Here is a 144179-nt window from a genome sequence, read left to right as displayed (position 1 = left end):
CTAGTAACTAGCACTGCCAGAGATTAAAAGTTGCCAGATGCTTTTTTTTTGTCACATTTTTCTTTTGTTTTTGTTTTGGAAAATTGAGGTGTATTTTTTGGTTTCCAAAATCGCATTTTCCTCTTGTCCTTTACCATACTAGTTGTGACTATTTGGTGGCTCCTAATTGACTACTAAAACAGCTGAAGTCCTGACTGTCCTGCGACCCTACATGTATTTAGCAGATCCCTGCTTTAAAGGCCCATTCAGTGATTTGCTCATCCGGACGATCGTAAAAATCATCAAAATTCAGATTTTGGTACCTTTGTAATTGGCATAGATGTGCTAACATAGCCTGCTAGTGGTTCGGTCGAAAGCCGTGTATTTTAGACAAAATAAAGCATTTACATGAATCTGGACTTTTGATACTGACAGTACAAAAAGTCCGACTCGAGATCGAAAAGAAGCTCACTCTCCACTGTACCAACACGCTGCGTTATGTATTGTTTCTACTACTTATTACATCAGTAGCTACTATTTTAAACAAAATACACAATTTTAACTGTTTTTCATATTTGAATTGACCGTTAGTTTGCCTCGGTGACCTTTAATTGCTTATTTTGTTTTCTACTACAAAAATTAAGCGTCTGTTTTAAATCAATTTAGACTCTACTTCCCCGTGTTAGAAACACTGGACTAGGAAGTTTTTCCAGTCGACAGTGGCGCACTGTACGAAAATCTCGATTTTCTCGAGTCGATCTGAGTTGAAGTAGAAAACCTTTCTAAAACTTCTGTTTTTTGACTAATTTGTCGATGTATTCAGGGGAAAAGTGGTTTAATGAAATTCTGTAGACTTATTCTTTATTTCTAAGCAACTCTGACAAATTTCCATTTTTTTAATGTTCCTGTGAAATCACTGAAAGGGCCTTTAATTTAACAGACACATAAATGACCTTCCCAAATAAAGACTGAAAAACAGAAAACCAAAATAATTCATGTCTGCTGTATTTAATTGAAGGATATTAGGATTGATTCAAATCCAGGATTCAGTCACTCACTATGGACCACAATGGCCTCATCCCAATGCCATAGTTCAATAACCTCAATTAAACAATCATAGTGCAAAATTTGACTTCAAGTTGCGGAGTATGAGTTTTTGTACCCAAATTGTCAAAGGTCATTCAATGAATGTACAAATGTACTGGGGGTTAAAGAACTGTGCCTTGATAGATGAGCATGTTGTGGATCCTAGTGACTCTGCAACTTATAATCAATAATTTGAGTCTGGACACTGGGATTTATTATTTTGTGCTATTTTAGGAGCTAATCCAGATAAAAAGTAGTCAGTAGTACTAATGTGGTCCTTGAAAATACTGTAAAACAACTTAATTTCGCTAGGGATTTAATTTCGCTAATTTCGCTAGAGGCCTTAATTCGCGAAATTAAATACCCGCAAATTTGGCAAATTTACATTGAATTGTGAACATGAATTCCTGGATTAGCGAAATTAAATATCCATGAAAATGGTGGTCATTGGGAATTAGCGAAATTAAGTACTAGCGAAATTAAGTAGCTTTACAGTACTGGTGAAATGTTTACAAATTGGTAAGCTCACAGATCATGCAGATTCTATTGTAAACTCAATGCTACAACTTGTTTATTGGAACAAGGATTACCTGACCAAAGAAGAGAACTTTAAAAACTTGCAGTTGCACCAATTGTGATCAATTGTTCTCCTTTTCACTGAAATTTTATGTCCAAAACTACATTTTTGGAAAGCATGAATCCAACTATGCAAAAATCAAGTTTGTGGATGTACATACATGTACATGTAGCCATGCAATCTTCCTAATTTTTATAGGGCAACTGTTTCAATTTTCAAGTTTCAATCCATCATAGACCCTGGAAATAATACCATAGGGCCTACCGCTCAATAAATGGAGATAATATTTTTCTATGTTTCACAACCTCAAGTTCACAACATGACATTGCACAAGAGTCATAGGTTTTTTTAATAGACCTATATTGCAAAATCTCCAAACATCAATTAAAAACAATGAAGGTCCATAGTTGGACATGATCTAATAACAATGTGATACATGTTTATTATTTAATCATGCCCAGCAACAAGTAGATTGGATTGTAACTAAGGGACCGTTCACAAACACTTGTTAGGGGGGGGCCTGATGCAAAAAGGGGGGCACTGAAAATTTTTGATCCTAAAAGGGGCCTGAAAAAAATGACCACAACGAGTTTATATGCTTTTCTATGGGGTTGACCCATAATTTCCATGTCAAAAAGGGGGGCCCTGAAATTTTTGAGGTCCGTAAAGGGGGGAGGGCCGAAAAATTTTGAGACAAAATTTTTTTGCATCAGGCCCCCCCTAACAAATGTTTGTGAACGGCCCCTAAGTTACATCACTACAACATGCAAATATGGGTCTGTACATTGGGTGTAAATATTGAAATGTTATCACTTTCCAGTAACCAATGGTAACCAGTATGAGAAGGATCACATGCTGGATTTAACATTCATAACATTAACAATGTAGTTTTGATATTCATCTAATCACCAGATTAGGGAACAATCCTAAAAATTTAATGATGTCTTATAAGGGAACAAACCAAAAGTTCAACATCTTATAATGAAAGTCCTTTAATTGTGGAGGGGGGGGGGTGGAAAAGTTTCCATTACGTTTGTTTGTTTGTTTGTTGTACAAACCTGGTCAAAATAGTCGTCAAAGTTGACATTTCTGGTTGGAATTATCAACATTTCAGACTTACGTTTCAGGGAGGGGGAAATAATCAACTTCTAAAAAACAAATGGACTTTTGTTTTATAGGGCATCATTATTTGAACTTTTGGTTTGTTCCCTGGCCTGGAAACGTTTTTACCCTATAGGGCCTACTAATTACTAGGATCAGCTCGTAATATAAAATAGGCAAGAATTATTTGGTTCAATTTAAATTCTTACTGCGTGAGTCAATAAAATTCCAACTTACGTCCACATAAAATCACAAAAGCGCACATCAGTACGCCATTCTATAAATCCATGATGTTATGAGTCCTGCCTATTTAAGGCTAAAAAAAAAAAAATGTTTGGTTGCCCTGAACCGACCGACCCAAAAAATTGAGGATCGACCTACAGACCCTCCAAATTTTTGTCTTGGAAGGGCAACCAAACAATTTATTTATTTTTTTGCCTTATCATGATTACGAGCTGATCATACTACATTGTATGTTAAGAATGGGCTCATCATGTAGTATGCCCGGGTAGTATGTTAGAAATAGAACTGGAAATTTACATACATAACTATGAATAGGCTTCCATGTAATATGCACATGATGAGACAAAAATCACACCATTCATCTCAAGAATATTTTTATTGGCCAACTAAAAAATGCAAGTAAAGCAATAATGTCATCATTATCATACTGGTCATGGGAGTAGTCCATTAATGGAGCAATACAATGAGGACATTGAGTTTCACTTCTCTGTTATCCTTGGATATTTTTGGTTTCAAACACAAGGACTGGCCTACTAATGAGGTTGAATAAATTATCCCAGGACCCAATCAGTTCCACTTTCAAGTTTACATTACTGATACTGAAACTGTCTTTTTAACAAATTTGTAAGTTGATTAAATCTACATACACCCATGTACACTTTCAAACGTAATCTAGACTTGCATGATTGATCATGGGTGGCGCTAACTTGCACCGTGGGATCTTGCACATTTTATATTCTTTTAGCTTTTGGCGCACAAAATTACCATTTAGTGGTTGCTACAGGGTCACCCCTTATTTCTATTATTTTGGATCATCCATAGTTTAAGAAAATGAAATTTTTGACCCCTTGTTTGAAAGCTTTGGAATTGGGATATTTCTCGGTTTCAAAGGCAAAATGTTTTAGATTTTTTTTACGGTATAAATAGCAGTCATACCGGTACCTAGAAAGGATTATTTAATTCAAATTGAGAAAATATTCTAGGTATGATTTGTTGTACCAGTACATATAATTTTGTTAGTAGAGCCACAGACAGTGTCCCGGGACAGTGTCCAAGGAACACACTACACACCAGGGCTGTCAACTCTCACACATTGGCCATGAGTCTCACGCATTGGGTCACTTTCTCACAGTCTCTTAGGCAGTAAATCTCACGCATGAAACTGTCAAATGAGTAAAATCTCACGCATTGTAAAAATAATTTGTTGTCCCTACCCCCCCCCCCACACACACACACCAACACACCAACACTTTTTAGATTCTCGAGCGCCGTGGCTCATGTAATATAATCGTGGATCAAAATGAACATTGTAGTCGGCAAATAATAATTCCGTCCCGGTACGCCTCTGTTCGACAGTGTCTAACGCCAAGCAATTTCAAAAAGTTGACAGCTACAAATAATTGCAAATTTTGCATTGCATGATTGATTGACGTGATCTGGCTGAATGGCCAGCATGGCAGGATAGGAGCAGATGCACCAAATTGAATACAAATTAAAATACAATATCACTATCACATCAGTAACACTAACCGTTTCTGATAATTTTGATTGTATAAATAATTGATAACAATCTCAAATATCACCTACGGGATTTTCGTCTCGTCTACCACTACTATCGGTTACAATACGGGAGTGAAGCCACGGCTCTGATGTTTATTGACGAGATTATTAGACCATTGATTATTGACTGACAAACATCCGAATCAGTAATCAGTATGTGTGAGCGTGCGAAGCATTGGCACACTGCACAGTCATTCAACAGTGAAAGCTTTTATAATTTTAACTAATTACCACAAATTATTCCGATTCTATTTCCCTTACTTATTCACAAAATACATAAAATATGATAAATACCTGATGTCATGTACACGTACAAGTAATTTCCGACACAGAAATGGTCATAAATCGAAGAATTCCTTAGCAGTGACACACCACCTCTCAGCTGCTTTCGCTGCTCCCACACATAAACAGTGGGGAAATTGACATGACATCATAGTCGTGTGTTTATTCCGCATAAGTGCATTGACAGGCTTGAATGAACTTGTAAGTGGTAGTTGGAAATGAGGTTGTTATTGACTGCGGCGCTAGTCTTTCAAATCAGTCGGTCATGCATCATCAGTGAGGCAATTAACCTCGGCCAATTAATTAATGCTTGAATAAACTTACTAATTTATTTAAAATACCAGTATTAATAAAAAATAAATCATTGGAAAATTATATAAAATTTGGGGAATATAATAATTTCCCCAGGATCACTCATTTGATCTTCCTTTCTTTTTCATCTATTCGTTCAAATTTCTTATTCATTCATTCATTTCAAATGATCATTATTTCTTTCTTTCCTTTTTCCATTCATTTCTCTTTCAACTCATTTTTGACTTTTTAGTTGTCTTTACAGTCTTTTTCTTACTTAGTTGCTTTTGTTCAGTCCTTTTACTTTTCTTTTTTCTGTCTTATTGTTTCAAGTTGTCCTTGTTTATTTCACTTTTATTTTTATTTTTATTTTCCTTTCGTTTCATTTGTTTCAGCTTGTATAGGCCTAGACCAAATGGTAATACTTTTATATTTAAAAAAAGTCTGACCTGCATTGTTACACTGGTAGGAAAAGATAAGGTCCATTCGAGTGCTTGGATCTCTCATCAGGTCAAAAAACATATGATCTCTCAAACTGGGATGAGTAAGTCAGGAGGGGGAACTCAACACAAATGACCATATGTGTATGTTGCCCTGGAAAGACCTGTTTTTTGACCGTACAGCTCCAAAAGACCCCTGAATTTTCAGCACGGAAAGACCCCCCCACACACACACACACACTGTGGAAAAGTGGGTTTAGGGTACATAGTGGCCCCCCCCCAATTTTGAAATAGTTGTGTGCAGAGCGTGCGAAAATTTCAAAAAATAGGGCCTCCCACTAATTAATGTTTTTATGAAGTTGACTTGAACAGGTCTTGAATTGATCATTCAAATGATTTTCTGCTGACTTTGACTTTCATCGCTTGGAGGGGGCGCAGAATTGAGTGAATTGATCAATTCGGTATCCCCAAGGGTGGCACTCAGGGCATGTGCCCTTTGTCCCCTGTTTCAATATCAAATCAAAGTAAGATTGCTTTCAATCAATTCTGCAAATTTCAATTGTATTTTATTTCCTGAATTTGTTATTATTAGCCTATATACCACGGAAATACTATTTTATAACTTGAAAGTAACATGTTTGCTGTGTTTAGAACTATAATTACAATTTTACAAGTTATTGACAAACTTGTACAAAAACAGTATTTAGCCCATCAAAAAGGGGCCTATTAAAATCACTTTATTCCCAAAAGCAACATTTGTAACATAGAGGGCAGTGTTTAATTTTATTGCTCCACATCCAAAAAAATAACAAAGTTGGCTAAGTTGGTGCAAATTTTAAATATGAAAAGTTGCTAAAAGTTTCAAATACAATAACAAAATAATTAAAAAGATTAGGTTCAGTTTGTTTATGTGGTCAAAAACTGTAAATTGCTATAAAACTTGCCAAGTCAACATGAGGCATGGCAACTTTGCACAACCTGCTTAAATTTGGCTTATGAATGACATGTGCCTCACTATAGGCCTAATTGAAATCCATGGAGCAGGCGAGTAGCAAGGAAACAAAAGTGGGGCCCCTGAAAGTTATGCAATGAAGCTGCAAAAAAAGTTATGTGAAGCTGGAAAAAAGTTCAAAACAGTGTAAAAATTGCAAAAAGACCTAGGCGTCCCACTTGCGACACGCCTGCCATGGAGTTAAGATCAGAGCCGTAGCCAGGGGTGTGCAATGCACCCCCCCCAAATTTGCCAAAGTAGACAAAAGTGCCCAAATTAAGAACTTGAAGCGAAGCGAGCCAAAAATCAGGTTTTTGGTCAAAAAGGTTCAAATTTGGGGAAAGAAAGTCCAATTTGCACAAAATTGCCCCCCCCTGGAAAAAAAAAAAAAAGACCACACTGATTTTGAAAAAGTGGACTTTTTACCAAAGAGGGGGGCGATTTTGGGAAAAGTGGACTTTCTTCCCCAAAGTTGGCCCTGTTTGATCAAAAAAGTTTTAAAAAGCCGATTTTTTGGCTTGCTTTACGCTCGCAAATTCTGGGACATTTTGTATACTTTTGCAAATTTGGGGAGGGTGCATCGCACCCCCGTACCCCTGGCTACAGGCCTGCTCCCCCAAAAAAAAAAAACTGGCTATGGGCCTGTTGCTCTGAGACATTCAGCAGCATGATATTTCAATTGTGTATTGTGTGAATACCATGGTGCAGGTAATATTTTGTGACTGTCAAATATATGGTGTAGTACATTTTCATACCAAAATCTCATTTTTGCCAAAATTGGAGCCCGGTTAAGATATTGTTGCGCTGAGCCCTCAATTGACTAAATACAACAATAAAATATATATATATGAACATCGCAAGTTCTGGAAGTCTCCCATAGAGCTCCAGTTATTAGTCAGTGGTTTTCTTTCATTTTATTTTACTCATTTAAAATAATCAGAAACCCTCTTTGACAGATGTTGCTAGTATTATGATATAATTTTTGGCAAAGAATAACAAAATAAAAAATTACCGAAATCATACATTATGGCTTTAAGGGCCACTGAGTTTAAAATATATCTATGGACAGGCCTTATTAAATTTTCATGGACCCAAACTCAAATGTAAAAATGTTAATGTTACACTGGTCCACTGATTTGTGACACTTTGTAAGATTTCAGACTTGCATCAACAGATAGGTAATGCCGTGTATTCATGTTGAAGTCAGCATTGATTCCGCCTTGCCGACTTTGGTGATAGGTAGAGGACCAGAGATCTGTGTTCTTGTGCAGTCAGTAAACCAGTAAAATAATCTTCTTGGTCACAAGATTGCACCTTGTAAACACCTTGGTCCCATAGTAAACGATTTCATTCAATTCATATCATAAATAGCCCTTTCAGATGATTACAAGTTTTGTGTTTAACATAACCCTCATAAAGAAACTTATCATTTTTCACAAGGTCATATCTTATAACTCTTTAAAATCCTGTCCATCAAAATGAACCAAAATTACACACAGGATTACTTAAATACTCTACTCTAAACACATGTTAGTATAGTACCCAAGCAGGTGTTCAACTGACACAACAGCAAAATGCGCGCACTGATATGGAACAGCTTCCTCCTGGACTACATTCACCATGTTCACAGTCCAATAATTGGCACCCAGCACAAGAAATCTGTGAGAATCGTTGACCAGAATGATAACAATTTACAAAATGGTGCGGCTTTCTGCTTTTCACACACTTTCTTTAAGAAACAGGTCTTGTTCCACACTATTCCACTTACTCTTTGGGAATTATCATCTGTGCTAGGACCTTGTTCACATTCTCACAGATTTCTTGTGCTGGGTGCTAATTATTGGAATGTGAATGTGGTTCAGGAAGCTGTTCCATGTCAGTGTATTTTGCTGTTGTGTCAGTTGGACAACTGCTTGGTTACTGACATGTGTTTAGAGTAGAGTATTGTAGTAACCCTGTGTGTAATTTTGGTTCATTTTGATGGACAGGATTTTAAGGTATGACCTTGTGAATAATTATAAGTTTCTTTTTTGGCTTAGTGTAGATTGAAGAAATCTAGAGTCAGTCAGTCAGTGACATCAGCACAGTTCATTTCAAAGGAACTTTCTGTACTTTATAAAATAAGCAGGAAATAGTCCATTGTCTGATGGATTCATCCAATGATATATTTGCCTTGAAGCACAGCACATTCCCTAATCATACCTGGAAGGAAAACAACTGTCTGAAACCAGGTCAACATCATATGGTGAAAAAACTGTTGAATGTATGAAGTTGAAAATTGGGCTATTCCAATTAAAATCCACACTACCAGTGGCGGCACCAGGAATTTTTTTTTGGGGGGGGGGCATTAGGGGGGTAAAGTGAATTTCAGGGGGGGGGCCAAAAAAACTCAAAAGTCTATGCAACTTTGGGTAAAGTTTATGCAACTTTTTGCAAAGTCTATGCAACTTTGTGCAAAGTCTATGCAACCTTACATACAGTTGGGGCACAGTGGCACAGCGTCGACCCAAGACTCATCATCGCAAGATAGACCTTTCAGTGGTGTAGATTTCTTTTTGACATTGTGGGGGATGGGGCCTGGAAAAAATTTCTTGAAGTACAGTGAATGAAGCAACGTTTGTTGACAGAATAAGCTAATGGTACAAATGCACACAAATTTGCCCTTTTGCGGCTAAAATGGCCAAATATGAGGTTAATTTGGTCAGAAACCCAAATACAGGCGTCAACATTGGGGGATGATTGTATGGACCATCCCCCTGGCAAAATATTGGGGCGATTTATCCCCCCCCCCATCCCCCGGGATCTACGCCTATGCAAAAGGTTGCGAGTTCGAATCCCTCTTCACACATATTGCCACTCCATACAAACAGGTACCTCACATTATACTTTTGGCACTTGAAAAAAAAAGATATTAAGAAAAAAAACCAGAAAAAAAACCCTGACCGACCCAACTTCTACAAGCATGATCTATGGACAAGCAAACAATTTTTTTTGCCATACATGGTTAAGTCTGGCCCAAATGTGTGAGCACCACATTGGTACATTTTAATGGATAAAACATGGCAATCTCAGACACAGATATTGTGAGTTTAATCACCGAATTCTTGATCATATTTCAAATTCAATTTACCACCATCTCTCTTTAAATATGAAGATAATCTTAGACATCTTGTAAAACACAGCAATGATTCTAGTCTCCTCCACAGCCAGTTTGATTCCACTCTCTCTCCATACAAAGAGCAGGCCACTAGCTAGGCTGCGGAAGAAACTGCAATGACTCTGCTACCTTGTTTCAGAGATACCCTTTTAAATTCCTATTACATTTTTATGGTGAAGCAGGCCGTCATATAAACCTTCCAGTCTCCTATAAGGAAATAATGAATTTAATCTTAACTGAATCGTCTGTTTTACAGTATGACACTCTGTATCAGGGACATCATATAGACATGACTTTGCAATATCATGTTCCCATTAAAGAAACAGAGACATGTATCACATGTTTCATATGTGACCAGATCCCGGGGACCAACTCTGATCCATTCAGGCTAAAGTCAGCAATAATAAAACCGAGATATAGGCAACAAGTGAGGAGAAAAAAACAATAAAAAGCATAAGAAAATGGACATATAAAAGGTTCATAACTTTGCAACCAAGCATTCAAGAGACCTGGGGATTCTACATCTGTATAGTAAGTAGGTAGGCCTCCGAGAGAGGGGGGCACTCAACACAAATGACCATACGGGTATGCTCCCCGGAAAGACCCCCTTTTTGGGTTTCGCAGCTCGAAAAGACCCCTATAGGCCTATTTGACCAAAATAAAGCTCGAAAGACCCTTGATTTTGATAATTTCAGCTCTAAAAGACCCAAAAATTGCTTAGTCCTCATATTGCTTGTTTTGTCAGGCAATTTTCAACCAAAAAAACAAGAAAGACCCTTGATTTTGAAGCTCCCAAAGACCCACCACCTCAAAATTCGGGAGCATACCCACCAAAAATTTTGATGTGCCCCCCCGGGTAGGCCTACTGTGTAAATTTGTATTATTTTCATAATTTGCAACTCTAGCCTGAGTGGATCAGATCAGGTCACATAATACTAAAGGTAGTAATTATTGGCCAAGTTTGAACACTCGGAATGCAAGTGGCTCTGCGATAAACACATGCGCACATAGCGCAGTACAGAAGAAAGCATACATGCGCCTTACATTGCGTACATGCTTAGTATGCTACATGGACACAACAGGTACGTTCAAGCTTGGCCAAGAATTAGGCCCTACTTAATTTAACCAAAACTGTAGTTGTGAAGATCTTAATTTTCTGTATATCTGTTAATCTGACCCATTCCTACAAAATGTTATATTTCAGTAGTCCATCAAGGAAGGACCCATGAGCATGTTAGCAAGGGTGGGCCATTCCTTGGCTAAATAAACCTTAGCCCAATCTAGTCTATCAAGCTCTTTTTAGTTGGAACTATTTAGTAATAAAAGTTGAATGTTATTTGGCAAATTTTTGTAAACAAGGGCCAAAAAAATGCATTTTGGCATGTTTTATCATGACTTCACGTAAGTCCAAGCATTCATTATCTTGAGTGTAGTCGGCTTGTGCTCCTTGGTCACTAAACAAACCGTCTGGCGATATAGAGGTCTACAGTTCTGGTCATTTTTTAGCTCCGAGTTTTACCATGGTGATGCGAAGGTAACAGTAACAACCATGTGTCTGGATCAGAGATGCCACTTGGTGTTGTCAAAATTTCTTGAAAAACATGGGAAAATCCTGAAAATGCACTTTTCCCTATCCTTTTGCACAGGAAGGTTAGAGCAAAAAAATTCCTGAAATTTGTAGTGAAATTTTCTTTAAAATTTCCTAAAAAGTGGGATCTCTGCTGGATTATGTCCGTGCCCCAATGTGTGCATGCATAGAATGCATTGTAAGATTTTGAGTGAGGTCACAGTATGTATTTGTTTTTACAAATGGTGGACTTGTTTCTCATCAAAAATTGACATGGATTTAAGAAGCTTACAGATTTTCTGTTCAAGTTTTGGAAGAGTCTGTTCTTTTCAAGTTTGGGAAGAGTCTGTGAAAATGAAACAATCATAAAAGCAGTGCTTGTACCATATTCTATGATTGACCCCTCTGCTTCAGGGGAAATATAATGTAATATGATTGACTGTATCCTGCCTCATGAGGAGGTAGCTACACGTTGTGGCCAAAACCGAATCAATCCAAATTGTTCAAATCCACATCAAATAATTGTAATGCATTTTTCATGCTGATTCCAAATATACACCAGGCACAAAAAGAAACTCGTCAGTTATATTCATCCTTGCTGTTCAATAACTTGATAATGTTGGATTATTCTGAAATATACATTTTGTTAATTGGACTTTGCTTTCTCATTTGACACCCTGTTCGTGAAAAACGAACAAGAATTGACCAAGATATGCGCCTCCAAAGCCTCAAACCCCAAAATCCCAAAAGTTGCATTTTCAACGATTTTCAATGGGAACGCATCGTTGTATTGCACACAAGCACCACGGGCCAATCAATAAAGCACACAGTGTAACAGGCACAATTGAATCGTTAAAATTGCAACTTTTCATTTTGGGGTTTGACAGTTTGGAGGCGCATATCTTCGTCAATTCTTGCTCAATGTTCACGAACGGGGTGTCAAATGAGAAAAAAAAGTCTAATTAACAAAATGTATATTTCAGAATAATCCAAACTTAACAAGTTATTGAACAGCAAGGATGAATATAACTGATGAGTTTCTTTTTGTGCCTGGTGTAGTTATGAAAATTTACAATACTGAAATTTTTGAATTTTTTAAAACAATTTGAAACTTGTCTGCAGTCGACACCTGCCTGGAGACAGCTTAAAGATAATGACATGATCCTTCAAGGAATATGTAATGTTATATGATTTGATGGTATCTTGTCTCATGAGGACTTTGGTCAAATCACATAAATCAAATGTCATCTTGTATTTCCAAACATTGTGGTTATTAATTATGAGACATACTAAATATTATGTTCCAAGAGATACTCTCATCTAGGGTCTGTAATGTGGGCAACTACATTACTATTTCTCAACCCAAATGAATCCACATTAAATATTGGGAATTACCTTGAATGTCTCCCGACTTTCAACCCTGTCCCTCCTTCAGGGGAAATAAAATGTTATTTGATTGAATGTATCCTGTCTCAGTAAAGACCACATGTTGCCTTCCCAAACCAGATCAATCCACATTGTAATAATCCACATCTACCGTCAACTAACATGGTATGAATGTATCCTGTCTCAGTAAAGACCACATGTTGCGTTCCCAAACCAGATCAATCCACATTGTAAAAATCCACATCTACCTTCAACTAACATGGTAGGTATGGAAAGCATGGGCTATTCCAGTTGAAATTTATACACCCCCTATTGAAGACATGATATTAATCTCCCACACTAGGAGTGTGAATTTCAAATGGAGCTACTTGCATGACTCCTGTGAGGGAGATTAAGGTCCATAGGGTGTATGGATTTCAACTGGAATAGCCAAATGACCCAATAGTAGAATGTACACGGAATCTATTTAATTTAGAGTGCACACCAGTAAATACAAGTCTCCTACACCCTGGGAGGAAAAAATCAGTGTTTCAAACGAGGAAATGTGCAATACGACTAAATTAAATACATTAGAAAAGGCTTAAAACTCAACTATTAGGCCCCGATTCATATTTAATCCTCATTTAGGCCTGAGAAATAGATTGTCTGTGAAAAATGAGCAGGATCTGACTTTTTATGACAATTTGGCTAAACTTTCAAAATGTGTTACATTTCAGAAACACCAAGCTATTAGTTAGGTGACGTAAGCTGTGTGGGTTATAGGGTGATCTAGTCGGCATTTTTCTGCGAAAAAATGCTGGACTCCGTATATAATTTCTACAATGAATGTCTTCATCTGACCTTCGACTTGCAGAAAGGGTGACTTTTGAAGAACTGAGTCTCTCTGGAGTCGAGAAAATAACGTTTTCCCAGACCCTGTTTGTACACAAAGTCAATGGGAGCTATTTACTGGTGTGCACCCAAAATCCCATCACAGAAGATTGGTTTTAAATAGATTCCACATACGTTTGGAAATCGCAATCTCTCTAGTATGTGATTACAATGTGAGCATCATGTAGAAGGGGGACCATTGCCAACAATTAGTGTTCTAACATGTTTTTGTCAGAGATTGCAGCTCCTCAAAATTTGGTGCAACTTGTTCCTTATGCTCATAAATTGGTGACAGCTTAAAATTGTGTAAGAGCAAATTATTGACCTTTTCGGCCAATGTGACTTACACTGCCACAGGAACATGGAGAGATATGATATTGCTGGAGTCACTTTTGTGACAGTTTGGAACATCAGAGATGTAACACAAGTACATGTTGAAATCCTGAAAATTTATGAGTGCTTGTTTTTTTTATGCTGACTTGCAATCCAATTCCAGAAATGTGTTCAGAAAAAAGTTTCATCTCTTTAACTTCCAATAGACTTCTTCAAATCGAAGTTTTCCGAAGTTTGTTCAACATGGATGACCTCGTTTACAATCCCGGGTCATTGACGCTAATGCAAACGCAACTGTTACATCTGAACACAAATCTGCGTGAAAGACACGGTCAAGCGTTGGGTATGGCTTGTGCAAGAGATTGATATTTTTATTGCTAAGACCAAATCAAATTTGGCGCAGACGACAAACATTTCCATTTTTCTTTCTTTTACTGTCACATTGTGAAGTGTCAAATAGTGGAAAAGTTAGTTCAATACCTTTTGAAAATATTTCTCTGTGATGACTCGTTGTTTTTGGCTAAATATGTTGTATTTTCACTCAAAAGGGTACATGATTCAGCTTGATTCATTGTGCACCAATTTGACCCCCTAGCTTACTGAATAAATACTGCGGTTTTCCCGATCTTGATTTGAAAAGGTCTATAGCTCACATGATGCTGATATTATTATTATTACATAAAAGCACTATCAAAACAAAATATTTTGTGTAATTCACTCACTTTGTAATCATATAGGTGTCCTTTATTTTATTAGCTTTGTCAGTACTTTATTTTCTTGTACATACAATTCACTTGTTTTCTGATATCCCTTATATATATGCTTAAGCTTTTATAATGGACCTACCTATAATTATAACTAGAAGGAAACCTGTTTCCTTGCACCTGCTGTTATGGAACTAATTATTAGTGTTGGGCGATACTCAACCAGTTCAACATTCAACCAGTTTCACAGCTCAGTGCCAGAAGTGTAAGTGCAATTATAGTTGCCCTGTGAACATTTGGCATTTTCCTACATCCTACAGTACATTGTACTCATCTACACATGGCAGCTATTGCACTTGCCCACTTCGGGCACTGAGCAGTCAAGTTATTCTTTGGTATCTAGTTCGATATAGTGAGGTCAATGCTTTTTCGCTGTTGCGATGCAAGTGTACCAACAAACGTTGGTGTATGCTCTGTGCGATATACATTATGCACCCAATTCAAAACTGAGATCAGCGAAATAGGCACCTATGTCACTACCGAACTTGAAGCGAACCAATTTATAGTACGGTATACATTAAACATGCTCTCTCTTTACACGATACTTTCATGACAAAAATGCTCTTTGATTTGCTGACGATTGCTGTGCAGAATCATACAGCTTCAACAATGCTTCAAATTCAATATGGCTAAACCTTATACTTCTAGAGTTTTAAAGAAAACACATGCCAAATTCAACATCACCTTTTTGATGTTTTTTGTGGCTACATACATATGTTGATACTTTTAAGTAGTTTCTCAAAAGTAGTAGAGCAACAATGATACTTTTGACTATCAATATTCACTGATAATGGTGTTTTAAAATACCAGTATCGCCCAACCCTATTGGTTTTCAAATTACAATGGGCAATTCCATTTGAAATCCACACTCCCCCTGCGGAAGATTCAGATAAGTCTTTCACAGAGGGAGTATGGGTTTCATATAGAACAGACAATTGGGTAACTTCCATGTGAAATACTCACTCCAGTTGTGTCAGATAGAGGTATAGCCGTATACACAGGGAATATGGGTTTCAAAATAAGTAACCCAAGGCAATTCCATTTGAAAAACATACTCCTTCTGTAGAAGATGTTTCTGAAATCTTCCACAGGGGGTATGACAGATCATCAATGGGATAGCCTAATTTACCAACGTACAGATGCAAAGTCATCCTAACATTACGGCAAGAGGTAGTTGATGGCCTACATGCTACAGGTTCAATGAAGAAAGCATCAACATCTTTTACAGAAATTTTGTGATCATAGCATCCTTTTTTATGGCATGTTTCAGAAGATATCCATGAAAAAAAGCTTATTCCTAAAATTTCTGTTCTGATTTTGTGTTAACAAGTAAATGCATGATTATTTGTATTATTACTATTACATTGCTCCATAGGCCACTGTATTGTAATTTCATTCTGTTACCAGAACAATTCAAATTTGATAACATTTTAGCCAAGCGAAGCAATTTACAACATTTTGCACATAATCATTATGTAGCCAGAAGTATCCGGTGGTATAAAAATCTCAACTTTTTTAAAGAAAAGTGGGGGATGAGGCTGTAGATCACAAAATGCCCCTTTAGGACAAGCCCCACTCTTGTCAGCTACATCCCAAGAAGGTGGGGGAGCTTAAATTTAAAGTTGCTTAAATCATATGAACAGACTGACCCTTAACCCTAACCATCCTGAATCCTACAAAATACTACATGCCGGGTGCCTCCCCCTTCAGTTGGTGGGGCGGGCAAGACATAGGGCACCTCAGACCACACCTCCCTCAAGCCAATATGGACAAAAAGTGATAACTAGAAATTTAACCATAAAACACCATGGGATGCATGTACAGAAGTCTTTTTGGGCCACACAGGAACACTAGCAATATATTGCCCATTTCTGATACTGCTAATTAAAGTTGATGCTTTTTTCATATCAAGATAAGCACCATCTAAAGCATTTTCCACCCTGGCGTGGCAGTGACGTCAGTGCACATTTCATTGGGCACAGCTACAAATCGCTAGTGTTTGCTCAAAGCACAGGCGTACACATGCACACGTCTAAACACGCCGTATAGATGCGCGCAAAAAAGCTGCCTCAACACTTTGACGTCACTGCCACATCAGGGTGGAAAATGCTTTAGCTGGGCTGTACCGTAACAATTGCTGACACTTACAAGCCTGAATGGAAAGGTAATTCAAGAAATTTACAAGCCTTACTACATTTTGTGGCCCATATAATTAATTTGAATTACCCACACTCGTCTAAAATTGGGCTATTCCTGTTGAAATCCATAATCCCCCTATGAAAGCCATGACATTAATCTCCCACACAAGGTGTAGATTTCAAATGGATTCACCCATTCAGGTAAACCCATTTTGAAATTCACACTATCTATGTGGGAGATTAAGCTCATGTCTTTCATAGTGGATTATGTATTTCAACAGGAATAGCCCATTGTTACCCACCACAAGGATAGAGTGGGGTTACTTGACACAACAGCCAAGACATTTGATTTAGTTCTAAAAAGCTATCCGGCAATACCGCTTGTTTTTTCCAGTTGTGGCTTCAAGTACATTACGACCTACTTGTCCCCAACATTGACCTACAAATACAACAAATTTGGCTGATCCCATTTAGGTGCAAGTTGGGATATATGTAAACATTACAAATATGCCAAAAAATCAGGTTTGAAAAAAAGTAACCAATTTCATATTAAAAGATCGTACATTATGGCTGTAAGTAGGTGTGAAGTGGATAACTATTGAAAGTGGTCATTCAACTCTTTGCAGTCTGTTCTAGTTATCGTACGATGAAGACAGACAAATATAAACGCCATCTGTGCAAGAGCTCACTGATTGGACCAAACCAAATGTGGCGTCATTGTTACTTGCCACCAATAAGCGGGTACTATGCTACAGCCCTACCACCTTTTATACTTGCTTGCTGAGAAGAACACCACTTGCTGACCTTTTTAGTACATAAACATTGATGCAAGTCATCATCACAACCTCTAATCTGATTGGCTGTGTCAAAGCTTAGGCTGGAGCTCATGAAGGGTACATAAGCCTATATCGCTATTCGCCGATTGCACGGTCATCTCAAAATGAGACTCTACCTGCAAAGTCTGTGTTGTGTGTGGGTACGCCTGTCAAACGTGTGCTTTAATTGCCGCGTACGCTTTGCAAAAGCCTTCTGACACGTTGCTAGAAAAGCACAAGAAACAAAAATGCACTTTTTGCGCATGCATTTGCAGGGAGGACCGGACCTCGTTTTGGTAGCAAGATGGCAGACGTGCAAAGGGTGAATAGCATGGCATGTGCATCAATCGGAGCAAGAGAGAGCTGTTCTTCTCTGCAAGCAATAATAGATGCAGATTTCAATTTAAAGCAAGTATGCTTATCGGCTTAATTTAATACTGTAATTAGGCTATCCCAGTTGAAATCCTTATACCCCTTATGAAAGACTTGACCTTAATCTCCCACACAGGGAATGTGAATTTTAAAATGGAGTTACCTCAATGGGCAACTCCATTTGAAATCTGCACCCCCTCTGTGGGAGATTAACATTATATCTTCCATTGGGGGTGTATGGATTTCAACCAGAATAGCCAATTGCTACCTCTACCATGCAATATAAAAGATATATCATCTATTATATATCACATATTTGCATTTTACTTTGTTTATATTCACATAGATATACAGCATTTATTTATTTGGATTAATTAATCAATTAATTAGTATGAGAACAGTTCGTTATTAATTATAATGTATGAAAATCAACAGCATCTACCATTGCACAAAATTGTTGATAAAAATACTTACATGCATCAGATGAAATATATGGCTTAACAGTCATGGGCACTACCTGTATCGGTCTCTAAGAACTATTTTGATTGGTTAAGAAGAGGGCTATACCATGCATTGAGCAAATCAGAGATATGGTAAGATTAATCGGTAAGCCTAAGGGGATTAAGCTTAAAATTGCTGAGAGATTTTAAAGTTCTAATTTGATTGGTTACTCAGATGATTATATCATTTAATTAACCAATCGGGTGCACTGTAAGAAAGGTAGCAGTGCCACAGGATTAAGGTTTAATTTCCCCAAAAGATAAGCCAATTGTTCCAAGTAGATTTCCACAGTTTTTACATTTCTCTAGTTGAGGAAGCAAGATTTTTTCTTTCTCCCCTCTTTTTCACAAGCATGCCTTGTACAAGGTATAAAATTTTTAATCATTCTCAACAAGTGCGCCTTGTATTTTTTTTCTAAGGATTGCATTCTTTTTGAGCTTGTGTGATAATATAATAGCAACAATAATTATCATTTTCATATAGTTATAAAAAGCGTACCTCAAAATTTTGGATGAAAATATTCATTTTCAGTATGCTGTATACAGTTTCTTCAAATACCTCAGTAATCAGTAAATTTACCATGTGGTCTGGTCGACGGTACACAAATGTGGCAACACGCTCATTCAAACTGGGGCGCACATTGAATAAATGAAGTCTCTATCTCTAAAGAGCTTTGGGCTCTTTTGTCAAGTAAACCGGTTTGATGGACTAGGCCACAAACAGCCTGGTACAGAGACTGTAACTGCTCAAAATCTCTCTGGCATTAATACCTATGGAGTGTTGTGGGTCTTGTATAATAATAGTATAGTTTGATCAGCTCGTAATTAGCAGGCTTTAAATCATCGCAGATTAATATAATTTTATTTTGAGAATCGTCAAATTTTCAATTGGAGTGCTTTACTTTGTCTTTCTTTAACACGCAAAATATAGACCATATACAATATATATCACTTCTAACGCCAGTCTACTTTTCGGCATAGTGGTAAAAGCCTAATGCTGGTTTCATACTTTTCTGCCGCTTGCAAGATGATTTTACTTCACTGCCCAGTCGCGCCAAAAACGCTAGCGGTGACCAGCGGCAAGCCGATATATCGATCACTCCACCGCTTTGCCGCCGCGGCAGCACCGCTGGGAGTTGAATTCAAGTCAACTTGGAGCAGTGCCGCTCTGACGTACGAGAACAAAATACGATTTTGGAGCGGTGCTGAGCCGCTTAGTGGTGTGCCGCTCTGCTTGCAAACAAGTGCTAGCGGCATGATGAAGCGTCACGCCGCTCAGTGGCAAGCTGCACAAAGTATGAAACCAGCATAACAATTCCCGTCGCTTACGAGCTTATCAAACTTTAGTGGTAGAGACACACATGATGGATCTAATACTTGATTATATATTACATTGACCACTGGGAATGTCTGATATCAGTATTGCATAGACTACAGAAAATGATATACACACAGAGTAGGGGTACATAGTATTATAATATATAAGTGAGTACATGTATGTAGATTGGATCTTAATATATAAGTCTGGTCAAAAATAAGTCACAAGAATTTATCGCACGCACTGTAACACACTTACACAAGAAAAGATGCTCGTTACGCAATTTTCATGAGTGTGGTTCCGAGTACCATGTAGGCACTTACTATTATAATGTGTTTTCAGGAGCTCGCATGATGCGTTTTGATGCGGACTCACCTCTTTGTGCGGAGTCACCCAGTGACTTTAAAATTCAATGCTGAAGATATGTAGGAGGTAACAGTTGGCATTGAGTGTGAACACACATAATTCTGAGTAGTTAAGTGACATGACATGTAATAACAATGGGTACAATTCTGTTAACCCTGCACACCCTGTTAGGGAGGACAGTTTTTATGGTCTACTTAGCTCAGCAATGCTTTGCTGTCTTCGATAATGGTTCATGTACGCTAGAGCGTTCGATAGGAACAAGCGATCAGTATACGAGTTTGCTGATATCTATCGGAGCGTTCAGCAGAGCAGCAGGATTATAAACACGGTCGATGGTAAAACCAAAATCAATTTCCTTTGTGTTCAGTAAGTACATAACGACCCACTCATCAACTACTCAAGTGGTCATCCGAAACAATGCGCTATCGAAGACAGCAAAGCATTGCTGAGCTCAGTAGACCATAAAAACTGTCCTCCCTTATTTTCAATACAATTCTGGTTTACCCTGTGCACCCTATTTTTCAGGGTTAGGGTTGGGGTTATACTTGTGTGCAGGGTATACCAGAAATATTCCAAATTCTGAGTAGATGATTGACATAACAAATGATAACAGTGGGTCGTTTCAAGGCTTTGGTTTACAAATTATAACTTACAGACAAAGAAAAATCTGGTCTTTTGAAAGTTTTTGTAATCCGTTGTAATTCCATTCATGATAAGCCACTAATGCGTTTTCGGAAAGAGAGTGACTCATGCAGCTATTTCAATAGGAGACCATCACAAAATGGTTGATCGGGTCTTCTGCAAGCTGCCAAGCACATTCAATGAAATTACAAACACAAAAATGTAAACCAAACACTTGAACCAGCTCAGTGACATAAATCAAGGAGTTATAAAGGAGAATGCACAATCTGGGCATTAGCTTCAGGTAAGCATACTCAGAATTAGCCTAGAATCACAACAGGGATTCCACAGCTAAATTAATAAAGTTGTGTAGCAGGGGTGTGATTAAAAGCTTGTGAAAAATCCTAAAAGTAGTAAAAATCTTGGAAAAACAGCGTGAAATTGGGCTGAAAATCAATAAAATTGTGTACATTTTGGACACAAAAAGTCCTGAAATCAGACCCCTGGTGTAATCCCTCAATGGCGTCTTGACAACAGGTTAATTTGGTGTAGACTTACACAAAGCATAATTATACTACAATCTGCCATAGCTCACGGTAGCAAAATGGCTGCCATAAATCATGCAAATTTCAATTGTGCAAAATTGGTGAAAAAAAATTAAATATCAAATCACCACCACTACATAAATCAACAATTTAATCATCAACCCATAGCAATAAAACAAAAAATCTTACTAATTCATTACTGCAATACACTACAAACTTAGCAGCATTGTGAGAAAAAATATCAAAGACATTAGACAAGGAGAGTGTGGACTCTGCCATAGATGAAGTCGCTTATGGAGTGGAAAATAGAGCACTACCTCTACATTATTTTAGCATGCCACGTCACAGTACATGTGGCAGTATGTTTTCACACAAAATCCACCTCACCTGGGCTCGACTTTGGTGAAAAAATAGCCTAGTTCAAACCCTTGAAAAGAAATCCCAGAGCATTATCCTGGCTATGATGGTTTATTGTGGTTTGAATAGGGTTCTGTTTGTTGTTAAATGGTTTATATTGGGTCAAAGTGGTCAGCGGATTCCTGTAAAGTGTGCTGAAGCTTGTGGGTTTATGCCTGTGTGTAGGGCACCACAGCAGCTGATAGGTGTATCCCATCATGCTCTGGGGTACCATAGTGGAACTGCACATGCCATAGAAATTGTACACAAAATCCCTCACTTCAACTTTAAATTACTCGCTTATATCAGGGGAGCTTAGTATTGTGAAACTATCCATAGCTCTCCATATTTAAGCGGCACTTACTTATGTTTTATATACATGTATTTGCTATGGAGCAAGCAGCTAGACTGCAATGCATGATGGGATACTGTGGAAGGGCACTATTATAATCAATCATTGCGCTTTATTCATTGTTTCTTCCCTCGGAAAGAATCCCTACTCCCTAGAGCGTTATGCACACGGCTATAACGGGTCCACACTCACCTAACCTAAGCTCTTTGGTTAAGAAGGCATAGACAAAGACCAGAGAAGATGAGAATAGATATCTATTCTCATCTTCTCTGCAGACCAAGCAAAAATAATGTAGCGCTAATTTCAACCATCTAACAAACAGCATCACTAATTATACATTCAAATTTGCTGAATACATTTTGATTGGTCAATTTAGATCATGTGACGAGAGAACACTATATTTCATAATTCACTGCATAATGTGTAAGTTTTCTTTTACATACAAAGACTGTGATGGTTAATTTTCTAAAAAATAGAGAATTCACAACTATGTTAATAAATCATATATCTTTTCTCCTACCAATATTTACAGACATTGGGTAATTACAACATATACTCTGTCCAATCTAAAGTGTCACATAGCAGAAGTATAGCAGCAAAGACATATAGGCTTAGGTTTGTGTGCAGGTCAGGCCCAACTAAAATTGGTAATTGTTGAGCCAAAATACTTTTCATCAGGATTCTCAAAAATCAAATTTGGCGCATTTCCTCATACTGGATGCATATCCCCTGACTGACATGATGAATGAATTCTTTTGATTCAATATGCAACTGTTTAATAACACTAATTTTTTTCTTTCCCAACATATGCCAATTCATCATCAATTAGTATACCTGGGGTCCACTTCACTAAACTTTTAACTGTTCGTAACTCAAGTAACTGTTCGTAAAGTTACGAATACCCAATACTGGACGTAACTTTACGAAGGGTCCATGTAGTAAATCCCTATTACTTACCAAGGGTACCGTTCATGAGTTTAGTGAAATGGAACTTACAACTCTAGTCGTTAGTTACGAACGATTTCAAGACTTGCGAAGCTTTGTTAACTGTTAAGTTTAGTGAAATGGACCTCTGGTTGGCGAGAGGCACATACAGTCCAATCTTCATTTATTTGGATCGCTATGTTATCATCCAACCATGTCAGCTTAATAGGAAAACACATTTTAATGCTTTGACATTTTAATTTCGTGCTCTGAAGTATTTAGAAGGTAATATCTATGCTGATATAGAGCACTCAAATACCATCTTATAGTGTTAGTAATTGTCCCAATTATAAACTTTAATCATACAATACAGAAATTACAATTCACTTATCCTGATCACTGACTGGGTAATAGGGTTTGGACTGCACATTTTTTTAAACATAGAAAACAGCTGGAAATTAGAATACACTCTTGCCTAACATTGCCTTGATAAGCCAATTAAATACTTTGCTAGAAGTGACATAGGGCTATTCTATTTGAACCCCCCCCCCTTGAAGGAATATTTGGGGATTTGATTTAAAAGTCTTAACCTGTCCAGATCAAACAATTTTCATTTAAAATCAATTGAAAAGGCGCGGCAGATTTTCACTCAAAAGGGCAAATTGTTTAAAACTCAACATCTCTAAGTGTGCTGCTGAATCACATCATATACTATACTTTGATCAGCTTGTAATTGGCGGGCCTATAACAACGCGGATTAATATCAAAATATTTTATTTTGAAATTTTTCTTGCGACATCTCCCCAGAACCATTACAAATTATTAATTCAAGTCCTATACTTTGTTTACTTTCTTTAACACACAAAACATAGACCAGACAGGTGAAATAATAGCACTCTTAACGTGGGTCTACTTTTCGGTGTGTTGGTAAAAGCCAACATTTCCCGCCTATTATGAACTGATCAAACGATATATAAGTGCACATTTTCGTGAGGGTCTGAATTTTGCGAATGGAATTCCAACCACGACTTTACCACCATGCATATGGATTGGGCAATTGCAAAAATAACCAATTATTTTATGTCTCTCTCACTCCAAATCGCAAAAATAACTACTACAAAATCACTACTTCTACAGTCAAGTTCAAGTGAAATTGAGTTAGCAGTGTATCATCTTCCACAGGGGTGTGGATATCAAATAGAACAGCCCATTCTAGTTTGGATAGAGTATTTTGTTATATATTCCTGACAAATTTGCAAACATCTGACATAGATCCCCCAAAGTACCAATTTATTCTCATTTGATACACTGTGGTTTTATAATATATGCCCACAAACTGTCCAAGTCAGAATTACAACAAAATTTGACTGAAATTACAATATAACAAAAAATTGACACAATTTCAAATTAGTACGTCTCTGAGTCTTCCGAATTTGCATTGCTCTCCTCTCTACTGCGGTCCGTCAGATCTAGACTGATGACCCTCGTTCTGCTGAGCTCGCCGCTCATGGCCAACGCGATACGGGAATTGGTGGACGTACTGGCCGGTGAGAAAGGAAGCATGTGTGCTAGGATGATGGCTAAACAGTCGGCGATTTTCTCATTCGCTGCACAGCTCAGGGCGGAGTGTAGCCTGGAAGAGAGAATGGTATGAAAACAATAATTAATGACATGAAATACAAATTACTTCATTTCTTCCAACAGGGATGAAAGTCCACTTTTGACAAGAAGACTGAATAAGTCGGAAAAACAGTTTGACCAGAATGGCTCTAAAATGGGCTGAAAATTGCATACAACTGGACTACAAAAAAGCCTGAATTCAGGCAAAAGTCTGAAAACTTACATCCCTATTCCAAACATCATCAATTTTTGTCATTATCATTTACCTGTGGCATGGGTGACCACCAATTATTGTCTTGATGCACTATAAACTTGGTATTTAATCTTTTGACACATAAAATATTATGATGTAAATTTTCTGGTCTTTTTCTGGTCTCTTCTGAGTTTTTCTGACCTTTTCTCATCTTTTCTGGGTTTTTCTGGTCAATGGTCTTTTTTGTGTCCCTTTTCTGGTCGGTCTTTTTAATGAGGCTATATCAGGAAATGTAATTGCATCATTCTTGACCATAAAGACACTGACATAACAAGAACACAAAAAACCTGAATATTTAATTTATTGAGATACATTCAGGTTGAAATCCTTTTACCCCTATGGAAGACACAAATCTTTATCTCTCACACAGGGGTGTAGATTTCAAATAACTCACTCATTTAGGTACCTCCATTTGAAATTCACATTCCCTAGCTGTGTGGTATATTATGACCATGTCTTCTATAGGGGACATATGAATTTCAACCAGAATAGCCCATTTTGACCCAGTTAGTTTGGTTAGTGGCAAATTTTGTTTTTAGCTCCATTTTTAATGTTTTATTAGATGAAATGGAATATACTGTAAATGTTGTTATTTCTGCAGGGATATTATTTTCCAGTGCTACAATCTTATACAATTTTCCTTGTTTTTTAATTCTGCCAATATCAAGTTTTCTGCCAAGAATTTGTCGTAAGTTGGTATCAACAGATTAGCTGCATTACACCAACTTTTTGGGTCTTGGTTGTGGCCTTTGGTGCATGTCCCATATCTAATTGTTCTGTTTGGTCGCTTTGAGACTTAAGCAAACCAGTTACAGCATGTATGATCATCACCAAGTTGAAATAGTGTTATATTGCATCGAAAAAAGTGTACCTGCAGCAATTTTTTTAATCAAGGCTTAAATAATTGGTTGACAAATGTTTGTGCATATAATGCATGTTAAGGACATAACTACACAAAATGTAAATTCCTCACAAAATGTAAAGAAATTATTTTGATACTCATTTGCCCAATTTTGCTCAGGGTTTTCAAAGAAACAAAACCCAGAATTTAAAGTTACACTTACAGTGGTTTTAATGGTTATTGTGGTATTTAAAACCTGCCATTATCTTTGTACTGAATTCAACTCAATAGACCTTTTCAAATCAAGATTGGAAAAGATAGGAAAACCGCAGTAATGGGTCAAATTGGTGCACAATGAATCAAGCGGAATCAAGCCAAAATCAACATGAGTCACCACAGAGAAATATTTTCTAAAGGTATTGAACTAACACTTCCACTATTTGGCACTTCACAATGTGACAGTAAAAGAAAGAAAAATGCCAAGTGTTTGTTTTGGTCTTTGTGTGGTCTTTGCAATATAAATATCAATCTCTTGCACAAGCCATACCCAACGCTTGACCATGTCTTTCACACAGATTTGTGTTCAGACGTAATAGTTGCGTTTGCGTCAGCATCGATGACCCGGAATTGTAAACGGGGTCATCAACAACAAACTTCGGAAAACTTCGATTTGAAAAGGTCTTTGCAATCTTCTACAAAAATGAAAATGATCCCAACTATTCTGGTTTAGTTGTATTACATCCATGACTAGTATTTCTTTTACCTTGTGAATCTACCGCTAATAAACTGGCTCCTTTGGTGACCAGCTCTTGTACTACAGTTACTAAGCCTTTGCTTGCTGCTATATGCAGAGGTCTACAAAAATATACAAATAATACAAATATGGAAACAAAATATTAAGATGATCTAGTGTCCAGCATAACAAAACCAAATATAACATGTGCACTATGTAACAGTTCAACCTCTGTAAATATTGACAGTGTACGCATGCATGAAAATAAAAACATGCCAAAGGGGGCATTTTTCATTTTTTGTCGAAAAACCTTGCTATGGGTAAAATTAGGTGTAATATGTTGATTATGGTAATTTTGATGTAAGGGTGAAACTTGGCTAAGAAAAAAATTGGCTGTGTATATGTGTATACTATTATACTTAAGTTGTCCCCGAGTCCCATCATGACCGCATAAAGGTCTGTTCATACTACGCCGCAATTACTTTGCAATGCGTTGCCGCACTGCATAGTACCGTATAACACTGCATTGCGGTATCGCAATAAAGTTAAATACATTTTAACTGGGAAATGCAAGCAAGAAGTAACCAATACAGCGGCACCACGCCGCAAAGCAATTGTGGCGTAGTATGAACAGACCTTAACAGAGGTTGAACTGTAGAAATAAATATACTTTGAAAGAAAATACATATTTGGTATATATATGTGAGGCAAAGCACATAATTAATTAATTAGCTTAGCGATGAAATAACTTTCCTTGTGCTTTGGTAGCTATTATTAGTTGCTACATTATGTTTGTTCCATATAAATGACAGCGCACATGCAACAATATTGCAACCACCCAGCACGTTGTCATCTTGCAACAGAATGTCATATTACAGGCATGAGAATAAATTTCAATGAAACAAAAAAGGAAAATTCTGAAAAAAAGAGGGGAAAAGTGCGTAAAATATGGAAAAAATGCTCAGAACTGGCTAAAAAGTAATAAAAACACAGAAATTTGGGCCCAAAAAAGAAATAAATTCCTTATAAAAAAGGAAAATTCTCATGCCTGATATTATTAATCGCCCATTCAAATACAGACCTGCAACTGACTGTTATTGAAAAAAGATGAAAATGGTCAAAATAAAGTTCAAAACAGTGTGAAATTAGGGTAAAATAGCTCAAATTGGACTGAAAGTGATAGATAATGCGTAAATTTGAGTTTTTTTAGGTCTGCAAATAATGTGCAATGTGCAAGTGACAAGTATTTTCCCTGAAAATTAGGCCATTCCATTTGTGAATCCAACTCCCTGGAAAATTTTGGGAATTGGAAGATGTCAACTGCTGGCTTGCTTGCAACTTGACCCTCGGGAAAGCTAGCGGCTTATCGATTAGATATCGGCAGTCGCTCTGCCGATATGTGACAGAAGTGGTGGGGCGGGTAGATTTCAAATGGAATGGCCAAATGCTCACACTGGCAACTAAATAGCCATTATAATGTTAGTTTACAGCTGAGAATAATGTGTATAAACATTGTATATTAATTAAAAGTATTGATAGTTTCACATGCATGTAAAAAAACCTATTTTGTGACAATTTTCAACTTCCAAATTAACCAATTTCATGCAGTTTATTTGGCCAATGCAGCAATTGTTTTGAAAAATAACTGCAGCAGCCAGATGGTGACAGCTGCAAATCAATGTAAAAAAATAAGCACCCACTCAAACTGAGTTGAATGAATATGGTACTCACGTTTGTCCTTCTACATTGGCGGCGTTTATACAGGCGGAGTTTTCACTGAGTTTCTCAAGAATCATCAGTGCACAGCCTTCATTTTTCTGCAAGAAAATCATCAATTATTTGACATAATATTAGTAAACTTTACAAACCAATGAACATTTTGAAGGCACAGTGACCAATTGTCGTTATTTAAATTACCCAATTCATTGACCTATTCCTATTCATTGATCTATACACCCCCTACGGAAGACATGACCTTTATCTCCCAACATGAAGTTTATATTTCAAATGGAATCACCCAGATTAAGGTCAAGTCCTCCATTGGGGTGTAAGGATTTCAACTGATTCCAGTTGAAATCCATACACCCCCTATTGAAGACATGAAGTTAATCTCACACACAAAAGGTTTAGACTTCAAATGGAATCACCCATTCAAGTAACCCCATTTGAAATTCAACACTCCCTGCATGGAAGATTAATGGCATGTATTCCATAGGGGGTGTATGGATTTTAACTGGAACAGCCCCACTGTCTTACCTGTGAGCAAGCAGAGTGTAGCGCTGTGTTCTTGTCGTTGTCGGCTAACGTCAGATCCACACTAGCGCCACCTACCATTAGTTCTGAGAACAAACAAACACACAGACAAACATGTTACAGCACAATGTAATGAACTATCACACACATGAAACATGCTAGTGTCATTCTTTATTCAACAACTCTTGCTATACCTTTGCACAGGAGTCAACCGTTGTTAATCTGTGATGAATCCACACTTATATATACGAACGCAGTGACAGAAGTGCACATACACGCTTGAAGGCGTGAAATTTGTCACGCCACGGTTGTCCACGTACACTGTGTGATGAACACCTGCGTGTGTACAGGGTGTCCCAAAAAAAGAGGCCCCTCATAGCGCCCTCTTTTTCGCCTATTTCTGAAAAGTTCATCAAATATATTTTGGTATGTAAAGAAACCTTTATTTGTTAGCTTTAATAAATCAAAACAATTATTTCAATCGGCTCACAACTTTTGAAGATATGCCCTTTTAAAGACAAGTACTCGTTTTTCACTCTGTCCACGGATAGCAAACAGAGTGGTTGGGATGGGTCATGCTGTGGAGTGGCCTGCAAGATCACCAGACCTCACACCATTTGATTTCTTCATTTGTGGCAAAATCCAAGATCTTTGCAAACGTATTACTGCAATATTCGCAAGTATTCGGCGCACAAGGTTGGTACGCAACGCAATTGGTGCAATGAGGACTAGGACTGAAACCTGTATTCGTCAAGGAGGCAACCAGGTAGAGGGCAGAGCAGCACAGTAAACTCACTTCAAAAGAACCAAAGACAAACTAAATAGCCCTTTTCAGGGCTACCTTTTATTCCAAAAAGAAAAATGACTTATGTTGTCAATAAAATGAAACAATAAAGTAAGAAAGTAAGAAACATAATAAAACAAAAAGGCATAAAATAACTGAGAAAAACATAAGTATAGCAAAAGAAGTCCCATCCCACATCAATTTCGCCCAAATTAATGACACTTAACAAAATCCATAACCCATAAGCCCACCGGTAAAGCCCATTCCCTAAAATAAAGTTATTTCATAAAGTTATCATCGAGGAATGTTTTATATTCATGCATGGTATATGCACTTTTCAATCTTTGAAGTAGTCAAACCTCCTCCGTGGACAGAGTGAAAACGGATACATTTCTTTAAAAGGGCATATCTTCAAAAGTTATGAGCCGATTGAAATTATTGTTTCGGTTTATTAAAGCGAACAGGTAAAGGCTTCTTTACATGCCAACATTTACTTGATCAACCTTTCTAAAATAGGAGAAAAAGAGGGCGCAATGAGGGGCCTCTTTTTTTTGGGACACCCTGTTTAAGGCAGAATTGAATCCAATCCAACCATACCAACTTGTGATTGGTTAGTACTTTCATTATTGTATCCAAGGTCAGGAAATTTTGAAATATGCGACATACGATCGTGGTCCAATCGCGTACATTGGTTTTTGTGTGATTTTTTTCATCTAGTTGTGATGAGATACACTAGCTGTAAAAGTTCCTTTATTTATTAATTTTGAAGTATTATCGTAGTAAAATTAGGCCCTGCTGATACCTATATCATACGTTAATTTGTACATAGATAATCCTAGCATGAACTAAATGCCTTTGTTAATAAATCTCACAGGGCGTGATAAATTATTAGGGTGCGATAAATTATTAGTGTGCATCCACTTTTAAACAAAAAAAAAAAATCCTTAGGCGAGGAATAAAAACCATGTTTTACAGGCGGAAGGACATTTCAAGTATGGTCGGTCGGTCGGGATTTTTCTTCTTGTACATTTTATTTTTTGTTGGAAGCTAAAATTACCCTAAAATAACAATGAAATCTGGAAAAAACTTTTTGCAAACTTATTTCCAAACAATTGTCAGCCAAAATAATAAATTTTGGCCAAAAATGGCTGATTTTATGAGATTTTAAACTGAATTTTAAAAAAATCACACAAAATGCAAAATGTGGGTCGGTTGGGCCCGTAAAACAATGTTTTTTTTGCATTGCCTTGCAGACAAACAGGTAACTTTTATAAGACTGATAGTGAACACTTCAACCTACAAGCAACCACATACAACGTACAGACATACACACAAACAAACAGCTATTGCATGCAAAGCATCCCTGGGTTGCATAAGAAAGAAATCCATGATGCTGGACAATGAATGCACTAACATCTTCAAAGGTACTTGTACTACGTCACTAATTTTCAGGGTTGTAGCTAGCCCAAGTTGAGTGCCGGCTAATTTTACTATCCAATTAGAGCTTTTTTTAAAACTCTTTTCATGATGAAAAAATCATTTATGGAAATTTTTTTTTTGCAATTTTTAATTAAATAAAAGTGCCTGCAACCCGATCGGCGTAGTGACAACAATGGGAACAACTGCATTTACATTGCATAACATCAGCCGAAATATTTTTTTGAAAAATTGTCAAGAAAACAACTTCAAGGTTTGCTTTTATTGGTACACCCTGTACATGTACCTTGACAATGCAAAATTAACATTTCCAAAAGGGGGACTTTCAACTAATCATAATATGATATGTCACAGCATCAAAGCTCTCTTTGTTTATGCAAGACTTCCAAATTTGTTGCAATCTCCCAGCATACTGACCAAAATTGACCACCACAAAATTGGTGTGAATCTACTGCTATGTATACATAGGTAGGAGGGTTGCATATGTAGTCATCACCATTTTAACAAACAAAAGACAAATGTACGAAATCTGATCAATGTTTTGTTCAATTTGATCTTTTTTATACATTCTGGGTTTTGTCATTCATTAACTTAAATGAATCACATCCAGGTGATGTCCAGTTGGGGAGAAATCAGAAAATTTTAATTGCCGTAGAAGTGATGATGTAACAGGATTAACTACCATAGCAATAGGTTAAAACAATTTTGAATATATCGCCCTGCACTACAAGCAGGTTGCACTCATCACTTGTGTATGTCTGCAATCATAGATTGAATACAATACCTTGAATACAATACCACTCTTTTCAAAGATACTAATCTTACAGGTGTGAGTGATCAGCATGTTTTAACCTATTGCTACGGTAGTTAGTCCTGTTACATCATTACTTCTACGTAGAATAGTTAGAGATAGGTGACAGAGGCAAAGAAATGACAGGGAAGACAATGAGACAAAGGCGATAAATAGGGAAAGAGAAATAAGAGGAAAATAAGAGGAAATAAGGAAAAAAAGGAGGTTCTGTAGACTAATTACCCTACTATTGAAATGGGCTAGTCCAGTTGAAATCCATATACCCCCCTATGGAAGATATGACCTTAATCTTCCACACAAGGAGTGTGAATTTCAAATGAGGTTACCTGAATGGGTGACTCCATTTGAAATCTACATCCCCTGTGTGGAAGATTAAGGTCATGTCTTCCATAGGGTGTATGCATTTCAACTAGAAGAGCGCAATGTAAGCCTGTTTGACAAAAAGTTTTCAAATTCATAGATAAAAAATAAGGGAAGGGCACACACAAGCAATTACATTTATAGCAGGTACAGTAGGGGGGGGGTTGGTTTTAATTTGAATCATTTGCTGATACAATCATATGAATTGGTAGGGGGAGGGGGTCAATGTATATGGACTCAATTTTGGCTAATTAGAAATGAGGTTATGGGTCAATTGACAAATGTTGGAAGTCTGGTATGAGACAAAAGTAGCCAAACTGCAAACTTTTCAACATTCAGTGAAATATTTGACCAAAAAGAGGCACATCTTTCATGCGGCTTTGATGGGTATTGCTTGCCACTAACAATTCTTGTGTTTTTGTGTCCTCTATATCGCCTGAAAAATTCAATGAGAAGAAACAACCCCGACAATGTCACTCATTTGCCAGATTCATTGGGCATCGTTAAAACATTTTTCTACTTGACAGTTTGGCTTTTTTTGTCAGACCTAACTGATAAAATACCCGCCACCACTCCACTCCATTAAGATTAATAACAATCCCTCTTAGTTCACATGGTTGTATCTTCTCTTCTCTAATCACTGGGTTATTCCAGATAAAATCCATACACCTCCTATGGAAGACATGACCTAATCTTTCACACAGGGAGTGTGAATTTTAAATGGGGTTACCTGAATGGGTGACTCCATTTGAAATCTACGCTCCCTGTGTGGAAGATGAGGTTATATGTTCCATAGGAGGTGCATGAATTTCAACAGCAATAGCCCAATGTAAGGGCATATTATACTCATAAAACATAGTTCAATATCACTCTCACACCACAAACTTGAACCATATGCTTGAATGTAACTGATGTATGTGAGAAGAAATACCCTAGAGAACCAAGAGGAGACTGCAATAGAGTCTACATTCATGTGAGCTTACCGGTCTCCCCACAGTCTGCGCTGTCTACTCCGGAGCAGACCAGCTCTGTGTTTGTAAGGTGATGCATGGACGGATGCAAACATTATGGATGGACAAACGGACAGACAGATAAACAGACACAGGGGTGAACAATGGACACATGTTATGAAAGAAAATTAAAGCAAGTCAAAGTGTTATTTTTCTCTTCAAGAGAATGTTGGAAGAATTATCAATATAAAATGCAAGTCATGCAACCAAAGGTGCCTTCAATGATTTGCCACACCAGAGAATGTCCATATAACCCACATTCAGATCTCTCATTCAACCTGTGTGAATTATTCAATGTCATACACTGTTCCATGATAACCCAGGGTAGTGTACAGACAGCCAGGCCAGATCGAAACTGGCTGTGAGATCTTTGTCATTCTCTGCATCAGTCCCACAATTTAAATGCAGTAAGGAGAGAGCGGATTATAAATGTTTATATTTGCCTCCACCAGGAATTGAACCCGGGACCTTTTGGCCTTAGCCGCTGGGACACCTGCTCTCTGTTCTGAAATACTTTTATAACCATGAAGCATATGCTACAAACCATGCAAGTTGAAAAGTTATCTGGTAAGACTGAAACCAGACATACTCATGCTTTTCTCACTCAAACCTAATCAAACAAATTATACAAGCTATTTTTAAGCATGACAGATCATCTGTGATCTGGATGTGAGTAGTCAGTAAAAACAAAATATATTCTATATGTTTTGAACAATATTAGCATGTTGTACATGTAAGTGACTGGTCAATTTTTCTCTGGTCAACCTTTCCCAATAAGCTTTCTCATACAAACACTTCATTACATTTTAACATTGTTTAAAGAATATTATTGTAAATTTTATTTTTCAAAAAGATTCTGCTGCAGATCATTAAAGGCACCTTTCGTGTTCTTTATTATGCTATTTTTAGCCACATTTACTGTAAGAATACTTTATTTCAGGGGTTTCATTTTCAAAGCAAAAACAAGACCGCCATGCTCATTTGCATGCATTTTTTTTCAAATAGTTCGAACTTGGAAATTTATCATGATAGTTTAGTATTATTCTTTAACACTTAAAAACGGTACCAAAGAATTAAATAGATTTTATGTCAAGGTATTCGAATCAATCTTTAATTTTTTTGTAGAATTTATTCAATGTACTTAAAATTCATATTGGTTAAAAATGTGACCCATTTTTACAAAATCAGACGGAACTGGGCGCCGACATGTTGCTTATTTATCTTTAGCTTTAAACTACTTATAGTCAAACTTGCATTTGCAGATCCTGTTATTAATACCATCCTTGACTGGCTTAAAATTGGACACAATAATCATTTTGGCCAATTGGCAGGTAGTTCTCATGGGGATAAATTCATTCTGCTATTCTTGTTTGGCTCTGAATCAAGGAATTTGAAGGGTATCTTTTACTTTAATGCAGTCCACTCATTTTGTAGAATCATGTTTGCACCATCAACTGCAGTTTGGTACAGACACATGCTTTAAGATGTAGGTGCCCAGTTCCGTCTCACTTTGACAGAACGGGTCACTAATTGGAAAATTAAGTCTATCTATACATGCAATTGAGAACTGAACTATATTGAGAAATGAAGAAAAAGTACAAGTTTATAGATATACCACTTTTCACCTTGATCTGGCAATGACGTCAGAGCACATTTCATTGGGCGCAATTTCAAATCGCTAGTGTTCGCTCTAAGTGCTGGCGTATATACACACACACTTTAAAACGTAGCATATATGCGTGAGTGAAACAGCTGCCTCAACGCGTTGACGTCACTGCTACATCAGGGTGAAAAATCATACAGTAGTGCTGTCATTGAGATCTTGTTTCTGTTGACTTGTTGCAGTGATTTAAATCATGCTGACCTCAACATGTCTAAGTGTAAACGAGGCTCACTGACATCCATATTTCAAGAAGAAAATACTCAAAAGAATAAAAGCCCAACAGCCCTTCAAGCATGCTCATCTGTAGGGCACAGTTCTTTAACCTCAATATACTTTGACATTCATAGCATGACCTTTGAATGAGTTGAGCACAAAAAATCACACTCCACAATGTGAGGTCAAAGTTCAAATTAAGATTGGGGTTACTGAACTATGCCACTGGAAATTACATCATTGGGCTATTCCACTTGAAATCCAAAGGGGGAGTGAATTTCTAAATGTGGTTACCTGAATGGGCGATGCCATTTGAAATCTGCACCCCTTTGAGGGAGATTAAGGTCACATCTTGCATAAGGGGTGCATGGATTTCAATTTGAATAGCCCAAGTTGCTGGAACTTTGAACTGAAGTATTTTGCAAACATTTTCTCTATGTCGATGACAGCACTAACAGGTAAAAAGAATACAAGAAACTAGAACAAAATTTTGGGATGCAGAATTCAGCACCCACACAAGTCCTTACCGACAGTGCCGGCTGAGCCGCTCTCGGCAGCTACCATGATACACGTCTTGCCAGTGTTGTCTGTGATGTTTGGCTGTCCGCCATGCTTGAGTAGCAATTGTAGGCACTCAACTTGGTCGTTGAGGGCGCTAGCATGAAGAGGGGTCCTAAGGAAACAAAAAGTAATTGTCATAGGCACAAAATCTCATCATTTTAAATAAATCTGGATTTCAGAGTTTTCCATTGTAACTCAAGATTATATTAAAACCAGACAATATAGATAAGAATATTGCCATAGAATCAAATCATTAAGATAATTGAGGAATATAATTGTCATATGCACAAAATCTCATCAGTTTTAATAAATCTGGATTTCAGAGTTTTCCATTGTAACTCAAGATTATATTAAAACCAGACAATATAGATAAGAATATTGCCATAGAATCAAATCATTAAGATAATTGAGGAATTCTATCATATTTTGGAATGCTCAGCCAGAGGCGGTTTCACGCCATTATATTTGATAATGTTTAACTAAGTTGACAATAGAGTCTTTTAAATGATGAAATCATTTGACCAAATTATTCCTGCATCGGTTGGTCCGTTGGTGGGTGGTCAGTACATTCTCAGGTTTGGCAAAAAATTTCAGCCCAACTTGCGGGCCAAATCATAAAAACAAACACCCAATATATTGACTGCTCAGTGCCAGAAGTGGGTAAGTGCAATAGCTGCCCTCCGAACAATTGGCAATTTAAACAAACAGTATATTGTACACATCTACACATATGACAGCAATTGCATTTACCCACTTTTGGCACTGAGAATTCGATATCTTGTAACCATTGGTGTTTATCAGACAGGAAACTACTGAAAGTCTGGGAGCTAAAGTCAAAAAGTCACCCAACTTTTTACTTCACAATTGGTTTCTATAGGACAGGAATTGGTAAAATAATTATGGGGAATATTTTCAAAAGTCACCCAATTGGGCTACTACATGGTGGGTTTGGCAACACTTACCTGCCCTTTTGGTCTTGCATATTCACTACTCTATCACCCATGGCTTCTATCACCATCTCTGCACAGGCTTCATTGTCATTCAAACTGTAGGTAGGTAAGAGAATAGAAAGTGTTAAAATCTATGTGATACAGAGATTGAAAACATGAAAAATGGCAAGCCCTAAAGTAGATTTTAAGATGAGGAGGCAGTATGCAAGAATAAAAGGATGATGGTTCAAATTCATTACATTGTATTTCTACCTTCGCTAAATGACCTTGACCTCAATCACAAACTACAGAGTTTTATGCCAATATTCAAATACCTTGACATTTGTAGGCTCCATAGAATGCAGTGTGAATAATAAGCGTGTTAACTCACACATTTTGGCTCGCAAATTCCATCATAAAATCTTCAGCCCTGATATTCCAAGGTTCAATGAGAACAAGATGTGACCATCTACCACAATGGGCTAAAAAGTCAGCATTTTCACTGACCATTTTCAGCACTTTATTTTGATGGCTTACAGTTCTATAGATAGGGTTATTTTAGTGTAACTCGGAACAATAAAATACAAAGGAAGTTAAATACTATCAGGGCCGTGACACTCGTATTCAATCCCTGTATAAAAATTGAATTCACTTCACGGCAGTTTGATTGACATTCACGGCAGTTTATTTGACAGTTGCTAAGGAGTTTGGTACCCTAGTAACGCTTACTAGTCGCTTAGCCTAAAATCTACGTACATAATGTGCACGACAACATTATGCGTACTACTTCAATAGTGAAACGGACTTATCCCGTAGTTGATTGATTGACAGTTGCTGTGGAGTTTGGTACCCTAAATTTTTCCAAGATGGCGCACATTAACTGCCAATTATTCGGACCATTTCCGGCAAAAATACAGCTGATTTAGCCAAAGTCAACATATGGGGTCATCACAGATAATATTTTCCTAGGATATTGAGCTAACTCCTCAGCTACTTGGTTTTTCACAATATGATAGTAATGGAAAGAAACGGCCAAAAGGTCGCTGTTTTTCGCAATTAAATTTTTTTTGAAACGACGACGTAAACATGCATCACCTCTTCCACAGGTTAACCTCTTACACAACGCATGCATAAACGCGCATTGAAGTGTGTGACCGACTTCATTTGCGCAAACGTGTGGCTTATCCTATAGTATATTATTACTCGAGAATCCTTGGTACTATTATTGAAAATATCCCCAAATCAGCATTAGCGATAAGCAACTCATTTAGCTTGATCACATCGACTTTTATATTGATTCTTTTAACTTACACAGCACAGTGGAGTGCAGTGAATGCATTGCCATCAAAGAACATCTGAGGCTCCTGTTCCAGCAGTACCTCAACACAATTGTCATGTCCTGCAATAAATAAAACAATGGAAATAGCTACCATATTTACTCTATTAAACACCCAGGGGCGTGATATTTTCGAAATAGGGCTGTTTATTAGGTCTTTTTAACAACGCTAATTCCCGAAAAAATTGTAAGGTAAGCTTAAAATTCGCGCAGATATGACGAACTATGAACTTGGGATCAATGACTTCCGGTTCACTTCCAGGTTTTGCGATGTAATTTACGGCATATCGCGGCAATTACCGATCGTGTGTGGACCATGGCAAGCTTACTTGCATAGATAGCATGTAATTTCAGTATTGTATGTCTGAAATTGATATATTTTTGCTGGAAAATTGATGGGGGGCATTTAATAGATGGGGAGCGTTTAATAGAGTAAATGCGGTATATTTAGAGTTGGTACCCATCCAGTCAATATATGCATACAAATGATGAAGCCCAGTGTAGTGGAGTATGGGGCAATTCTTATTCAATGGGTGCGTCTTGTAAAGAATTCACGTAATTTGATTGGTTTTCCGTGTATAATATCTCACAATAGTTGATAGTGATATTTGTCAGGGTAGCTACGCCACGCAACGGCGGCACGCTTGTTGCTCCTCAATGATCGCAGCGATAATGCGTTCGCGTAATACACGTCGGCGAGAACTACTAACGCGATTCGGGCGGCTTAGATGTTCGTGATGGTTTCGTTCATTTAAAACAACGGGATGTCCTCACAAAAGTAACTTTATTTTTTTCTGAAAAAGGCAGTTTTCTGGCAAAATTACATTAAAACTGAATAAGAATGAGAATAAAGATAGATTTTGTCTTTTGCCTATCAATATCGTGTCATAATGGATGGGCTGGCCAATATTTTTATCGTAGTGGATACCGGCTGCGCCGGCATCCACTACTCAAAATATTGGCCAGCCCATCCATTATGACACGATATTGTATAGGCAAAAGACAAAATCCTATCATTTATTCTCTAATTCAGAGTTGGTACTTGGGCCATCCACTTAATATACCTGTACAAATGATGAAACTACTTAAACCCATCTTACCATTATAGCAAGCCCAGTGTAGTGGAGTATATCCCCAGTTATCTAGATGATTGGTACTACCAGCCTGAAGCAGGGTTGCTAGGATTCCCACGTGTCCGCACGCCGCTGCCATGTGTAGCGCTGTGCGTCCGTTGATGTCACGCGTCGAGACATGCGAGTTGCTTGTCTGGAGAAGGGCATCCACACATTCTTCGTGACCGTTGGCAGCCTGAAAAGAAATGTGATAACAAGGTTTATGTATATACCAAAATAATTTTACAGAGTGGTTTTTCACAATTACAAAAAACAATTTTTTTTTTTTTTTTCAGTTTTGTATTGTTAAAATTCCATTAAGAGATTTGAAACTCATACTCCCCCTGTATTATGACTTAACCTATATCTTCCACAACTGGAGTGAGTATTTCAAATAGAAGTTACGCAATTGTCTATCTTATTCAAAACTCATACTCCATCTGTTGAAGACTTTAGTTAAATCTTTCACAGGGGTAGTGTGGATCTTAAATGGAATAGCACAAAATTTTAAGAAACAAATCAAGTCTACATTATTATTGTCTGCCTATTAGGCTAAAAAAAACAAGTTTGTTCCACATAGGCAGTGCACATTTTGTTTCCTTGAGCATTATACCGCATTATTTTGTTTGTATTTGAAAAATCCAGTAAAAAAGGAAAATAATTTTAAAAAAATATATAATAAATACAAAATCATTAAAATTCAACCATCAGTGCTGCCAAAGTTTTCGTATTGAAAATCAATATGTGTAATTTGAGGCATACTTTTGGATAAATTCTGATCTAAAAATAATATAAAACCCCAAATTTTGAATATTAAATGTTAAGCCAGTTACAAGATAGAAACCAGTTTAGTTTTGTCCTTCTAGAGAATGAAACTTGCCCAAAACAAATATGTGCTGTCATACAAGCAAACACAAACACAAACAGTTACACCAATCACTCACTCCTCTATGTAAAGCTGTCCTACGATGGATGTCATGCGCTTTGAGGCTTGCCCCATGTTGCAGTAGTAACAACGTAGCATCTATATGACCATTGCTAACAGTAATCATCAGAGGTGTGCGGCCTTGGTCGTCTACGCAATCCACGGCGCCCTCCTGGTCTGCGTTTTCTAGGAGAAGTCGCAGGCAATCTGAGTGGCCATTGTAGGCTGTGGAGACAGAATGTATGTTATGGGTAATTATGTACAACCAGATATAGAAATGAGAGAAACAATAGAAAAGAACAGTTTCACCAACCTAATAGTAGGGATGTCCACTGTCAATACATTTGCTACTAGAACGGGTTTTCCATTTACTGTTTTTGAAATATATTTGAAATTGGGGCGAAAATCAGGCTTTTTTATGATTTTTTTGAAAATTTTGCATTTTTTGACCATTTTTGGTGCAAATTTCTCAAAGTTGGTCAAAATTAAAAAAAATAAAAAAATGGTCCCTAGATATTTTTATCTAGTTATTAAAAATTAATAAAAACATTTTTTTGGCCAAACTATTTTTTTGTTACGTTGCACGAAAAAATTTGGGCCAAAAACCCGTTTTTTTGGATTTTCTCCAAAAATGAGCATTTTGGCCCAAATTGGACCTCACAGATGAATTCAGCAAGTCATTTGCAGTCTAAAAATGTATACTTTTATATTCTTTAGACTAATAATTTAGCAGTTATGAAGCCCGAAAGTTTCCATAATTCCAGGGTTAAGACCACCCTTAAGCCTTCCAAAACCCATCTCAAATTATGCACTTCTGGCCACCATGTCCATTTTAGATATGCTACCCATCATAGATTCCATGCACATACAGTATATTGCTCAATGTAGTAAAGATAACCTTTTAGTTGGAGCAAATTTCTCAAAATTGGTAGTGATTAATGTTACCAAACTTATGTCATGATGAAATATAATCATTTTTGAAGATAAAATGTGCTGACCTTAAAAGATTGAACAATGTTTCAGACTACCGCTATTCATTTGAAATAATGCACTTTTTGTTCAGCTCCTCTATGGAGATATTTTCCATGGCAGCCATCTATGATACTTGAGGTTCCACCAAACAAACCATGGGTATTGAGGTCTTATTTGTTGTTGTATATCAACAAAATTGCTTAAATTTTCAGGATAATCTTATTTCATGTTGTTATAAGCAAATATAATGTTCCAGGTAACGCTAGTTAATAAATACATAAAGAAAAAGCACCTTAAAGTTGCACTTTCTGTTAGTATTCCTTTTTGGACTTAAACTTTTTAACATGTTCTAGCAGCCCTATATAAAACCGTGACACTGGAATGAAACGTCCGATTAAGATTATTTAAATGCCAAAATGTTTCTTTCATCAAATCCCAGCCAATAAGTTAGGTCTGAATCAAATCAAAAGTACTTCAATTTTTAGTGCACATGCCTACTAATAGCTGTATGGCCTATAGGGTGATCTATTCGGCAATTTTCTGCAAAATCTCATTGAACTCTGCGGGCTTTCTCTATATATTTATTCTTCTCTTGTGTCTTTAAACTAAACTATGTTCACCCACTGTTGTACACATCTTTGGGCTGTCAAGCTGTATTGCGCAAGGTCTGCCAAGTTGCATGGTTCCTCAAACAACAGACAATGGGCTATTCCAGCTGAAATCCATACACCCCCTATGGAAGACATGATCTTAATCTCTCACACAGAGGCTGTAGATTTCAAATGGAATCCCTCAATCAGTAACTTATTTGAAATTATTACTCCCGGTGTTGAAAATTTTAATCTTCAACAATGACTTTAGAAGGTCACATCTTCCATAGCGGGTATATAAAGTCAGCACAACAAGTAACGCAGCTGTTATAAATACGCCTATAACTACAGAACTAATAATTGTTTTCACAATATTTCAATATAAACAGAAGGATGTTTTATTTACACACATTTTGATACCCAATTTGTCCAGTTTTGTTCAATAGTAACAATACAGCAGTGTTTTAAACGAATTTAAAAGTTGCAGCTATTTGTATTGATTTGAAGTAAGTGTTAAGATAATGGTGGGTTTTACATGTTACAGTGCTGGCATAATAACCATTGATCGCTGTAAACTGCAACTTTTAAACTTGGGCACTTTTCTTTAAAAGTACTATTGTGTTGTTAATATTGAACGACAGTTGACAAATGGGGTATCAAAATGCGCGTAAATAAAGCATCCTTCGCTCTATGTTGAAATATTGTGAAAAACATTATTAGTTCTGAAGCTATAGGCGTATTTATAACAGCTACTTTTTGTGCAGACTTAAGATTAAAACTGGAATAGCCCAATGTAGGACAGTCAATGTGATCATCACAATCATACACAACACATTGGGGTATTCCACTTGAAATTCACACTACCCCTGTGGAAGATTTTGGAATATCTTCCACAGAGGGAGTATGCATTTTAAATGGAATGAACACATTAGGCAGCTCCATTTGAATTTTGCACACCCTGAGCTTGATATACATACATACATAGATTTTGGAATATCTTCCACAGAGGGAGTATGCATTTTAAATGGAATGAACACATTAGGCAGCTCCATTTGAATTTTGCACACCCTGAGAAAGATCCTGAATCTTACACAGAAGGAGGGTAAGTTTCATATATAGTTCAGTACTATCATTGGCTGTATCTTAAAATCAATATTAGCGACAAACAACTCATTTAGCTTGATATACATACATACATAGATTTTGGAATATCTTCCACAGAGGGAGTATGCATTTTAAATGGAATGAACACATTAGGCAGCTCCATTTGAATTTTGCACACCCTGAGAAAGATCCTGAATCTTACACAGAAGGAGGGTAAGTTTCATATATAGTTACTTACTGTGCTAATTCTATTTGAAATTCATACTCCCACTGTTGGAGTTATTTCCAAAATCTTCCACAGGAGTGTGGATTTTAAATGGAACAGCCCAATATAATGGTGACTTACCCGATGCATGCAGTGGTGTACGCTTTGACACCGAGTCATGTACTATTATTGTAGCCCCCTGCATAATCAGTGACTCTACACATTCTGCATGACCTTTGAATGCAGCAAGATCCAGGGCTGTCCTTCCATTGGCGTCTTGGATGTCTAGGTTGACGATAGAACGCATTAGGACTTGAAGCGCCTCCATGTGACCATTGTAAGCCTGCCAGGGCAAAGAATATGAACATAATAATTTATTATGATACAAATTCAAGTTATCGGTATATTCCGGATTCCTTTGCAGAGATAGTCTCATGTTCACTGGACCATATCTCAAATCTAGTTCTGCTGAAATTACGTCTTTTTTGTGGTGGATGGTGACATAAGTGCAAGGCTACACTTGAAAAAAGACATCTGTCAATCTTAATGAAGATATGCGCAAGTCTTCTGAGGTTTCCTATAACTTGGCATATATATAGTTCAATATATGTGCTGTTTTTGAGCTTTATTTTGATGAAAACTCCATCACAACTGGATATGCGATTCCAAAGATATGGTCATTTTAGTGTTGCTCAGAACAATGAAACACAAAGAAGTTCAGTACTATCATTGGCTGTATCTTAAAATCAATATTAGCGACAAACAACTCATTTAGCTTGATATACATACATACATACATAAAGATATTTATAAAGCGCCTTTAAAATTTATCAAAGCGCTGGACAATGAGAGAAAGAATGGAATAAAAAAGAAACACAGAAGGAACAAGAAAGAAGCTAACTGAAAAGGTGAGTTTTCAGTTTCTTCCTGAAAACTGGAATTGATGGAGACTCCCTGATGGCTTTAGGGAGTTTGTTCCATTCCCTCGGGCCAGAGACAGAGAAGGTATTTAAACCAGATCCTCTATGTGCCCTAGGCTGACTAAGCAGGGTCTTATCGGAAGAAGATCTCAATTCTCTTCCGGGAGCATAGGCTGAAAGAAGCTCACATAGATAATCAGGGCACGGCCCTGAGAGCACTTGAAAACATGAAGCAGAAGTTTAAAAAGAATTCGGTCCTGGATAGGAAGCCAATGCAATTGAATGAGAAGGTTGGAGGTACCAGTTGAGCGAGGGACAGAGAAAATCAAACGCACAGCACGATTTTGCAGCTTCTGCAGTCTATTTCTTTCACCTTGTGTGATACCATAGAGGATTGCATTGCCATAATCAAGTCGGGACAGTATGGGAGAACGAACAGCATGGTGACAGGTATCCTGGTCAATGAATTTACGGATGCGGTAAAGATTACAAAGATGGAAATTGACAGACTTTGCGAGGGTGTTAATGTGGTCACGCATAGACATGGTAGGATCAAATATTATTACCAGATTCCGGATAGAATTGGAGGGCTCGATGATGACTGAGCTGCTCAAATGAAGCGTGACATTGGAAATGGAGTTAATGGCACGAGGGGATGCAGCAGCAAAGAATTCAGTTTTTTGATCATTCAACTTGAGTTTATTGATTGTCATCCACTTCTTGATATCTGAGATACATACAGACAATCTGGATAAAGCTAGATCAGAACTTCCAGGAACAGAAGGATCAAAGGCAGTATATTGCTGGGTATCATCTGGATATACGTGGTATCTCAAATGATGATGAGTTATAATATCTGCGACAGGTTTAGTGTAAAAAGTAAATATGAGAGGACCCACGACTGAGCCCTGAGGAACCCCAAAATCCACAGATTGCTCATCCGAAAGGGTGCCAGAGATACTGACACACCACATTTATTTAAATACACTGATATTTATTTAAATACACTGATATTCCGAGGAAAAGTATTGGCAATACAAGCAAGTGTGGATGGCTGCCTCTTCGTCACCCTCTGTGGGTGTGTCTCTCTGTATGTTTTCTACATACCAACTCATGTCAAAAGGAGACCTGGATGCCCACACACCTCATATTTAACCTACATTCAAAGTGTGCTAGGGTACAAGGAAGGCATGATTCAAGCAGAACAGATAGCAGCACTTGTTAAAGATTGCTGTGCATGGAGAAATCATGTGTGGGTGGTGTGACTTCTCTCTAGTCCGAAGGGTCGCTAGTCCGAAAGGTTTTTTAGTCCGAAGGGTCGTTAGTCTAAAAACCAAATTAAGTTCGCTAATCCGAAGGTTCTCTAGTCCGAATATAGAATAAGGGATTGGGTTAGGGTTAGCGAGCCTTATTCTATATTCGGACTAGAGAACCTTATTTATTATTCGAACTAATGAACCCTCGGACTAGAGAACCCAATATTCGGACAAGCGAACCATTTTCATAATTTGGACTAGCTAATGGTAAATTACGTTTTGAACTAGTGAACCTTCAGATTAAGGAGCCTTCGGACTAGAGAGTTGTCACTGTGTGGTGGTGGGTTTGCATTGTATATACTTACTGCTAAGTGGAGTGGAGTAGTTAGCGGTGCTGAACCACTGGTTGTCAACAGGTCACTCCCTGCTATTGTCTGTAACTGTTAAACAAACAAACAAACAAACAAACAAACATTACTGATTACTGAATATCAAAACAGACTTAGCAAAGCCTCCTTGAATGGTACTGTCCATGTTTCCCCTCATGAAAACATTCTTACCATTGTACTTGTAACATTCCGTCAGTCGTAACACATAGTGGAGTTTGTGAAGGACAAAATTAATTTCTGAGAAAAACATTTTTGAAGGTTGTGTTATTAATAACAGTGTCGATACTCCTCCACTGTTATCTCTCAGTGGCCCGATTCCATTTGAAATTGATGTTTGAGGTTCAAACTATTAAACTGTATCTTTAATAGTTAAAAAAGAATAACTATTATAGGATATCGGTAGCTCCTAAACCTTTACGCTATGTGAAACAGGTAACTTGGAAAAATAACTCTACGGCACTATGTGTTGCAACTGACGATTCAATATTTGTGTAACCTAGTTAGATGGAATTTGTCTTGTGCTTTCACCAGCGGGATTAGCGCAATCATCAGTTCAGTTGATTGCCACCTGTCTTGGGGAATTTCAGCACCCTTATAATCAAGATTCCCTCAAAGTGAAAAACACCACCTTCATGAAATTATCCTTACCACTGTACTCATAAACATTCGATATTTGTATAATGATAAAGCTTACCTTTTCTGCAGCTAGACTGTGGCCACTTGCAGCAGCGTAATGCAATGCATTGTAGCCGTGTGAATCTCTGACTCTAGGGTTGGCATTGTTGTGTATTAGATGCTCAACACAACTGAAATGAACGACACAGAAATACTATCAGTAAAATATATCTCACAAAGGCCTAAAAAATATTGTTTGATTGGCGTAACCCGACCGACCCTAAAATTAGGCCTGAGCCAGACTTGAATTAAAATTTGCAACAAAAAAAATTTAACTAAATTTAAAAAAAAAGATAAAGTTCCAAGGCCTTTATCAAATGCAATTTATAGCTTTAAAAGTACAAAAAAATCCCTACCAACCCAATTTTGTTTTATGTTACGCCAATCAAACAAATTTTTAAGGCTTAAGATGGAGAGATTAAACTTTTGTTAGACTGGTCATGCTCCCTATAATGGACATGGAATCTGTAGGGCCTGTGAAATGGGAAACTTCAACTTCAGTCCTATAGGAGCACGTGGCTTTACCCCCTGGTTTTATTAGACACGGTGGACTCCTCAAATCATATTTTGTAAGCATTTAATACTTTGGCCCGTATGCACTTTCCATCAAGCCAATGGTTCTGTCAGGTTCCATTGTGTTAATAAACAAAAATAAGCAACAAATCAAATCAAAATCAAATCAAAACAAACAAAACACACACAAAATGATGACGCTCACAATGGGCAATTCCAGTTGATATCCATACACCCCAATGGAGGACATGACCTATAATCAGTGTTGTAGTCAAGACCTCTATGTCCGAGACCGAGACCGAGACCAAGACCTGCCCGTCCGAGATCGAGACCGAGACCAAACCTTCCGAGACCAAGACCACCCCTTCCGAGACCGAGACCTCTAAGTTCCGAGACCAAGACCGAGACCGAGACCTTGGTTTAATCCCCTGGGATACTCAAGTTTGGTTTGGGTAGGGGTGTGCCGCTGAGAATTTAATAGGGAACCCATCATTGTACCAACTGTTCAAGAAATTTGGACCTGCAGTTAACACTTGTCTTAATTTTTGCAATTTTTTCTCCAAATTTTGGGAAAATTTCAAAAATGTTGGCGATAGTGGAGGCAAAATTAGGCTAGTGTGTGAAGGGCTGGAAACAACAGTGCGCGAAGCGCGCAAAATTGAGCAATTTTACCATATTTGGGCCAAAAACACACTTGTTTTTCATGCTGAAAAGAATATGCACACTGCACAGGGCAACTATTTGTTCATCTATTTTGCTTTTGTGGAGAATGTTCCCCTTGCACAAGTTAAGTGGGATCCTCACTTCCACCACCTGCCCACCTATGTTTAATCATGAACTGAAATTGGAAGCTCACATCCGAACAAGCTCACTTATGATTCATTTATAACTTTTTATAACCTTATAAAATGATTTCTGTATCTTTATTCTTAACAATTTCTTCAACATTCATTGAAATTTAGGGTAAGGAATAAATAATGAACAAAAACAGAAAATCATATCTTTTTCTTCAGGTCTCGACAGGTCTCGAATAAAAAAACGTTCGAGACCGAGACTTTTGAGGTCCGAGACCGAGACTTTTGAGTTCCGAGACCGAGACCTTGACATCCGAGACCGAGACACTACAAAAAGGTCTCGAGATGGTCTCGAGACCGAGACCTGGTCTCGAGACCTACAACACTGCCTATAATCGTCCACAAATGGAGTGTGAATTTCAAATGGGGTTAAATGAATGAGCGACTCCATTTGAAATTCACACTCCCTCTGTGGGAGACTAAGATCATGTCTTCCATAGGGGGTGTATGGATTTCAGTTGGAATTGCCCAATTTAAATATCTTTATATGAAGCATATTATACAGCTGGCATTGCTATTGGAACTCTCCCGATTAGCGCGCAAAAAGAACCAGTTCACATCTTTGGTCGCGCAATGCTACGCAGCTTGTTCAGCGAACCAGGTGCCAATATTTTATGACCTGATTGAATTAGCTAATGAGAGCCCCACTTCCGTATTACGGTGTCTCAGGCTGTACACACGCTAAAATCAGCAATAAGTGCAAAAGAAAGATGATAAAGAGTATATGGTGTTCCAAATAAGCAGGGTTCTGTTTTTGCCGGCAGAAACCTGTTTTTGCCAGCTAAGTGGCAAGAACTGGAGTTTTTTAAAAATGACAAAAATTGGCAAAAACTCATAATATAGTCAGTCATATATTAAAAAGGAATACAAAAAGCTAATAATTTAGTAATACACAACTTTTAATGAATCATTCAACAAATTTTTTGTCTCATCAAGTCCATAAAATGAAAACGTTTTAAATTTGATATGACATATTTCAGTTAAGTGTATTAATGAGCAATGAAAACCCATGCATTTAATTTCTTAAAATGTTACTTATAATTACAAAATCTGGCCTTATAACACTCAGGAAATTATTTTCGTTACTAAAAAATTTGTTTTGAGATGAAAAAAAGCAAAATATTTATCCGTCTTTTAGATTTTGCCATTTTTGCAGGCAAAAAATGTTTTTGCCAACTGGAAAAAAAAACGCGGTTAAAATCATGTTTTTTTTTTCCATCTGCAGCAAAAAACTTGCGAACCCTGCAAATAAGGAAAAGAAAGAGGAAACGGAACAGACGACCTGCTCTGCTCACATTGTTTGGTCGTTTGCCAGATTTGATGGTGTCCACAGCTTACACCCCATCCATGCATACATATTCCTTAATAATTTGAAATAGTAAAAGATGAAAAAAATAGATACATCAAATATAACAAATCAACTTAGGGCAGGTACACATTGCGCTATTCCAGTTGAAATCCATACCCCCTATGGAAGACATGACCTTAAATCTCCCACACAGGGGGTGTAGATTACCGGATTACCATTCAGAAATTAGAAATTCACACTACCTGTGTGGAAGACTAAGGTCATGTCTCCTGTAGGAGGAGTCCAGGGTCAGAATTTCGGCGTGAATCAGAGAATCTATTCTCGCCAAAGATTCTCGTAAACAGATTTGCGTGAATCACATAAATTTGATTCCCGCAAACGTTTGTAGCTTACACAGAAGTTGATTTGCGAGAATCAAATGATTCCCGCAAATTTATTCTGCAAGAATCAAGATTGATTCTCGCACTGTGAAATGAAATTCTGACCCTGGAGTCTGGATTTCAACTGGAATAGCACATTTGGGATTTAAAACATATACGTTGGGCCTTCTTATCTTTTCTGTCTTTTAATTGTGTCCAATCTTTTGGTTACAGGTAGACGGTCGGAAGGGTCATTAGTCCAAAAATCCAATAACTTAGTTATAAACCATAACCCTTACCCTACACTTCAACTTACCTATAACATAAGCCCTGGGGTCCATTTCACTAAACTTTTAACCCTTTGTAACAGGTAACCATTCGTAAAGTTACGAATACCCAATACTAGACATAACTTTATGAAGGGTCACTGTGTGTAAAATCCTTATTACTTACAAAGGGTACCGTTTGTAAGTAAGTTTAGTGAAATAGAACTTACGACTTGTCGTAAGTTACTAATGATTTGAGACTTAAAAAGCTTCGTTAAGTTAAGTGAAATGGACCCCTAATCCTAACCTAAAACATAATCTTATCCCTAACCCAAAACCTAACCATATCTCTTTTCCAAACACTTATCCTAAACCTAACTTTATCCCTAACCCTAATCCTAACATAAAATGTCCTAAACCAGGGTCAGAAAATTGCAACCAAGTGCGAGAATCCATTTTGATTCTCCCAGTGGAATTTTGCAAGAATCCATGGATTCTCGCCATATAACTTTGCATGATAAATTGAAATATTTATGAGAATCCATTTAGATTCTTGCAATTTTGTTTTGAGAATCTTTGCGAGAATGGATTCTCGCTGAATTTCTGACCCTGCTAAATCTAAACCCCTTTCAGACTAATGACCCATCACACTAATGGGCTGGTCCCAATTTCAATTGCATTACATATTGATTTCTGTTTCTTGAGTGAATCACAACTTGGTTTTATTAAAGGAAAGAATCAGCCTCCAACAAACTACAATGAATCAGTCGGCTGATTCGACTCGTACCTCGACAAAAGAGGATTTTGTGCTCAATTTCTTGGACTAATGGATTCACATGTCAATCAAATATCGGAATGTATAATGGAGATCAGAGTGGGCTATTCCAGATTAAATCCATACACCCCCTATGGAAGACATGATCTTAATCTTCCACACAGGGAGTGTGAATTTTAAACAGAGCCACCCATTCAGTGTCATCTGCTCCAAAATGGGTTATTCCAGTTGAAATCCATACACCCCCTATGGAAGACATGTCCTTAATCTGTCACACAGGGAATGTGAATTTCATATGGGGTTACCAAAATGGGCAACTCAATTTGAAATCCACACCCCCTGTGTAGGGATTAAGATCATGCCTTTCACAGAGGGTGTATGGATTTCAACCGTAACAGCCAAATACGAAAAACATAAAAAGGCCCATTGAGTCAACTCACAAACCACGTAAAAGCAGATTTGAAAAATTTGAATTTTGAAATTCTCACTTACTCTGCTTCCATGTCCGATGCCGCCGCATAATGCAATGGCGTACAGCTATGCACGTCCATGTGGTTCACGTTTGAGCCCATAGCAACTAACGATAGTGTACATTGATGATTGGCATTCCCCGATGCGTAGTGGAGTGGCGTCCTGCCCGTCTTGTCGGCTATGTCAAAATCGGCGCCGCTACGGATCAGCAGATCTAGGCAGTCCACATTGCTGAAAAATTGTTTTATTAAATTGTTAAATTGAAATATCAATAAATTGAACGATCTTCATGTAAGTGATAATAGAGTTGATGTGTTTTAGCTTATAAATGATATTGTAACTGAAATGTCTTGTAACTTTGTTTAGAATGATTGAAGTTTTCATACCTGCCAATATTTAAATATCCGATTGGCACACTCAACAACATGCAAAGTTATTATCCTTACAAGATTCAGAAATGCATGGAAACTGCACTTTCTAATTAAATCTCTTTAGAAGTCTTCAAATGTTTATTTGGTTCTATGGAGTTTCTATGTTCGATTTTGCATTCAAGAATCCACCAAAGAAAGATAAACTGTGTTATAACCATGTAGGGTACCATGAGATTGTGCTGATCGTTAATGGAAACCACGTGGAAATCCCATTTTTTTGCAGGAGCACCATTTTTTTTCTTTTTCCCGAAATCAACAAACGGGAACAAGTCAATTTTTTACTGTTTAAAACAGTTGGCAGGTATGAGCAGAGTTTTACGATTTTTTATAACCAAAAATTATGTCTTGTTTCGCCAATTGCAAATTGAAGTCCATTTCTGATGATTTATGAGTACAATGTTTCTTTTTGTTGACTTTTGACTCACCCTGAGCACGCGGCACAGTGTACACATGTCCTGCCATTATCATCTAAGCTATTGATATCAGATTCTATGGAATAGAAATGAAACACAAGTTGATTAGTAAATTATATTAGGGCTCATTTGGAAAAAAATTATGAAAAAAATTGTTTGTTATTCTTAATATGCTTATGTTTACCTCTTCATCTATCACATTTTATAAATGCATGGAAAACCAACGCATCTAATATGTGATAGATGAAGAGGTAAACATGAGTTAATGGTTTGCATATTAAGGATAACAAACTGTAATGTTTTTTTCATATTAATTGTGAATGATCCTAGCACTTCAGAATAGGTCGAGTGGTTCTCTTAAGTCGCCAAAAAATCACATTAAAAAATACAGATCTTACAGATATCAGATCGGATTGGATATCGGCTGATATTATAAAATCGATATACTGGATCGGTAGACAAATGCCATTTCGGTTGAGCCCTAAATTATATGGCAGGTAAAACGTGTCCTTGCCAAAAGGGTGATTCACAAACCACCCATGCTGGACAACAGGGCTTGAACCAGCTTGCAAAAAAAGTTAAAAAAATTAAATAAATAAGATGAAAAATTGGACAAAATAAAACCCCCGAATACTATTTTAATGAAATTTTCGTGGTTGACATCGTACATGTCAAATGTCAATGTACCCAAGTCCCATTGTAATCCATCAAAGCATGCGGAAGAAATTAACAAAAGCAGCTTGGCATACAAGGAGTCTGGGGCACGAATCCCAAGGAAAGCAAACAACTTTGTTTATTTTATCCTTTAAAACTCCCTTCTTTCCTTTCCAAGCACCAAAAACCTGTCAGTGTTTATAGGGTTAATTTTAACTCATACAATGTAGATGAGTAATATTTGAATACTCACTTGCTTCTAGTAGTTTCTTACAGCACATGGTGTATCCATTCAGGCTGGCTAGGTGCAATGGCTGCATTCCATGAATTCCTCGCCTAGTGAATCAAACAAATCAAACAAGATATGTCATCGCTAAGTCAAATTTTGAATAGGGAGAGTACAGCAGAGTGGTTAGGGTATTCACCTCTGATGCACAAGGTCCCTGGTTCAATTCCTGGTGGTGGCATATTTAGAATGGGTAAATGAATTATCACTAGCCAAGGGTTGGTGATAAGGCTTGTCATAGTACTTGATGTGTGTTTGGGAGAATTAATGATCATTAACAATTGCCTAAATTATACCATTTTCCACCCTGATGTGGCAGTAACGTCAGTGCGCATTACATTGGTCACAGCTACAAATCACTAGTGTTTGCTTTAAAAAGCACTGGCGTTTGCTTAAAGCACTGGCGTACACACACACACACACACACTTAAAGACGCCGCATAGAAAGGCTCGAAATTTCAGGACAAAATTTACCAAAAGTTTTAACATGCACCTTCCTTTGCCCCAGTTTTAAGCCACAATTGGCCTCATTTTGGCACATTTTAGCATTAATATAGCAGATTTTTGTGCCCATTTCTCCTGGTAAAGTAATTTTAGCAGCGGATCAGTAAGATGATTCTGAAAGTTTGCCCTTGGCTTAGTGACCAGATATGCCCTTGGCTGCTGTACGACAAGTGTTTGACTTTTATTTATGAACAGATGTATACTAGGTTTCAGAAAAGAATGGCAGTCCCTTGCTCAGATTAATGCAATCGCCCTGTTAATGAGCGACATACGAGAGCTACTGCTTTGTTTGCGCCAACCAACGTTTTGGCGCATAATCAGACCCCCACTTCCGTGTTTAGGCTGAGCACGCTCTCAACTGCTGTTCTTCTTTGGCAGAAACTGTAGTCAACTTTGACCTTTAACCCCTTACCTTGTTGGATCAGCTAGGTGCATGAGTAACGTGGTCAGTAATTCTTGATGTCCATGCTGGGCCGCTAGATGCAATGGCGTGTTGCCGTTCTTATCTTGACAATCAATTTCGGCTCCTGTAGGCACAGAATCAAATATGACAATAGTTATCCATTAACCCCATGAGAACTACCTGCCGATTGGCCAAAATGAATATTGTGTCAAATTTTGAACCAATCAAGGTGGGTATTAATAAGATCATCTGCAAATGCAAGTTTGACCATAAATAGTTTAAAGCTTAGTCATAATTGGCAATTGAAATGAGCATTTCAAGTTATCAACCAATCAGAAATGCTGTTAGATGACCAGTAGTGTCCAGGGGGTTAACCCTAACGCCTACAAATCTTACACCACAAAGCTGCTGCACAGGCATGCATCACAATGTGATGCGATTATGCGATCACCCTAAATCACATATATACGCATGGTTTTATTGGCTGGGCCAGCGAAACACCTGTGGATACCAGTCACTGATTGTGTGCTTGGCACGTGAGGGGTCTGATGGAAACTAACAACTTCTTTGTTCATCTTTTCTCTTTATTCCCCTCTTCTTTCTTTTTCTTTCACCAAAGCCTCATTTCTTATTATATTCTCCCCATTTTTTGTATTCAATAAAGAGCAAACCAAATTAAAATTGGTAGAAATTAGTACCACATGTACACTGTGCAACCCCAGTGTGCCAATGGGCTATTCCAGTTGAAATCTTTACACCCCCAATGGAAGACATGATCTTAATCTCCCACACAGGGAGTGCAAAATTCAAATGGAGTCACCCATTTCAGCAACCCCATTTGAAATTCACTCCCTGCAACCCCATTTGAAATTCACACTCCCTGTGTGAAAGATTAAGGTCTTGTCTTCCACAGGGGGTGTATGGATTTCAACTGGAATTGCTGACTTTGTGAATACATGTGTAACAAATGACATAAATGCAGACAGGTGTGTGCTTGCAAAGATTCAGAAAAGTGTGCCAGCTACCAAGCACAAAAGAGAACATTGGTCAATTCCAGTTGAAATCCATACACCCCCTATGGAAGACATAACCTTAATCTTCCACACAAGGGGTGTGAATTTCAAATGGAGTTACCTGAATGGGCGACTCCATTCCATTCTACACTCCCTGTGTGGGAGATAAAGGTCATGTCTTCCATAGGGGGTACAAGGATTTCAACTGGAATAGCCTATTTTTGCCTACAGCAGGGGGAGTATCTATAAACTACTGGAGGTCAGTGGGTGGGCAGTCAATATGACTCGCAGGGTGTGTCATAAATTTACTGTCATGTAGTATTGGTTTAGCAACTGGTGGCGCACAACGCCGCGTGTGCCAATTGTGCGCATTCCAAACTGCACACAGTGGCGTTTTTGTACGTTTTTGTTACAAAGCATCAACTAGAAAGCACTATGTTTTCTGGTGGTGCTACACCAGACACCAAATAATTGAAGCAAAATACAATAGCCTTAACTCACAAAGGAATCCTTTGTGAGTTAAGGCTTTCTGGCTCTTAACCCTCGATACTGATGCTAATTCCCGGCGATTAGTTAATAGCCATGATAATCCATATATACTCATCTCAAGTGCCCTGATTTTGAATTAGTTTGTTCACAATATTACTGTAATAACATCATGCAACTTCACTCTCTGGAGATGAGCATGGAGATTAACAATACAACTTGGTTTACAATGCAACCTGATGAATTGCTTGTGACCCACTTTTGAGTTGCATCTCACAGTTTGGGAAGCCCTAACCTAGTGTAATTTCACAACAGTCTGGCTGATGCAAGTGGGGGAATGAGCCCCAGAAATATACACCAATACTTAATTCTTGAAAAAAACTTCAATACATTCATCTTCCTGGGGACAATATTTTGTCATGTTGGAAAATAATATATTCAGTATCTTCTTGGGAACAATATTTGTAGCTACCGGTAGAAGTAATAGCCCTTATTTTCATTTTGCACCAAAACAGTTAGAATTGTGTTTGCTTCAATTTATGTGTGTACAGAGGACATGAAGTTAACAGGAATACTGGCTCCAATCAGCACATGGACAGACTCAAAGCCCCCAAACATCTAGTGCTTCAACGGCATCAGCCCCGATAGATCAGTGGCAAGAGTGTCTGCTTAATAAATGGGAGGTCCCGGGTTCGATTTGTGGTCGAGGAATTAATTTTTTAATTTCTCGGCCATCTTCAGGGAAATATTAGTTATTGAGCAATGAGCATCCCACTACCTTGAGTATTACTAAGTAGCTACTTTGTCAAGTGTCAAATAAAAAGACAATGCAACATATTGGATGTTGCATTGATCACTAGAATTAAAGACCCATTCAGTGATTTGTCATCCGGACGATCATAAAAATCATCAAAATTCAGATTATGGTACCCTTGTCATTGTCATAGATGTGCTAACATAGCCTACGAGTGGCTCAGCCGAAAGCTGTGTATTTAAGACAAAATATGACATTTTTACAAATCTGTAATTTAGATACTGACAGTATCTAAATTAGCTACATGTATTTGAATGGGCCTTCAACTTTGCCAGTACTGCTGTTTTCTTTGTTTTTGCCAAATTTGTCATTTCAAAAATACCAGATGACAATTTGAATGACTTATCCTTCACTTTTAAGCAATTTATAAACAATTTAATTTTTTTTTACACTTGTGCTGGGATCACTGAATGGGTCTGAAAGTGCTTGTCACTAGGGAACTTTAACCCGGCCTATAGGTAAATTCTTAGCACTTCAATGCGATCTGCCTTGATAGTTCAGTGGTAAGTCGTTCCGGTCGAGGAATGAATTTTTTTCATTTATCAGCCATCTCAAGGTATAGATTAGTTATTGCGCAGAAAAAAAGTTTAGTACTTTATTTATTTTTTATTACATGGTGTGTACTTACCATGATCAATTAAAACCTCGGTTACTATGCATGTAGAAATGTGTGGCGTGGAAGACAAGGGGGAAATTGAGAGAAAAACGGAAGCCGAGATGAACAAGACAGACGGAAGGGAAAGAATGGAGTAAAGAACAAGGAGAGGTGGAGGAGGAAGAAAAGAAAATAACAGAAAATATGTCAGCATGCTAACAACAACAACAGCAACAACAATCACAATACACAAACAAACCGCAATGTATAGGGTGTCACAAAACTTAGTGGATTCATTTCAAAGTTCAATTTGGATATTTTCTGGGCTGTATCTGAATGCAGCATGTCATTTTAGGAACAAACCAGAAGTTTGAATGATGAGGTCCTATAAACGAAAGTGCTTTAGAATTCGATAGGAAGCTGACCTCTCACCCTGAATCGTTAGTGTGAAATGTTGAAAAAAAAATCCAACTCGAAAGATCAACCAATATTTTAACTAGATGTTTACAAATGTAATCAGACTTATTTGCTCCCTCCCTTCTAATGAAAGGACATTCGTTTATAGGATGGCGTCAAACTTTTGGTCTGTACCCTAAAGGGAGAACCTGCCTGAAGAAAGTTCATATAAATCATCTAATCCATCTTGTTTCAGACAGTAAGATGATCCATGTTTTTGAGACACCCTGTATGAAGACAACCTCATGGCCACATGCACAGTTACATAGTAAATGGTTCACACACAAAATTGGTATCACTAGCAATACATATGGGTTATTTTAACCTTTAAACATGTTTGCACTCAACTTCCATGCTTTACTGTGACAATCCCGAAATGGTTCACAATTCCAAATATTCAGTTATTTTTTTCTAATAATTTATATTAAATCATTGACAGGAAGTGATGGTGACAGACTGGGCTATGCCAGTTGAAAACCTTACACCCCCTATCGAAGACATGACCTTAATCTTCCGGTGTAGATTTCAAATGGAGTCACCTATTCAGGTAACCCCATTTGAAAATCAAGCTCCTTGTGTGGAAGATTAAGGTCATGTCTTCCATAGGGGGTGTAAGGAATTCAACTAGAATAGCCCAATGCTATGCTTTCCACAGGCAGATGAGGCGGTATGGTTTCAACTAGGAATGTTTGTTCTTATTCTATTGATTCTATTTTGGGCATAGAAATTCAAATAAGACAAAAACACAGGATGTAAATGTTTAAATACTTGTATATATAAATAAACTCAAATGCATGCGTGTGATTGTGTGCAAACTGTGCAGTGCACTATGGGATGTGAGCATATCTTTATAGGCCATTCCATTTGAAATACATACATCCCCTATGTAAGGCACACCCGTAATCTTTCACACAGGGGGTAAGTTTTTCAAAAGGGGGTCACCTGAATGGAATAGCCCATTTTGGTTTGCGGTGAAAAATGTACACATTTAACATGAGAAAGATGCTGGTTACTGTTTTACAAAGGTAACAACAATATCAATACATTGCACATAATATGTTATCGTAGTTCACATTTTACAACATGACACAACTTCACATTTAAACCACATACGATGACTAGGCTTCTGTTTAAAACAGATTGGGAGTAGCAGAATTCAACAACTTGACAAAATTCTTTCGGTATATGGGTTTTGTCATTTTGTCTGTGACAACATCATCATAAACATCAATCTTTTTCAATCTTTGATGTCATAATTTTCATTAAAATATTGTAATCACTGATTGAAAAAAAAACCCTGAAAAATCCAGTCAAGGTTCCCGCTCCAAGCAGATGGATCAATAGCATCATCAATGCTTTGAGAAAGCTAGGTTTCTGGCGAAACCACCTTAAGGTTATATGGATGACAAAAGTAGGCTAGGTATCACATGTAGGCATTTAAAAATAGTTTGCTTGCTGCAATGTGATCCAACATCACTTAATCTGACCACCCAACTTTACTTTCAAATATTTACAAAGAATATTTACAAAGAATAATCTTCTGACGAATATGACTTTTTCCAACTAGTGCACATTTTGTTTTTCGTGTGCCTATAAAAAACCTGACCGACCAACACTAATTTTTTAGATATAGTTTGTTACAGCAAACAAGCAATTATTTTTATGCCTAATGTATATTTTCAAAGAAACCACACACACAGAAAGTAATTCAAGTATATATGATAGTCACAAGAGTGGACAAGCATGCCAAGTAATATCACAGAGGTGGAGGTGGGTCTGAAAATGGGCTCCTGAAGTTGAAATCCGTACACCCAGGAAGACATGACCTTAATCTCACACACAGGTGTAGATTTCAAATGGAGTCACCCATTCAGTAACCCCATTTTTAAAATCACCATCTCTGTGTGGAAGATTAAGTACATGTCTTTCATAGAGGTGTATGGATTTCAACCGGAATAGTCCACATCAAAATTGCATCAGCTTGCTTCAACTTCTTTTGAATTAAGTGTGGAAATATAGCTGTTACTATAACTTTGAATCAAGGATCACTTGCCACCAATACAAAATTTTGCGCTTAATTCAGTTAAAGGCATGTTCCTATTTTTGCAAGTATCTTGAATATCTATTTAAACTATCGACTGCTCAGTGCAAGAAGTGGGTAAGTGCGAAAGCTGCCCTGTGAACATTTGGCAATTTAAACCCAGTATATTGTACTCATATACACATGGCAACTACTGCACTTAACCACCTCTGGCACTGAGCAGTCAATATATTCTGAGAAAAGTAAATTCAAGGAGCATGGCTCGTAAAAGTATTGTTTATCGCTGATAATAAGTTTAAGGATGAGTTATTGGCTTTAGCTTTCAACACTAATTATTATTCAAGCAGAAACTTTTAAAAACAAACAAAACTAGTGTCGAAAAAAAAGGTAAACCAATACTATGAAATGAATGAAAGTTTATAATAAGCACAAAATTGTTTTGCAATCATGCATTGCTGATATAAAGATTGACTACCAAATTATAAATGATACAAATGGTTTACTCAGGTATAAAATCAACATGTAATGACGTCAACTTCTGCATAATTATATGAAATACATCCAATCAGAATTCGGCAGCTACAAATTAGGCAGCTACAGAAGTCTGCAGACCTAAACTTGGATGTTGCGCCCGATGTCAGAGCAGAGGCCATAGGCGTAGATCCGGGGGGATGGGGGGATAACCCCAATATTTTGCCAGGGGGGATGGTCCATACAATCATCGCCCCAATGTTGATGCCTGTATGTGGGTTTCTGACCAAATTAACCTCATATTTGACCATTTTAGCCCCCAAAGTGCAATTTTTCCGCGCTTCGCACAAATTTATTCCACTTTTGAACCATATTTCATCAATTTAGCTTCAATAAAGGTGCTTGATTCGCTATACTTCAAGAAATTTTTTCCAACCCCATCCCCCCAATGTCGCAAAGAAATCTACGCCACTGGCAGAGGCGCACCGTAATTGGTTGCTGGCCTGCGCAGTACATGTGTATCTGGGCTGATTGACACAATGTCAGATGCAACATGTGCAAATTATGTGTTGTGTAGATTATGCACAGTAAATGCTACATGTATGTGCTTATAATGCTTGATGAATTACGATACACCAATTATCATCAGCCCATTGCCATATTTAGCAGGTACACTACTTTGGCCCCAATCCAATATGGATTACATTACACATGGAGCTATATACAGAATCTACCCTTTCCGATTCAAGCTTCTTTGAGCAACTGATTTGAGCCATAAACGGTGATCAATGGCCTTTGCAAAAATCGCTACAAAAACCTTTTGATCAACCCAGTGATTATCTCCTGCTTGGTATTGTGGCCACAGATCTTGGCTTTGAAAAACAAAATGTGCAGAATGCTGAGATGATTTGGTACCTGTTATAATTTACATGCGTACATAGTGTTATTACCATGTGTTACAATAGATGCATGCAATACACACCGAGTGTCGCTAAAAGAACTGTACCATCTGAAATTTTACATTTTTTAGCATTTTAATTCCCGAAACAATTGTATAAGCAGACAACAATTACTTTTTAGAATTTTGAAAATGGACCATTTTATTCTTAAAATATTAAATTTGCGCAATGCTAGTTCATTCTGAATAATTTTGATGGATTCAATATGTAGCAATCATTAATTAAGCTGTGAGTATTCAATAGGCATGAATGGTTCAATGCATCAGATGTGTGATTCAAAGCTTGTGAAACATCCTGTAAGTAGTAGAAAACTTTGAAAAACAGTGTGAAATTTGGCAAAAATACCCCCAAACAGGTTGAAAATCAATACAATATGATCAATTTTGGTCACAAAGAATCCTGAATTCAGGAAAACTGAAGAATCACACCCTTGATACAAAAACAAATGCCATTCTGTTTCATTGAGCATTACATAAATATGAAATATTCTGATAGTACAGTTCTTTTGGAGACACCCTGTATCACATTTAGCTTCAGTTAGTATAATACGCTTTACAAATTTGTTGACACAGACCACAATTACTGGTAAATTGCCCACTAATTTACAATGCACTTGAAAAACGTTCATAAAATATTACTTTAGAGTGTATATCAAAAACAGAATCTACAAATAAGTACAATTTAATAAAATATGAGTTCAATTTGACATAAGACAGGGGGGAAACTGAACTACCCTAACTAATTCTGGTAAATGGCAAACAATCTTTTTCAGTGTACAAAATAATTTTGATCTTCATTTTGAACATTCTGTAAATGTTTCTTTCTTGCCATTATTATCAAATTTGAAAGTAGAACTTTCCAAAATATGATAGAGATATCATTATGGATTTTTACAAAATGTTTTGAAGTTACAAAATTTAAAACCAAGGTTTCCCACAATAATTATCAGTCCTGCTCCATTAATTATAATCTCATAGTTTTTTTACTTGATGCCTAAATCACAGGAAATTACGTATCGTCCAGCTTGAAATATAAAAAAAAGCAAAATTTGGACACAACTACAAAACAAAAATCTCACAACTTTCTTTGCTCCAACTTTGTCTCAAAATTTACCCTTGTGCCTTTGCAAGTTTTGCAGAAAGTGAACAATGCAATATTTTGGTGGGAGATAATTCTTGTAATAAGTTGTGCAGTGGCAGTGCACGGGGGACATGCAATTTCAGCACTTGCCCCCCTTTTCAGATATTTCCCCCCTCCCCATACAAAAATTCAGGTTGTGAAAACATTGAATGAAGTTGCATTCTTTTTTTTCTTCCCTCTCCTGCTCCACTATATTTGTTCAATTTTTTCACTAAAAGCTAATTTTGGGCATCATTAACCTTTTTATTTGCATTAATGTTAGTTTTAAAACTACAACAAAAACAAGACTTGCTCATAGCAAAACAAAAATGGGCAGCAGGGTGAACTGAAATCTAACTTTCTTGCTTAACATAAGTGATCATACAAGTAATAGAGCATACCAGAATTAGATCGTGCCATTGATCGGACGAGCTTTTTGACGCGAGGACACGCTTTTGGAGCTAGTTTACGTATTGCGAGAGAGGCGAGGTGTAATAAAGGAAGGAGAGAGAGAGAGAATAAAAACAAGAGACACATGTTACATCACAATACACAAAGAATTAACCCTATGAGAACTACCTGCCGATTGGTCAGAATGGATGTTGTTTCATTTATTGAACCAATCAGTGATCTTGTAAGAATAATGCAATCATTTAAAATGAATGGGGTTTTCAAAACTGTATTCTTATTGGCTATTCAACTGAATATCTCTTGTCATCAACCAATCAAAGTTGTTGTTAGAAAGGCAGTAGTGCTCAGGGGGTTAAGGCTATGTAAGCTTATATAGTCACCATATAGTCGGTTCTAATTTGATTATAAAATGCTTGCAAAATTACAAAAATCTTAAAAATCTCATTAAATTACTACTTCTGAATGAGATATAAAATACATGTTAGGCAACCTTCAAAAAATAGTTTGACTCAAAGCTTGTGTGCATTAGCAAAATTGTTTTGCTCTCTAAAATCATGAATTTTTACCAACCTTTTTTTATTTTTTACGTAACGTGGGTGGGAAATATCATACCTATTTCCCAAAATATTTGTCAATATTCTTGCAGCTGAAATACCCAGCCTGTAGCTGTGATTTTACTTATGGCAACGAAAAAAAGGGTTTTTTTAAATATAATTGGCTTGATTTCAAATTTTTTTTCAGATTTAATAAGCTTTCTGTGATTTTTAAAGGCTCATTCAGCCTCTTCCAACTAAACAAAAATCCCGATGGACCGACCCTACATTGAAAGTCCATCTGCACATAAAATAGGGTGGGCTGTATTCGCGGCCTAATGTATACAATGTACATTCTCAAAAAACATCTTGATCATTTTTCTAATTAAAATCTTGCAGAGAAAGCAGTAAAAATAAAACCACAATATTTTGCATGACTCACGTATTAAACTTCTGACAAGCTTAAAGACACTCTTTTTAAAGTTGCCTACAATATATATGAACATAGAGATGACATAAAACAATGCTACGTTGCAAAAATGTATGTACATGTAAAAGATCTACACTAGCTTCCAGAGAAGTGCGGCACTCTCTTGATCTGATCTATACGAGCGCAATGCTAATGTACGCGCCGCTCTGTGCCGATCAACGTTTTGTCGTGTAATCGGCCTATCAGATTATCTGTCTGTTACTATGATTGTCAGATGATTGAATCAACCAATCAGAACCCTACTTTCATGTTTATGCTCTCTAAATGTAGGCTAAACATGTGCCGTTCTTCTCTGCCAGCACGTGTAGTAATGTAACTTTCAGTAATTACACACCGAGATTCAAAATAAAATACATAAACAAACCGTTGCTTGCATACATGCGCACACACCCCCACATGCGTGTTACACACACCCACACATACACCGGGGTGCACACGCCCCCGCACACATTCACACAACATTAAATACCGATCTTCGTGAACACTGGAAGTATTATTTTTACACAGATTAGTGAAGTGCTAGAAATGAGGACAAAAATTGGATCTTATCTTACAAAGGGGCTAATCCAGTTGAAATCCATACACTCCTATGGAAGGCATTAATCTTCCACACAGGGATTGTGAATTTCAAATGGCGTTACCTAAATGGGCGACTCCATTTGAAATCTAAACCCCCTGTGTGGGTGATTAAGGTCATGTTTTTCATACGGGGTTTATGGTTTTCAACAGGAATTGCCTATAAATCAAAACCTTACAGGAAGCCTTTTTACAGCAAAGAATCTTGATTACTAGACCACATTCAAACTATCATAATTGTTCCATTTTGCAGATTCAATGAAGATTAAAATTTTTTTGAGCATGCTTCTCTTCATTTGACAAAAATTACAATCGCTTTGTTCTACAGAGGTTCTTTCGATTAAACGATTGTTTCATTCAACAAAGTGAAGTGCTGTGTGTGTTTCTAGTTGAATTCTTTGTAGCTAGGCAACCACACATATTTAAATTTTTGTTATTCTTTAATGTGACTAGAACCGTATCTTCATTTGATCTATGTGCTCGCCATAGGCTTCAAAATGTAAAGTTTTGAGATATTTTCTCAAAATATCAAGAACCACTGAAATTGTTGAATTTTTAAAGAAAATATGAAAATTTGTCGTCTGCAATCTCAACACCCATGTGGAGAAGGTTACGAATTAGAATTAAAATGAATGCACACTTTATTAACTAATAATGAAAGGTGAATGAATCTTTGTTGAATATAATTAATTAATTTCTAATGTAAATACTGTCTTTGTATGATATGTATTATGCTCTTGCTGATGAACAAGACATTTGAGGCAAATTGAGGCGATCACTCCCCTAAACTAATTGCCCATGCACACGGTTAACTTTTTTAATATGCATTTGTTTCCAGCGACACAAGCTTATTTCATTGCATTCTGCATGTTACATGTATGTGGCTTTCACACATCAATGTGACAATCCAATATGGCAGCTGGGTATCAAATAGTGTTAGGCATGGATACGGTCATTTTAATCTCTCTCTCCATTTTACATTCTTTGATTCAGATTCTTGCAATGCAATGCTCATCTTTGTGTGATTGAGCTCTTGTTCTTACCAGGGATACACATGTGAAAATTTCAAAGAAAAAATTTGGCAAAAAAATCATGGGGAAAAACCTGTTGAATTCTGTACCTTGAAGATGAATTTTTAGCAATAGATAAAGTGACATCACAGAGGTATTTAATTGTATCCAAATGTTGTAGAAACATCAGGAATGAAGTAAAACAGTCAATTTACGAAAGAAATTATCTTAAATTGATCAAAAATGGTAAAAAATGAAAAAAGCTGATTTAAATCAGTGATTTTTCTTTAAAAATAAAGTGATTTAAATCGGTGTGATTTAAATCAAACAACCCTGTTTGGTGTGAAAAGCTCTATGATTTGATTTTCATTCAAGGATGTTAAAATTGAAATCTATTTTACTAGCAAAATATCCTTATTACAGTTAATAGCAGTACCACACTGCACTGTATTAGAAATTACAAATGCTACTTATGTATGCACAATGCAGTGCCTTCAAATGAATGTCATCAAAGCAATGGTTAAAAAAAATCACACAAATTCATATCATCACTCTCAAAGATTATATCGCAAATAACAAATAACAGCGGAGAAAGACCTACCATGTTCTATGAGGCTCTCGGCCCGTGTATAGCGCCCCTGTAGGGCAATCATGTGTAGTGGGGTGCGACCTTCTTTGCAGGAAATATTGACCTCTGCCCCTTCGCTGATCAGAAGTTCTAGCGCCATGCCACCGTGTGGGGAAACAGCTGCTAAATGTAGAGGGGTCTGAAACCAATACACAATGTTGTGTGTTGGGTTATTGTTATCATTAGGGCAGTTTCAACTGTTTTTAAATAAACAACTCAAAAAAGGAAGTCCCCAGGGGTCATCACTTTGATCACAATCAATTGAAGGTCTGTGACCCGATCGACAGCCTCATCCCCCATTTTTATTCATCAAAACTGAGATTTTGATACCACAAGAAAGCTCATATTTTTCTCATTACCCCAGTGAAATTTAATGCCCGAGATGTTTCATTTACATGGTATGAACAAAAATGCAGTGATTTGTGGTTACCACACTGGAAGTGTATGTCCTATCCTATAGGTCATTGTTATACACGTTTCTGCTTCTCTTATCAAAACCGATGCAGCATTGCAACTCAAAATTTGGAAACATATTGTTTAATGGCATGGCTCAATCTAAGATGGAAAACAGAACATGAAAAATCGGACCAGGCCTCTTTAAAAGCAATAAAATTGATACGAGTGTGAGGAGAATTTTGTTCAGTACGTTACCGAACTTGTGTGCACAGAAATCGGAATGATTTGAGAAATTAATGATTGAATGAAATATGGGGTGATTTGAAAAGTTGACGCATCCTTTACTGTGTTAAAGAATAAGTATTTATGTGTATCAAATCTCCGAATCAACAGACCGCTGTCAGTGCTTACTGATCAATGACAAACACTGACTGCCACTCACATTAGGAGAGTGGAACATGTTAGGCCATGCAATTTTATAGGAATTTACAACTTTTCACAGCAAATTTCATCCATTCATTGTGATATCTCCACCATTTGTTTTTACACAAATGTAGTATCATACTACAGCAAATAAAATTTTCCTCATTTATTCATATCAAACTAGTGAAGACTTTCTTGTTTTGAGATGTTAACATTTATTTTGACTGCACACATACATATGAGCAACCAAAGAGGTCACACTGAGCATGAATATTCAATGATCGCACAGTAATCTCAAAACAAGGCTCTACCCACAAAGTGCACGTTGTGTGTGCATAGGCCTGTCAATGCATGCTTTAATTACCATGTCCACATTGCAAAGCCTTCTCTTTTTGGTACATAGCTACTTCATGTAACAACAACATTTTCAATTTGAAGCATTGCTTCAACATACCTGTCCTTTGTGGTTGACTGCATTGATGGCTGCTCCATGCAAAACTAATTCCCTCAACACAAGATCATTGCCATTCAAGCAGGCAATGTGAAGAGGAGTGTTGCCAGCACTGTTAGCAGTATCCACCTGTAGGAGGCAACAAATAGTATTTTTAAGTGAGTCAACTTGATGTGTTCAAGCGCAAAGCACAATATAGAACATGTGCTGCCTTGCGTTATCTCTTCTGGTTATAGTTGTTGACAGCATTTGATTTACCTGGTGTAGCAGAGCAAAATTCTCCGTAAATTAGTCTTTAGAGGGTTTAATACTATAGTCATGATAACTAGTTCCTTCTCTAATTAGCACTGATGACAGCAGGTATTTTTCCACAAATTAACCATATTTATACCTGATAATGTGACTTGCACAAAAAGGCTTGTGTTATATTTTGAGTCAATTTTTGAGATTCTTTTTAAGGTATGTTCATAAATAATATCACCAAGTCCACAAAATAGCTCCATGGTCCAGTTACACCTTTACAGCACAAACCTAACCTATAGCAGAGGCTGAGTGCAAGGGATTGAAGTGAACCATATTATTTGCAGTGTTCCACAAGGATCAATATTGGGCCCACTAATATTTACAACTTATTTTTTATATGGCTGTTAGATTTTTCATTTGTATACTTTCAACTGGTCTAACACATAACACTAACCCTAGGTTTTTGCCCTTATGCTAATCATAAAAGAATTAAAATTTTCCAGGCTTGTATAAGTCCACAGAATGATTCTATATCGTCCTTACCTTGGCTCCATGGTCCAGTAACACTTTGACAATTTGACCATTAGCAGATGCAGAGTGTAAAGGAGTAAAGTATATGCGGTCCATGCATTGCAGTGAAACATATTAATTGTGGTGTTCCACAAGGATCAATATTGGGCCCACTAATGATTCTACATCGTCCTTACCTTAGCTCCATGGTCCAGTAACACTTTGACAACGCTAACTTGACCACTAGCAGATGCAGAGTGTAAAGGAGTGAAGTGATTGCGGTCCTTGCATCCTATGTCGGCATCATTTTCTAGTAGAATTTTCACTACTTCGACATGGCCTGAGAGTAAAATATGTATAAAATGTATATCCATAGTCATTTTCACACGTAGAGATATTTTGTCGTAATTTGTGGGATCAAGATTACTATGCGTTTGCACAATCTTTATTTACAATCAAAATTTTTGCACTCTCCATCCACCGTCTTTTTGTCAGGTACACACCCGCACACATTTTTGACCTTTTATGGGTGTGGAAGGGGAAATTTTCAGCCCGAGATGGGGGGGGGGGGCATACAAAAATTTCAGCCTGTGATGCAGAGGGGGGGGGGGAGAAAAAAATTGACTCCAGTCCCCGACATAGTCATCATGACCCCCCTTCTAAAGAAAAGATGAACTCTTAATGGACTATTCCATTTGAAATCCATACATCCCCTACGGCAGACATGACCTTTAGTCTCAAATACAGCTGGTGTAGATTTCAAATGGAATCAGCCATTCAATTAACCCCATTTGAAATCTACACCCCCTGTATGGAAAATTAAGGTCTTGCCTTCCATGGGGGGTATCGATTTCAATTGCAATAGCCCAATAGACTTACCCATATAGGATGCCCAATGTAAGGGTCTGCGCTCTTTCTTATCCTGAGCGTTTATGGTGGCTCCCTTGGATATCAGAAGTCGCACAAGCTGAAAGGGTCAACGGAAGAACATGTCATAATGTACTATACTCTGTTAAGGAATCGGATAACGACATTTGCACAGTATTTTTTGTGGGACCTGAGAGCACATCAGGCACACCAAATTGCATTCTGAATACGAGGAATGTTCTTCAGATATCAAATAATTTTGATTTGTTTTTCAATTTGCGATATAATGCAAATTTCATGGCCAATTATTAAATATTGATATTTTTTTGATATTTAACAGTCCTCAAAGTAAACTTTATAAATCTAATGATATCCTTAAAGTGTATGTAGTGGGAGGAAACGCCATCCGTCATTTGAAAATTTTGACCTTTCGTATTGAAGATACACATTTTCCCCCAAAAGACCGAAAAATTTTAGCAGGCCAGAAACAGGTGTGTGAGGATCTGACCAACAACTGGTGTTGTATTTTTGTATTTTCCTTGCCTAACAAATAAAACTAAGCACTGTAATCAATTCAAAGCTCTTACATTCACATGCCCATTGAAAGCTGCATGGTGTAGACTTGTCCTTCCAGCACGATCTGTCACGTTAACTGTCGACAGGAGCGGTATGAGGATGTCTGCAATGTCGAGGGCGTTGTTTGCCGAGGCGACGTGTAGCGGCGTTTGCCAATTCTTGTCACGAGCATTCACATCTGCCTGATGCTTCAATAGCATCTTGACTGTGCTCTGAAATAGAAAAGTTGGTCCATTCTATTTCATTAAAACAATTAATACAATTGTAATAAATAAATAAATAAATAATGTAATTGACAGCAATATTTTGATGTAAATACAGAGGTGTAAGTGAGGTAACGATCCACTCCCTGAAAAACATGCGAGCCTAAGGCGAGCACCTTGCCAAATTTCCGGTATTCCGGGGGTGCAAGGGGGCTTGTCCGGGGAATAGACTGCAGGGTATCACCCCCTCCCAACAAATGCTTCTGAGAAACTTATGCCAGTAAAGATATTGCCAATGGGCTATTCCAGTTGAAATCCATACACCCTCTATGGAAGACATGACACTAATTGCCCACATTGAAGGTGTAGATTTCAAATGGAGTCACCCATTCAGGCAACCTCACTTGAAATTCACACTCCCTGTGTGGAAGATTATAAGGTCATGTCTTCCATAGGGGGTATGTGGATTGTAACTGTAACAGCCCGATCTCACTGGCCTGAAAGGTTTAAAGTAGAAAACACAAACCCAAGACGAACTCTGCGGCATACTATTATTGTCAGTAGGGCACGGTGGCTCAGTGGTTACAGCCTTGGACTCATAATCTGAGAGCTTGCTTGATGTGCATGGTTCGAGTCCCCATCCCACCACCGTGTTGCGCCCTTGGGCAAGGTGCTTTGCCTCGCTTGCCTCACCCCACCCAGGTACAATGGGAAGCTGTTAGGGGTTGTAACAGTCGTTGTACTGATGAACCCTGCGCCAATTGTAGGCTGCAAACGTGGTTCCAACATATTCTAATAACGCGGAATAAATGTAAAGCGCTTTGAGGCTGTTTACGGCATAAAGCGCTATATAAATATCTACATTTATCTTATTTATTTATCAATATTGACGATATTTTAATATCCAAAAAGAACCCATAGCTTTTTCATAGTGTAGTTTTGGACATCAGATGATTTTGCACGCACATTGCAACACACCCTTCGTAAGAAACAGCAAACAACTACCACAACTTACCCAGTGTGTAAGCATATCGTGTAAAAATACCATTTATTTAGTATTATACTATTGATCAGTTATGGATTTCAACATCAGTAAGAGGCCGGTCGACTGCATATCTGTCAGTACACGCTTTTCAATATGGAATAAATGCTAACCTCAACGTGACATCATCCAAGCAGCAAAGTTCATTTCCCATTGAAAAAGCGTGTATCGACGGATATGCAGTTGACAGTTCTGGTAAGCTTAGGTATTGACCAAGTTATGAAGTCTGTTCATCAAAATGGGAGAGACAAACTTCATTCAGTATATCTTTGATCTACTTACCAGGCTTTTTGATGCTACAGCTCTGTGAAGCGGAGTCAGCCATCTGCTGTCCTTTGTGTTCACCCTGGCACCTAAACAACACATGTGACAAAGACATGCAGTATTCAAGGTTGGAGTAAATGGCATATTATGCTGAGCAATCACAAGGAGGGTAGCCTTTTTTGTGATGTAACTTCCGTCACTATAGTCTGTATACCTTTCTCGAGTCAGTAATTTAGATATTGTTTTTATTGTATCACTAAATGCAATGATGAGAAGCATATAATTTAAAAGTATACATTTTCAGAAATGAAATGATGCAAGGAATCCAACAAGCATAACAGATTACTGCAAAAATTGAACAGTTCTTATTGGTAAAAAATATTAAAAAAATATATAAATATGATTTCACTTTACTGATTCGCGTAAGGTATACGGACTATATCAGAAAAGTTATTAGAACCAGAGGTTATATTTGTACAAGATTTCTCAGGGGTTCTTAAACGGTCACTCTGTGATCCACAGAAACCTCTGACTTCATACTATTTGTGTGCATAACCTTTCATTTGACAAAGACATTGTCTATTTTGTCTTTTCTGTCCGTCAACTGGAAGAAATTACAACACAGTGGCATATGCGGCAATGTATGATACATGCAATTGCATACATGCGATGTATTCAATGCAATGTAATATATGCAATTGTGCGTAACTTGCATATGTATTCAACGTCCAAATTCACTGAAATTTTGGAATTTTTTTTTTTTTCTGTGTATATCTATTGAACCATATCCTAAGAAGAGGCTGTTAGAATCATGAAATGACTGGTTGCTTACCACTCTGTGCTAGGAGGTCCACAATTTCTGCCTCGCCTCTGAAAGCAGCTGCATGGATTGGTGTACGACGCTCCATGTCCTATGAAAGCAAATTGAAACAAGTCTGTGTAAGAGACTTTTATCTTCTAAAACTACATGAATGTCTAATTACCATGACAGTAATACTAGTAACTCCAGGGACTGCCTTGAGGAGAGCGAGAGCAATCACTGTCTACTGCTCTCCTTAAATCTGATACAGGAGAGTGATTTTTATTTCTCCTTAGTTGACCATTCTCTCCTTAGTTGACCATTTGCTCCTTACATTCCAGCTCTCCTTGAAGGCTCCAGAAGAGCTATTTAATGCTCTCCTGCATATTCCAAAAGACAGTCCCTGTAACTCACTCACTCTAAATCACTCATAGTCAGAATTTTGGTTGCACAATACAAGAATCAATCTTGATTCTGACAGTTGAATTCTGTGGTAATGATTTGATTATCACAAAACAATGTAGCGTTTTAATAATGTTACAAATCCTTTCACAAATATCCTTGCAAGAATTGATTAGAGATTTGCGCCAAAATGCTAGTCCTGTCTGTAACTCACTAACTCACTTACATCACTCATTTTCTCACTCATCAGTTGACTCATTTGCTCCCTCAATCATACACTCATTTACTTGCTCACTCACTCACTATTTCAATCAATCACTCCTGCACTCACTCATTCACACGCTTGCTCGCTCATGCACTCACCCAGCAATCAGTTTCAATCACTAACTAATCCAGCTGATGAGATCCATTGGGCTATTCCATTTAAAATCCACACTACCCCTGTGGAAGATTTTGGAATTATCTTCCACAGGGGGAGGATGAATTTCAAATAGAATGAACACATTAGGCAGCTCCATTTGAATTTCATACATCCTATGAGGGAGATTCAACCTGAATCTTCCACTGAGGGAGGTTGAGTTACAAATGGAGCTGCTAATGTGATTATTCAATTTGAAATACATACTCTCCCTGTGGTAGATTCTTCCAAAATCTACCACAGGGGTAGTGTGGATTTTAAATGGAATAGCCTAATATGACAAATACATACCGTGCTGTTGACATCTTCTTTCTTGTACAGGAGAGCTCGCACCTCGTCTGCATCCCCATAAAACACGGCCTGCACCAAGGGTGGCTGAGAGTCAAAGAAAAAATTTAATTATAATTAAAAGGATGAAAAAGGTGACAAAGAAAATTTGACTGAAGTGGGATTCTAGTTGGAAAGCTAGTTCATGTACACACCACTCCACGCCATACATAAATTCTCCCAGTCACATTTCCCCAATATGAAATTTAAAAAAAGTTAAAATTTAATTTTAATTTTACTTCTATTAAAGTTTGGCAGAGGCGGGGTTTGAACTCACGGCACGCCACGCCGCTTTGGATATGCTCTATGAGCCTAGCGCCTTAGACCACTCGACCACTTGTCTTGATGGAATCCATTTGAAACTTATTTGAAGATATAATCGCAACTTCAATATAGGCCTACCACGTGACAAGCAAAAGCAGAAAACGTAGCATATTGTGGAAGTATATTGGCCTAAAAACATTAATGTGTATTAATAGCGCTCAATTGTTGTTAATCCGACAATAAAAACATGATAAATGCGCGTCTATAGGCCCTATGTACAATACATTATATTGATTTTGACATGTGCTCGCACGGTGTCAGTACATTTCCATGGTCAGTAAAATACTATAGAGGAACCTACCATTTTTCTTGTATACACGTTCGATGTTTTTATCAATTACATACAAATTCCATTTTAGACCCCAAATGTTTTTTCGGAAATAAAAGATTAGATTACCATAAAAGCGAAACAGTTATCTTTTGCGGGTCTAATGTTATTTATCGTAGAATTTTCAACGTTTTTCTATCCTTATTCTTGCTCAATTAAAAAAATATTTTGGCGTATATAAAATTGAAATAAAATTCTCTGCCTCATAAACAACCTCAAATGTGCCACAATTGGGTATCACGAATCGTTATATATGATGTGCAGTTAATATTCATATTTTCTTTTATACAGAGGATGTTTCAGTTTTGACAGGAAAATATTTTCTTGAAAACCCTCTCACTCGGTTATTTCAAAAGCGGTAACCACGCTTCCCTAGAATGTGCAATAATTTAGCATTAAAATTTTTCTTATTCTAACAGCAAGCGTTTCTAGAATGAATTGTGGCGAAATGTGGTGTAGTTCATGTATACTGCAAAGAAAATCACACAATAATTTGATTAGTATTACCATATGTAATCACAACAACCAGTGGAATAATTCAATTAATTTTTTTGCTTCCAAGGAAGGAGGGGGAATAACCAGGAATTATGAAATGTTATTATTTCCCAATCATTTTTAGATGAAACCCTCTAAAAAAATAAATAAAGCGCAGTGATTTATAGTGCGCTACGCAAAGGCACAACGCTTAGACGTTGATCCACAAGCCTCAGCACACTTTACTATAGATGAAACCCTACAATATGTCCAAGAATACCATGCCTACAACTTTTTAACAATACAAAATGTCACACATGCTGGCATTTCTACACAAGCCTACTACGTGTATTTTATACAATTGCACTGTTTCTCAGGTAGCAGGTGCAGGGGTCATTTATGCAGAACGTCTTCAGTCTTCGGGTACTGTATTAAAAAAAATTTCGACCATGGATTCACAATTTGTTTTGAGCACGACCCCATTCTTGAAAGGATTATGCCCTGTGTTGCAAATTTGTGTCATATGTCTCAACCTATTTCTGGGTAGCCTTGCAACCACCCCCTCCCCATGTGGGGTTGTGGCTTCTTAGTCGGCAGGTGCTCACACAGAACTCTGGTAATCCGGGGCTCCAGTTTCTGCAGGGGGGGGGGGTGGGGGTGTGCAGAAATTTTTTCAAATAAACTTGAGGGTAATATACATCTTAATTTCCTATATTTATATCTGATGAAGTTACTGTTTACATAAAATGGAAAGGAAGAATATAACAAAGATTTTATACATATTTTCCCCCAGTCTGAAGCATACTAAGAACAGTATTCAAGCCCAATGTCATGCACTTTAATCCCAGTCAGGTAGGCGGTAGGCCTGTCACTATAATCCCTGTAATAGTAACAGGAAGACCTGGTTCCTGTATTGGGTCTGCATAAACCTACTTGCTTTGTATGAATAACAACCTGCTATGTAATACCATGTCTGCACCTTAAATTTACAACAATATATTTGCTCTCATTTTTGTACAACAAAGTGAATTCGCAAGAATTTTAATTCTTAATTTAATTTTGAATTTGAATTTTGAGGCTTAAAAGCTTTATTGATATCGATTTTTTAAAATCCTGACATCGACGGTCCTTAGCCCACCCTCACACACAAAGACTAATATGTAGGCCCATGTACGGTACCAATCAACACTCCTCCTCATAGCCACTCTGCTGATGCATTTTGAATATGGTATACAGAGTTAATGTGTGTTACTTAATATTACCAGTCAAAAGACTAAATTGCAAAAAGCAGATCACAATGTCAAAACCTAAAAGCATGCCAAGTACCTCCTCAGTGCCAAAAACCTGCCCACAAACTTACACATTTATTCCTCCCTACATCCGAGTTAAAGAACAGATCTCCAAACATGGCCGCCGGATCCATGGGAACCGTAATCCACTGCCCTTCCAACGTCATCATCGGAACGCCTAACGACGACATCTAATCACTGCAAATTAGCAACTTTGGAAAATGGACAAGTTTTGCTTCTACAAAATACTTCTTGAATACTCAATCACTTGGCATTCATGTGTAGTACATGTATCAACTTTACGAAGACGATACAAAATGTGGTTCACTAACTTCAAAGCTGGATATCGTTTACACTACACACCCACATGAACTTTAATTAGAACCATTTCCCACACAATATTTCCATTGGCTACTAGGAATCCAAGGATGAAGACCCGCAACACACTTGTAATGACGCAATATGTTCCAATGCAAGGTTTCTATAACACAAAATGCTGATTCACTGAAAATGTATTTTTCTGTCGTTTTCTCTCACCGCTAAGACTTGTTGATATTATCCACATCCACTAAGTTGCTCATCCTTATGATTCACAAAATTGAGGATGTAATCGAAAGTGCTATTAATCAAAACTTCTTAAGTTTCTTTAACTTTTAAGGTACAAGTTCCACCTTACCGCAGAACTGTTATAAATGAAAGGATAAGATATATGCCCTTCATTGCATGGTGTAATTTTAAGAGAAATCTCTAGGCCAACTTAATTTCCTTTTAATCATGAAGTTGCTTCCCTTCAATCACTGGTCTTCATCAAGGATGTTTAAGTTGCTTCCCTTCAATCGCTGTTCATCACCAAGAACACTTCCTTACTCCAGTATCCAGAAGAAAACCTGTTCAAATCCCATGTACTGCATAATCCTAACTCATTTCCCAGCAATCTCTAGGCCAACTTAATTTCCTTTGAATCACTTCAATATCCATAAAGTTACTTCCCTTCAACCACTGGTCATCATCAAGGATGTTTAAGTTGCTTCCCTTCAATCGCTGTTCGTCCCCAAGAACACTTTCATATGAAGAAAACCTGTTCAAATCCCATCACTTCAATATCCATAAAGTTGCTTTCCTTCAACCACTGGTCATCAACAAAAATATTAAAGTTGCTTGACACTTCCTTACTCCAGTGTCCTGAAGAAAACCTGTTCATATCACATGTACAGCATAATCCAAACTATATTTCCCAGCAAGTAATTCCCAGTGACAGAAGCAAACTCCTGGAAACCGAGTCCCCATGTGACTAACAGTAACGAGAACTTTACAAAAAGTTCAAACAAACTTTCTTTTCCGTTTATTTCAGCGCAGCTACATTTTTCTCGCTATTAATACAAAAATAACCTATGGACATCCTCCTACAGTTATTGGTTGAACTCTAATCTGGCTAATATCACTAATAAATACAGGAAAGCTCAATAAAATGCTCACCGGTTGTGTATTTCTACTGAAAATGTTTACCATGTCAGGATATGGGTCATCCAGCTCAGATGAAACTGTCCATTTGACATGGCATGCAAATGCCAAACAGCATAATGGGTAAAGTACTCTCAGTCTGTCCAATTTTTTTTCTCAATTAGGCCTTTAAAAAAAATGTTAGATTGGTGTTACCGAACCGAACCGACACTAAAAGTAGGCTGGGCCATTTTTTTTCCAATACAGTCGGTCGCATTTTCTTTTCTTTTAATAATAATATAAAGACTAAATTGAGAGCTTTCATTACTGAATGACTTCATTTATGTTTTAAAACAGTTTAGAAATGTAGAAAAACTGTCAAAATATCTTCTCCGGATGGCAAAATTTCTGATAAAAATAATCTCTTAATTTCCAAAATTAGGGTCAGTATTCTTTTGTACAGTAAAAACTTTTTTGCAGATTATCAAGATTAGGGTCTGTCGGTTGTGGATAATCAAACAACTTTTTTGGCCTCACTTGGTTGCAATGTATCTGAGCATTCCTGCATTTAGGTTTGCTTTAGTACAGCACACTACCTGCATGTGTCATCCTGTACACTGCTCAGTTATAGAGGAATAAGAGGATGTCTTACAAACGAACTTCATCCTGTAAACAGGTTGCTACAAAAAATCAGCCCAACTAGTGGGGCAAATCCCTTCAAAATTCACCCAATTATAGAGCCCGGTTATAGAGAATCTCTTACAAAACAAACTTCATCCTGTAAACAGGTTGCTACAAAAAATTAGCCCAACTAGTGGGGCAAATTCCTTCAAAATTCACCTAATTATAGAGCCCGGTTATAGAGAATCTCTTACAAACAAACTTCATCCTGTAAACAGGTTGCTACAAAAAATTAGCCCAACTAGTGGGGCAAATCCCTTCAAAATTCACCCAATTATAGAGCCGGTTATAGAGAATCTCTTACAAACAAACTTCATCCTGTAAACAGGTTGCTACAAAAATTAGCCAAACTAGTGGGGCAAATCCCTTCAAAATTCACCCAATTATAGAGGATCTCTTACAAACAAACTTCATCCTGTAAACAGGTTGCTACAAAAAATCAGCCCAACTAGTGGGGCAAATCCCTACGAAATTCACCCAATTTTTCTATTTAAAGCAACACTGTAACATTTCCATACAAATTATTTTTTATTTTTTCCACAATGTTAGTTTTCACTGTCATGTATGGTCCCTTTTAACTTTGGGCCAAACAAATGAGGTAAAATGAAAATCTCATGTGTGACACGATCTGCTTCACGGGGGCCAAAGGAGGCACTCAATTTCCAATTTAAAAATGGGAAATTGAGTTACTAAAATTACAAAATGTATTACCTTTTAGTTTTAAAAGTAATTAATAGGCTGATCATGATCCGTACATACATGTACAATGTATATGGCCAAAACAAGTCTAACTTTAGACCTGGGCTAACTATGGAGATTAGTTCTATGGAGAAGGACATTTTTGGTATTATTCTATAATATTGTAGATCATGATGTTGAGGGCAAATACATGTACTTTAATATTAGATAGCCGCAGTTTAGTTTTTGGACTTTCCTAGGAGTACATGGGAAAAAAGATTAAAGGGATCCCTCTCTACAGGTCTAACTTGTTTTGTGCATACGGACCTTGATGTCTAGCATACATGGTTTGAAAGTTCTTAAGTTTTGTGATGTGTATTTTCAGGCTGCGACAAATCGCCTGTCCGATAGCCCGGGGCAATCACATTTTTTGTCGGGCAATTAAAACTCTGAAGAGCTGTGCCCGATCGGGCAAGTCTAAAGTTAAACCAATTAAAGCTTGATGATTTAAAATGGAGTATTTCTGTCCAACTTGGCGTGTTCACAGAAGTAAAAAAACGTCAAAACAAAGTAGAAAACTTCTTGAAATGGAACTCAAATTTCGCTAGGCACTCGTATCCCACACCAGACTTGCAGACATATACATATGTATATATGCTAATGAACATCATGCCATTACGTGACGTATTGGAAGTTTGGCCAATTATAGAACCTGTTTCGTGCAAATATCATGACGTCAATGACGTCAGCTGGCCATGTATTTGCATATGATTGAGATTGAGATGTACTAGTGGTTGGCGAAATACGTAAATCGCCGTGACTTTACTGACAAAATTTCACATAAAATACACATTATTTTCCACATGTAAGAAACAAACAGTGAAATAATTGAACGAAATGTTCATTTTTTATGCATTACATGAATACTCATTTATTTATCAACTTAACTGAGAAAAGTATTGGATTTCCATAAGAATGAAACTGCCAAATTCGCACACTTACGGTACTATGCACTGCACTGCATGATGAGTACGGTATGTGACTTTTGTCGACAATTGTTGCGGGAATATGGGTTAATTTCGGGCAACCAATTTTTGGATATTGCCTGCCCGATCGGGCAAGCTAAAAAATAAAATTTGTCGCGGCCTGTGTATTTTCTTACGTAGGGTTATTGTTGTTTTACTTCATATTTTGCCCTTATTTCAGTTTCAAATTGGCTGCCTTTGGTGGACCAGATTTGCGTCACATGAGATGTTTTTAGACTAGTGTATCTCACTTTAATGTGACATCACTATCAGTCCGTCGGTCATGACTGAGGTCGACAAGCTTGATGTGTTATGAATATCCCGTACACTAAGCACCGGAGAAAACCGGAATTTGGGAAGCAAACAAACGCACCACAATTTAAAAATAAATGCAAAAAAAAACACATGTTAATTTTAAAAAACTTGACCTGAGTCGCGTTCGATGGAGTGGCTCACATTAGCCTCATCTGTTTGGGCCAAAAATGAAAAGAGTGACAGTGAAAACATAAGAAATGTTATAATATGGCTTCATTAAGTCATGCTATGATTTGTGTCCAAATTGATGTGCAGTTTTTTAAACAAAGGATTCCATAGGCCATATGGTTGTGTGCTGCTATGACAATATACTACATGTACACGGTAAGACGCGTCTGTATTCTTTTGAAAGTGCTTGCATCTGCGGGTTTAGTTGTTGCTTATTTCACTGCTATTCTTTGATTCGTTCAGCTATTTAGTATTACATGTAGCTCATAGCTCATCAATAGAGGGGGCTGTGCATAAAGCTAGTTTCACTCAAAGGGTGAAGGATGTGGCTTAAAGTACCTCAAATAAAAATGTTGCTGGAATTTCTGCAATAATCACACACTTCCTTTTCAAACCTTACAATCTTAAACCTGAGAAGAAAATTAGGCTTACATGTCAAAAGCAGCCAATTAGCCTTGAAATATTATAATTTTCACTTGTTAAAATTTTCATCCAAATGCTTGCAACTTGTTTTGACAGTACAATGCATGTTTATAGGAAGTGAGTCACATCTGTCCCTGGCAATGAACCTGCAAACAGTTGGGTCCCTTCACTATGGACCACAATGGCCTCATCTCAATGGCACAGTTCAATAACCTCAATCAAACAATCATAGTACAAAATTTAACCTCAAGTTGCAGAGTATGAGTTTTTGTACCCAAATTTTCAAAGGTCATTCAATGAATGTACAAATGTATTGGATTAGAAGAACTGTGCCCTGATAGATGAGCATGTTGTGGATTCTAGTGCTTGATGAAATAGATCTATGCAGCTAAACAAGTTTATACTCATCCACAAATAAGACTAAACTTCTGAAAATTTATAATTATGAACCTTTCTGGATTTTTCAGGGGGTTGGAGGAACCAGCACTGGAAAATTTTAATTTCCTTGGAATATACCATAATATTGTTTAAAATAAACACCCTGGGGTAGGGTGCATTAAATGTCCCTCATGTCAATCAATTTTCTTGTACCGGTACCTATAATAAATATTAACCACCACCAAATTAAAACAGAAGTTGTCCAGATTTTCTGGAAGAATAGACACCCGTTTATCCGAGGTACATCATGTAGTTGGTTTAAGGGGAGAGTAATGAACATGGACCTTTTCCGACTTTGTCACTCTATTCTAGAGACTGACCGATCAGATCGGTAGCTTCCGAATCGGGCCGATTATTAGCTTATCGGTAGTGAGCTGCATCGGCCGATTTTTCCTTCATCCGATTTTTGGCACAGATTAGCTCGAAATACTCAAACTATACAGGTTTACATTTACTATCTTACATTATCTTGTTGTATTTCAGCTAGAGCGCCAGATAACAAGCTTCCGGGTTTTTTTTTAGAACAATACTGTTACGTAAGAGTACTAAGACGATTTAGACGAAGAAGAAACCCACCCCGGAGCCCGCCCTTCTCATTATTTCATTGTAATTATTGCAATTTGCCTCCACACATTACGTAATCAACACAAAGCTTTTGTGAGGACTAGTGAGTGGATAAGAAATTGACAGCGCCAGCGGAGGATACGAACGACACACCGATTTTTAGTTGTCAATCATGAATTGCCGCAACTTTTTAGTATTTTACTACATGGCATTCCGCAAGCACCATGGCATCCAGAAAAAAATAAATATTGATTGGTACACGATCCAGTGCAGGTGAGTGTCAAAAATCCCCGGAAAATAAATTTAATCACAGCGATGACTGAGGGCAGTCCACAGAATTAGAAGTTTACCCAGTCTATGTTTTGCTTGAGCACTGCGTCACTTGAATTTTAACGTACGGGATTGGAGACTACCAGCTAAAAACTTGGTCAGGTCAGAGGTTAATTGAACAGAATTATGATTAGTGCCGTAAGTTAACATGTAACAACTTTTCCCATGCACTTTTTTCATCTTTTGTGGCGATTTTTGCATACAATGCAGCATTATGGTTCTTTATAAGGACCTCTAGATTAGTTTGATGAACAATTTAGAGTGATTATATGTTATGTCTGGTTCCATACAGCAATACGCAGTATTGCTGTCTGGTTAGCAGGTACGAATAATTCCGCGTGAATTGAGACGTCGGAGCCGGCCAAACACAGAGGACTAGCCTACATCCCGTATCCTACTAGTACTATCACTCAAACAAGCAAATCTCTTCACAAATTCACTCACCTTGCGATCCTACATCATCAGTTGAAACAAACATCTAAGTTTCCAAAAACAACTTTGTCATTCCTCAAAACTACAAGTAGGCCTACTGTAACTTCATTAACCCTAACACTGACCCATGCTTTTTGGTATCGGAAGTCGAAGAAGATCCGAATTTTTCAAGAAGAAGAATTTTTGACTTGGCACCCCCGGGATTCGAACCTTTGACCCCCCGCATGCCAAGCGAACGATCGCGGACCGATAGCTGGACGGGTTATTGCTGCCTGGCCAGCAATTCCGTGAGCATATCACACTTAGGGTGATTGCGTCATCGCAGACCCTGGGATGCATGCATGAGCAGAATTTTTATTGTGGTATTTTGTGGTTTTTACTGGTGTTACATGTAGGGTTAGAAGACACTCTAATCTGGAAAAATACATCTTTTCTAACCCTAACAACACTGACCCATGCTTTTTGGTATCGGAAGTCGAAGAAGATCCAAATTTTTCAAGAAGAAGAAGAATTTTTGACTTGGCACCCCCGGGATTCGAACCTTTGACCCCCCGCATGCCAAGCGAACGAGCGCGGACCGATAGCTGCACGTGTTATTGCTGCCCGGCCAGCAATTCCGTGAGCATATCACACTTAGGGTGATTGCGTCATCGCAGACCCTGGGATGCATGCATGATCAGAATTTTTCATCGTGGTATTTTGTGGTTTTTACTGGTGTTAGGGTTAATAAAAAATTGAAACCCTACTATTACCCGTTATTGAAAATTTTGTTCGATTTATGTCAACCAAAAGAACGCAAGAGTCGAGTTCAGTTGACCAAAATGGTATCTGCTGCCTCCTGTCACCTCAGATATGACGTCAGTATCAAGCTGCTTATTAAATATTCATGAAAAGGTCACAATCGGTCACAATGAAAAGGTCAAAATTCATACATGAAAACAGCAATGCGGATATAGTATCATCACCGGGACTGAGAAATGCAACATTTTCAATGTTTGTACCGGGCAATTTCAGACACAGAGACTCCGCTGAGATTTCTACAAATTCGTCCAAAGGTAACCAAAGGGTTGGGGATCGCATTTTTAACTATCACTAAATGTTTCGGAATTGAGGTCGGCTAAAAGTAGACAGTTTCGGGGACTGTAATTGGTGTAGATGTCACATTTTGAACAGTGATTGAGCGATAAGTGACCAATTTGACGTTCAGCACAAGTGTTTATCTTTACTTTCACTGGTAAGTATAGATGTGTAATTTACTGACAAATCGATGCACTCAAACTGAGATGGCTCTTCGGTGCAAACTTAAAATAGGGCAGCATCAATAACGAAAATGTCATACCGATAAAATAAATGACACATCTGTTTTGCCCTTTTTTTAAGTTTGCCTCCGCCCTTCTGAATCTGATTTGATACTGTCCAACACTCCTTGGTTGCTTGGCAATGGTAGAAGTAAGCGGACAGGGTTGTGAGTGCGCAATGCTATTGATTACTCTCTTAGGTACTTGTGTAGTTTTGATTTGAAGGTTGCTTTGTTGTCTGTTGAGATTATGTTATATGGAAGACTGTTCCAGTCCACCACTGTCCGCGGAAAGAAAGAGTACTTGAAGCAATCTTTTCTGGCTTGTATTCTCGTGAATGTAAACTCGTTGGTGTAGCGGGACGGACGTGTCGTCGAGCGCAGGATTTTGTTTACCGGGATGGACAGGTGACCATGCAAAGCTTGATGTAATACTAGCAGTCTTCTCTCTTTTCTTCTCATAGCCAGCGGCTCCCAGTTCAGCTTGGAGATCATGTCTGATGGGCTGCTTGTGTATGAGTAGTCGTTGAAGACGAATCTAGCTCCCCTGCGTTGTATTTTGTCAAGATGAGAAATTTGTTCCTGGGTGTACGGATCCCACACGGTGGAGCTGTATTCGAGGTGGGGTCTGACGAGCGAGTTGAAGGCATTGGCTTTTGTTCTTCGTGAGCATGATGAAATGTTCCTTCTCAAGAAGCCTAGACTTCTGCTGGCTGCAGATTTAACTTTGTTTACATGGAGGTTCCACTTGAGATCATTTTTGATCTCAACACCCAAGTAAGTGTGACTGTTGGTTTCTTGAAGGATGGAATCACCAAGGTGGTATGTGTAAGGCAGTATATTCTTAGCATATGTCACTTTCATTACAAAACATTTTGCAGAATTAAATTCCATCTGCCATGCTGACTCCCACTGGCCGAGTTTGTCTAAGTCCTGCTGAAGTTGATCAGCATCTGAAGGTCCTTTGATGGTATTGTACAAAACGCAGTCATCTGCGAAAAGGCGAACAGACGATTTGATGTTTTTTGGCAAGTCATTTATAAAGAGTAGGAATAGCAGGGGCCCAAGACTGTCCCCTGCGGCACGCCTGAAACTACATCAACCCATTGTGAGCTATCACCACCAACTAAAACACGTTGCTTACGCTGGGTGAGGAATGATGAAATCCACCTATGAACATTCCCACGTATGCCATAATGATGTATTTTTTGCAAAAGTCTATTGTGCGCAACTTTGTCGAAGGCCTTGGAGAAGTCCATGATGATGACATCTGTCTCTTGTTTGTTGTCCAAGGCCTCCGACAGGTCATGGATTGTTTGGATGAGCTGGGATTCACAACTGTGCTTCCTACGAAAACCATGTTGCTCTTCACAGAGGATGTGGTGTTGATCTATACCTGATCTCATGTACCAATACCTTGTGTATTGGTACATGATTCGGCGGGTATACTTCAGCAATAGCGAATAAGTGGTCGTTTTTTACTCTTTTCAAAACGTCACATGTACACCAAATACAGCACCCGAAATGGTCTACTTTTAGCGTGCCTTAACTCCGAAACAGTTTAGTCAAAGTTAAAATGCGATCCCCAACCCTTTGCTTACCTTGGACGAATTTGCAGTATTTTCCGCTAGCTCCGTGTTGAAAAATGTCCGGTACTTGCCCGGTACAAACATAGAAATGGCCACATTTGCTTCAGTCCTGGTATGAATATTTCTTCCGTAATCCAATGGTTCCAACGTGGGCATCATGATGTTAGTCTCCTACACAACCAGATTGTGTCGGCCTGACGCTCGTCGATCCTAAAAGTGAGGACAGCGTGAGCTCTTACCTGCGTAAAAGTCTGTTCGACAAAGGCAATAAGGATGATTGACAGCGCCGTTCATTGGGCGGAGCCATTATATTACGTCATGACAGCAGACAGGTTGCGCTGTTCTCTGACCTTGACTGTTCGTCACGTAGACATACCGTGACCTGGGTACACATACAAAGCTGGGGGATGCGACTGCGGCCGCCATTTTGACACGCGGTATCTACTCTTCAGAAAAATTACTTTTGGTGACGTTTTATATCAAACAATTTTCGATAACGGATTTCTACTAGGATTTCAATTTTTTATTAATGAAGGTGCATGTAGCTTTGAGGAATAACACGGGATGTTTCGAGTTTTATTTCAACTGGTGGTGTAGGAAGGTGAGTGAATTCGTGAATGAGGCCGGGGATTGAGGTTTCGTTGTTTCAACGATCCGAAAATGTCTAATGACGCCATGTTTACATGAAAACATTAGCTGTTGCGAGGTCAGTGTCGTTGAATTCGTTACCTAAATTCCTTTCAGGATATTCTGATTTCACTTATTTATGATGTGTACGAAAATTCACCATATAAACTCAAAAGTGTGAATGCAAGCTGTTATTGCTGACAATAGAAACATTGTTGCAAAGTCATTAAAAACAGGTATGTATTACAGACGTACTTTGGCCGAAACGAGATACAGGCCAGTTAGGCAGTCTAGTGTTGATCCAGGTGATCCATCATGTTGGCGTGGAGGATGTGCTCGAATGTTTTGCAACATATGGACGTTAGCGAAACTGGGCGGTAGTTAGCAGCCTTGGTTTTATCACCCTTTTTGAAGACAGGACTTATGTTGGCTCGGAGCCAGTCTACTGGAAGCACACCAGAATCAAGCGATCTTTGGAAGATACCAGATAATGCTGGAGCGATCTCATGCGCATACTCCTTGAGTACTCTACCCGGGAGATTGTCAGGACCAGAGGCTTTTTTAGGTTTTAGTTCACTCAATAATTTTTCGACTCCTGCAGTGGAAATTGTGATCTCAGGCATGGGTGGAAATGGGTCTCCATCAATTCTGGGCATGCTGCTGTTATCCTCTCGAGTGAAGACCTTTTGGAACTGGTCGTTCAATACTTCTGCCTTCTGAATGTTATCAGAGATCAGTTCCCCTTTGTCTTTCAAAGTACAAATGCCAAAGGATTCCTGCTTCAAACTTTTTATGAAGCCCCAAAAATCTTTTGATGACGCTTCACAAGTACGTCTCACATAGCGCCTCCTGCTGAGTCCTGACCTGGACCTGGTCCCTTGGCCTTGCGAACTAGAATTAGATTTAGACCACGTCTGGGTAATTGCCATCACATGCATGATCGTGTGACTGACTTCATTTGCGCAAACGTGTGGCCTATCCTATAGTATATTATTACTCGAGAATCCTTGGGTTTACTGCAATTGATTATATTCAAGATTCAAGACTGTGTGTGACCAGCATGTAAGTCTGACGAATTTGGCAACTTTACGGAAGACAAAATCTCATCTGGCTGCAAAGCAGGTCATCAAATCATGATTCCACAAATATACTCACCTCGTGATCAAGCTGCTGAATAACCATGTCAGACAGGGTAAAAGCGCCCTGTGACAAAAAGAGAAAATCCAGTTTCTTCGCGAGAAAAACCCTCACAAAAGTGGGCTCCAGACACACGGAAAATTATCAACCCAAAATACAGCACCACCGTAGCCTATGAAAGGGCTCTCGTCATTGGACGGATTGAGTCATGTGATCGATTCAGGTCAAAGTGGCTGAGGAAACTCCCCGGTATGATCAGAGGGGGAAGGGAGGAGAGGAGAGGGGAGAGGAGGAAGTTGATTCTGATATTTTTAGAGGCTCGTGTCTTTTTTTTTTTTTTTGGGGGGCAATGGGGAGTGGTGCGGATTTTTAGAGAATTTTTTCCGAAAAGGGCTGGGGGGGGCAATTTTGTGAAAAGTGGACCTTCTTTCCAAAATGTGGACCAAAGCATACATTTGGGGGGGGGTTGGAAACTTATTTTATACTTTAATTAGCCACTCCCCCCAGCGTACAGGCCTGATAGCCCCCTAAAAAAAGTCTTTAAAAAGTAAGTCCGCCTAATCTTTTTATTTTTGATGGGGGGGAGGAGCGGGGCACAGTGTCATCGCCCCGATATCTCCATGGTAGAAATCGCATGGTAGGTTGAATCCACAGCCACGAAAGGTCATTTTATTCCGACCTTATCATCGAGACGCATATAATTAGCCAAGTGACCTGACTACGGCTATACTAACAATAGCCGGGGTAATTGATTTCTCGCTGTGTGAGTAAGCTTGTATACGACATTGCGGTCAATGGTCATACATACTGCCTCCACTCTGAGACGAATATACCTATGCACGCTGTAGTACAGGACCAACGCAATATAAAATTAGCGATTTTGGTCAGATTTTGAGTTCAAGACTCACGGCCGTTTCTCAAAGCGCAAACTAGCGACTATCATATATCTGTTCAACGCATATTTTCAAGTTTATGAGACCAGATCTGGTTTCTTGAGACGAAATCATTTACGGGAGATATTCATCATTTTCTAACCCGGTATCAGAAGATTTTCGTCTGATATCAAAATCGTGCATAGCAATTCACATGTATCGATCCCGGGTATTCATTTATAGTGTCTCTGCTGCACCAAATAATTAATAGCCAGGCGATGTCGGTGTGCGGCCGGGGCTCAGTGCAACTTTCTGTTCATTTTAGATCCTTAAACTTAACAATGAATAATCACCCCGATAGTGACATATTTATGAATTTGAATGAACTATAGCATGTAGGCCTATCCCGGGAGGCATATAGCAGTCAATTAGTTTCATTGCCAGTCTCAAATGGACGTCTCAAATCTAAACCTTGCACAACAATGATTTTTTTTAGAAAAGTGAAGTACTAGTATTTCAACCTTGAAATCATTTTTAAAACAGGTTTTTGTGTTTTTGGTTCGACCTGCTAAAAATTGTTTGCTGCTCAGCCAAAATTGATTTCCCCTTCTTCTTGTATGGGGGGGGGGGGGAAGAGATAATTATTGCACATCCCCTAAAAATCACCCATTTTCACCATATCAGACTCGGATTCCTATGCACTCTCTCTTTGTATATTTATAATCTTTTTCCTTCTTTGTAAGAGCACCCCCCCCCCATCTGCCTCCCATCAAGTTCATCCCAATACATGTATTAAGTTGATAGATTTAGCTCACTTTCTGCCACATTAACACCCCTTTACAAACTAAACTGCATGCATAATCACACAAAAATACACAGAATTCAATTTTGCATCTTGAATGTTTCATTTATTGTTTTTTCATTATCAAAAATAAGATTAATTATGTATTTTATTTTCAAACATCAATAAGCTACACTGTGTGAATGATTTATAAAATATAAATCACAGTGAACATAGCTATAAAAATCCTTTTATAGCAATCACTTTTCAGCATATAAATAATCACAATCAATACTATTCTATTCCCCATTCCAGAAAAATACAGCACTAATTGTTTGGGATTGAAAATATTTGTCCTGTTTTGCTAAGGGAAACGTTTAGTTAGTTCTAACTAACAATAAAAGTCAAATTTTAACATTTTTGCAATCGGAGGGAAAATAGGCCAAAAACATGCATTTTTGCATGTTTTCTTACAATTGTAGTCACAAAATTCTAAGACTTGGCACAAGTCTAAGGAATCAAAATATTGAGTATAGGCAAAGAGTTAGCTCATAATTTTAATATTGTAATTTGTATGTTATTTTTGATATTGGTTATGAAAAAAATTAGAAAATATGTTTTATGAAAATTAGAATGCATAACTTGAAATAAGTCTTTGTACAAGTCTTTGGTCTTGATTGTCACAAAATATTTTATTTCCAAAAATTGACTAAATATTAAAACTTGACTTTCATTGGATTTATAGGATTTAGCTATGTTTCATTTGGCAAAACTGGATAATATTTTTTTAATTTTAAAAAAAAAATTAGTGCTGTATTTTTCTGGAATAGCCGAGTAGTTTCCCTCTTCATTTACAGTTTTGTGTACCCTCCAATAGCTGATCTTGAGAGATCAACTACTGTAATTATCTCAACTACAGATACTCTGTAGCCTATATGTGACCCAATCTGATCCACTCGGGCTAAAGCCAGAAATTTTGAAAACTTGAGTTAATACCATTACTAACTTGCTCAGTATGGTACCTACAATTACTAATGTGGAATCCCCAGGTTGCAAAGTTATGAACCATTTATATGTACATTTTCTTATGCTTTTTTTTCTCCTCACTTTTTGCTCATAATTGTGACATGATCAAGGCGAATGAGTCACATGTCACCCCTGGTTTCTAAAGAAGACATTTAGAGCTTTCAAAAACTGAAAACCCCATGTTGACACGACTTTTCTTTGCAAAGTTACGTCAATTTATCAATCGCTAAAAACAATATAAACAAAAGAATTTGAACACTTTCTTTCCCAATATCTCAAAATCATTATTTCCCTTGATCATGTCACAATTTAGTTTCATTATTGCTGACTTTAGCCTGCATACAACTCAACTCTGCTGAGACGTCCAAGACCCACTGTTAGCTGCAAATTTCATTTAGAAAAGCTACCACATTGTTGTTTGCTCTCTGTATTCTTTGCAGTGACAAATCTCAATGAAATATGTGTTTCAATGGTGGCACATCAGCTTTGTAGCCTGTTATTGAACCACCATGATTGATATGAAATAATCATAGCTATGCACACAGAACTGTGCATGCGCATGTCCTTACTAATATAATATGGCACAGTAGCATGCGCAAAAAGGGGGGGACAGGGGGGCACAGGCCCTCCACTTTTGTTGGTCATTCAGCCGGGGGGAAATCGGGGGGAAATCAGACATACGCCCGCACCTTACACTCCTAATCAGACTCTATTCGGGGGAACTGACACAACCTGCCCCCCACTTTCAATGTGCTGCGCACGCCACTGATATGGCATGTCGATAGGCGCTCAGCAGGTATGATACGTGACAAGCATGCTAGTAAACTGGGGTGCTTATCCATTGAAAACACAGGAAACTATTTTACTTGTATGATAAAAGAATATATGTGACCAGCTCCAACAAAACCCGCAACAAGTAGCCAGACATGTTTTTAAGTTATATGCCTTTAAAGATGACATTCACATAAACAAAAATCAAATTTTGGAATTCTTAATTTCATGGTATTTAACTGTGGGACTAAGTGGACTTTCAAATCCTTCAAAGTACTTATCAATAAATAACATAACTATGATAATCCCTATTCAATCCTGTGTCATGCAGGAAACTAATTGGTATCATTTACAAAATTATCCATATTTTGAAAAGTATTGATGCTATTTATATAATAAAGAATTTTAAAAGAATACACATTTTAAAGCTTATTGTCTAGTGCATACATTTTTATTCAAATCACGAAATGTCAAAAATGCGACTTGTTCGTGGATTTGTTAGAGCGGGTCACATTATTATCCTTACATAATATGGAGCTGTGTTATTTCACAACTTTATAATTGCACCATTTCATCATCTTTTTACATTAACAGGCCGTCATTGTTGTTTACTGCCATTTTGCAGTCATAATTAAACCATCTCTGCATTTATGGATACTTATGGAATGATGGAACACACATGCTTACAACAGAAAATATTCAGAATACAATCGAGTAGTGAGACTAAGAGAACTGCCACAGAAATCTTGCATGGTAAATTGTGGAATAATAAAAAACATTGTAGTGTTGCTGCACTATGATCAGCTCGTAATAGGTGAGAATTATTGGTTTTTTGTTACTGCACAAATCATAAAGTCCCAACAATTCACAAAATCGCAAGTGACAATACGAAGTTTGCATAGGTGCTGTGCTCAGCTGTGTGTACACCATTCTATATCAATCCACAATGTTATGAGTCAAGCTACTATAAGCTGATCATAGTATAATAGCGTATCTCGTCTCAAGTTGAGAGTAACACCCTGTTGGATTTTGCAGTCGCAGATTCAAATCAGTGTATTTACATGGTTGCGCCGCCAGTGTATGGACAAATTGCCCTTCTATGTGTGGGCATATACCCTGTGGGATTAGGTTAGTGAGTGTGATTAGAATCTGCCACTGCAAAATCCAACATGGTGTTATGCTCATGAGGCAAACACAGCTTCATTCTATATTACTGATACTAAATCTTTGGTTGCTTTGGCCTTGGGGGAGATGTTTCTGATAATCTTTCTTGAAGAAGCTCCCATGCACTCTCAACCTGAAAAAACAAACAAAAATCAAGTTGGGTTAGGCAATAGAAACAAATTAGTTTGATTTTTGATCGACTATCGATGCTTGGTTGATCCTTATTATTTGTGAAATCATGATGAATTAACTATTGTTAATAGTTAAAAAATATGTAATTTTGCCTGTATTGATATTGACCAATATAAATTGTAAACAACATTTGCAAAGCTACATTTTGCAGAAAACCCCACTGAATTTGAACAACTAGTTCAAAAGATATATAAGCAATTAAAGTGTTTCCACAACAATAGGAAACAAAAGGAAATACTTCCTTTGTTATGATTATATCTCAAAATCAATATTTCTGACTTCCGACGGAAGTCAGAAATCACATCACAATTTAGCATTAATTCTAATTAATTAGATGATAGCTCACTAATAACAGGCATCGAAGCAGCATCGACGGTCGAACCAAAGTTAAAAACAATCTGGTTCTGGTGTCTTATTAAACAGGACTGTGGGTATGTAAGATAACAGTTCACTGATTAACCATTAACCAATCAACTTCAAGCAACCAACACATTAGTCGATCATCAACCAGTGTCCGAAATAAGGAAAATCTGGAGGTTATCCCGAGGATAACTAAAGCATAAATTCTGCTTGTCCTCAATACATTTTGGTTGTCCCCATAATGTGTCATACTTTTGGAGGTAAAATATAGTGGTTGTCCAGGGGATAAGTACATAGCTCAATATGGTTGTCCCCAGTGATTTTTGGACAAGAGGATAAGTACTTATTTCGAACACTGTCATCAACAATCCCATTGATTGATCAATCAATGAATCAATCAAACAAGTAATAAATAAAACACAAAACATCTATCTAGTAAACCAGGGGTAGCGCTAACTTGCGCCACGGGGTCAAAGGCGCTTTCTTTCAGTTTTTGGCACACAAAATTACCATTTAGAGTTTGCTAAAGGGTCATTTGAACCCTTTATTTCTATCGTTTTGGATCCATAGTTTCACAAAATTAACACATTATACCCCCTTCCTGTTGTTGTGATGACCCAACAGCTGATTTTAAGGGGGCTGTTAGCTAAGAAGGCATTTTTGGCTATTTTGGACTTTTTGGATAAACAATCATCACTGGTGTAAACCTATAACAATTCTCAACTCAAAAATCTATTTTTTTTGTCGCTTAGTTATTCAAGTTTTTCAGAAAAATTAAAACAACAATGAGTCTCAAACCACCAATATTTAACTGTTTGAAGCATAATAAAGAGAAGTACAGAGCCCTTTTTCACAAAATTTGCTCCGTTTTTGTTTTTGAGACGTCTTAAGATTGTGTTTATGCGAAAATTTCAAAATTTGGCCATGTTTGGGAAAAAATCACCATATTTCAAATTTGGAGGGGTTTTGTTTAAAAAAGGGCTTTGTACTTCTCTAGATCTACTTAAAATACACCTTTCTGCCAAGTTTCAAGTCATTTGGACTTATAATGGCTGAAAAAAAACTTGAATTACTGATAAAATTACCATTTTGAAATAAACCCATTTTAAAAATGACTAATAATAGCCAGGTGAGGAATTATGAAATATAGTATAAATATACTAGAATATAAATTTGTTGAAGCGAAAATAATAATAAAGTATATATAAATAATAATAAAGTATAATAAATGTTAAATTATGATTGTAATTGCCAGGTAAATATTTTTGTTAGTAATTCTTTTACATATCGCACCTTGAAAAACATTAAAATTCAAATGCATCATTGGATAAGAATAGGAAACGAACGAATGTTACCATATTTCTCAACACCTTGTTCACTTCAAATAGCCGAAACTTGGCAATGCAACATCTGATTTTAATGGGATAAAAAATATTTTAAAGCTAAAACTCTGCTGAATTTAATAAGTAGCAAAACTCAAATTACACATATATGCTCATTTTAGTCATTTTCTTAGCTAACAGCCCCCTTAAGAACTCCGCTATTAGTGACCATGTAGCCAGGTTAGGGCTAATCATAATATCAATTGGGGGAGTCAAAAATCTTTGAGAGATGGAGTAACAGAAAAGCAAGATAGATCAAAGAATCAAATCAGATAGGAAAAGGGGGCGAAGAGTAATAAACAGAGATAAAGGGGTCTACAATCTAAGTCACATTTATGATTCACTGTTGGAGACTGCTAGCAAGACTAACATCACTACTGGAAGTGACATTTTCCCACCAGTCAACAGCTGTTGGATCATCACAACAACAGTAAGCTTCAAAAAAGTCAGTGTTTCACTGACAAAACTGTCAGCAAGAAAATAGTTTCTTCAATTAGTTTTGACAATTCAAAAACTCTTTAATTTGTTAATTACCAAACCTGATGAACCTGTTTCAAGAATTAAGTGATGAAGGCAAGCTGCTTGTAACAACAGAGAAGATGAGAAAGCTCTTCTCCGGTAACAACACCAACAAAATGTTCTGCACCTTACCATATTACATCAAAATTTGAGTGAATATTTACCTGTTTTTGTGTGACTTCGGGTTCCCATAGAGTAGACAGTACAACATTGGCTTGGTCAACTCTTGCCTGGTTGCTGATCTGAGATTCTATCCGTTGGCGAGCTTTCTCTTCGGGTATAGAGTCCCGATCAGTAATTCTTCTCAACGCCTGATAAAAGATAAATGCAAGTGATATATTTTATATTTCTGACTTCTGAGAGTCAAATAGAAGATGATTGTAGCCTTTACTAGATGAGACCTTTTTCAGAAACCCATACAAGTTATTGTGGGGTTCACCAGTCCTTCAGTAATGGTATTTTTTAGGCCACAGTATAAGAGCCCATATCTAGGAAGGGGTGTAAATCGTGGCATGAATATAATTATTGTTGATTTCATATTTACTTTTCTCGTTGATAAGTATTCATTCGTTCATTTATTCACTCGCTTGCTCACTCACTTAATCAATCATTCTCTCACACAAAAGTAACACAATTTCAAGATTGGAACTACTACAAGAATGAAATTTGAAATTTTGATAAACTTTCCAGGACTTCAACACAATTTTGATAAAGTTATGCATATGATGAGGTACTACTCAAAATTTATAGCAACATTTCAAATACAACATGGGGACTTCTGGTAAATTTTGATATGCTGTGCCAGAGTGTTTTACAATAAAGTCACACTTTAACCCTAACACTACTAGACCATACAAAACAATACAGTACAAAGCGACTGCAAGAACATGCATGCCACATGATCCGATTGCGCAATCCTGTCATATGCACGAAAAACGTTGGCCAGGCAACTGTCACACGTGTGGCTATCTATAGCTGTTCTGCTGGTTGGCACCCAAGGGGTCGGTGGGTCAAATCACCAATGGGAAAACAAATTTTCTCTCTTCATCTTCTTTCTTGCTTCCTTCATTTTTTCTTTCCATGTAGGCAAAAATTGGGTTGGCAGCCGAGGTTAATTACATCCCAGGACTAGAAAGACTTCATTTGAATCATTGCAGCACAAATCAATTTTTCTTCAATTGGGCCATTCCATTTAAAATTCACACTCCCCCTTGGAAGATTTTGGAAATATCTTCCACAGGGGGAGTATGAATTTCAAATGGAGTGAACACATTAGCATTTAGCAGCTCTATTTAAAACTCACCCTCCCTCAATGAAAGATTCAGGTTCAATCTTTCTCAGAGGGTGTATGAAATTCAAATGGAGCTGCTTTTAAAGGGGTGGGGTATGAACCTTTGGACAGTATTTATTGTGGGACATTATTGTGAGCACATCAGACATATCGAATTGCATTCTGAATACGAAGAATGTCCTTCTGATATCAAATAATTTTGATGTTTTGAAATTCGCTACACATTTTATGGCAAATGAATAAAAATTGATATTTTTGATATTTAACAGTACTCGAAGTAAACTTTATCAATCTGCTAATATGTACTTATTGTGTATGTAGGTGGGATGAAAAGCCGACGATCAATTGAAAATTTTGACCTTTCGTATTAAAGATATGGATCTTTTTCCCAAAACACACAAAAAAATTAGGTCTTTTTGGGAAAAAAATCCATATCTTCAATATAAAAGGTCAACATTTTCAATTGATCGTCGACTTTTTCCCAGCTACATACACTTTAAGAATATATCATTAGATTTATAAAATTTACTTGAGGATTGTTCTATATCAAAAATGTGAAAAAAAAAATCAAATTTGAATAATTTGTCATAGAATTAATATTATATCGTGAATTTCAAAAATGAAAATTATTTGATATCAGAAAGACATTCTTCGTATTCAGAATGCAAATCGATATGTCTGATGTGCTCTCATGTCCCACAAAAAATACTGTCGAAACGCTCAAAATGCTCATTCCAGATCCCTTAATGTGCTCATTCCATTTGAAATTCATACTCCCCCTGTGGAAGATATTTCCAATATCTTCCACTGGGGAAGTGTGAATTTTAAATGGAATGGCCCATTAGATCCTTACCTCATCCTTGGGTATGACACACACCCATATTTCATTGACAAAATCCTGCCATCCAGCCTCTAGTAGTACTGCTGCATCTAGAACGCATACATTATGTCCTGCAAATAATCATATTGAATTATTACGCTTTCACATATGTCAAATTAGGAAGGGCCGATGGCAGAGAAGATATCTTACCCTTCCCAGAATCCTTTGCAACTTGATACATTGCCTCATTACATCAAATGACACTGCTCATGACTCTGTACAGGTTCCCTTAGTTTTGATGTTAAGCATGGGTTGATAGTCAAGAAATAAACATAATTTGGAAGATATGGATGTCCTTTGTTCATTGAGGAATTTTTTGTCACCATCAACCCATGTTGTACTAGATGGCAAATCAGTACAGAAAATTAAAATGACAGAAATGCATTATGGGAGGTGTAAGATATCTTCTCTGGGCCGATGAATGGGCAAAAAACTAGCTAAAGCCACAGACCACCTCGGCCCAAGACCTTAGGCCATCTTAATTAAATAGTTTGGCCCAAATCTCTCTCATGCGTTAGTAAAATAATGCACATTATGCTTTTTTCCTTTTTAATTATTGAAAAGAAAACATTGCAAGTCAATTCATATTTCCTGCCCCCTCCCCTCTAAAAAAGCATGGAGGTTAATTTCTTTGTTGTTAGTTTTGTGGCACTATACATATGTGACATGGTATATCAAAAGGAGACACTTTTGGGCAGGATCGTAAATGGTGAAATAGCAAAAAATCTGACCGAGGGGTGATTTTTTCACAATTTGGGTTTGTTGCAAATTTGTGATGTTAAAAATGTTTAAACCATTGTCTGATAGTTTAAGACCGGAATATAACTGGCATCTTGTATTTTTTCAGATATTTTTCAATGTACACATGCATGTACATAATTGTCAATAGTATTTTTAAAGGCCGATATCCCAATTTCCAATTTTATAATACCATAACTTACAAACTCAATATCTTCGCTTAGGAATGTCCCGATTTCATTGGGGGGAAAATGGCGTTGTATGTAAAACACTCAAAATTGGTAATTAAACCTGCCCAAAAGTGTCTCGTCCGGGACCACGTCACATACATTGCATTGCATTCTCAATAAACATATTTTTCTCAACTTTCTTGCTTACCCTTTGAGGTCAACTGTTGTATCTGTTCCTTAGCCATCCGTGCAATCTCAGGCCAGACAATCTGGTTGAGGACTTCTAAGCGGGACTTGTCAGCAAAGACTTTGGCACCAAGAGCTTTCCTGTTGATCAGACCATCAGCCCCGACCACATCTGTGATAAGAGTCAGACATACTTTTGATGAATACTGTACTATTTACACGGTTAGCACTGTCCAGTGGTGTAGTAGCCAAAGGGGGCAAGGGGAGGCAGCTGCCCCCCCAAGTCCTTCCCCTCTTTCCCCCTGTGGGATGCTGGTAGCCCTGATATTTAAAATTTTGGGCTTTTTTGTACTTTTTAGCCCATTTTTGACAATAAAGTTGCTTTGCCCCCAGCCCCCCCCCACCCCCTTTGCCCACTGTCTGAAAAAGTACTGGCTATGCCACTGGCACTGTCCACTGGTGTTCAGTGCAGACATTATCCTATTCTTGGGGTCCAAGCATGCCTTCTTTCTTCTGATTAGAATAATTTAGATAATAGAGTTTTGGAAATAAATCTAACACTGAATTTACTTTTTGCAACTTTGTAATGTTGCACTTGGAACCATGAGCCTTCATCAACTGCATTTTGCATTAGGGTTTCAGACAGACTATTAAATTAAGATGGCCATATGGATATCACATATTATTGGTTCAAATGATTAGCTAACTTATCATAATTGATAAAAGCAACTCTGTTCTACAATGAATACAAAACATGTAGTATTCAGTACTTTAACTCACTTTGACCATACTCGGTCACAACTTGTTCATAAGCTTTCATCCCAGGCCCATAGGCCTTGTGGCATAGCTTATGACCAGGGACAGGCGATTTGCGGGGAAAAAATAGCAAATTGCGCGGAACTCTTTTTTCAGTGCAAATCATGTATCCCTGCCCATAGATAAAAAATAGCCAATTGCGTGGCATTGCGCGGAAAAAAAGTTCCGCGCAAATCGCCTGTCCCTGCTTATGACAATTGATAGCTCTGTCCAACAATGAATACTAAACATAGTACTCAACACTTACTCACCTTGACCAAACTCTTTCACAACTTGTTCATAAGCTTTCATCCCAGGTTCATATGCCTTGTGGCCTAGCTGATCACAATTGATAATAGCAGCTCCTAGTTTTTCCAATCTCTTACACACCGATGTCTTGCCACTCGCTATTCCTCCAGTTAGTCCTATTATGTACGGAGAAGTTGATTGGTGATCCTAATAAGGTATACAGAAAACAATTGTTTGTTTTATAAATGTTCAGGAAATGTGAAAAGAAGTTTGTGTTAGACATTCAGTTTTTATGCTGAATAAAATTTCACATGGATATGGTTAAGTTTTTACTATCCAAGTGCGGCCAAACCCTATGGGATTTTACTTCTAGAAAAATTGTCTAACCAAAGACTTCCACGATTCTGTGCACTTTTGTACAGAGATTGTGTAGATCCTTGATTGAGTGTGTTTACAAAATTTACACACTGAGACACACTTGTTAAGAGCTTTGACTGCCGAGTGCCAACGGACCCTATGCCCTTCCTTACCGAGGATGTTTATGAGTATAATGTTCTAAATCAACTAACCTCTGTAAGTATGATGATAAATGCATGAGGTACTCTACTTTGCTTTCTCTGAGTGACAATCCAACATGGCAGTTACCAAAGCATTTAGGCACAGGGCTATTCTTTGGAAAAAGTACACCCAAAGCTGTGACACTCATTTTCAATACCTGTATAAAAAGTGAAATCACTTCTGCCTCACTTCACTGGTATTTGGTGAGTTTTAGCCGAAAATGTATGTATGTGTGCAGACTGCTATGCTTGTGCACTGCTTCAAGAGCAAAATAGACTTACTCATAATTTTGTTTGCTATAGGCTCAATCATACTTAGTTCCAGATCTTTGATTACAGATTACGATTATAACTCAATTACGCTATATGATAATCATCAGTCTTGATCTAAGTCTAGCATTCCTACATGTATGTACACCTACCTGTGGAGCTCGTAGTAGTGTTCCAAGTAGCCTTATTCTCTGTGATGAGCTGCTAATCTTAGTTTCTTCATGAGAAGCATGACATGTATCATCTACTATGTCTATCACATGGACATCAAGTTGACTCAAACCCTGAAATAAAAAAAAAAAAAGAAAATGACAATTCAAGGGTTGATTTTAATAGCCACTGGCCCGCTGGTCCTGGCCAATAGTTTTCTCATCGGGCCAGGACATTTTCCGTCTGGATGGCCCAGTGAGCCAGTTGGGATTTTGGCATAATTATGAATTTATGACATGTTTACAAATATTAGGAACACAATGAAGTAGAATCTGGGCCAGTGGATTTGCCCTTGGGCCAGCCTGAAAACTTCTCAGCTGGCCCGAAGGCAAGCTGATTATTGCTGCTTATGTCTACCCTGGAACATGTCTGTATTGTGAATTGGACATAAACTTTGTCCTTATGAAACAAATGTCTTAATATTTTGTTAAGAACAGGTTTGCTGTTTCCATGGTTATGGTTTCTTTTTTATATCATGCTTGTTCCAAAAATGCAACAATCTGACATTAGAAGGTGGCGGGGTCCAGTTTAGCAAATTACTTATTGTCCTTCAAATGACTGTGCACAGAAAAGGTAACTCCACTTTTTAATTCTGAGGCATCCTGAAATGTTTCTGAAACAACCATTATAGGGACTGCTGCTCCCTCAATAGGTTTCAAAATGGGTGATTTGTTGTTGTTAACACTAGCAACCAATCACACTAGCGCGCAATCATGCCATCTTCAAATACGGCATTCTACATGCACGTAAATTGTTTGAATGCATTGCATGTCACAAAATACAGTCAATGTAAAGCGTATTTTATACTACGTCACAAGACGCTGTCATGATACTTTTTTAATAACCTGTATTTGCACCCTAAAAGTAGGCCCTACCCCTACTTTTTTTTTCTTTTTTGCAAAAAATAATAAAATTCTGTTCCCAGAATGTTTTGAAAAATAGGGGTGGGCTTACCTCATGGTGGGCTTATACCCGGGTGGTTGTGATAAAAATAAATAAATTTAAAAAAAAGAAGAAAAAAGTTCCAAAGCCTTTATCAAACGAAATTTACAGCTTAAAAAGTAAAAAAAAAATCCCTACCTACCTAACGTAATTTTTTTTTTTTACTTCAATCAAAAAAATCTTTTTTAGGCCAAAGTTACCTTCTCCTTTCTGCGTTTATTTACAGCATCTCCTCCCTTCCTAGTCTCTTCACTGACTACGATACCACCCATGTCAGGTACAACAATACTAGGACCAAATGGGTCTGTGATAGGTACAACTGAGTCGTCAAAGAGAATGTGTGGCTTGACATCTTGGATGTAGTTTCTGACATCAGTGATGCGGGTTTCTACTGGTTGGATCAATTCACACAAGCTTTTACCTGCAATAAAGAAAAATAAATTCTACAAAAATTAAATTTTAGTATACTAGTAAAGGAAGGTGACCTGATATATTTGGAAAATCAAATTCTTTAAAACTTATGTATAACATAAAATGTTGTCCCTTTCAAGCATTCATGCAAAAAGAACATGTACATGTTCCTTGTACATTTTGTAAATGCAACTAATTCCTTATGGAATTACTGACATATAATAAAGCGTGAAACTGGTAGTCTACTGTGTTTCTTAACTGATAATCATCATGATCATGTAATAAATTGATATCAAATGAAAGATCCTCTCTTTCTCATTCTATACTGAAATTAGGAGTTCAAATTGGTACATTTGTGAAGATATCATCAAAAAACTGTTGAATTAGTCTCAAATGTGGTAAACCACAGTCAAGACTAACAAGGGCTCATATGCTGTGTAACAGGCCTACACTCTACACTGTGTGTATCCAGATAGTTCTCAACCTGTGCACACATAGCAAACTCAATATTGAGGAAATAAATATTGCATGTATGTGGCCTTCCTAATTATTTGCAACCATCATCTAATACCTGCAATTGTACTTACTTTCTAGCATCGGTCCACTTGTGACTCCGATGGTAATTTTACGTTCTGACCTCATGATTGACTCACTCAGCAGAATTTTATGTCCAGCATGTACATGATCAAAAGTCCCTCCAAGTACAATATGGCCATACGTCTGTAGCTCCTCTGACTTCGGTAAAGACCAATCCATTCCTGATAAATTATCATTACTTGATGTTTTCCAATCGGATTCCTTCAGAAATTCCATTTTTGGAAACGGTTTTAAAACATAGTTTCCCTCCATAAATGTTTTGAAATTATCATTGTTTTGATTTACACAATCAGTTAGTATAAATTCAACTTTGTTTTGTAGCGTGCGTGGATACACCAAGGGTTCTGTTGGTTTACCCACATTACCAAGCAAGATACGAATATCAAGGCGACTACAAAGATTAGCAGCACCGGTGTGAAGTCGTGTGACTGCTGCACATAGGTCAGTAGTAGGAGTCACACGTAGGAAATTAGACTCTGTCTCAGATACGTAGTTCGGCTGGAGATGTACATAGAGTATTTTGTCTACTTTGCCGGCAGCGTAGTGTAGGATTGGAGCAATGCGGTGTGAGAGTTGGTTTAGTGGTGCTGTGAGCACTAAGAGACCAGTAGTAAACATGATGGTGAGATGACTACAGGGACCAAATCTGTATTGGAAATAAATAAAAGGGTACGCAAACTTTTAATGTGACAATAACTACTTATTTTTCTCTTGCATTGCATATCACGCTAAATAAGATACATGTAATATACTACAATGTAGGATAAGCAAGACTTTGTTTTAATTATTTAATTATTATGAACAGACTCAAATACTCCTGAAAACAGGGATAGGTTTTTAGGTTATAAATTTTGGTAACATTCGGCTGTTATTTTAGGTAAAAAAATCCATAAACATGGGTGGTTTCAGAGTTCATGCAGGACACCCCTGTCCAAATATAAATTCAAGTAGGGCCTACAGTACCTTGGGGTTGGAACGTCAAATTTCAAGATAGTAGAAGAAATTGATTACATTACATAATACCAAAATCTCATCCAGAAAGAGGAAAATTGGGGAGATGAGGGCGAGGCTGTCGATTGGGTAAGCTTTTAAGAGTGAGGAACCTTAAAAGGTTCCTCACTCTCAGTTATGGTTACTCTCAGTTATGGTTACCGGTATTTATGTATCTATCACTTCTATGACGTATTATACAACCCCCCGGGAAAGGTGCGTCATGGGTGGGTCATTTACAGTCAAATTGTTGATGCAGGGTATAGTCAAGGAAGCCACTGGTCAGTCACAACATTAAAGGGGGTAACCATATTGGCTTTGGATATGGATTGTCTTTAAACTTACATACGATATCAAATATCGTACCCTTTATGCAGCTTTGTGAAAAAACAAGAGCATTTTTAGCGCGAATATAAATAAATTTAGCCAAATTTGCAATTGCATTTTGAGCAGGCAAACAACAACATGTGCCGTAATTCCCATTGTGCATAATTATGCGGCAGTGCGTGCGTGGTTGCACTGACAACTACATGTACATGTATTACACATTCATGACATTTTTATACCATTCTTCACAACCAGTTTTGAAGGGGTGGCATAACCGTGGCATGCTCTGTATTATCAATTCCTCTTACCGGTTCTTGATAGATTTTTGTGTATCAATACTACCAAATAAGCCAATATCCAAAGCAAAACAGATGCTCTGTGACGACAATAGGCCTATGCTGCAATATCTGTACGTTGAACAGAAAATTCAAGCTGCATTTTCCAAGCTGCGTTTTGAGCTCTTTTTTGCATCTATGCAGTACCGATTCAGAAATATAAGCAAACAAAATATATTTCCTCTTCCAATGAGAGTAAAAAAGGTTTGGGATTAAAAATGGATATGAAAAAGAAACCTGCCACCGCTGGGGATTGAACCCAGACCTGGCATTCAATGCTATAGCGCTCTTAACCGATTGTGGCACAGAGTCAACTGTAAATACATTGGGAATTTTAGAATCTATATAATACCATCTTGGAGCCGAGTCTCTTCAACAGTCAAAACAGTTCGCTCTTTCCACACAAGAAATGTTTGTGTGAATGACACGAAACCAAACTAGCTGTTGAGGAGACTGATAATTTATTGCGATCTCATTCATGATGCCCTGCCCAAAAGTCCGTAGTGGTAGCCACCATGGTTGCTGTTTTTGCATGATTTCTCCAGAATCTCTCGATTTGAAACGTAAAAAATTTCAGGAGAGTAATGAGAAAAATACGATCTCTTGTGATACCAAAAACTCATCAACAATGAAAAAAAATCAGGGGGATGATGTTGTCGACTGGGTTACGGACCTTAAGACATAGGCGGGTCAATGTCATTGTCAGTCATTTTAGTCCTGGGTGCGTCAAATGTCCGTCATCAGGGGTTTCCCTAGCTTTCAAAAGCAACATTTCAAAACTCGATCGTAAGTACGATGAGACCATGACACGTCCATAATAATTGTTTATTAATTGGTTAATAACTGTGTATCTGTAATTTTAATTTGGAAGGCATTGTGAAAAATATAAACATAAATAATCGGTGAGAAAATTTGCGGCTAGACTTAGCTTCAACTTACTACAGTAAAATTAAGTATTTCTTGGTCAAACTGGAACATGCGCGTTGCAATTAAAGCGTAGGTATGCCAGGTGAATTCAAATTTGCCATCAAACTGCAACATTTTATATATCAAATTAAAGCCCTTGAGTAAAGAAAGAAAAAACTGAATTTAACCTTTTTGTCATAGCACTTTCCGTAGCAAAGAAAGTTATATCTTGTCAAAGATTGACTTTCATCAAAAAGATTCTGCTGCCAAAATTCCCCAAAATGGCATTTCGAGGGTGTTTCTAGATCTTCTTAGACTAGTCTCATTAAATGATAGCAGCTTTTTTTAAATGGAACTGTTATCAAAATCCCTCTATAATTCCATATGCGATTGTCTCATCACCATAAAAAATCATATATTTGGGTCAAGTGAAGTATAGAAAACATATTTATGTAGGTTTCCTTGTCCTTGACCTACCTGTTCTTTTAAATTTCTATGACATGTAAAATATGTATTGTGTTCTAGGCGAATTTGGTTGATTAACAAATGTGTTAATTAAGGTTTGTCTGGCATACCTACTAAGCGTACGCAATGTAAGGCGTGTGTATGTGTTTATCGCGGAACCACTAGCATTTACAGTGTTCCTGTTTGGCCAAGAAATACTTAATTTTACTGTAGTTTTAACAAGTTTTTATTAAGCTTACAATGCTAGACGATTTAGTTTTTAATCTTCTGAAGCGATTGCTAAGAATGTAAGCAAGCAATACACAGCTTGACTAAAACTTACCTTTATAATTAATAAAACAGATATTCAAAATTATATCCGCCTGTTTTTAACAACATTTGCAGAGATTTTTCACACTAAAAAAATCTTGCTTGCTTGCGTCCCGACTGTTTTGACTAATCACAGCGCGTACACTTTAATGATTGGCAAAGCCCGTCTCCTTTTCATGATGGGCGTGGCAACCAAACTTTCGAAAATAAACTTTTTAACTTTTTAATTTTTTTTAAAAATTTTAACTTTTAATAAAAGAACCGGGGCACCGGGGGGAGAACGTGCCCCCAATCGATCTGAAATTTAAAAAAAAATCCCATAGGAAAATTGCCGAAAAACGGCTTGTGGACCCCCATCAGAACCGGTGCCCCCCCATCAGAACCGGTGCCCCCCCCTCCCCCTCTCCTCATCATGGTCGGTGCCCCCAAATGTGATGACCCACGCTACGCCATTGAAATAAACAAAGATTTTCAAAACAAAAACTTATATCCATAGGCGAAGACAGGGGGCGGGCGGGGGAAATATTTTGGTATGGTCCATACAATCATTCCCCAATGTTGACGCCAGTCGCCAGTATGTGGTTTTCTGACCAAATTAACCTCATATTTGGCTATTTTAGTCCCAAAAGTTCAAATTTTCGCGCGCATTTATTCCACTTTTGCATCATATTTATTTAATCAGTTTAGCTTCAATATGGTAAAATTTTTGCCATTGACTTATTCTGTCGCCAAAAGGTGTTGCATTCATTATAGGGTAGCTGCAGGTAATATGGGACAGCAGGTAATATGGGACACCTGTTTTCATTTTAACAAAAAGTAGCTTAGAGAAGGTACACACTTTAAGTTGATTTGTTAAGTGTTTAGAGACATCAATTGTGCTTCTATAAATGCAGTTTTGGAGTCTGTGTATCAAACTCTTGGAAATCAATGCCAAAAGAGTGAAATTGCCCAAAATTTACGTCGTTTTTTTGGCCTGATATAAAATCAATGACGCCACATTTTATGATTGTGTATCCAAATACTCTGGTACTGAGGGTGCATTTGTCACTTTTCATGATCTTTAGGTGATGGGTTAAGCTTATCAGCAGGTAAAATTCCACTGAAAAGTGGCACTTTACTTTTAGAAATGATTATTGGCTCTGATTTTCAACTGAATGGGTGCAGGTAATATGGGACACATAGGAAATTGTGTGCATTGTCAATGCGAAAAGCAAAACTATTTAGAAAATTGAATTTTCTTGTTGAAATTTGCATTTAACATTCAAAATCATGTAACAAAAATGTTTTTAGAACAAAAGAGTGATTTTCTGAACATTTTGATTTTCACCATAGAGATAACACAGTGTCCCATATTACCTGCACATGCAGGTAATATGGGACACTTGACGATGACGTCATTTTGACGTCATTTTAGAAAATTGAATTTTCTTGTTGAAATTTGCATTTAACATTCAAAATCATGTAACAAAAATGTTTTTAGAACAAAAGAGTGATTTTCTGAACATTTTGATTTTCACCATAGAGATAACACAGTGTCCCATATTACCTGCACATGCAGGTAATATGGGACACTTGACGATGACGTCATTTTGACGTCATAGCGTCCAAACAAACATAAAAACAAGATAACATTGCCTGTTTTATTAATCTTAAAGGACAGGTTGTTCATCATAACAATCTCTTTTGGGCATATCTTCTATAGTTTTTATGCACATAAGCTAAACGTCCTTAATGGTCCCATATTACCTGCAGGTACCCTACTTCAAGAAATTCCCCCCATCCCCCATGACAAAAAGAAATCTACGCCACTGCTTATATCCAAACAAACTGAGATTATCAAGAGAAAACGTTGTTTTTAGTGAGTTGGTACAAGCATTTTCTGATAACGAAGTTTATCACCTGGGTTTATCACATCATGTATATAGGCCTATTTACTACTACTACTACTAATAATAATAACAAGGGATTTATATAGCGCACATTACAAAAGCCTCTGAGCGCTGAACATATAAATACAGAAAAATAATTACATCAAACCTTAAAATTACACATCATAGATCTTAAAACTACAATTCATGGCAAGAAAACATAATAAACATATTAATATAACAGTATAACAACCTTAATATTACACATCATAGAACCTTGACTCTGCAATTCATGGCAAGAAAACATAATATAACAGCATCAGAATAAACAATAATAAAAACACATTAGTCAAAATAATCATTGAAAAGAAAAGTCTTGAGTCTAGATTTGAATTCAGCAATTGAAGCAGCGCTCCTAATCTCCATTGGCAGAGTGTTCCAGAGCATTGGGGCGGACACTGAAAATGCTCTATGTCCATAGAAGATGGTACGTGGAGGTGGAGAGGGGAATTTGAGAAGATTGAGCGATGAAGACCGGAGCGTGCGAGAAGGCTTGTAGCGTGCAATAAGATCGGCTAAATAAGTGGGTGCGTGTCCAATGAGAGTTTTGTAAACCAGCAGGAGAACTTTATACCTAATGCGATGGGAGATTGGGAGCCAGTGCAGTTGTTTAAGGATGGGAGTTATATGTTCATTGCGTTTGATGCAGGTGACCAGGCGAGCAGCAGCGTTTTGGAGTCTTTGGAGTTTCTGAAGATCACATTTACTAGTTACTATCAATCAAATAAACAATAAAACATACATTGTATATGAAAAACAAAGTTTTAAAAACTTTAAAAGCACAGTGTCTTAAAAGGTAACAGACAAGTGGACCAAGTGAAAAATTACATACCTAGTAAATTTGTTACAATAGAAACTTCCGCATCACACGACGGCATTCCTTGTAGACACGTCTTACATAATCATATAATATATTGATATCCAATGAGGTAAATAAAGGATAATTTACTGGGCGAGCAATTTAATTTAGTTTTGCCCTCAAATTAGGAAAAATACTTTACAATGGTAATTAATCGCAGAGCCCTATCTAATAATGCTGATATCATTGGCTTAGGAAGATTTTCAACATGGGGGGGGCTGAAAGTTTGGAAAAAAATTGTGGGCCACACTGGGGGTGCGCGAGAGGGGTTGCCCCTCTCGCAGTCAATTTTTTTTGCAAAATATGGGTCACAAAGAGCCATTTTCCCTTTATTTTATCACAATTTTTTATCTTCACCTAGGATTATTGGGGGGGGGGGGGGCTGAAAGGTATTCCAGCCCCGCACCAAATTTATTGAGGGGGCTGAGCCCCCGCAAGCCCCCCGGTTCCTAAGCCTATGGCTATTGTTATAATATTAGTATTAACGAAGTAGCTACCTACTGCTGAATGCTAATATTGGTGTTGATGAAGCAGCTGTTTACTGCTGATTTTGGTATTGACGAAGTAGCTATCTACTGCTGATATTGGTGTTGATGAAGCAGCTATCTACTGCTGATATTGGTATTGTTGAAGCAGCTATCTACTGCTGATATTGGTGTTGATGAAGTAGCTATCTAGGCCGGGTATCTAGGCCTACTGCTGATATTGGTGTTGATGAAGCAGCTATCTACTGCTGATTTTGGTATTGACGAAGTAGCAATCTACTGCTGATATTGATGTTGATGAAGCAGCTGTTTACTGCTGATATTGGTGTTGATGAAGTAGCTATCTACTGTTGATTGTGATATTGATGAAGCAGCTATCTACGGCTGATTGTGATATTGATGACGTAGCAATCTACTGCTGATATTGATGTTGATGAAGCAGCTGTTTACTGCTGATATTGGTGTTGACGAAGTAGCTATCTACTGTTGATTGTGATATTGATGAAGCAGCTATCTACGGCTGATATTGGTATTGATGAAGTAGCTATCTACTGTTGATATTGGTGTTGATGAAGCAGCTACTGCTGATTTTGGTATTGATGAAGTAACTATCTACTGCTGATATTGGTGTTGATAAAGCAGCTATAGTATCTACTGCTGATTTTGGTATTGATGAAGTAACTATCTACTGCTGATATTGGTATTGATGAAGTAACCATCTACTGCTGATATTGGTTTTGATGAAGCAGCTATCTACTGCTAATTTGGTATTGATGAATATCTACTGATGATATTGGTGTTGATGAAATGGCTATCTACTGCTAATTTTGGTATTGATGAAGCAAATATATTTACTGCTGATTTTGGTATTGATGAAGTAGCTGTCTACTGCTGATATTGGTGTTGATGACAGGGAGGTCACTAAGGATAGTTTACTGGGTGGGCAATTTATTTTTGCCCTCAAATTAGGGAAATGGTAATTATAATGGTAATGGTAATTATTGACAGAGCCCTATCTAATAATGCTGATATTGGTGTTGATGAAGCAGCTATCTACTGCTGATATTGGTATTGATGAAGTAGCTATCTACTGATGTTGATGAAGCAGCTATATATTGCTGATTTTGGTATTGACGAAGTACCTTTCTACTGCTGATTTTGGTATGGATGAAGTAGCTATCTACTGCTGATATTGGTGTTGATGAAGTAGCTATCTATAATGTTGATATTGGTGTTGATGAAGCAGCTATCTACTGCTAATTTTGGTATTGACGAAGTACCTATCTACTGCTGATTTTGGTATGGATGTAGTAGCTATCTACTGCTGATATTGGTGTGGATGAAGCAGCTATCTGCTGCTGATATTGGTGTTGATGAAGCAGATTTGACGAAGTAGCTATCTACTGCTGATTGTGGCATTGACGAAGTAGCTATCTACTGCTGATATTGGTGTTAATGAAGCAGCTGTTTACTGCTGATTTTGGTATTGATGAAGCAGCTATAGTATCTACTGCTGATTTTGGTATTGATGAAGTAACTATCTACTGCTGATTTTGGTATTGACGAAGAAGCTATCTACTGCTGATATTGGTGTTGATGAAGCAGCTATCTACTGCTGATTTTGGTATTGATAAATTGAAGTAGCTATCTATACTGCCGATGTTGATGAAGCAGCTATCTACTGCTGATTTTGGTATTGACGAATTAGCTATCTACTGCTGATATTGGTGTTGATGAAGCAGCTATCTACTGCTAATTTTGGTATTGATGAAGTAACTATCTACTGCTGATATTGGTGTTGATGAACCAGCTATCTATTGTTTTGAGATCACCTTGGGCCTATAATTTTAACCATGCCCCTCATAGCAGTCAATATTTGTATACTAATTTTGGTATTGATGAAGCTTAGTAGCTATCTACTGCTGGTGTTGATGAAGCAGCTATCTACTACTGATTTTGGTGTTGATGAAGTAGCTGTCTACTGCTGATATTGTGTTGGTGACAGGGAGGTAAATAAGGATAATTTACTGGGTGGGCAATTTGATTTATTTTTGCTCTCAAATTAGGGAAAATAATAATAGTAGCTATCTAATGTTGATATTGGTGTTGATGAAGCAGCTATCTACTGCTGATATTGGTGTTGATGAAGTAGATTTGACGAAGTAGCTATCTACTGCTGATTGTGGCATTGACGAAGTAGCTATCTACTGCTGATATTGGTGTTAATGAAGCAGCTGTTTACTGCTGATTTTGGTATTGACGAAGTAGCTATCTACTGCTGATTTTGGTATTGATAAATTGAAGTAGCTATCTATACTGCCGATGTTGATGAAGCAGCTATCTACTGCTGATTTTGGTATTGACGAATTAGCTATCTACTGCTGATATTGGTGTTGATGAAGCAGCTATCTACTGCTAATTTTGGTATTGATGAAGCAGCTATCTACTGCTGATTTTGGTATTGATGAAGCAGCTATCTACTGCTAATTTTGGTATTGATGAAGCAGCTACTGCTAATTTTGGTATTGATGAAGTAACTATCTACTGCTGATATTGATGTTGATGAACCAAGCTATCTACTGCTAATTTTGGTATTGATGAAGTAGCTATCTACTGCTGGTGTTGATGAAGTAGCAATCTACTACTGATTTTGGTATTGATGAATTAGCTATCTACTGCTATGCTGATATTGGTGTTCATGACAGGGAGGTAAATAAGGATAATTTACTGGGTGGGCAATTTGATTTATTAATTTTTTGCTCTCAAATTAGGGAAAATAATAATAGGTGGGCAACCGTTACGGTAATTAATGGCATCCAGGCCTTTGGGTTTTTGGAAATCATGGAAATGTAGGCCTGTTTTGCTTAGAATTTGGCTTTGATGTAAAAAGTGGACTAAATCAATCCTCTACAGGGGGTCCCAGGGGGTCAAAGGTTACATGGGGTCAATTTTCAAAATTGCTCGAATCTTGTTTTAAACCCCACCAAAGTATAAGGATTCAGGAAAAGTATACTTTAACCTACCTGTGACGTATGGTTCTTGCATTATAAGCAAAAAGGTCAAAGGTCAAATTTTGATCTCAACCGGGTCAACATCGTAAAAATGCTCCGATTTTAACCAAAAATGTCTCAAATTGTTTCTCTTGCAAAACCATTTAAATTTAAAGAAGTTTGCACCATCTATGATGTTTTTACATAGGTTACGTAGCAAAATATGTCAGGGTCAATAGAGCTCATCAGGGGATTGACCTTTCACCCCGTTACCTAGGTAATGAAACATTTTTAAAGATGGCAAATGTTTCTTTATTTTGAAATGGTTTTTAAAGGGGAACAATTTGAGTCATCTTTGATATAAAATTGGATCGGTTGAGCCATATTTATTGGTCGAGCTATGAGTTTTAAATATTGGACGAGACGTAGTCGAGTCCAATATTTTAAAACTCATAGCGAGACCAATAAATATTGGGCGTAAAGCATCCAATTTTATCATTATTATATTTTGGATCCAATATTATCACAACTTGGATCCATTAAAACATAATAATGGTTTAAATCGGAGCATTTTTACGATATTGATCCCTATGGAGGTCAAAATTTGACCTTTGACCTTTTTGATTATAACCCAAGAACCATACGTCACAGGTAGGTCAAACTATAATTTGTCTGAATCCTTATGACCAGAGAAATACTTTGGTGGGGTTTCAAACAAGATTCGAGCAACTTTAAAAATTGACCCAAAAGTAACCTTTGACCCCATACTGGGAGTCCTCTGTAGAGGATGGATTTAGTTGGCCACCCAGAAGTTATTGCCCATGATCCATAGAAAATACCAAAATAAGCCAACTTTAACTCATCATGTCACTTTCTAGCAAAATATGAGATTTGGCTCCCCAAGTATGAAATTAGGAGTGCCAAATATTTCCGAAGATATCAAAAAACTGTCGAATTAGTCTTAAACGAGTCGAGACTTAATTCGACAGTTTTTTAACGATTTCTTCTGATGTTATACCGATTTGGAACGCCTAATTTCAATATGTTTATGAGAAAAATGTGATCTGAGCTTTCATCTGATACCAAAAGCTGCATTTTGGTAGGGTAAACTGGGGGATGATGCTGGAAATCAGGTCATCCCTTTAATAGCCTATACATGTACAGATCAAGTATGCCAAATAAACAGTTTTATGCCGAACTGCTCTTAGATTGTTGAACAAAATATTTTCAGAATGTGTGTATTTTGTTAATTGAATGGATTGATTTTCTGGTGAATGTGGTGTACTTGTTAAGATATTCTATGAGCTATTCATGTATGTTGAATGTAATGCATAGGAAAATGAGGAAAATATTTAATTAATGATGGAATGATGGTAGGTATATAAAGCGAAAAATGTGTACACAGCAACATGAATAGTAGGCCCCTACTCTATATCTATAGGCATAAGTTCCAAAGTTCGAATTATTTCAATATCGCAGAACTTCCTCTAATAATGCAAATTAATGTAAATAATTCGCAATGTAACAGTGAGCTGAACATGCAATAGAGTGCCACCAGGAAAACGTTTCAAAAACATTACTATTGTGACCAAGCCTGTCTTTCACAATTCTGACATTTGCGAGAAAGTGCCCATTGAGATCGGAAGCTGAACTACTAGTAGTCGTGAGTAAAACAGTACCCATATAATGAGTATTTGTATAATATTATGCCTTTTCTCGGCTAATTCAGACACTGTTAGTGTTATTAATATTACACCGAAGTATTCTAGAATATTTTGATTGCACAATGTTTGAGATAACAAAATTATTATCTTATTTAGTTGTGTTATCAAATTATCTTTAACTGTGTTAATGATTAATTATATGAACACGCTCGTGACGAATTTTTCTAAGCGATTTCCTACTAGTACTAGTGTAGATATACAACTTGTAAATGTACTGTAAAGCTGCAAGTTTTCATCTCTAAAATATCTTTTTCACAAGTTGCACAAAAACCACTAATTCATTTTGGTTATAATGAAGTTGAATTTCGGTCTTGAATTGATCTTTCAAATGACTATAATATGTGCTGTAATGCGCGCGAATTTAATTGCTTGGAGGGGGCGCAGAATTGATGCTGAATTGGTCATTTTGGCGCCCATAAGGTGGCGCCCAGGGCACGTGCCCCCCCCCTCCCGTCGCTACGCCACTGTCAGGAAGATTGATGAGAGGTTGTGATGTTGATCATCAGGTTGTGACCTATTCCGGACCTATTTGACCTCTTGATCACAGTCTCGTAGACTCCTGGAAGTTTGAACCTTCCTCCGTCTTTTTTGAGAGATGGCTGGATGACGTAGGCCTATATCCATGACACACTGGCCGGATAGTTTGGCCTTGACATGTAGTACATGTAATGTCCTTTTTACGTACAACGTTAGTCAAAAAATTGTTTAGGGCGTCAAAATGCATCAAAACTTGGTGAAATTTAAACTAAAAACTTGTTTGGGGAAGGGTCAAATTTAGACAAAAACTTGTTTAGGGGATCAATCAATATTGTCTGAAAGCGCTTCAAAAACTTGCTTAGGGAATCATTTTCCTCACAAAGGAAAACTTGTTTAGATGATCTTTGAAATAAAATTGGTCACGCATGTACGCTGTCATATCTTAGTGCCCCCCCCCCGAATTTCAAAGACACCCTGTGGAATGCTGATATCGTGTATTTTCAAAATACAGAATGAAACCGTCCACAACATGAAAAGAAATTACGCATCGCGATCACCAGCAACACCATCATCAAACGAACCTATCATCGAGTTCCCGTCAGATACTGAAACGGATGAAGGTAAGAAGAAAGTGATAGAAGAAACGATATGAAGTTTTGTTTTTACTATCATCTACCGTGTGATACGACTTATTTAGGCAGGTCCAATATTTTTAGCGGTTCTTGGGATAGCTTGTTTAAAAGGACCTATAGCAGGGCTAATTCTTTATTAATAAAAGCTTTCCACAGACCCAGCTTTGCTGGACCCCAATGTCACTCAATTTTCCATTTCATAAAGTTTGTACGTAGCGGTAAACGTAAATAGAAAGCAAAAATGAACTTCAACGCTGCACATTGGTACACAAAGAGTGCTGAAATCATCTGGTCAACCGGTGTCTTCAGCGGATGTTATTGTTCTGAACATTTGTTGTTGCTAGTGCATGATGCAGTCATGTCTACAGTAGAATTCATCACGACCTTTGCAGGACTTAAACCCCATTAAAAGCTATTAAACCAAGATAACACTGTTACGAGTCGTACTTGACTCAAGGCCAAAATCACCTTTTACCCGAACTCACATGAATGCACAACACATATACACTGTTTGATTAAGCTAACAAAATCTAAGTCTTTAACTGAAAGTAATGTAGGATTGGTACAATATATGACAACAAAATGCACATATAAAATAATCACACAATCACAATAATGTTTTAAGTTATTGGCACTTAGCCAGCATTCTTCTTGTTGGTGATTCTAGAGTTCTTGCAATGTTCTGGACGGCTGATGTATATATCCTTAATCACTTGTCCTGCGAAAATCAGCGAAGTCCATTGTACACTTGCATTTATAAATCTTTGCGTTTTAGATCCTCATATATAAATGGTGCTACTTTCTCCCAAATACAAAACTCCTTTGTTTATAACTCCTTGCGCAGGTCTCCAAATACTAAACTCCTTGCGCCGTTCTCCAATACTAAACTCCTTACGCAGTTCTCCTAATCACTTTACTCCTTGCGCCGTTCTCCAATACTTGGTGCTTTTCCACCTTTCACACAATATCTTCAGGAAGCAGGACTGTGATGCAGTTGTCCCCACTTATTTTGACAGTTGCGTTGAATCAAAATACAAGACTTCAGCAAGTCGACAGACGAATATATATTCCTTTCTTGGAAGAAGTACGTTCTTTGACGTATTCTAGATCTTCTCCGACAACACTGGCAAATAGTAGTACTTTGACTACATAAAATATTTCTGGTTTGCAATTTCCTTTCTTTGAAGGATTTGGACTGTAAGCATATTAGCTAGCTAGCCCAGATCAACACTATCAACTGTGACAATAATTGTGTTTACATTTTCTTATATATATCAAGCAATGGGAAATCCCACGTATTAATAGTCAAATGTGATCTTGGAAATTCCCAAGCCTTAATTATAACATTAACCTTTCACATGACATCATTTCCTGAGGGGAATCCCCTGACATCACTTCCACTTTACAATCTCTAGGGGTATTCCCATATGATCCAAAATTAGAAATGATTCAATTTGTTTTTGATCAAGTTGATGCAAGAAAGGGGAAATCTTAAAAATTTAAGACATGTTACAAAACCATATTTTCTAGAATTTCAGAGAATACTTTAAATATTGGCCGGTTATTTTTCACACAGTGACGTTAACTATGCAATGTCCTATTACCTATGACATACACTAAAACACCAAAGTGCGAATATTTCCAAACACCTAAATTAGCAAACATTTAGGACATGTTACAAAACTATATTTTCTAGAATTTCAGAGAATACTTTAAATATTGGCCGGTTATTTTTTACACATTGATGTTAACTAGGCAATGGCCTATACTTCTAACATACACTATTTGTAGAGATCACGCGTCAATGGTGAGAGCACTGTGTATTGTGTATAGGAAAACGGACAGTAACTGCAGTATGGATGTTGAGAAACCTCCGATGAAGCAATCAACTGTATTCGGAACTAAAAGACTCAGACTACACACATGTGATGTCATCGTAGGTGTCTCAACATCACTAACATAACAACAACTACATCTACTCTGCAACAACAAATATTCAGAACAATAACATCCGCTGAAGACGCCGGTTGAACAGGTGAAAGCATTTTTGTGTTTGTCTCGTGGCAAGCGTTCCGGTAAGCAGGGGCGTAGCCAGCTTTCTTGGTCAGGGGGGGGCAAAATAGACGTTTGGGGGCACAGTCGGAAAAAATGGCAGGTGCGTCATACAATACATAGAGACTGTGTGTCTTCGAGCTTCCCGAAAAGGGCCTTATTGGGATAATGTGCGCGCGTACAGGGTGTATCAAAATGATTGGTATCCTTCAAATTTGACATGTATTAAAAAGCCAGCCACTTCCAAATGCAACATTGGATCATCTTGATATGTCCAGAATGTACAGTTTATGACTTGCTTTTCAATTAATCTACCAATTATTTGGATCTTATGCTGATGTTTGATGCATCAAACTCATCCATAAACCAACGCAAACTGATGAGTACCAATCATTTTGATACAGCTTGTAGCGCGAAAAAAATGGTATTTTACACTATTTTCGCCCGTTATCCGGCTAAAAAAGGCTTTATTGTTACAAAGTGCGCGCGTAGCGCGAAAATTTTTTGTATTTTACACTATTTTGGCCCTGAATTTTGCTAGAAAAGGGGCTCCATGCCCTTTTTCTTTTCCTTTGCCCTCCTGATTTTCTCTTTCATTTTTTATCAGAGGGGCACTTTTTCTTTCATTTTTTTGTCAGGGGGCACTCTGCCCCCTGCTCCCCGCTGGCTACGCTACTGCCGGTAAGTGTTCCAAATTTGAATATGGTAGAAGTTTAATTTTTCTTTCTATTCCTAAAAGTTGATTCGACTTTCTCTTGTGTTATGTTTTTGGAGTTTCTTCAACAATAATCATTCTTCAACCCCTCGCTTCCATATTTCCTTTCCTTTCTACTGTCTTTATTTTATTATTATTATTATTATTTTCCTTTCCTTAATTTTTTATTCCCTTTCCCCTTTTTTACCTCTTTATTTTGTTCCTTTTCCCTACAGAAAAAGAAACGCCAAGATACGAAACTGAGTACACTCTAGCACCATCGGGTGAGCGCATTATCGTCCAGATTCCATGTGATACGAAAAAAGAAGGTGATTTTTTTTGCAGTCGAAAAATAATGATTTATCTTAAATATTTTTTACAGGTTTCTTTTTACAAGTTGTGGCTTACTTTGTTATGTCTGATTGATTCGGTGTGTATAATGAAAGACAATACTGTAAAATGTAAAACGTATAGCAAATATCAAAAATCATGCAGGAACGTCAGATTTGTGCAGTATACAGTAGGGAAAATTCTGGTTTGTGGAAAGCTTTTTAAACATCAAAACATTCAATATGAAGTGAATGTCTGATACTTTAACTAATAATTCTAATTTATATGCAGGTACGGAGAAGGGATATGACGAATTTCATTCATCAGGACCTATAAAAATTACAGAACCTTCGAATAAGGATGATAAAAGACATAGCAGACTACATTCATCAGGGGCATTTAAAATGTGCGAAATAAGTTAGAGGCTATGGAGACTTTGATGAACCCGAAAGATGTCACTATTAACATGATGTGCTATGTGATGTCCTGTCTTTTCTTCATGATCGTCACTGCTACAGAAAAGTATTATACATCCGCCAGCTAAGAGGCACTTAATTTAATATTCACGTGAACAGACCGGCGCTGACATTACAGCTTCTAGACAGGAAGTCTGAAAAAGTGACCTTTGACACTGCGATGTACTTCCTGTGAATTGGTCGCGTTTGAGAGGAAAAATTGCTGCTAATGTGTAATAAATTAGCTATATATTTGTAGTAATTTCGATGATATTTGCCTGAAAAGTTTATATCTGTGAGCATTGTGATACATCATATGATCACTCGATGGTCTTGACATGGCGGCGCCTATGGGTCACGTGGGCATTAAATAAAGTGCCTTTTATCAATAGTCTTAGCTAGCTGTACATGCAGTTCTAGTTCCTCATGTACCATTTGAACATTGGAATAATAGTACTGATCAGTATGATAAGTGCAAATTTAGATAAGGCGACGAAAAAAACCATTTTATGTTTGTTTCATACTTTCTGCCGCTTGCCGCTGAGCGGCGTGACGCTTCATCAAGCCAATGTTTCCTGCTCTCATACGTCAGGGTGCCCGGTCAGAGCGGCGCCGATTGCAAAATTTAGAAAATCCCATAGGAAAATTGCCAAAATGGCTTGTGCCCCCAATCAGACCCGGTGACCCCCCAATCATGGTCGGTGCCCTCCCCAATCGGAAGACCCACGCTACGCCACTGGCCGCCGCTCCTGAGGTGACTTGAATTCAACTCCTAGCGATCTGCCGCTTTGGGCAAAGCGGTGGAGTGATCGATATATCGGCTAACCGCTGGTCATCGCTAGCGTTTCTGGTGCGACCATACTGCAGTTTCTGTCCGTTTTCCTATAGGCCAATTCCACCGTTACGGACGTTACAGATACATGCAACTTGCAACTTTTAAGTGAATAGCACACATGTTTGCTGTTAGGATAACACTTTATTTCTTAGTATGCTACTAGTACACACTCTAATGTTCAATATAATAAAGCAGTTTTGTTTTGGCTTTCTTAGTTAATTAGCTACAGAAATTAGAAACGAGCGTTACGGACGTTACGCGAAAGTGCCTGCCTTTTGATGGTACATATCCTTAAATCTCCATACAGTTCTGTGTTTTATTTTTTTCTGTTAACAATATTGAGCAAGCCCTGACTCCATTCTATGTTAACATGAAAAGCAAGTTTGAAATTAATACTCCTGTATCGTCCTACACTGCTGATTTAGCGTTACGAACGTTACATTTTATCTATAATGTAACGTCCGTAACGTTTTACAAACTGAAAAAAAAATGTCAAGGTGCTTCCTCAGATTTTTTTCTTTACTATCTTGAAGTAGGTCTGACATATATCAATCTATGGAGGCATGATTAGAAAGTTTGAAATAAATGCTCCTGTTTTGAGCAATAATGTTCCAAAATTTTGTTACGGACGTTACAAAAGGCACTTTTGGCATGGAATTGGCCTACACACAATACACAGTGCTCTTACCATTGACGCGTGATCTCTACAAATAGCGTACGTTAGAAGTATGGGGATTTGCCTAGTTAACGTCGCTGTGTGAAAAATAACCGGCCAATATTAAAAGTACTCTTCTAAAATTCTAGAAAATATAGTTTTGTAACATGTCCTAAATTTTAGCTAATTTAGATGTTTGGAAATATTCGTACTTTGGTGTTTTAGTGTATGTTATAGGTAATAGTACATTGCCTAGTTAACGTCGCTGTGTGAAAAATAACCGGCCAATATTAAAAGTATTCTTCTAAAATTCTAGAAAATATAGTTTTGTAACATGTCCTAAATTTTTAGCTAATTTAGATGTTGGGAAATATGCGTACTTTGGTGTTTTAGGAAGGATATGTAAACGACAGATAACACCAAAAAATATGAAGAAATTAATCCCAAACCGTGTTAAGTCAACAATCATTATGTTGCTCATTTTCAAGAATGCTGCATGGTTAACAAAAAGCAGACCATTGTCTCATTTCGTGAACAAAGGTCCACATACCATTGTTTCCTTGCGTTACCTTTATAATCGGTTACCCAACTGAAGCTATAATACCAGCTCATTGCGATACCGCACATATAAAACAGACACATGTGCACAACCAGAGAAGATCTGATTTAATCAGTTTGAGCTGTTTTCAATGAGTGTTATCTTGGTTTAATAGCTTTTAATGGGGTTTAAGTCCTGCAAAGTTCGTGGTGAATTCTACTGTAGACATGACTGCATCATGCTGCACAGTGAAGCAAAATCGTCGTCAGAGCGGCAAGCGGCAAGAAAGTATAAAACCTCCATAAGGGCCAATCCGACCCAGTTTTTTTCGGTTGGTTTTTTTTGGCAATGAATTGGATTGATTTGACTGAAAAAAAAACGCGTGCAAATTGAGTGACAAAATCCATTTTGTTGAAAGTGATTATTACCCTTCAGTTTTGATGGTTATTGAAAAGCTTGCTTCTTCAAACCCTATGTTAAGTAGTTATATAACTGTTCAACTAATCAACAAATTATGTGGATCCTATGTTGCATTGATTTTGATCATGTCCATATCACTGATACAGCCTGTATAATGAAATAGATAGTAAATTATTAACAACACCGATTTGTGATTAACAGAGGCTGATATTACTCTATCAGATTGTACATACATTATTCGTAATCGATAATTTATTGTTATCAAAGTCTTTATTAGAATTTTTTTAGAATAATGCTATTATCTCCTTTGCAGAAATTTTGTGTGGCTAGTTTTTGTAACAAAACATCATTAATAATTTTCAATTCTAGACATGGAAAATACCAACAGCATATATTTAATATTGATTTTCCTTTATTTATAAATTTATTCATATTTTCTGGCTTTTTTGGTGATAATTTAATATCCTATAAACTGTATGTGAAAACTGAGGGCGCTATTTACGGGTTTCATTTATTAATTTCATGATAAAAGGTTTCAGATCATTTCCTGATCTTGTCCGCAACTTGTAGTACAGGACCACAATGCTTTGTTGGAACTACATTAGTTGTAAGTCTTGATCAACGCTCTGCAGCGCCAATAAAAGGATTAGGGATTAATCTAATGTGATAATCACAACCAGGCACATGTAGCTTCCACGAGTGCAGAGACAGAGAGCCCATCCAGGCTCAGTGCACCTTAAGGGCACACAACTATGAATCAACTGGCGTAACTACCTCTTTCTCTCTTTTTGTTTTTTTAAGAAAAAAAGATCACTTTCCTCACAAGGAAGTGAGGATAACACTACTAAACAACTACTACTAACAACTGACTTGCAGAAACCAATCTAACAGCTTATGTGAATGAAGACACTGCTGGTTAGAACACTCAAAATAGGCAATGTGCCAACAGTCAATAAACATCAACAGTTCAAGAGTCTTTTTGTCTGCAATGACAAACTGACAAATTTAACACATAGTCTTTCAGGTGCTCAGGAAGTTTGTGAGGGCGCGCGGAACGCCTTTGTGTGAGCAATGGTGGCATGATCTCAGGGCCAACCATACTAGCTTGGGGGATACTTTCACTAACCTCACTGCTGTTACCGGTACATGGATTAGACTGTGCAACCAAACCGGAGGTATTGCTGGAGCTATGACCGCTATCGCGCAAGGGATCGCGAGGATCTGACTCAGAACTGGGGTGCGAGTGATTAGCATTCCTGGGCAGGGGGTCACAAGTAGCAGGTGTGGACAACTCGCCAGGTATGAAAGGAGGCTCTGGAGGAGTACATTCAGGGACCACTTCAACAAACTCGGAATCCTCGGTGGGTGGAGACGACTTGGGAAAGGGACGAGAATCCAGGTCAGGATAATACTGGACCTTAAAGCACTCAGATTTCTTGATACGATAAGAAGTATTCCGAAGCTGAGAACCCACAAATTTGCGGATGTTGCACCATGGGCCTTCGATAGTAGTGACTAAGTAGCGATCTCTAGCATGAGATTTCTTGCGATCTGAGTAGAGGTAGACAAGATCACCAACCTCCAACTCTGCTGCTGGGGAGGCAGAGGCTAATGGGGCCTTTGAATGAGCACTGTGTGGGTGGTTGGCTTTTCGCAAGGCATGCTGGGCCTGAATCATTTGACAATCAGTGAAAGGAACCTGCTCATTGGTAAACTGGTCTCGCTGAAACCACATCTCACGGGCTGAAAGACCTCGGGATCTGATGCGAGTATTAAGGGCTGCAGTAGCAATGGCAAGTGATAATGCTGTAGCCGGACCACCTGTAGAATCTTGTCTGAGCAACTCATCTTCAAGCTCACGAATGGCTTTCTCAGCAACAGGATTCTTGTTATTATTTTTAATACGACCGATCTCAACCGATAGATGGTAACGTGTGAGAAGTTTGTCATTGGCGAGTCGAACAAACCCTGGTGCTGGGTCAGTACGAATGACTGCAGGGGGGCCATCAAGTGGACGAAGTTCAATGCACAATTGAATCAGGGCATCACGCAACGTGCAATGTTGTTCATTCTCGACAATGCAAGAAGCTGTGTAGGACGTTGAGGTTTCGCGCAGCACAAGGACTAGCTGGCGGCTACGCTTCAGGATATCAGCTGCAAAAGAAATGCCAACTGCATCGGGAGGGTCACTTGAGGACTGCTCGATCAATGTCTTAGGGGCATTGGACAGAGAAGCACACTGGTGACAAGTTGATGTCACTTGATCAATAGCCTTGTCCATATCAAGAGCATAAAAGTAACGCTGGGTCACCAAACTGAGCTGATGTTTGGAGGGATGGTCAAGTTGGATGTGCAGGGCAGTGAGAAGACCATTTAAGACCTGTCTGGGAACAACAATACAATCGCGAGTTGGGGACAATGGTTGATCACGACGAACAACAAGTAGGCCATCTCTAGCGATAGATGCAACCTGCAAATAGCGCTTCACATCTTTGACAGAAGTAGCTTTCTTTGAAGGGCGAGTGCCCTGAACTAGATGAGCATGTGTTCGTCGCAGATCCGGGCATTCCTGCTGAATAGCATGCCAGGCTGCTTTGCTGGCAAAGGGGAGCTTAGCTTTCCCGGACAGAATGTCATGTGCGGAAACACGAAGGACAGTTGCTTCCTCTTCACGTTTGATAAAGGAGCATATTTGACAAGTGGGCTCAGTGCAGTCAGGGCATTACGACTAGCAAAGTCTGAGGGGTGTTAGCTGATCCTGCAAGATGACGAACAGATGCTTGGAAACGACTGACAGTGGAGAGGAATGTGGACACGCGAGGACTGGCTGAAAACTCACCCCGGCAGAGCTTTTCATATGCCTGAACACAAGGTTTGCTGTCAGTGAGGATACATGTCTTGTGTTTGGACTGAATAACATAGGGACTGAAGTGCTTGGTGGAGGCAGAAATAGACAGCGCCTCAATTTCGCAGGGTAACCATGTTGGCTGTCGATCACGCAATTTAGCACTGAAGAACCCGGCGAGGAAGAGTTTGTCATTGCGGGAAATATACAATGTCGACCCAATGCTATGTTTCTTCACGGATCCATCAGTAATGATCCAAAGCTGATCATTGGGATGGGGAAGTGTGACTGCCCTAGCGGAAGACAGTGCTGCTTGAGCCTTGTGAAAAGCAGTATGCAGACTATCAGACCATGTAAGCTCTTCAGTTGATTGGTGCCCTGCAATAGCATCATCTAATGGGGCTACCAGACTGGCACAATTCTGAATGACACGGGCCAGAACCTTGTATGCACCGATGAAGGACCGCATGCCACCAACTTTGCTTGGAGGCGAGCAGCTGGAAAGTGTGGCGATGCGATGGGGGCTAGCACAAAGGGTTCCATTTGACCAAATCCAACCCAGAATTACTGTCTTTTGGGGGCAAATGACTGTTTTGGAAGCAGAAAGACGTAACCCAGACTTAGACAAAGCTTGCAAAACTTGACGCCAATTCTCAACAAGTTCATCCACAGTATTACCACCACAGTACAAGTCATCAGCGAGTTTTGCTACGACACCTTTCTCTAAGAGGTCACCAAGGACACGACACATCAGTTCCTCAAGGGCTGTTTCAGAACCTGGCATACCCATGGCACACCGTGTATACACACGCACCCCACGAAAGGGAGTTGCAACACCACAGTATTTCATGGACTCATGGGATAAAGGGATTTGGTAGAAAGCACTAGTCAAGTCAGTGGCAATCAAATACTTCCATTTGGCAATTGAACGCAATGTTGAGTCCACATTGGGCATTAGAGAGGGCTGTGGCTTGCTATATCTACCGACATCAGCAAATGCAGTAACCAGACGAAAGCCTCCATTAGGCTTCTTGACAAGAAAGGACGGGTTAAGGTATTTGACACACACACCGACATCTTCAGGTCTAGCAAAGACGCCTGCTTTTTCAAGCTGATCAAACTTTGATTGCAACTCTTGGAGTTTATCCTGTGCATACAATGGGAGACGACCTTTGCGTTGGGGGGTTGGACCGGTCCCATATTAACCACAGATTTGAAAGGGCCGACAGCACCATTGTAACCTGGGAAACTAGGGTCAAAAACCTCATCGTACTCATCGAGAAGACTGCGGAAGTGGGATTGCTCACAAGTGCCAAGTATACCATCTGGGTCAAGGGCAACAGCAGCTGAGTAGTTAACCGGTGAACTGGGCTTTGGGACACTGACTGATGCTGCTGCAGCAGTGTGTGATGGCTTAGAAGTTAGTGATGGTGAAAAAACAGTGTGTATCTGGCCAAGATGTTCATGCTTTCTGATGACAAGTGGCACACCAGTATTGTTGGGAATGCGAACCCTGCCTGCAATACTTGTGATTACATCAGGCTTGGGCCAGGCTTGTTTGGGCGGTAGGAACCTACCGAGCAGGGGTATCAACACGGGGCTCAATGGCAAAAGTAGCATCTGATTCAACGATGTCTGCAGGGAGATTTACCTCAACGTATGAGCCTGGCCATATGGTAGTGTTTTGAGAAGGTCCACGAAGTATATGGGCACGACGAACAGTGTGCTGGGATTTGGGGCTCTTGTTGGCGCCATAAGTGATAATTGTACCATCTGTCAAGATGATTTGGTTCTTAGCAGGGCGAATTGCGACATCATTGCATTTCATGAAGGGAATACCTGCAAGGATTTCTTCGTCAAGGTCTCTAACAACTAGACCTTTAAAGACAAAGGAGTGTCTGTCACGAGTAAAGGTGAGGGTTGTTTCCCCAACTACCTTAAGAGGGGATGACCCATCAGCTTGACGGGCAGACTGCGAACTCTGATGAATGGGGCAACCCAATCGTTGGACAGTGTTTTCGCGAATGAGATTACCAGTGGATCCACTGTCAATGGTGATGCGGACCGCATGGTGCTTGTGGAATGCATCTACATAAGGAGACTGATCAACATGAATTCGCAGCGCTGTCTGAACATTGGGCTGCGCACTAAGGTCAGATTGGTCAACAAAGGCGCATGCTAAATCTGAGTCACTGTCACAATCATCAAGGATGTTAAGCTGACGAGCGCGGGCCAGGTATTTTCTGTCCTTTTCAGGGAGGTACGAGCACTCGCTTAAGAAATGCGCATGGTCATGCCGACCAGCTTGCTCACACAGAGGGCAGGATTTACCAAATGATTTCTTAGCTTTCAATTTAGGCATCGGTCTACGCTGACTACTAGTGCGCATGCTGCGAGCAGCATCGTTTGAGCTCAGCTCATCCAGGAGCGAATCCAGAGCTTGAGAAATTTCGGCTTTGATAGAAGCCAAGGTGCGGGATCTTAGCTCTGTACCGTACCGCTGCTTTACTAATCGGGGCAGATCAGGGTTTATAAGACGCAACCACGTTAACACTACAAAGTTTTCGAGTGTAGGCGTAATCTCCTCATCTTCATCGATGACTTGGTCATGGTGACTGATGCCGCCTCCTTCACGCATGAGGTTGTCTTCGGTGAATGCTACTAGACGCTGGTACAAGTCCTCTGGCCGTTCATCAGGGCCAAGGGTAATATTGTTGAACTCTAGGAAGTGGCCACCTGTTGTTTGGAAGCCAAAATGGAGACGGATGGCTTGCCATATCGTTTTCAGGCTGGTGCAGTTTTTGAGTATTGTATTTCGTGAGATAATTGGACAATAGTTGGCTATTTGTCCAAGCATAAGCTCCAATGCAGCATTTTTCTGGACTGCTGTTTTCCTTTGGGCTTCCTGTATGTCCTCACCGTCGTTAGTGAGACCTCGAAGAGGGGAAGTTTTGACTTTTTGCCCCATACCGCTCCTTCAACCAAGTAGGGAGAAAAGCTTGGGTCTAATGACAGTGTATACTGGAGGTTATGTTTCCAGCTTTCAAATGAGTTTATTGTTTCGTTCTTTGTTAGAGGCCATTGCTTCGGCGCACGATGTGTTGTGGCCATTGCTGATTGTTTTTACACTCGTGTATGTGAACCAGAATAAAAGCTAATATGCAGCCTTGCAGGCTTAAGCTTACTGTTTTAAGCTTACTGGTCGCTCACAGTCTTGTGAAAGATCACACATTTAGGGTTCAAGATGACCACCAATTTCGTCAGGAAGGTCAGCTGAGAGACTTCAGAGACGACTGGTTTCGAATCCAAGCTGTCACCACGCCAATAAAAGGATTAGGGATTAATCTAATGTGATAATCACAACCAGGCACATGTAGCTTCCACGAGTGCAGAGACAGAGAGCCCATCCAGGCTCAGTGCACCTTAAGGGCACACAACTATGAATCAACTGGCGCAGAGTCTTTTGTTCTATTATTGTTTCCGATTAGAGCGCTGACATATTGGAAAATGTTGCCAATCAATATTCATGAGAGTGCACATTCAACGTCCAGTTTTCGAAATTGGGTGACTTGTGTTTGGCAGGTGTGAAATACATCTGACTGGGTGTTTTAATTACGTAACGCATAAAGGTTGAATGGCTGCCTAGTGCTGTTATATGCTTAATTTCTATAATAATAATTATTTTCTTTATTCATCACTTTCTTTTCCTTTCTCTGCACTTATTCCTACACTTTAGCAGTGGCGCGCGAAAAATGTTACCACAGGCCTATTGAAACTAAACTGTTGAAATATGGGACAAAAGTGGAATAAATTCGCGCGAAGCACTAAAAAATTGGCATTTTGTGGCTAACATGGCCAAATATGAGGTTGATTTCGACAGAAACTCACACACAGGCGTCAGCATGGGTGGGGGGGGGGTGATTGTATGGACACTCCCCCTGGCAAAATATTTGGGGGGATTTACCCCCCCCCCCTCCCGATCTATACGCCATCGCTCTCCGTCTCCCCCTCTCTCTCTCCTTCTTCCCATCTTCCTTTCTTTTCCTTTTTGTCTTCCTCCCCTCCCTACAATCACGATCACACATCCGCTTCTCCACTTTTCACCCCTCGACTCCTCCTTCACTACCTCAATTGCCTGTATTGGCCTTTATTGTGATATTAAGAAACCCATTTGACTTCATTGAACAGGCCTATAACCATGATAACAACATAATATAGGCCTACTGCGAAGGAGTATAGTGACACAGATAGACCTATACATAGCAGCTGTGGCACGTTGTTACGGTAATCGATCAATAACTCTATTGAATTGATTTAAATGAGGTGCCTAAATAAAGATGGGTCGTAAATAATTGTACTTCGACGGTATAGTGTGATTTTGTGTGCTGGCGAACACTCAGTCACACCCTTGGGTTTAATCAGGACAATAGGTACCTCTCAGTCAAGTGGGCGCTTTCACATGACATTCTTTTGATCACTTATTCAGTGGCGGATCCAGGATTTTTGAAAAGGGGGGGGGGCACAAACTTAGAATCATCGGCGCAGCAGCGGCGTACATCACGCTTGCGCGATGCAAGGGGGTGTCTTAGGGGGGATGTGCTCCCTGAGAAGTGAGAAACCTTTGCAAAATGAAGACCTAATTGAAGCTATTTGGTGGACCATTTTGGCACTATTATTGTGTAAAATTGTTATTTGCGAAATTACGGTCCAATTGAAGTCATTTGTCGACAGGCTTTCACTATTATTATGTAAATTATTGCTTTAAACATAAAGGGTCGGGTGTCCAAAACAGAAGCGAATAGGTTAACTTCTTTATGCATACGCAGGGGTGTCTGAGGGGAGGTGCCCCCCTCAGAAGTGAGAGACTTGTGCAAAATGAAGCCATTTGGTGGACTAATTTGGTACTATTTTTTGTGTAAAATTTTAATTTCAAAAAGCCGAAAATTTGCGAAATGACGGTACAATTGAAGTCATTTGTCGACAAGTTTTAAATTATTGCTTTAAACATAAAGGGTCGGGTGTCCAAAACAGAAGCAAAAAGGGTTAACTTCTTTATGCATACGCAGGGGGTGTTTGAGGGGGACGTGCCCTCCTCAGAAGTGAGAAACTTTTGCAAAATGAAGACCTAATTGAAGCCATTTGGTGGACCATTTTGGCACTATAAGTTGTGTAAAGTTTTAATTTTGTAAAAGCCGAAAATTTGTGAAAGGACGGCCCAATTGAAGTCATTCGTCGACAATTTTCTCTATTAATGTGTAAATTATTGCTTTAAACATAAAGGGTGATCTGGTGTCCAAAGCAGAAGTGAAAATTCTTCTTTATGCATACGCAGATCGGGGATGTTCCCTCCTGAGAAGTTGGAAAATCTTGAAAAATGAAGGCCAAATTGACATGATTGAAACCATTTGGTGAAAATTTTTAATACTATTATTTGAAGTCATTCGTCGACAAATTTTCACTATTGTGTCAATTATTGCTTAAAACATAAAGGGCCTGGTGTCCAAAGCAGACGTGAAAATGGCAACTTCTTTATGCATACACAGGGGGTGTCTGAGGAGGATGTCCCCCCCTTCGAAGCTAGAAAATGTGTGAAAATGAAGGCACAATTGAAGCCACTCGTAGACCATTATTCACTCTTACTGTAGGCCTAATTATATTGCTTAAACATGCATGTTAAAACATAAAGTGTACGGATGTCCAAAATAGAAGTGAAAACGGTCACCTGTTTTATCTCCCCTCAGAAGTTGGAAAATTTTGTAAAATGAAGGTCCCATTTTAGTCATTTGGTGCATCATTTTGACACTTTTATCATTTGCTTAAAACAAAAAAGGCCCCGAACTCAATTTGCAAAATTTTAAATATTACACTTGTCCCGGAACTGGCCCCGAGAAACACTTAAATATTAAGCCTAGCATGCACGGATTGATGTTGAAGTCAGCATTGAGTCCGTCGTAACTTACTGATGTTGGGGATAAAATGTGACGGGCCCTCGGTATCGGTGGGCCCACAGTAATTTCACAGGCTTTTGGCCAGAGGACCCGCCTTCAAGCAATACCTAAATTAATCACAGATAAGTATAGGCTTGGGCCCACTCAATTACGTGCAAATATTTTTTCCCTTCTTCTCACCCGGTCTTCTCCATTTTCTCTTCTCTCCTTTCCTCATTTTTTTAACCGCGAAGGGGCGGGGCACGGGCCAGTGTGCCCTCACTGCCCTTCCACCTGGATCCGCGCCTGATCCCAAAAAGAAGCCTATATTGACTTCTTTATCCATATGCGGAGGGAGGGTGTCTGAGGGAGGATGCACCCCCCTCAGAATTGGGAAAAAATAAAAAAATAAAGGCAGAATTGAAGCCAATTCATGGACCATGGACATGGACCATGACAGGGGGCACAAAAGCAAAACAGGGGATTTTTTTAAATTTTTTCCCTACAAAATTGTAAAAAAAAAAAATAGGAACCTCGAAAGGGGGGCACGGGCCCGGTGTGCCCATGCCTGGATCCGCGCCTGCTTATTGACAGTAGCCTGACTGGTAAAGCGTTAATACGCTGTCAGGTTAGTTACCGATTTAATGGCGGAACTCTTTTGTCTTGAACAAAAGGTACCTCTCGACGAATAGCTTGGCGGATTTTCAAATCGGCACAAAGTTACAATGCGTTATGTAATCCATTGCGCCTCCACGAATATGAGCTCCGTGGTCTTGATTATGGAAATCATCGGATAACCATGACGTCATTGCATTAAACAATTTCGGCGTGGGGATTTTGAATATCGCGTGTTGAGAGACGACTGTTTTTGTCTGTTTTTTTTATGGTTAATATGAGTTTGTTTTAAATAAAAGCATGTGATTCGATTCATGCTTGATAATTATTTTTCTAACTAACTTAGGCAAATTCCGTGATTGCCGGAAACTGCCTTTAATAGAGGGATTGCGATATTCGACACGTCTTCTGCAGTCAGTGCATTCATACGGGTATTGATACGTGCGTGCATATCGCTATTATACAGGGTGTCCCAAAAAAAGAGGCCCCTCATTGCACCCTCTTTTTCTCCTATTTCTGAAAAGTTGATCAAATATATTTTGGTGTGTAAAGAAACCTTGAATTGTTAGCTTTAATAAACCAAAACATTTATATCAATCGGCTCACGACTTTTGAAGATATGCTCTTTTAAAGAAATGTACCCGTTTTTCACTCTGTCAACGGAGAAGGTTTGGCTGCTTCAAAGATTGAAAAGGAGTACACATACCATGCATGAATATCAAACATTCCTCAATGATAACTTTATAAAATAACTTTATTTATGGAATGGGCTTTACCGGTGGGTTTATGGGCAATGGATTTTGTTAATAATGTCATTAATTGGTGGGTAAAATGGATGCCAAAAGGGACTTCTTTTGCTTTACTTGCAATTACTTTTTTTTTCTTGGTTATTTTGCCTTTCTGTTTTATTATGTTTCTTAATTTCTTACTTTGTTGTTTCTTGCTTTCTTTTTTTATTATTTACAACATAAGTCATTTCTCTTTTTAGGATAAAATGTAGCCCGAAAAGGCTGTTTGGTTTGTCTTTGGTTCTTCTGAAGTGAGTTTACTGTGCTGCTCTGTCCTGTACCTGGTTGCTTCCTTGGCGAATACAGGTTTCAGCCCTGGCCCTCATTGCATCAATTGCGTTGCGTACCATCCTTGTGCGCCGGATACTTGCAAATGCATTTAGTAATACGTTTGCGAAGATCTTGGATTTTGCCACAAAAGAAAAAAATCAAGTGGTGTGAGGTCTGGTGATCGTGTAGCAGCATGAGCCATCCCAACCACTCTGTTTGCTATCCGTGGACAGAAAAAAAACGGGTCCTTTTATTCAAAAGGGCATATCTTCAAAAGTTGTGAGCCGATTGAAATAATTGTTTTGGTTTATTAAAGCTAACGATTAAAGGTTTCTTTACATACCAAAATATGTTTAATCAACTTGTCAGAAATAGGAGAAAAGAGGGCGCAATGAGGGGCCTTTTTTTGGGACACCCTGCAGTCTCGGTCCCATGCTGGATTGTTTTCCTTCGTCACGAAGGAGCACACACGCAAGTTGGGACCGAGACCAACGCTTGCTCTGGACACAGGAGGGCAACAAACAAGATATTTAGCAATGTAGGGATTATGCCTTTAATTCAGTATGGTTTTGACTAACATGTCGTTTAAAATCTACTGTATTTCAGTGCTTCCCTATCATTAGCATGACCCTCTTTTTCAAAATTAGTCGCCTTGCATGAACCGCGCGGCGTGATTGACTCTAAATGACTCACACTAGCAAAATGAGAAACATGTAGCAACAACTTATACATAATTATGAATACAACCTTTATGCACATTTTGCACTGTAACTCAGAATACAATTTGCCGGCTTTACGAGCGGTTTATGATGGACGGTCACATAGGGTATAACCGTGAGAAATCATGGGATTCACCAAAAAAGTCAACTGCATTGCAGACGATGCACCATATGCCATCACACAGGGCATTTTGTCAATGTGGTATTTACGAAAAGCGTATATTTTTTATTCTATTACCTCCACGACCCATTATTCAAAATCGCGCACTGTGATTTGTTGAAACGCGTCACGTGAGAGCCCATTATTCTGCAATAATGGGTCAAGCGCCGAAACACATTCTACGCACAGCATTACGCTTGGTTACGCGTGCAATATTTCCGCGATACGCACTGTCACTTACGCGTACGCGCTCCACCTTGAAGTAAACAACTTGAAATATTTGTGCCAAAAATGATATTTTCTCTTTAAATCGCACTATTTTCTGGTAATAGAATAGAAATAAAGGGTGCAGCATTATCCTTTACACGCAAATAAAGTGTCCTCGGCAGTAAAAACGTTTAAATAATGGGTTCGGCTGCGCCTCACCAATTACCCTTTATTTCTTAAATAAAAGTTTAATAAATAACTATATTGTGTGAAATTCAGGGTCAGATGAGATTCACTCAAATGAAGCGAGGTGAGACACCAAACAAAAGGAGTTTTATCGGACTATCTCAATTTGTGTTGAATAAAAAGGCTAATAGGTCTATCTTTTGTTATAGAATAAGATGACCGTTTGGACGTATGTAACCCGTTTCCACAATGCCAGGAACAAATCGAAATTTTACTTTTTGAGTAACTGCTGTACCCGGGGTGCTGTAAAGAGTAGCAAATGCGCTATGGTGCCATTTATCAAGGATTTCTTAGTATTAAGAAATCCTTGATAAATGGCACCATAGCGCATACTATTGTAGTTCTAAATTCGACTGCTCATTCAAAAGTCGGTAGGCCTAAGTGCAATAGCTGCCATGTGTGTAGATGAGTACAATATACTGTGTGCAAATTGCCAAATGTTCACAGGGCAGCTATTGCACTAACCACTCCTGGTACTGAGCAGTCGTAACTCAATAACGTCGTAGATAGTACAAACTATACATTTTTTAATCCTTGTCATCAGATGAGTAATTTGATATAGCTTTCAACAAGAATTTTAGGTTTTTACCCCTGTGTGGTGACCTTTCGTGACCTCTAGCGAAAAACGTACCCCATACAATTTGAGTCTACTACCCCTATAGCAGTGATCTATCCTAACACATCATTGTATTAAACATTGGTTGAAATGGGTGTTGAACTCAATCCTTAACTAAGGCCCGTGTGAGATTTAGCTCCTAGACTAATACAAAAATCGGAAAAGATGTAAATTTCAGAAAAACATTTTATCTCAAAATTACATTCCGAGTTTTGTTGGAATGGATCACAATTATAGGGTTATACGTAAAAAGTATTGTATGCGGGTCTTTCTTTTCAGTTTTAACCTTGACAAACTGTAATTTATCAAGATTTATAGATACAAATATTTGAACGGAACTATATATACATTGCAATATAATAATTATTACGCTGCATATAAAAAGTAACTAAAAGTACTGACTAGCTGAATTTTTGAGCCGAGGCGGATATTTATCCAAAGTTCAAGTTGATTGGAAATGATTCTTTCATAGAAAACTCGAGGTAAGACAGGTGATTTTTGTTTAAATTTATTAAAGATGACGAGGGCGTTGACAAATAATGTACCATTTTGTACTGGGCACGGATTTTTTATTTTGCATAATAAGCGGTCATTTTGTTGTTGTAATAAAACTAAAATGAAGCTTTCAAACCATCGCAGCATGTAAGCACGTAGGCCTATACTGACTTGCATAGGCCTGTGGTCATGATAGTGTATATGTACCCCTCTAACAAAAACGAAAGAGGAAATCGGGAAAGAAAAGAAAAGGGAAAAGGGGCCCGTTTTCCAAAAATATTCACCCCGATCATGGCCAAAATAGTGTAAAATATCAGATATTTGTCCGCACATTGTCCCAATAAAGTCATTTTTTTGGAAACTCGAAGACTGACCATGTACAATCTCTACTAAAAACGATGTATTATATATCTCACCAGATTTTTCGTCTTTGCCCCTGAAAGTGGTTGTATATATATTTTTGTGAACTATTTATACGCATTATATAATTTATGATGTCGGAATTCGAGATTCTTAACTTGTTTTTGTTTTGTTTTTCTTCTTCTGCATGTATTACGCTTTAATATGGCTTTAGTAAGTGCAATTTGCAAGACAGTTAGGACATTTAACGATGGACGCGTCTTCGGTAAGTTCAATCATGTCAATTAACTATTGCCATGTTTGCTATCTAAAAAGTAAGCACCTTTATTTCATTAAAGTCGTAATGTAAAATTTCTGTCAAATTTTTAATGTTATTCTTTCACCCAAATTGTTGAAATAATATTAGTCCGGATGGGGTTCTGTCCATTAAAGGGAGTCTCGGTCCGGCAATCATAACATTATGCCTCATATTTCAGAAAAATAATTATCAAGCACGAATCACATTGTTTTATTTAAAACAAACTCATGTTGATCATAAAAACGAATAAAAACAGTCGGCACTCAACACGCGATATTCAAAATTCCCGCACCGAAATTGTCTAAGTGCAATGACGTAATGGTTATTTGTGTTCAATTGTCGTCAGCCTTATAATACTGTAATCATTGTAATACTGGGACGTCATTGCACTCGACAATTTCGACGCCCGGGAAATTTGTTGAGAGACGGATGTTTTTATTCGTTTTTATGGTCACTATGAGTTTGTTTTAAATAAAACCATGTGATTCGTGCTTGATAATTATTTTTCTTACATATAAGGCATAATGTTGTGATGGCCGGAGTCATCCTTTAAGCAGAAATAACACAAGGTAACTGAGTCCCCAATGGCTATTTTGGCCGTTTTACGTGGAGTTCTATGGGAAATTTAATGTGTGAATCGTGTCTCGCAAATTGCTGTACTGCCCGGCAAACACAACAACTTTGGTTGATTTTTAATGTAAACAGGGCTCAAAAAGAAACAAAAATTGATATTTATGAGCAAAAATGTATGCTTGATTAATTTTGCAAGGGGTCAAATGTCACAAAATATAACAACTTGCCCATTTACAGTGAAGATCAATTGTTTTGATTTTTTCTTCTTCATGGAATGTAATACTCTGACCAAAGTTGCCCCAAATGCGGGGTAACTTTGGTCAGGCTATTTTTAACCCCTAGGACACCCTTACAAAATTATTTTAAAATCTTTTTCAACTTCAAGGTGTAGAATGGAACCCTAATGTCATAAAAAAGAGATAATTAGAAATGTAATGGGTTTTGTTTGGAAGCAGTGGTTTAAAAACTCTGAAAAGTGCCCAAAGTTACCCCATTTTCCGCCGTGTGCCCCAACACTCAATTGTTTTGACATCTTCACGTAGCTAGTGCCTTAAACTTTATGTCGCTACTTTTAGCTGGCCCAGCCACCCCAAAGGTAAATCCGACCCTGGTTGTGAGGTCCTTTTCTGTTCCCAAGTACCACTGCATTATTGATTATTGATACAGCAAGCGCGTACATGCAGTGCATTTTTCAGTTGTGTCAGTAAGGTAACTGTTTGGATATTGACGTGTCATTAGAGTAGAGTATTGACGTAATTCTGTGTGTAATTTTGGTTCATTTTGATGGACAGATTTTCAAGATATCACCATGTGAAAAATTATAAGTTTCTTTTTGAGCCCAGTTTATATTACATTGCTCCATATGAGCTCATAGACCGCCGCACGGCGCGCCGTGCTGTAATTTACTTCTATACAAAATTGACAATATCTTTGCAAAGCGAATGTATGTTCAAGAAATTTTGTCACACTAACAATATGCAGCTGGTATAAAAAAATCTGAACTTCTGAAAAGTGGGAGATTTGGCATTAGATCATGAAATGGCCCTTTAACTTCTAGACTAGTAATTGGACTTCCTTAAGGTTATTAATTATTTTAAACTGTTGTGATTTGGTAGTTCACAGCATCTTACGAATGGTAGTGAGCTTTGGCAAAATTGCATTGCTCAATTCATAGCGAGCGTGTAGAAGAATTAAAATATCACAGATATACTTTTATAGGTGCTGCGGTTCTTGAGTTACGTTGTGAAGAGGGCTGAAACAACAACACTTTTGTAAAACGTACATAACTAATTAACAACAATAAATTAAGCAAGTTTGCAGAGTATACGATTTGTAGAATGAACTTTGAAAAACATCAAGGTGTTAATTTTCAATTATATTGATCTAGATAATGAAAATCGATTTTTAGGTTGCTTCGACCAACAATACCTCGTCTACCCTTAATAGGGTCAGTTGGTAGGAAGCTAAGTTGCACAAAGTGAACTTAGTAAAATTACATAATGCTCATTTCTTTTCCTACATGTTATACCAATTATCATAATAGGCATATAACTTTTAAACAATTACGTTCACAGAATTGGTGGTTAGGGGATGGCTCGAATCAGGTTCCTTTGAACACCATAGGAGACAATGGCTTTAGAAATGACCAAATTGTGCCTTGGAACCCCCAAAAACCAACTAGTGGCACGGGCAGGCGACGCAAGGTGTTGTTGTTATGTTCAATTGGATTAGTAGTTGCTTTTTTAGCCATGGTATCTGGGGGTGCTGTGGCTTTAACTTTAACTTTAGGTAAGTTTTTCTTTGTTTTGTGTTTGTAATGATTATTCCGATGAATATGCACTGATGGCTATCATAAAACCCACCGTCATCCATTATCAAAGGATATTGTATATATTCACGATATTAATCGTCAAATCATCAAATCGTGATGGCATTAATAGGTTCACTGAAGTGGCTGCATGACCCCCAAAATGGGTAATGGCCAAATTGAATATTATTAAATTATTTTGAAACGATGTAGACAATACAACCAACTTTATACAATTTTATACACAAGGAAAATCTAGTCAAGTTCACGGTACGTGCACAGCTAAAAAAAAACCAAAAAAAACAACAACAAACATATAGATTTGTAAGCGCTCTTTAGCAAAGTCATAGTTCACTGAATTTACAACCGTATGACAAAACAGGCGAAAATAGTAACTTTTTTCACAAGATTGGCAATTTAAAGAGAATTGGATATTGCTCATTAAAATGAACCCAGCAAATACAAAATATTTTCGACATAATTCGCCAAAGGTTAGAAAAGCTTGCCAGAAAACGTTTTAAATGTCGGGTTATATAAAGGGTACGGTATATAAAGGTTATAAAACGTTTTCATAACATTTAAAAACGTTTTTTGATAACTTATTCTAGCATAAAGTTATTTAAGCGTTGAGCAAAAAAAAAAGCGTTTGCAAAAAATATTTTACAATAAAATTTTGAAAAATTCTAAAAATATTTTTGCAGCGCATTTTCATACAAAACGTTTTAAACGTTTACATTACCTTTATATAACCCGACATTTAATGTTATTTTAAACATTTTTTTACCAAAACCAAAAATCCAAAATATAACCTGTTAAAAATGTTTTAAAAACGTCTGTGTTTGCTGGGAAGCTAGTATATGAAAAATATAAGTGTGCTCTTTCATTTAAAGGTGAACCTCATTGAAAATAAAGTTATATATCAATGGAAAGCTTATGATGTCAGGATACTAAAAATTATTTTTTCCGATTTTTTGATGGCCAATAAAGCTGAAAAATTAAAAAATGAATGAATTTTTGGTCTTTTTAAAGCGCCCAAAAAGCACCCAAATCAATCGTCTATGACCTTGAGAATGCTCGTGACGTAAGCTCAGGGTTCGCAGTCACGTGATCCTACTCGGAAACATGTAAACAAGACTTGCTTCTGTACTTTGCAAGCTGCCCGGCAAGTCTGATTTTCACAATGAAGCTTGAAATTAGAGGAATCTTCAAGTTGCTGGTTCCTTCTATATATATTAGAAATAATAGAATTATTGTCAGCATATAAATTTTCCGTAAAGTTTTGACAAAATCAGTCATAACTCGGGTATAATTGGGTAATTGAGTTTGAATTTCGCGCTGGGATCAATTCCATGCGCAAATGCTTGCTACCGCTCATGTCATGGACTGAATAAACATGATCGAAAAACAAATTACATACTTGTTTGTGACATTCCTATTCTTGATTCATTTGAAAATGTCTGATATTTAAAAATATCGTCTTGCAGTAATCAAAAAATTAATAAAAAAACCCGCCGATTTCATCAAATCCAGCCCATAAAGGTTTTCATATTTAGCGCATTGCGGTAAATACATTCTTTCCACGCAATCACGATTGAAAGAAACATACTTTTTTTTTTTTATAAAATAAGTACAATTTAGGCTTAGTAGATGGAATTCTGAAATCTGAATAAAATTAAAATATTGTTTTAAACATATATCTAATTCACAATTTAAATGCAATTTTGTATTGTCATGTCCCCCTTCAGATTGTATGCAGCCACAGTATAAGTATAAGTATAAGTATAAAAGCATAACATTTGACCCATGATTTCATCCGATTCTGAGGTTATACATTTCTCAAATAAATTATATACCTAATTTAAGACAAATTGCGATTGAATCGGAGCATTTTGAAAATTGTGCATGAGATATTTGACATTTGACCTTATCTACTCTATAACTAAAAAACAAAGCACCCTGGTGCAATATAACAATTTGAACCAATTCTAGTTTTATCCTTTGAGGTGTAAGGAAAAAACATTGGTTCCACTAATGTAAGAAGACTAGATAATTAATAACTCAAAAATTACCCTTTAGTGCCATTCACTATAATGAAAGTTGATGTTGGATTTTCTTGCACATAATGTTTGCCAAATGATAAGCTATGAGATGACATTTTCATTATTTCATCATTATTCTTTGAACATTCATTATTTAAAGCCATAATATGTGATTTGCTCCACAGCAACATCCATTTTTTCTTCGAATTTCTACTTTTTGCACGATTGTAATGGCCATTATTATTATTATTATTATTATTATTATTATTATTATTATTATTATTATTATTATTATTACTGCCGTTATTGATGTTATTGTGATTGTAATCGTCGTCGTTGTTTGTTGGGCGACATAGATTCACCAGCGATTGTCGAGGTTCAGACCACACCACCCACACCACCCACACAACCCACACCTCCCACACCACCTACGCCATTTGTTCCATCAAGTATATCTCTGGCTATTGACTCTACCACCTACCAATTTAATCAAGACGTAACCATCGACGAGGGAAGCCATACATTCCAGTGCACAGCAAGTAATGTACAAATCGGTACCACCGTTACGTGGGACTTTGGCAACACTGATGTACTGGCGAGACAATGGGAGACGACGACAGCAGACGGGACAGGTGGATTAGTGGATATAACGAGCACGGTTTATGTCGATTCCATTACAGAAGGAGGTTCTGGAGATGACAGTGTTGTTACTTGCTCTACGGTTGAGTCAAGTACGTCAACCAGACGACGAAGACAAGATTCTAGTCTGTCAATCAGTGTAGTTCTTGAAGTTGACAGTGAGTAAAATTTCCCGTAATAAGCTAGTAAAGAAAGTGGACACTTTTTTAATCATATATTATTTTTTGTGCTATTAACTATATTTCGAGCTTTCATAATAGAGAGTTATTAGATACCATCATCCGTGCATTATCAGATCTCTCGTTTATAAGAGCCACGCGCGGAAAATGTTGGGTCCTTTGGAGGAGAAGTGCTATAACGCACAGATATTAAATAACTAGACAGGGTCCTTCGTTTTTGACGAGCTAACTGGAGGAAAATACAGATTTGCATTCGAGCGCGTGAGACGTCATTTGAAATTATCAATTTGTCACAATCATTTTTACCGAAAAATGACGAACATTTTTTATCGCCATTTTTATTTTCTCAGACGACTTGATCTTTTGAGGTCATAGCTAGTAGACTTTCTTATCAGTCTGTTTTTGCTATCCATTAAGGGAGGTGTAATGAGCGTGAACCTGGTTTGGATGCAGAGGGAGTGTGCCTGTAACAGACACAGCCACCAGAAAAGGACCAGCTCAGATCGCGCGCCAAATAAGTTTGCAGTCCAGAAATTTCATTCTTTTCTCAGCCTTGCAAAAAATAGGCAGAGGTGGGAATCGAACCCGGGACCTCGGTGTTGTAAAACCTACTGCGTTACCACTGAGCCAACTGACAATCAGCTATGAGAAGTTTGATAGTAATCCTTGATATTGCTGAATAGAATAAATCAATACTGATAGGTCTATTTATCTAATGTAGGCCTACGATGTTATTCAAATTGGCCTATAAACTAGGAATATAATGTGAAATGACTATCAATCGATCAATCAATCAAGTTGTCAAGTTATCAACAATCAATAATAAACCGACGTAGGCCTATCATGGAATATTACTAACTCGGCCTATCATGGAATATTACTAACTAGGCCTACTAACTAATATACCAAATAAATAAAATAAATAAATAAGTCAGTAAATAAATAAATAGGCATAGGCCTAAATAAATAAATAAATACATAATGCATAATTTTCTGCTATACACGCAAAGGACCCGTGCCTTTAATATGTCCGCGCCTAATCAATAATGAGTCTTTCACCATGCTCACACACCATGTTAAACTATTGTATCCCTGCAAGTATTATACTACTGACCAAGTCCTAACACCTCAATGAAATGGATGCTATAACGTACCCAATCAAGCGAACATATCAAGGTCATATCAGGGCGTTATACAAAGAATGGTCAAAGGTCAACGTTTCCAAAGAAGTATAGTAATAGATGTAGACACAAGCTTTCGTGCGGGAAACATAAACACATAGTCGTCAGTCGTGTGGTTTTTATGAGATTTGATACGGCGCTGAAGTCTATTGGCTGTCCCAAAATCAGTACCAGACCCGGTTTCCAGACGGCAATGTGTGTGTTGTTACAAGGAACGCAAACTCATTTTATCAATGAGTGAACCACATAGAGGAATACGACATCTATCGTGAGCCAATCTGCATTCTGTTGCCTGCAAAAGCCGACGATCAGGTAAAAATTCTAAAAGCAGCGTGACTAGATATTTGCGTTAATTTCATGATACGTGTAAAACGCATTGAAAACGCCAAATTGCAGTCATAAAATATATAATATTAGTAAATCACCCAATCGAATGTTAACGTAGGTATGTGGAAAAGAACTGCAATAACAATAACAAACTATGTGCCCAAAGAGTTGTCTTTGGCATGTCGCTTTTTTGAAATATGACCAAAAATATCAAATTTTGGAAAAACGCCCCAAAATTTAAAACAAACACGAACCTTCCAAAATAAATATATATTAGCACTCGGCGGCCCAGTCACTACCTGCCGCTGTGATTTGGGGTAACTCATTGCTTCCCCTCTCCAGATACCGGAACTTCAAGGTCGCTCATACCCCAGCCCTTAACTACACCAGGCACAAAAAGAAACTCGTAAGTTATATTCAGGCTTGCTGTTCAATAACTTGATAATTTTGGATTATTCTGAAATATACATTTTGTTAATTGGACTTTGCTTTCTCATTTGACACCCTGATCGTGAAAAACGAACAAGAATTATTGACCAAGATATGCGCCTCCAAAGCCTCAAACCCCAAAATCAAAAGTTGCATTTTCAACGATTTTCAATGGGAACGCATCGTTGTATTGCACACAAGCACCGCGGGCCAATCAATAAAGCACACAGTGTAACAGGCACAATTGAATCGTTAAAATTGCAACTTTTCATTTTGGGGTTTGAGAGTTTGAGGCGCATATCTTGGTCAATTCTGCTCAATGTTCACGAACAGGGTGTCAAATAAGAAAGAAAAGTCCAATTAACAAAATATATATTTCAGAATAATCCAAAATTATCAAGTTATTGAACAGCAAGGATGAATATAACTGACGAGTTTCTTTTTGTGCCTGGTGTACAGTTCGCCCTTTGAAAAGTGAACTTCGACGAACCTGGTGCGAAAATTCTTGCAGCCAACTAAGACCAGTTTTCTTGATCGCTGGTGCCTAAAAACCTGTGGCTTATAACATGGGACACGAGCTTAATCCCCCGCTGTAATGCGCATAATAGCGATTAAGTAAGAATGCGAAACAAAATAACCCCGGAAAATAACTAACTTAATTTCACTTTTATGATAGGATTGGCGATAGCTGGAGAAATGATGATAAAAATTGACTCTTTAAGTGAAGCCAACAGAGCCTCTGTAGATCTTAGCGAAGGACCTCATACCTTTGAATGCACTGCGACGAATGCCCGATCCGATGCAGTCGTCGTGTGGTTGTTTGGAGAGAATAACATACAGCCGAGCATTGCTACGAGTACACGCTTAGGAGCAGATGGAAGCCTTCAGAGTATTATAGATGATCTGGCCATAACGGGAGACTACTGCGGTATTTCGGTGACATGTGCTACGGTGACATTGCTGAATCCAACAAATATTGCAGGATCACCTTCAGTCACTGTAACTCTACGGGTGAAAAGTAAGATTGGGTAATTCCAGTTGAAACTCATACAACATTATAATCTCCCCGCAGGAGGTGTAGATTTCAAATGAAGTCACCCATTCAGGTAACCCCATATTGAAATTCACACTCCCTGTATGTAATATTAAGGTCATGTATTCCACAGGGGTACATAGATTTTAACTGGGATAGCCCATTGTAAAAGATGATTTTGAATATGCAATATAGGTAATTTTCGATAGGATTATTCAGCCGTTTTAATGATTGCGAAACTAAGACGGCATAGAAGCGAGTTTTGGTAAAGAAAGCCAACAGTCAGCATGCGTAATGACTATTGTCCGTATACCTTCCTCGAGTCAGTAAATTAAATTAAATTTTGAGATTTTCTCAAAAAACTGTTAATTTTTGAAGGAATCTGTTATGCTAGTTGGATTCCTTGCATCATTTCCTTTCTCATCATTACATTTCACGGTTGTTTGATGGCATATAGAACTGTATTCATTTTAAAGCAAAATTGAACACTGATGACGCTATTTATCTTAAATCTTGTTTACATCTTTACAAGGGTAGACACTTATATAATGACATAAAACATCTGAAAAATGAGTACCAAATAGCAAGGAAATTATCATGAAATGAAAGGAATAACTCATAGTATTGGGATAAATTAAACTTAAAATATATGTAAATAGCGCCCTCAATTTGCACACAAATACACAATTTATAGAGTAAAAATTACCACAAAAAGGCAGAAAAAGATTAAATATTTGATATTAAAGAAAGCAAAATCTATGTTAAGAATAGCTAAAAATGTATGTGTATAATTAGTATGATCAACAACAACAACAACAAGCAGCTTTTATATAGCGCCGTAACATGAGCAAACACGACCTCGGCGCTTTACAAAAAATATCTTATACTACACATCTTACATTACCAATTAACAAAATAAAACAAAGCAGCATGAAACATGGTGGAAGAATTAGTCCGGGAAATGAGTTTTTGTTTGGCTCTTGAAAGAAGCAACTGCGATAGAGTTTCTGATGATATTTGGTAAAGTGTTCCATAACATTGGGGCAGCATTTGTGAAAGCGCGATCCCCTTGAGCTGTGAAAGTTCTGTTGACAACAAGGCGAGGTTGGTCGTGTCCGGAACGCAGGTTGACCGATGGAATGTAGATGTGAAGGAGTTCAGTGAGGTAAATGGGGGCTTGATTGTGCAGGCACTTGTAAACAAGCAGGATGGTCTTGAAGATGATTCGCTGTTTGACCGGCAACCAGTGCAACTCTTGAATCAGAGGAGAAGTGTTCTCACGTCTGCTTGCCCGGAAAATGAGACGTGCAAAATGATAGTACAAAGGTAGTTGGTATTGTCCAGGTCTATAATTGAAAATTATAACGTTTTGTTAGAAATATTATTTTGAAAGACTTAATAATACAAAATATATACTGGTTAATGACGCCTTATATATAGTATTATGAAAGTACTTATACGTGTGTTTTTTTTTATTATCACAGCGGCACCATCATCTGTTGTCTTAACGCCTACGTCACCATTTTCATTCAACTCCGAGTCACGTATCGCCACTGTCATAGAAGGTGTTGAAAGTGAGTTCCAATGTCGTGTCTTGGGCACAACGTCCGAATCAGCCGAAGTTGTTATAACACTAAACCAATCCTTTGGAACAAGTTTTGTTAACACATACCCAGAGGTTTTACCATCATTTGTTTCATCTTGCTCGGAAAAACCTTTTACTCAGAGTATCTTTATCACACCTAATCACGAGCTACACCATGGCCAAAAGCTGGAGTGTGTTGCGAGAAATGAGGCTGGATCGACTGCCGTAGCTGTTGTGTATTTGGATGTTTTAGGTACGTACTAAGCATGAAATAGCCAAATTAAGGTCCGTTCATACTACACCGCAATTGCTTTTCGGCGCGGTGCGTTGCCGATATATCGATTACTTTTAGCTAAAAGTAATCGTTCATACCACGCCGCAATTGCTTTTCGCCGCGGGGCGTTGCCGATGTATCGATTACTTTTTGCCGCACTTTTTGCAGTACGATGCAGTGCGGCAACGCACCGCACCGCAAAGCAATTGCGGCGTACTATGAACCGACCTTAAGTACGTGAACAAGAAGCTTTTTAGTTCTAGTTCCTTTGGTCAGAATCACAGTAGCGCGTCCTTTGTCAGCAGGGAGAACCTGAATTGGAAAGTTCCGGAGACGACCTCGCGAGTATGACAAGACTATCGATAGTCAAGATTACCAGAGGTTGATACGTACCTTCCTGTAGTCAAGCTCCTATGTTACATGATTTTCTAAAATTCACAAACCTGGTACCTCTATGACCCATTGTTTCAGCCATTGGCTCGCCAACTTAGAACATAGCCAAGGAGTTGACCCGCGTACTTCAACCTCTGACTGGCAAGAAAAGATAATCATGTTAAGGACTCCCGTGACTCTGTTAGATTTGTCTTGACTGTGACCCTCAAAGACACAGAGATGTTAGTATCCTGCGATGTAGAATCCATATTCACATCCATTCCTGTGAATGAAGCCATTGGCATCACCATGGACTGACTGACCCAACTTAATTAGTCAGGAGATCACGCCACATTTCTGACGTTAGACATGTTGGTATTTTGTATGAACAATGCATATTTCAAGCTTGAAGATGATCTATACTTTCAAATAATTTTCTGACTATGGGGTCCCCCACATCCCCATCAGTGACCGACATGTTCTTAAACAGGAAGTTCTTGATCGCACCTAATCCACCTCGGATTTGGTAACACTATGTTGACGACACATTCTGTGTTATCGAACGCTTTCACTTCGCGTCTTTTCTGACCCACCTCAATAATCTTCATAAGAACGTTATAACATTCACTTATGAGGAGGAGTGCAGATTGCCCTCGTTAAGAAAAAACAGTTTACAGAAAGAATCAATATCTTAACTTTGACTCGCCTTATTCAGAATCAGCCAAACGTTCAGTGCTGCAGACACTGTTTCAAAGGGCTGACAATATTCCGTCGAACATTGAGGATAAACAAGACGAAAAGACTCGCACACGACAAGCTTTGAAGCTGAACAAGTACCCTTCATGACTTTACATCCCGACCTTCCAGGACTGACACGACTGATAAACCTAGCCCTAATGCTACGCGCATGTAGCCGTACGTAGCCGGGACCTCTGAAGCTATACGCAGAAGAAAATTCATTGTGTATACTTTAAGACCAATATTCTGAGACAGCAACTCGTACGCTCCAAAACCCAAGGACCCTGTTCCCAAGGATCTCCATCCAGAAACGAGTCGTTTAATGTAAAAACACAAACCTTTGGTATTTCATTTCAGTTCCTTCACCAGCGGATGAACTAGAATTACGTATTAATGGAATATCTTACGAGCATAATTCGGTCGCAACCCTTGATGAAGGTGAACATACATTCGAATGCGTGACGGGATATTCTAGACCCACATCATCAGTAACTTGGGAATTTGGAGGAGTGGAAGAACCTGAGCAATGTACATACACAGTATCGGAGTCGGGACAGCTGTTTTCTTACACGAGTGTCATAAATGACAAAAATCTCTCAGGCACAGACTGCAACACACGTGTTACATGCACCGCAACAAATGCAGCATTATCCGACGGGCAACCTCCATCTATAACGGTAACATTGGTAATCAATGGTAAGTGTGTTCAAGTCCACCGTCAAGCATGGAAAGGGGGGGGGTGGTGTAGGGGGCAGGCTGAGTGTGAGGATAACGAGGAAAATACCCCGTGCCTGAGGCGAAAGGGGTCGAGAGCACCCAAAGTAAGCCATTTTTAAATTTTTGTTTCTGTGTGAATTGTTTTTGCGCGCATAAAGCTTCATTGTCTTTGACATGATAGGTCGAACACAAAGAATATGCATACCCTCTTGGCTCGGACCAACTCACGGTCCAGAACTTGTTGCAAATGTTCGAACTCTAATTATTTTGATGGCTGAAGAGTTGCGAAGCCCAACCTCTACCTTACAAAACGGTTCCAACATAACCCAGGTCCAAAAAAAGGAATATTGCCGATGAGGAATCAAATCTAAATAGGGCTTAGAAAGACAAGATAACAACAAAAATATTACACTGATAACTGAATTAATCAGTTGTTTGAGATGCCGTGATATACTTGTCTTTCTGATACAGTCAACACAATCTTGGCTTAAGTTCGATAAACTTAATGTCAACTACCATTTAAAGTCCATCTTCCTCGAGTAGCGTGTACACGCGCGATCAAAGACGGCGTATCTGTAGAAGGGGCAGTCACTTCGCGTCGCATCTCGCACTACAGATGCACCGCCTTTGATCACACACACATCACACGCGGACGCTGTCTTGAGGAAGTTAATTGGACTAATTTTCTGCATGTCATAAGATCGGTAAGTGTGCGAGTTTTAGAC

General features: G+C 38.0%; 2 protein-coding genes across 2 annotated transcripts; both read right to left on the bottom strand.

The window, feature by feature from the left end:
- Nucleotides 1–23802: 23802 nt before the first annotated feature.
- LOC140162502 (uncharacterized) lies at nt 23803–74576 on the bottom strand. The gene is given in 29 exon segments (XM_072185742.1): nt 23803–24596; nt 24599–24607; nt 26452–26543; nt 28153–28238; nt 28678–28760; nt 33050–33094; nt 35480–35625; nt 36476–36559; nt 37754–37841; nt 38879–39086; nt 39835–40040; nt 42828–43029; nt 45228–45302; nt 45946–46057; nt 48589–48654; nt 50495–50704; nt 51330–51393; nt 52225–52307; nt 53174–53288; nt 56106–56129; nt 64740–64905; nt 66040–66165; nt 66987–67129; nt 67669–67756; nt 68244–68444; nt 69760–69830; nt 70574–70652; nt 71652–71735; nt 74174–74576. Coding segments are annotated over 29 exon segments (3291 nt in total). The 5' UTR covers nt 74294–74576; the 3' UTR covers nt 23803–24381.
- Nucleotides 74577–88528: 13952 nt separating this feature from the next.
- Nucleotides 88529–103066, bottom strand: LOC140162501 (bifunctional coenzyme A synthase-like). Its single transcript, XM_072185741.1, has 9 exons — nt 102955–103066; nt 99600–100255; nt 98802–99022; nt 97602–97733; nt 96646–96829; nt 95601–95750; nt 94458–94555; nt 92478–92624; nt 88529–89993 (listed from the first exon to the last, which is right to left on the bottom strand). Exons 2-9 carry the CDS (start codon nt 100225–100227, stop codon nt 89916–89918), a joined length of 1638 nt encoding a protein of 545 aa, XP_072041842.1. The 5' UTR covers nt 100228–100255; nt 102955–103066; the 3' UTR covers nt 88529–89915.
- Nucleotides 103067–144179: the final 41113 nt, after the last annotated feature.

Source organism: Amphiura filiformis, chromosome 10, assembly GCF_039555335.1.
Source record: "Amphiura filiformis chromosome 10, Afil_fr2py, whole genome shotgun sequence".
Taxonomy (NCBI): Eukaryota; Metazoa; Echinodermata; class Ophiuroidea; order Amphilepidida; family Amphiuridae; genus Amphiura; species Amphiura filiformis.
The sequence above is the reverse complement of the archived record's forward strand: the minus strand, read 5'-3'. Positions and strand labels throughout refer to the sequence as shown.

What these genes read in the sequence shown, in the direction of transcription:
- LOC140162501 (XM_072185741.1), bottom strand. Translation starts at nt 100,227, where the DNA reads ATGTTTACTACTGGTCTCTTAGTGCTCACAGCACCACTAAACCAACTC. An exon ending in CACTACTACGAGCTCCACAG is followed by an intron (nt 96,830 to 97,601) that starts GTAGGTGTACAT and finishes ATACCTTATTAG; the next exon opens with GATCACCAATCAACTTCTCC. An exon ending in TGTGAAAGAGTTTGGTCAAG is followed by an intron (nt 95,751 to 96,645) that starts GTGAGTAAGTGT and finishes CTCTTATCACAG; the next exon opens with ATGTGGTCGGGGCTGATGGT.